Consider the following 113,779-nt stretch of genomic DNA (forward strand, 5'->3'; position numbering starts at 1 on the left):
CAGGGGCAGCTCCAGGCCCCAGCATGCCAAGCGCATGCTTGAGGTGGCAAGCCACTGGGGGCGCTCTGCCGGTCGCCGTGAGGGCAGCAGGCAGGCTGCCTTCGGCGGCACGCCTGCGGACGGGCCGCTGGTCCCGCGGCTTCGGTGGACCTCCCGCAGGCGTGAATGCCTAGAGCTGGCCCTGGCCAGGGCTTCACCTCAGCTGCCCTCCCAAGGGTCTGACACAATCCTGCCTCCCGTCTCTGCCAGTGCCAGTCACGGGGCAGTTCCCCTTTTCCAGTCGCAGGAGCCAGCAGAGTCAGACGAGCAGGCCGAGGCTGGGGCAAGTGGGGGATTATGGGATCCCACTCCCCCTGTTGGAAAATCATAGTGCTAATGAAGCCTTTCCGTATTAGGCCTGAGTAAACCAAAGTTATGTTATGCTTGTCCAAACTGTGTTGGAAAGCTTACAGAACTCATTAGACTGAAGGCCGTGTATCTACCTAAGTCAGCTATTTCGCTTATCAGTTTTGTTTGGCTCCCCAAGTATATGTTGGCTCCCCAAGAGTGTGCAGCTGTGTTCCCATGTATGTCTTCAAGATATTTAGTACAAAGGGTCAACAGATGTACCTTGTTTCCCCTTCAGAATGACAAATGTATCCTCAACAGCTGTATGTCTCTTGTAGCCCCCACAAAATGATATATGTATCCTGCGTACCCAATTATCCCCTAACAGATACATGTACAGGTTCTACAGGTCAACCAAATGACGTAGACAAACGTAGGCTAAGTTGTTTGTTACTGATTATAAAAAGGCCCGTTCGGACTTGTGGGGTGTGTCTCTCTCTTTGGCACGAGCCGAGATGAGAGCACCCGCTCAGCTGACCGATCAATAAAGATAATGGTACTCGTCTCTCTGATCCTCCGTGCCTCCTTGGTGTAATTAGGTAAGCTCCGGGGGGAAAACGAGCCCTTTTGGCTAACAAATTGGTGACTCCGCCGGGACTTCTCTCCCTGTAGGAGGCGGCCGAGGACGGCTCAGGAGAGTGGCCACCTTGAGCTATTGGTTTGCTCGAGCTCCGAGTCGCCGCAATCGGCTGGGACGGCTACGCCCCCTCCATAGAGAACTCCAGCAGACACGGAGGCAAGACAGTACCAGAAGAGGGGAGTCCACCTGCCGGACGCGGCCACTCCGGGCGTGGTAAGTGCGTTTACCTCCTGGGTTTGAGGATTAACGCCCCCGAAGTGAGGGTTGGGACTTTGGGCCCCTAATGGTAAAAGACTGTGGGTAAAAGCTTTCTGGTTAAGGTACCTAGGTTCAGACACGGCTAATGAATAATTCCATTTACTCCACGAGTCCGTGGGCCGTGCTGAACAATTACTGGGAGCAGCCCCAGGGCTGGCTTTTCTTTTTGGTAGGGGTACTTTTGTTCCTTGTTCTATTGGTATGCTGGAAGCCAAAACTGTGATAACCGGGTCTAGGAGTGTGTGAACCCATCTTCTCTCCCCCCCCCCTTCCTTTCCATGTGGGCTACTGACAGTCTGATCATCTCACTGGACGCAATCAGAGTAAGATGGTTCTAAAACCTGCAGGTATTTAGAGAATTGGAATCTTCACACACATGAAGATCCATCTAAACAATGCCCATTAGAAGGTACCTTCAATCTAGATAAGATCATATATCTCAGAGGAGCTTTTAATTATCAAAGAAAAGCCTCTGACACAGTGTGAGCAATTTATCTAGGAATGGGTTAATTTGAAATGCTGCTTGGCAGAGAGATAGAAAGTTGCTTTGTGTTCAAGGTCAAGAATCAGCACAGACTATACTAAGTATAAAAAAAAAACAAAAAAAAAAACAAAAAAAACCTGCTTTCAGCCCCAGCTGGCTGTGGAAAACAGAGACAGGCAAACCAAAGGCAGTACAAGTTACAGAATTGAAATTGCATTTGCAAAGCTTAACTGTCCAGTGAGATCCAACAGTCAACCCCGGAGTTGGTGTGGCTTGGTGACACTGGAGAAGCCACAGGTAGCTGACCTGGACTAGAATCTCTAAAAAAGACGCCGCAGGAGATTCCAGGGTGTAAAAGAACAGCCCTCCCAAGAGCGGAAGCATGTTGGAAATTCTGAACAAGCTGTATACAAGATAATCTCCCGTCCACCTATTCCCCCTTTTCTGAACGTTATATACAGACGTGGCCAGTCTGGACATGTGTGAGTATTAACGTGGCTTAAGGCTTGGGGCATTTATATTTTTTCTGAGTGATGTGGGAGCGTTCCCAACACTCTCCATTGTTGTTTTATTATTTGTAATGAAGCTTTAAAATTTGGTTATATGGTGTTTTCTCTATCCTCCCCCAATGTCCTGCAGTCCTGTCCTGTCTGATCACCTGACATGAGGGATAAATGGGTAACAGGAATTTGTCACAGTTTGGTGAGCAATTAAGAATGGGGGAGCCCTGCAGAATTTACACCATCTATCTGTTTTACCCTTGTTATTTTATGTTTGTTTTATTTGGTTCTGTTGGTGTTATATGTTGAGGATTGCATAATTAAAGGTGTGCCCACTCTCAGCTGCAGTAAGTCTGAGAACTGGAGAAGGGTTTAGCATTCCTCTCTCCACCCTGGTTGACCGGGAAGGGTGGCAGGTGGATCTACCCCCAGTCGTAGCAGGACTGGGCAATAGAGTAGTTGGAGAAAAGGGATGAGATGTGTACTTGATAACTAGAATTGAGCAATTAAGAGCATAGATCATGAACCAGGCAGCAACTCAAACCTGCGCCAGGGCAAGTTGCAGGCCTTGAGACAGGACTTCCAGTTAGAAAAGGAAGCCCTGGCTAAGCATGTGCCAGTCCTTCAGGGACTTGTTAAAAATTTAACCATTCGTGCTCAGCATATGCCGTAACAGCAGTGTGTTTGCTACAAGAGGCAATTAAATAGTTAAACGCCAGTTGGCCATGCGTTTTGCTCAGGTGGCGAGCCTCACATGGGAGGACTCGGGAAGTCTTGTGAATAAAATGTTTTAGGGAAAAGACCAGAAGGGTGGGGGCAGAAGCCCATGAAAGAAATGGTTCAGAAAAAAAAAAAAAAAAAAAAGGATCGGGCCCAGGCAGGCAGGCAACAAACAGAGAGCTTGGAGAACAGGTTGGAAACTTTTGAGGGTGTAGTGGAAGGAAGAAGTAAGTGAGTGTAAGCATGGGGATTTCAAATACTCAATAGGATATTTGGAATGGTGATTTGAATTGGTAAGTGGCTGTTGAAAGACAAAGCAAGTGATCTGAAGGAGAGTGAAAAGTTAACTCTGTAGTTGCTGGAGGGAGTAGTAGTTGAACTTTGTAAAAATGCTAAAGAGAAAAGTTCTTGGTGTTTTTTTTAAATATTTGTAAATAAATTCAAGTAAAGAAATTATTAAATTGCAATCATTTGGCTATGAACAATTTTGTTGAATTAGCTAAAGAATGTATACAGTGCTATGTAAATAAAAATTTATTAGGCTCTAAGGGCACTGTAAGTGGTGATGTTTTCTTTCAGTGTTTAAAAGCAGGAGTTAAAAGTAAAAAGCAAGCCAGAAAGCATCTGTATTAATGCAAATTATTTAACTGATAAGGTAAAAGCCACTGAAACCTGGGCTGCCTATAAAACACATATAAGAAAATATGGGGTAATTCCCCTGTTTTGCCTGAAATCGTATATTTTAAGCAATAATTGACTGCCCAGAAGGGGTGGACCTCTGTTTTTGTCTTTCAGATAATCAAAGAAAACTAATGCCAGCTGAACAGCATTCAACGTATCGTGATTTACTGGCATAGTAAAAAAAATTATGTTTTGTGTTTTATGTTCTGTCTTGTGGTGTTTGTCTTGTGGCCTGAATTGTTGTGTTTAATATTTTTATGGGATGGTCTGATTTGAAATCAAGCAGAAGGGTTGGATTGAAATGCAGATACTTGTTTTGTTCAACTTATAATATAAAGTGTTTGGATACATCAGAAAAATGTGATATACTAGAGTCTAATACATTTCCTTAAATAAGAAAAAGAAACGTCATTGGCTAGATCTTTTAATTGAAAATTGTTTTTAAAATTTGCACACTAACAGTCTTTGGAAGCAAGGACATGAAAAGTTAACCCACTCCCCATATTGTACATGGAATTCTTCTGGCTACCTCAAATTTCTAGCCAGAGGGCTGGGGTTGGTGGGAAGCTATTGGACTAGAGGTTGTATTGAATGAACTCATCAAAGTGGGTGTGCTTGTCCTGGTTTGTTGTTCCAAAGCTCTGTAATACGGTTATTTTAGTAGAAGGGTATATGTGGCATACATTAAATAATAAGACTAATGTACTGTATAACAGCAATGTGTATGTGTTCATTGTTAACAAAAGGTGTATAAGTAAAAAGTAAAAGTTTCCTTTGTAGGTTAAAAAAAAGCCAAGAAGGGAAAAGGAAAAAGAACGAGTTAACTGAGAAAAACTTCAATTAGCAAGCTCAGTCCAAAAAAAAAACTTCGTTCAAGGACACTGTTCACAGTTAAAACTTGGCTAACAACCAGAAAAGGGGGGCTTGAATATGCCCAACCAGCTGTAAAATTTGCAAAGACACTAATGCAATGTGTTAGGTTCCTTTTTACACAGGTAAAGAAGCACTACCCGAAGGATCCTGTGCAACCTTGCCACTCGTTGGAACCAGGAGACTGGGTCTACATAAAGGTCCACCAACGAAAGACTGCTTTGGCTCCATGCTGGAAAGGCCCTTATTGAGTCCTGCTGACTACCAACACCGCTGTGAAGTGCCAAAGACTGACTGCCTGAACCCAGGATTCTCACTGCAAAAAGACCCGTCCACATCAGGAGAATTCTCCTACTGATGATTAGCCTATTTCTCCTTCTAGCTCCACTGTGCCTTCTGGACAGCAGGGAAAAAGGACAAGGTGACGTGCTTGTAACCTCTCCCTTGTCCACTGACATCTACTGTGCCTTTAAACTTTTCTAGAAGAAGCAAAATCATTACAGGATGATGTCCTGGTAATCTCCCCTGTAGAATGCTGAACTACGATTGCTTCGGGAAAGAAAATAGAACACTCACTCCACTGACATTGCCAAAGTCCAGGAATTCCTGACCAAAAAGGACATTGAGAACTGACCCTGGTGAAGAAATAAAGAATTATACACTGGCAGGAAGAAATCTGTGGGACCCATGTTTGGGAATGTGGTATTGATTGGATTTTGGGGTTTATTCTACAGGCTGCGCCCTGTGTTTTGGATAAATCCTTCAGTATGTATTGCCCTCCCTAATTGGATTTTAAATGACATTGCCTTTATCCAGTTTTCAGATCACTTTTACATACCCAGATTGCTCACAAGGGGCTGCCATTAGATTAGCACAACAAAAAGCCTGGGTTATTTCCTATAGAAGGAAAGGGAATTGACCAGATCCCTGTGGGCTGGGGCCAATAGTGAAGCAGCCATTTGAAATATTTTTCAAAGCCGAGAACATGATAAGAAATTGGGCCAACTAAAAAAGGCCACTAGCCTTATTTTTGAAGCTCAGCTATCTTAAGTACAGGCTGGAGTTGGTGAGTTACATGTCATTTCCATCTTTAGTTCTATGACCCAGAAGTTACTGACAGAGATGGTAAGGCATTGCAGTGGAATCTAGTATGTTTCGAAATCCAGGATTTCCTGAATGACAAGCTGATGGCCATTTGGAATGCTCTTAAGCACCAAACTTGGCCCACTGCCCTTCCAGACACATCAGGAACCATCTGATCTGTGGTCATGGAAACATATTTGGACACTTTCTGGATGGAAGTGTGTACATTTACAGTGCTCCTTCCAAGCATATGGACCGGTTAGGGTGGGTGTGGCTCCCACATACCGAATCCTGCCGGATCCATGGGAAGGATGCATGTGGGACTTAATACCCCCTCATTAATGACCCCAGCTCCCTAGAGCTTAATTGCTTTTTTTTGGCCTCAAAGTGTGAGAAAACTCAGCCAAAAGGTTTGGTGAGTATTCTCAAAGGGGGGAGTTGTTGGAAAATCATAGTGCTAATGAAGCCTTTCCGTATTAGGCCTGAGTAAACCAAAGTTATGTTATGCTTGTCCAAACTGTGTTGGAAAGCTTACAGAACTCATTAGACTGAAGGCCGTGTATCTACCTAAGTCAGCTATTTCGCTTATCAGTTTTGTTTGGCTCCCCAAGTATATGTTGGCTCCCCAAGAGTGTGCAGCTGTGTTCCCATGTATGTCTTCAAGATATTTAGTACAAAGGGTCAACAGATGTACCTTGTTTCCCCTTCAGAATGACAAATGTATCCTCAACAGCTGTATGTCTCTTGTAGCCCCCACAAAATGATATATGTATCCTGCGTACCCAATTATCCCCTAACAGATACATGTACAGGTTCTACAGGTCAACCAAATGACGTAGACAAACGTAGGCTAAGTTGTTTGTTACTGATTATAAAAAGGCCCGTTCGGGCTTGTGGGGTGTGTCTCTCTCTTTGGCACGAGCCGAGATGAGAGCACCCGCTCAGCTGACCGATCAATAAAGATAATGGTACTCGTCTCTCTGATCCTCCGTGCCTCCTTGGTGTAATTAGGTAAGCTCCGGGGGGAAAACGAGCCCTTTTGGCTAACAGCCCCTGTGGGGCAGATGGGCCGGCCTGGCAAACTGACCCCCAGCTTGTGACTGGCAGGAGGACGCGTCTCTGTGCTCTGAGTTCAGCTCGGGGCTTTCGCCCGGATTATGTGGGTCAAACTCCCTCCCCCCGACCTGCTCAGAGCTGAGCCACTGCGTCTCCCAATGTCAGAGCTGGTTCTGAGCCCGTGTCTGCAGCAGGAGCGGCTGACGGACGCGGACCTGTCCCCCTCTGGCGCGGCTGAGGGAATGGCCGACCGCGTCTCTCCTCTGGTTTCTGCTCCAACTCTGCATTTCTTCAGTGATTTAACTATTGCTGCTGGTCCAGGCTGGCGTTGTGCTGGTGCTGCCAAATCACAGGCCGAGGCGAGGGGCCCTGCCCACGGGGGTCACAATCGACTGTGGTTTCTATCTGCTCTGTCCTCCCTGGGCTTTGGCTGGTCAGTAAAAGAGCCGCGGTGCGGGAACGCTGTGCAAGTGTCTGTGTGTATCTGCCTCACAGCCGCCATGTGCCCATGCCTGGGGGGGATTCTAGGGGGGTGGGTTAAATGACTGGTGGGTGTTGGGGGGTCAGCCCTGGTTCTGGGGGCTCCTGGCCCTTCCTTTGGGTAGGGGAATCCCGGCTCACAGACCCCCAACCTGAGGCTCCCTTTGTTAATTTCATCCCATGGCTCCTGCAGAGCCCAAGAGGAAACAGCTGCCCCGTGTGACCTGGGTCCCGTCCCTGACATGCTGGAGCAGACCCATTGGCCTGTCTCACCCGGTGTCCCTGGCCTCCCTGTGTCAGACCCATACACCCGTCTGGCCTGGTATCCCCTCCTGCTCCACACCAGCCACCTGAATTTATACCCCATAGACAGCAGGGTGGGGATAAAGCTGTTTGCACCTGGGACCAGTTCTCAGCAGGACAAGGATACCTCTGGCCCTGTTTGGGAACTGCCCTTTGGGGACATCAGGATTCCAGGGTTCTAGCCCCACTCCGGGGGATGTGGGGCTTAGTGGGTTAAAGCAGGGGGCTGTGGTGTTTCTCCAAACCCCCCCCCCCCCAACAACTTCAAAAAGAGGAACGACACAAACCCGAGGAAGCTAGTTAAACGGAAATGAAAAGGAACAGTCACAAGAGTGAAACGCCTGCAAGCTGCATGGAATCCTTTAAAAATCATCGTCATCGAAGGATTAACTAAATATGTACCCCAATACGCCGGGAGTTCCCCAATTTAGCGGCTACCTGCAGATGGACCTGATTTAAATGTTCTTGCAGATTTTGCAGGTAGGTGTCCATTTTGATTCCCTCCCATTGAGTGCCACTCGTGTGCCAGATCAAGTGTTCCGGCAATCTCATATTTCTGCCCATCATAACCTCAAAGAGTGTTTTATCAGTGGATGCAGCAGGAGTTGCCCTTAATGCCATGAGAATTAGAGGCATGAGGGAATCCCAATTGCATCCATCAGCATCAACCAGTTTCCTCAACATCACCCGGAGGCCCCTGGCTCTGCCCCAGCCGGCGCCGGTCACTGGTGCGGACGGGAGCCCAGCCCGGAGGCCCCTGGAACCACTGCCCAGTCCAGACCACCTTGTCTGGCTTGCCGTGAGGGGAGCCGCCAGGGAGCTAAAGTGGGGCACAAACCTCCAGTAGTACCCGGCCATCCCAATGAAAGCCTGGACCTGCTTCTTAGTCTGGGGAGCGGCCAGTCCTGAATCACCTCCGCCTCGGCTGGCTCCGGCTTCAGGTGGCCGCCACCCACCTTGTGGCCCAGGTATGAAACCTCCGCCATCCCCACCTTGCACTTTTCTGCTTTTATGGTCAGTCCTGCATCCTGGAGGCGACCCAGCCCCCTCTTCACCTGGGACACATGGTCCTCCCAGGTCTGGCTAAAGACACCGATATCGTCAATATACGCCAGAGCAAAGTCCTCCAGCCCCCTTAGCAACTGATCCACCGGGTGCTGACAGGTGACCAGCACCTCCTTGAGGCCGAAAGGAGAACCAGGCACCCAACGAGCTCTATAGGGATGATGAAGGCAGATTCCAACCTGGCATCTGGGTCCAAGGGCACCAGCCAGTAGCTCTTGGTGAGACCCACAGAAGGGAGGTAACAGCCCCCCCCCAACTTGTCTAGGATCTCATCAGTCCGAGGCATGGGGTAGGCATTGGACACGGTGATGGCTTTAAGCTTCCAATAGTCCCCACAGAATTGGATCAACCCGTCCTTCTTGGGGACCAGCACCACCGGCGAGGCCCAGGGGCTGGCGGACGGCTGGATCACCCCTAAAGCCGCTGAAGACTCAGAGCGAGTGAAGGACCCGCTGCCAAAGTGCTGCCGAAGACTTGGAGCATTGCCCAGTGAGTAAACCCCACGTGTTTTTTACGTGGGTTTTTTTTTAAGTCATCCCTGCCGGGGCCCTGTCAAAACTGTTCAAATCGGGCCCACACTTCCTAAAGCTGGCCCCGCACATCAGGGTTGCAAAATTGTATCAGGGGCCAGGTAGGGAAGGCTGTGCCTCCCAAAACAGCTGTCCTCCCCATCCAACACCCCCCCCACGTCCTGCCCCCGACTGCCCCCCTCAGAACCTGCAATCCATCAACCCCACCCCTGCTCCTTGTCCCCTGGCCACTGCTTCCCAAGACCCCCTCCCACCTTAACTAACCCCCCAGGTCCCCACTCCCTACCCAACTCGCCCCGCTCCCTGTCCCCTGACTGCCCCAACCCCCTCCACACCCCTGCCCCCTGACAGCCGCCCCCCAAAACTCACTGTTGAATAATCGCTGACTGCATCTCCAGATATAATACGTATGTAGCCAATAAGGCAGATTTAATAGTCTTTATTGGATTCTGATATTTATTGCAAAATTGAACTAAGTGCTTTGATGAAGCAGTTTTTACAAGCACTAGTGTGAATTGAAGCTAGCAGTTACATTCATTTAATCTCTGTTCTGTGCATATGATGAAAAGCTTGGCAAGAATTTAGACAGTAGCCATGGCAAATGTTACAGAACACAATCGTGGGGTAAGGAATTATATAGCTACTGCCAGTGGCTGTAAACAAAAGAAATGATGTTTTAACAGTTAGCCAGTGAGAAACTATAGTATTTCCACTATTATACAGACAGGTCTTAAAGTCACTGCCTTTCTTCCTGATGTGTTAACAGCAATTACATTGGTTAATAACATTCAGAGACAAGTTTTGTTTTTCCTAGTCACAAAGTGTAAGGACAGATCCTCTTTAGAATGCTGGGTGATCTAGTCTTACCATTATCTCTCTAGCTATTTTTCTATGTAAAACAAGTTACAGATTTAACCTTGTCTGAAACAGAGAGACGGATTAACATGAATAGATAATATCGGCTTTAAAAACAGAACTATAGACTGGAGAAAGTGAGGCAAAAGTAGAAAGGAAATGTAGAGGAGAGGATTTTGCTAGGGGAACAGCTGCTATTATTTAGAACATACAGACAGGCAACTCACTGCCACCCTGGGATCCCATCCCTCTCCCCCCCAGCCTTGTCACCCCCCAATTCCTCCCCCCACGAGCCTCCTCATCCCTCGATTCCCCTCCCCCCCCAGCCCAGGCACTCTCTGATTCCTCCCCTCCCCTTCTTACCTTGGGCTCCACAGGCTGCCAGCTGCGGTCTGATTCCCCTGCACAGGACACCTCGGCTCTGTGCAGCTAGAGCATCCTTTGCCCGAGCGCTACTTTCCCCCGGTTTGCTCCGCAGACCCCCGAGCCTCGTCACCCTCAATTCCTCTCCCCCCCCGTGAGCCTCGTCACCCCCGGATTCTTCCCTTCCCCCGATTCCTTCCCTTCGAGTCTCCTCTTACCTTGGGCTCCCGCAGAATGATTGAATCAGCTCCAGCAGGAGAGCTGCACTTCGATTCAATCAGCCTGCGGGAGCCCAAGGTAAGATGGGACTTGGAGGGGAGGAATCAGGGGAAGCAGGGGCGGCTCTAGCCATTTTGCCGCCCCAAGCACGGCGGCACGCCGCGGGGGGTGCTCTGCCGGTAGGATGCTCCACCGAAGCCGTGGGACCAGCGGACCCTCTGCAGGCACGCCTGCGGGAGGTCCACCGGAGCCACCTGCCGCCCTCCTGGCGACAGGCAGAGCGCCCCCCGCGGCATGCCGCCCCAAGCATGCGCTTGGCGTGCTGGGGCCTGGAGCCGCCCCTGGGGGGAAGGGAGGAATCTGGGGGTGATGAGGCTTGGGGGGGGGGAGAGGAATTGGGGGTGATGAGGCTCGGGGGGCTGCGGGGCAAACCGAGGGAAGGTAGCACTCAGCCAAAGGATGCTCTAGTTGCACAGAGGGAGGTGTTTTGTCCCCCAGCAGCAGCCGCGGCCGCTGGCTGTATGGTAACCCTAACAAACGGTTCTAAACCGGCTTCTAAATTTAGCAACCGGTTCCTGCGAACTGGTGCGAACAGTCTCCAGCTCACCACTGGCCACTGGTGACACCGCAGCACTGCTCTGATCTCTGCCTGCTGGGCTGGGGTTAGCTGGTCAGAGAGGGGAGCTGATTCCAGCAAGGGGCCGGCTCCAGTCTCAGGGAAGAGACCCACCAGGGGATCGTCCCCCTTCTCCCACGGGACACACACTGCCAGGACCAGCCTCTCCCTGTCACAGTTCGGCTCCACAATGTTCACCTGGTCCCCTCGGTGGCTGTGAGCCCGGCTGGGCAGCTCCAGCACATTGTTCTCCTCATTCAGCTGCTGGATGTCCTGACAGGGCCTGTCCCAGACGCCCTCAGCACTGAGCTGAGCCCCCTCTCCTGGTCCCCGGTGCCTTAGGCGCTGGCAGGCGGCCGTATCAGCTCTTCTGCGTCTCTTGGGCCCTGGCTGGGTTCTCCCTGGCCAAGCCCATGAGCTCTCCCCATAGTTCATACTCCACCACCCATTTCCCATTGATCTTCCCATCCCACTCGTCCCTCATCCAGTCCAGGGGTCCCCTCACTCTCCTCCCAGACAACACCTCAGAAGGGGGGACCCCTGTGAATTCCTGGGGCAGTAGAAGTTCTGCACCAGCCTTTGCCAGGTGCGCTGGGACCCTGACGTCTGGAGAGAGGGAGATCACAGGCCAGATACAACCACTGGCCGTGGTACATCTGGGGACACCAGCCACTCCCTGATCCCCCAAGATTCATTTTTCCCTCAGGGAGCCCTTTCCTGGTGTTGGATCCTTCTCTCACAGGGATCTTTCCCTGCAGTCCTCCCCAGGGTATCGCAGCACCATGGCTGGCAAGGGCCCTCAGCTTCCCCAAGGAGGGATCCTTCTGCTGCTCAGTCTGGAATCCAGCTGCTGGCTTTGGGCCCCAGCCCTCAGTTTCCCCACCTCAGGACAAAGCCTTGGTTGGAGGTTCCATACTCCCTGTTGGGCAGATCCCCAGTGCTGGGCTGAGCGGCCCTCCCTAGCTCCAGCCATGGGCAGGGTCCAGGGCACCGGCTGGCCAGTTCTCCAAACCATCCCCCACCAGCACCTCCACAAGTAGCTGATCATGCACCCCAATCTCCTGGGGTCCCCCTTGGGGCCCCCATTTGAGATGTATCCTCACACCACCTCGGCCATGCCAGTGTCACCTCCGCACCCATGTCCCACTGCCCCTGAACCCTTCGATGGGGAGGATGTGGTGATTGCCCCCCGGGCTCTGCCCTGCGCCACCTGCAGATTGACTTGTCTCCTGGCCCCCCTGTCTGGAGGACTGAGCTTTGGGCTGTCTTGGTTAAGGGAACCCATTCTGGCCATGGCCACCCTCTGACCAAACGGCTCTGTCTCCAGCTGCGCCCTTCCAGCTGCTTCCCCCTCTCTGGGCCGCTCGCACCTCTGGACAAGGCAACCTGGTTAGCAGCCGTCCCACCCTGCCGGTTCTGCCCACGCTCAGTCGGGGACTCAGCTCCCACCGGGCTCAGCGCTGCCCTGGCTGTCCCCGTGTGGGCAGGCACCGAGCCCACTGCTTTAGTGACAGCGTCAGAGCCAGCGTGTGCAGGGTGGGGAGCATCCCCCTCCCACTCAGCTCCAGGGGCAGGCAGGTAACCGGAGTGTCACAGCTCTTCCCTTGGCGGGGAAAGTACCCCCCTCCCTGCCGGACGGCCATTCACATGCTCCTGCCCCCTCCACCGTCCAATCTCTGGGTCCAGCTCTTGGGCTGTTACTGGCTCAGGGTCTGGATCTTAGCGAGACACAGTCACTTCGCAAGCGTACAGCAAAGCTGATGTGCTGAAGAACCCCAGCTACCAGCCCTGCAGCCCGATCCCTCCTGTGTCTGCACAGGGAGCCTTCCCCCAAGTTACGGTGGGGTTGCCCCACACCGACACCCTGTGAATGCCTCCCCACTGACCACCACCTTTTGCTCCCACTGGGTTTGGAGTGGAAGCCCGTCTGTCACTCCCCCCCTAGCCACTCTGCCCCAGGCGCTGGTGGGGTGAATGCTCCCTCCGGTTCCCCAAGGGACAGACATGCAGCTCACTCTCTGAGCCTGTGTTACAGGCTGTCTTCCTTTGCCACGCTAGCCCTTTGAGGGTTCTCCGGGGCCAAGATTCCCTTTATCTTTGGGCATCGCACCCACTTACGCTCTGTCTGCCTGCAGCAATCACATCTCCCGTCTCTGAAGTCCCCCCTTCGGCTTCTCCTCCACCTCCGGGTTTACCTGGCCCCACTCCTGGGATGCCTCTGTGGGTTCCAGCTTCTTCGCTCTCTGCTCCAATTGCAATCCACTGCGGGAGGGAAACCAAGTGGTCACAGACACACAGGCCAGTGCTTTCTCGGCTCCGTACCGTCCCTGGGCATAAGCCCTTGAGTGCAGCAGCCCTCTGGGAGGGTTGCATTTGCTCTTTGGGGTTAGGCCTTTAGCCCTGCCACTGCCCGGGACCGCACCTCTGAGCTCTCAGCAGGCCTCTCTCTCCATGAGCTTCCCTGCTGCCTGGTAAACCAGGCCTAGTGGAGCCCCTGTTGCTACACCGACTGCCCCCCGCCAGCTACTCCCAGGTTCTTCGGGTGTCACGGAGTGTGGGGGAGTCCGGGCCCTGCACCCCCGGCTTCCTGTGATTCACCAGGACTCTCAGCCAGCCAGTAAAGCAGAAGGTTTATTAGCCGACAGGAACACAGTCCCAGACAGGTCTTTCAGGCACAGACAACAGGATCCTCCCCAGTTAGGTTCATCTTGGGGTCCCAGGAGCACCACAGCCCCCTTGGGGGGTCACAGCCCTGTCTGTCCCCTCCATTCCCCAGCCGGCTCCTGAAACTCCCCTCCCTCCCCAGCCTTTGTCCAGCTTCCCGGGCAGAGGTGTCACCTGGCCTCCCCCCTTCCTGGGGTCTCAGGTTACCTGCTCAGGTCTCCTCCCTCTGGCCAGTCTCCCATCCCCCAATGCTGATCGTCCTCCCAGGCCAACACCCCCCCCCTCAGCACTCACAGCCCCCAGTAAGAACAGGCCCAGTTCATCACACAGGCCTAGTGGATCCCCTGTTGCTACACCGACTGCCCCCCGCCAGCTACTCCCAGGTTCTTCGGGATTCCCAGAAGTCCCATGGGGAACTCGAACTGGCTCCCCTCACTGGTCATTGTCTACCAGCCAGGCAAGCAGCAGCCCCTGGGTGAGCTTCTCAATGCTTACCCCCCTCTCCCTGCACAGACCTGCCAGGTCGCTCTTACGGAGCTGGTTCTAGGCCAGTTCCTCGCTGGTTCCGTTCAATCCCCTCGTTCTATCGCTGGCAGCCACTCACCGCCAAGCGCCTGCGCCCGCAGCCAAACCTCTACAGGGGGCATCCGCCAACCATCCTCTGCGGCCACGTTGTCACGGACTCACAGGCCCTGTGCTCTCGGCTCCATACGGCCCCCGGGAGGAAACCCCTTCAGTGTGATGGCTCTTCTCCACCCCCAGAGATGGCCCCCGATCTCTAGCCTGCAGTGACTCTCAGCCAGCGTCAAACACGAGGTTTATTGACCATCTGGACCCAGCCCAGGCAGTTCTCAGGACCCTCAGGCCTGGCCAGTCTCAGCACCGGCCAGCTGGGTCTGTCCCCGTCCCCATGGGCTCAGGCTGCTCCTTGTCTCCAGCCCAGTCACCCCCTCCTTCCAGCCGAGCCCCCTATATCCCCTCCCCCAACAGCCCCTCCTTCGTCCTTTGTCTTCGGTCCCAGACAAAAAAAATCACCTGGGCCCTCGCTCTTCCATCTTTTGTTCACCCACTGGCTGGAGCCGGCTGGTCAGGCCACTCTCTCCTCAGCCCATTGTCCTCCCACTGGCCAGAACCGGCTGGATCCCAAGTTGGGCTGAGGGTCACCAGTGGCTGGGTCCCCAGTCTCCAGGTTGGTGTCTGGGGTCCCAGCTGCTAGGCGAGGTCACACCTGGCCACAAACCCTCTCCCACCCTCTTATTACACACGCAGCACACAGGGAAACTGAGACACACACAGTATTCATGCAAAACACTAAGAAAATCCCCCCTTCGTCACACTACGTACCTATAGAGGTAGGTATGACGCTATATGGAATCTGGGGTACACTTGAGTATATTATGAATATTGATATTATAAAATTGCAATGAGTTGTGCCAGATACGCCATGTAAGATATCTACAAAAATGTTATAATTTGCCAGAAAGGATAATCTCATATATGTGTTTGTATCACCTTTGTATTATGAGTTACAGATATGTATGTATGTCTGTATTTTAAACTTGGGCTCTGCTTCTGGGTGACACCCCCAGAGAATGTGGCATCAGCTCTGCCTAGCCTGCTTGATGGCCCATTAAGGACCATCAGCTACAACTGACCCATTGAGAGAAGGCAGATACGCCTTGTGACTCAGCAAGGCAGGGACAGGCCTATGGGCAGAACTCTGAGGCTTCCAGGCCATGTGCTGGGCAGTTTGTGTTGGAGACAAAGGAAGCAGAGGCCACATGACAAGAGACTATAAAAGACAGCTGCATCTTCTCCATTTTGTCTTCAATCCTGCTTCTTGACTCTGGAGGGACTTTGCTGCAAACTGAAGCTCTGAACAAAGCACGGAATGACCCATCCCAGCGGTGGATGTTCCAGAGGGACTTTCAAGCCAGCAAACTCACCAATACTGCTAGGAACTTGATATAGATTAATAGATTCTAGGGCTGGAAGGGACCTCGAGAGGTCATCGAGTCCAGTCCCCTGCCCTCGTGGCAGGACCAAATACTGTCTAGACCATCCCGGATAGACATTTATCTAACCTACTCTTAAATATCGCCAGAGATGGAGATTCCACAACCTCCCCAGGCAATTTATTCCAGTGTTTAATCACCCTGACAGTTAGAAACTTTTTCCTAATGTCCAACCTAAACCTCCCTTGCTGCAGTTTAAGCCCATTGCTTCTTGCTCTATCATTAGAGGCGAAGGTGAACAAGTTTTCTCCCTCCTCCTGATGACACCCTTTTAGATACCTGAAAACTGCTCTCATGTCCCCTCTCCGTCTTCTCTTTTCCAAACTAAACAAACCCAGTTCTTTCAGCCTTCCTTCGCAGGTCATGTTCTCTAGACCTTTCATCATTCTTGTTGCTCTTCTCTGGACCCTCTCCAATTTCTCCACAGCTTTCCTGAAATGCGGTGCCCAGAACTGGACACAATACTCCAGCTGAGGCCTGACCAGCGCAGAGTAGAGCGGAAGAATGACTTCTCGTGTCTTGCTCACAACACACCTGTTGATGCATCCCATATATAGACTCCTAAGTCTCTGTATGTATCTGCTTTTTCATTTAAGAATTCTTTTCTTTTCTAGTGTGGGATTTTGGGTAAGATCCAATCCCATACTGCCCTGGTGACGTGGCTGACCCTTGGGCGGAGAAGAAGAACACTTTGTATATGTGAGCATACATAACTTCTCACTGTACCGGACCTAGGTGCTGATTGGGAGCCAGAGAACTGGAATGCAGTAAAGGGGGCTGTGTGATTTCTTATTTTGCTTCTTGATAACCAGTGTGGAGGGCAGGGCCGGTGCAAGGATATTTTGCGCCCTAGGCGTAACTTCCACCTTGCACCCCCTCTCTGATGTCCAGCCCCCACCTTCCTATGGCCAAGTTCCCACCAGGGGCCCAGCTGTTCACAAAGTGCAGGGGGCACGGGGGGGGGTTGCAAAAAGGGGGGTCGTATGGGGGCTCTTCCAGGGAGTGAAGGTGGCAGAGAGGGGGGTGCATGGGATTGTTGCAGGGGGTGGAGGTGACCAAGAGGTGGAGGGGGCGGGGGTGCAGTGGCAGGGATGAGATTGCCCAGAGGCAAAAGGGGCTCGTTGCAGGGGGTGCAGTGGCAGGGAGGGAGTGGCAGAAGGGAGAAGTGGGCACGGGGGTTGTTGCAAGGGGCTGGCAGGCGGGGGGAGGTGTCTGTGCCCGGGGTTGTTGCAGGGGGGTGACGGTGGCACTGAGGAGTTTGCACAGGGGAGGAATGGGCAGGAGGGAGATGGGGGGGAGGGGTGTCCCGAGGTTGATGCAGGGGTGAAGGTGACTGTGGCTGTCGGGGGTGGGGGGGTTGCTGGGTGGAGGTTGCCCAGAGGCAGAAGTGGCAGGACAGGGTGGGTTGTTGGGGCGGGGGCTGCACAGGAGAGACGGTAGCTGGTCGGTGGGTGTTGGAGGGGGTGGTGCTGGCTGGGGGAGGGGTGCCTGGGTTGCTCCCACATACACCATTCCCCAGGCCAGGGACTGCACCCTGCCCACCCCCAGGCGCTCCGTGGCCCGTGCGGCTCCCCGCGGCCCGGCTAGGTGCCTTGCAGGCGGAGTAGACACCCAGCTTCTCCTCCCAAAGAGCAGAGCCGGGCTGAGCCGGGCTCCCCGCTGCCCCCGGGGCTCTCAGCGGTGGCACAGGCAGCCAGCCCCCACAGTGTGGGTAAGGGCAAATGGGGCCCAGTTCGCCTAGTGGTTGCACCGGCCCTGGTGGACGGGGAGGGGATCAGAAGCAGTGTGTGACTGGTTGGGGAGTGTAACTTCAGTGTTACCCACCAGTCTTGGGAGTGTCTGAGCTCCCTTTCGCAGCCCGCCCTGCCCTTGGCATGTCCAGCGCGGGCTGCCCCCAGCACCACGGCTCACACTGGCTTAGCCGGCAGCATCCCCAGAACCAGATCCTTTGGGTTTGGGATCAGAACCCCCCACCAGTTGTCACGGAGTGTGGGGGAGTCAGGCCCTGCACCCCCGGGCTCCCTACGATTCACCAGGACTCTCAGCCAGCCAGTAAAGCAGAAGGTTTATTTAGACGACAGGAACACAGGCCAGGACAGGTCTTGCAGGCCCAGATAACCAGATCCCCCGGTTAGGTCCATCTTGGGGGCCTCCCAGCCCCCTCGGGGATCAGAGCCCGGTCTCCCTCCCGCCCCTCTGTTCCCCAGCCAGCTCCAGTCTGCCCAGCCCCCCTCCGGCCCCTCCTCTCTGCTCGGCCTCTTTCCCCGGGCTAGGAGGTCACCTGACCCCTTTGTCTCCAACAACTTTAGATGCACCTTTGCAGGGAGGGGCCCGGCCATCCGTTGCTAGGAGACAGAGTGTCAGGCATTTGGCTGCATGGACTTTTGCTGCTAGATACTTAGGATCTGTACCCAGCCCCCAGTAAGACCAGTCCCACTTCGTCACACCCCCTCTCCCCCCTTCGAGACCGAACTGAGCGGGGTCACTCCAGCCAGTGACCTGGGGAAGTTCGAACCCACCTACATTCCCATGGCTGCCCCAGGGTCCCCCCCGCTCCGGGGGGAGAGTCACCCCAGGTCATTCCAGTTTCCTGCCCCCCTGTAGGTCGGGGGGACTCGTGGGCACTGGCAGGTTGCAGGGGGGAAGCCTTATGCCGCCCCCGCCCTTTCCCCACCCCAGTACCCCTGGGGTTCAAGCTGGGCTGGGGGCTTCTCCCCATGTTCCAGTCTGGGGGGCTGTGATTCGGGCTCTCTCGGTTCAGAGCCCCCCTTCTGACCCTGGCCCCCCTCTGGACAGGCTCCTCGGGGCGGGGCAAGGGCCTTACAGCCATCTCCCCCCTGTCCCGGGCCTTCCTCCCCCTCTGGCAGGGGGCACAGGAGCGGCAGTGCTGCCAGACATGGGCAAAGACCCCAGGCCAGTAATAGTTTTGTAGCAGCCTCTGCTGGGTACGCCAGGCTCCCTGGTGCCCTGAGGGGGGAATGTCATGGGCCCGGCACAGCAGCTGGTGGCGATACTCCTGGGGTACCACCAGCTGCCTCCTGATCCCCCCCGACTCCATCTTCCCTGGGGGAGCCCATTCTCGGTACAGGAACCCCTTCTCCCACAGGAACCTTTTCCGGCCACCTCGTCCCATGGTCTGTCCCCCCCCGAGGCTGGCCAGGTCCCCTATCCTCCGCAAGGAGGGGTCTTCCCGCACCGCGGCCTGGTACTCAGCCGCTGGGGCAGGGGCGGGGATCTGCTCTCTCTCCCCGGCTGGGTCTGGGGCCACAGCCTCTCTGAGCCCTGTCTCTGGGCGTTCCCTCCCTACCGGGTCAGGGTCCGGTGCCCCGGGAAGAGTGCCTTCCCCGGTTTAGGGTGCAGAGCCCTGCGCCGACTCTGACTACGGTTCACGGCCAGGGCACCCCGTGTATTCCTGGGCCAGTCCTCGAGGTCCCCCCCCCATTAACACCTCCGTGGGCAAATGCGGGTGCACCCCCACGTCCTTGGGGCCCTCCTTGTCCCCCCACTTTAGGTGCACCCTCGCCACAGGCACCCTGAATGGGGTCCCGATCACACCCCTCAGGGTAAGGTAGGTGTTGGGCACCATCCGATCTGAGCCCACCACCTCCGGCCGGGCCAGCGTCACCTCTGCGCCCGTGTCCCAGTACCCAGTGGCCTCCTTCCCGTCTACCTCCAGGGGAACAAGGCACTCGCTCCGGAGGGGTAGTCCCGTGCCCACCCTGTAAACCCCAAACTCAGGGCTGGGAGTATCCAGCCCCTCGGAGGGGTCAACCCGGGGCCCCCCTCCCTCCTTCGCAGGGGTTACGCGGCTAGCCCCCCTTCCCTGCGAACACTGCCCCTTATCCTGCTGGGTCTCTACCAAGTTGACCCGGTGTGGGGTTGGTCTGCTCAGTTTGTCCCGGAGCTTGGGGCACTGGGCCCGTATGTGGCCTGGTTGGCCACATTGATAGCAGCCCATGTCTCGTGGGTCCCCTCGAGTGGGACGGCTGGACCTGATGCCAGATGTTTCCCTTTGGTGGGGGTCCTCCCTCGGCCCCTTCTGGGAGGTCCCCTGGTGAGTCTCCCTCTGCGTCGAGGCCGACCTGCTACTTCGGGACGCCTCCCTATTATCCCTTGCCCGACTGTCCATGTATTGGTCGGCCAGCTGGCCTGCATGCTGCGGGTTCTCCGGCTTTTGGTCCATCAACCACAGCTTCAGGTCCGACGGGCACTGCTCATACAGGTGCTCCAGTATGACTAGGTCAAGCAGGTCCTCTCTGGTTTGGGCCCCAGCCGTCCACTTGCAGGCATATCCCTGCGCCCGGTTGACCAGTTGTAGGTAGGTGACCTCCCGGGTCTTACGTTGACTCCGGAACCTCTTCCGGTACATCTCCGGGGTCAGCCCAAACTCGCGGAGTAGGGCCTCTTTGAACAGGTTGTAGTCCCGCGCCTCCGCCCCTTTCATTCGGCTGTACACCTCCACGGCGGTGGGGTCCAGTAAGGGGGTGAGGCACCGGATCCTGTCTGCGGGGTCAACCTGGTGCAGCTCGCAGGCATTCTCAAAGGCCGTCAGGAAGGTATCTATGTCCTCCCGCTCCTTACGCCGGGCCAGGAAGTTCTTATCAAAGCTCTTTGTAGGCTTGGGCCCCCCGTCACTCACCGCAGCCGGGGCCTCCCTGCTTTTCAGCTGGGCCATGGCCAGATCATGTTCGCGTTGTTTCTCCTTCTCTCTCGCCTCGTATTCACGTTGCTTCTCCCTCTCCTCGAATTCACGCTGCTTCTGCCGGTCCTCCATCTCCATCTCCATCAGTTTGATCTCTCTCTCCAAGTCCAGCCGCCTGAGTTCCACGGAGGCCGAGCGTCGCCGGGCCGATCCCCTGCTGGCCGGGGGGGTCACGGTGCCCTCCGTAGCTGGGCTCCTCCTCCCCCTCCCCCTAGGCCTAGGGGTGGGGGGGTCTCGAGGAGCCCTCAGCGGCCAGCTGACCACTCCCAGCGGGGACAGACACTGGTGCCTGCGCTGCATCGGCCTGGCTGCTTCCCTCAGAGACAGGGATCGGTTCATTGACGCGGTCTCTCTCCTCCAGCCGGGCAATCAGCTGGGCCTTGGTGAGCTTCCCATGGCGCAGCCCCCTCCGCTTGCACAGCTCCACCAGCTCGCACTTGCGCTTCTGGGAATACATCTTCCTGCTGGTTGCTCGCAGGCCGGGGTGCTCGCCGCTCCCCACGGGTTCCAGGGGGACCCCTAGTGTGCCAGTCCTTCAGGTCACCACCTCTCTGCCAGGGTCGAGCTGCAGACTCCTCTGCCCCGGGGATCGCTCGCTGTGATCCCCCGGGGGACCCTGTTACTGCAAAAACCTTCTCTCTGGCCACACTGCCCCAGGGTTGAATCGCCCCTTCGTTTTACTGCTCCCCAGTCACTTACTGCAGGAAGCGCCGTCCGCGGGGTGCAGTCGATCCCACCGATGCCACCAGTTGTCACGGAGTGTGGGGGAGTCCGGCCCTGCACCCCTCTTCCTGGTCTCACAGTGACTCTCAGCCAGCGAGTAAAACAGAAGGTTTATTTTATTATTATTATAATTGGAGATATACCAATCTCCTAGAACTGGAAGGGACCTTGAAAGGTCATCTAGTCCAGCCCCTGCCTTCACTAGCAGGACCAATTTTTGCCCCAGATCCCTAAGTGGCCTCCTCAAGGATTGAACTTACAACCCTGGGTTTAGCAGGCCAATGCTCAAACCACAGAGCTATCCCTCCCCCCCACAAACAACAGGAACACAGGATACAGCCCAGCTTGGGTTCAGAGCCAGGACCCCTCAATCTGGCCTTTCTGGGGGGTTCAGGGTGCTTGGATCCCAGCCTAGGATCCCCTGAAACCCACCTCCCAGCTCCCAACCGAAGACTGATTCCACTTCCCCCCTCCCTTTGTCTAGCTACAGCCAGAGGTGAGACCTCCCCTCCCCCAGGCCAGGCTCATGTTACAGCTGCATACCTGTCTCTGCCTACCAAGCACAGAGACAGTCCCTGCTCTCACCTATCAACCACACAGACAGTCCCTATTCCATCACAGCTACCTGGTAAGAAACTGTGAGTCATGCATGGACACGTGACTTGCCCAGGTGACTCCAGAACTCCATCTTGGAGCTGGACTTTGCATAGGAGAGAGGAGGGGGTCTCCATCCACAAGAGAAAGTCTATTTAACCCCCTGAGAGACCCCTCCATTTAGTCTTCAGCTGGCTCAAGAAAGCCTCTTCACCCCCAAGAATGCCTGAAAGAAACTGGAACAAAGGCCAGTAATGACAGGGGTGTGAGTGATTGCTGGACCCAGACTAGAAGGAGGCTAGTCTGTAAAAGGAAGCTTACTGGGTGAGGTTTTATCTGTATTCAGTTTGATTAGACATAGACTTGTGTGTTCTATTTTATTTTGCTTGGTAATTCACTTTGTTCTGCCTGTTACTACTTGAAACCACTTAAATCCGATTTTCTGTATTTAGTAAAATCACTTTTTACTTATTAATTAACTCAGAGTCTGTGTTAATACCTGGGGGGCGGGGACAGCTGTGCATATCTCACTATCAGTGTTATAGAGGGCGAACAATTTATGAGTTTACCCTGTATAAGCTTTATAGAGGGTAAAATGGATTTATTTGGGGTTTGGACCCCACTGGGAGTTGGGCATCTGAGTGCTAAAGATAAGAACACTTCTTAAGCTGCTTTCAGTTTAAGCCTACGGGTGTTAGGGGCCGTGGTTCTGACCTGGGTCTGGGTTTGCAGCCGGCTAGCGGGTCTGGCTCAAACCAGGCAGGGCACTGAGGTCCTAAGATGACCGGGCAGGAAAGCAGGGGGCAGAAGTAGTCTTGGCACATCAGGTGGCAGCTCCCAGGGGGGTTTCTGTGATCCAACCTGTCACACCCCGCTCCAGCAATCCCCGCCCCACCTGAACCCCCCTCCTCAGTGACCCCTTCTCCACCCCCCCAGCCAGCAAAGGACCCCCCAGCAATCCCTGCCCCACCTGAACCCCCCTCCTCAGTGACCCCTTCTCCACCCCCCCAGCCAGCAAAGGACCCCCCAGCAATCCCTGCCCCACCTGAACCCCCACTGCCTAGTGAGCCCCATCGCCACCCCTCAGCCAGCAAAGGACCCCCCAGCAATCCCTGCCCCACCTGAACCCCCCTCCTCAGTGACCCCTTCTCCACCCCCCCAGCCAGCAAAGGACCCCCCCAGCAATCCCTGACCCACCTGAACCCCCACTGCCTAGTGACCCCCATCTCCACCTCCCTCAGCCAGCCAAGGACACCCCACCCCACGGTGATCCTGACCCCATCTACCCCAGCCCAGCTCATCGCCCATCTTGCCAAGGCAGGAACCTGCCCCACCCCACAGCCCCTTGCCATGGAGCTACCCACCCCACGGTCCCATGTCCTGGCACCGCCCCACCCTCCCAGAGGAGATTGTTGTCCTCTCTGTGCCCCTCCCCAGGCTCTGCCCCCAGCCCAGCCTGACGGGGATCCCCCCCTGTCCCCCCCTCACGGTCGCTCTCTTTACCCAGGCGCTTTCTCCTCCACACCACGACACCAGCCACCATGGCACTGGCCACAGTCAGCACAGCGAGGCAGAGGACGGCCAGGATCCCGGGGGCCAGGCCCCCCATCTCCCCGGGCGCTGCAGGGGTGAGGAGAGAGGGTCACTGGGGTGAATGGGGGATTTACCGGGCATCTGACTCAGGGACCTCCCCGCTCTGTGTCACTGCCCATGGGGGCCGAGTTACCCTCCGCCCTGGTGCGGTCTGAGGCAGGCCCCTGTTGGGGGTCGGGAGAGACATGTCTCATTCCCCCAGCTGGGAGCAAACCCGGCCGGTGTCCGAGACCCCGAGAGGCCCAGCTGTCAGACGCCTCCAATGGGGTTATGGGGGTGGGCACAGTGTGGGGGCCGTGGGCGACGAGGTCACCTGCCTCCTGCTGCCACGTCCGTGGGCATCAATCCGGTCCCCGCCCCGGGCAGGGGATGAAGCCGGACGTGCTCAGCAATGGCTCACGCTGGAGACCCGCTCAGGGACGGTGCCAGCGGGGGTCCCATCCCTCCCCCTGCCCCGAGAGAGCCATTACCCGGAGTCGCCAGCGCCTCCTGCAGGCTGCGGTGCTGCACGCGGCAGGAGTAGCTGTGCCCGTCCCCGGCCTGCTGCGGGATCCCCACGGATGACTGGAGCTGGGACGCGTCACCGATGGGGGGCGCCAGGGTCTCCTTCCCGTCCCGCACCCAGGAGACGCGGACGGGCCGCGGGTCAAAGCCCCTGGCGCGGCAGGAGAGGGTGGCGGAGCCGTCGGGGGCATCTCTGCGGGAAACCGAGACCTCGGGCAGGGCTGCGGGGGAGAGAAAAGGAGACACCCAACGTTTGTTCTGCTCTGAACGTTAAGTTCTCCCTGTTGGGTCTGGATCGAGGGGGAAGCGCAGCCTCCAACCCCCCGTTTCAGTGGTTACAGGACAGGGACGTATTTACGCTGATGTCTGGCAGCCTCCTCGTTGAGCCGACCAGCCTGCAAAGGGGGGAACGGATGCAGCTCCGCTCCCAGACCCCGAGCGAGATTCAGCCCTGCAGCCCCGGGCTGCCCCACTCCCCCGGGGCCCTCGCGGCCCGGCTGCCCCCAGAACCGGCGCTTGGGCCGTGACCGCCCCACGGTTGTAGCACCATGAGCTGCGCTGTGAGCCCTGTGGAGCGGAAGCAGAGAAAGGGAACCTCACAGCTGCTCACACTGCCCCAGGCGCTGCCCGGACAGCAGCGTTACTGCGAGTTACACGTGGTACAAGCATCGACTCCATCAGCGCGTCGGTCAGGGATCTTCACCGTGTTACTGCCCCAGGGGACCAATCGCCCCAGGAGAAGAGGCACCTTCGGCCTGGCCTGGCTCTGAGACGCCCCGCGGGAGCGAGGGGCTTCCCGGACGGCTTAGCCCTCGGCTATCCCCCAAAGGGGGGCGGCGGTGGGAGCCCTCTCAGGACATCCACGCTAGGGCCTCCCGGGGCTGCTTTTCGAAGGGCACAACTCACACGGTGCACGGTGCTGCCGGGTGCAGACCGGGACACACAGAGAGTGCTGCCGAGCGCCCGCTCCTGGGGGGCACTGCCCCACAGGGGACATCCCTGCCCCCCCGGGTTCCACCATTCACCCCCCTTACCCGTGGTGGGTGCCGGCTCCCCCAGGCTGCTGTGCGCCACCCGGCAGGCGTAGCTGTGGCCCCACTGTGGGGGGATCTCCAGGGACTGCCGGATCTGGTAGGTGCCGTCGGCGTGGGGCAGGATCCCGCTGGCGTTCGTGGGCGGCAGGATCTCCGCCCCGTCCCGCACCCAGGAGACGCGGATGGGACGCGGGTAAAAGCCCCTGGCGTGGCAGGAGAGGGTGGCGGAGCCGTGGGGGGCGTCTCTGTAGGTCACCGAGATCCCTGGGGGGACTGGAGGGGAGGGGAACACGTCAGCGGGGTGCAGTCAGCCCTGAGCCAGTGCGGGGCGGTTGGCAAAGCCCTGAGGACTAGCGGTCACAGAACGAGAGAGGGGAGCTCTGAGACCCGCTACCAGCCGAAGGCTCCCTCCGGACACGAGAGAGGGGTGCTCTGTGGCTCCCTCCGGACCTTGCCGCCGGCTGCTCGGACTCACCCTGCCGTCCCAGAGCCTCCCTCCCGCCCCGCAGCAGGCTCCTCAGGGTGTCCACGCACTCCTCCTGCAGGAACTCCCTGGCAAACAGGGTCCAGGTGTGACCAGCATCCCAGAAGTGCGCCTCGTTGGAGGCTCCCGGCACCAGCGGCACCCACGCGGATTGGTTTCTCTCCAGGATGAGGAAATCCTGCCCGTCGAAACCAAAGTGAAACTGCCCTCGCACGGGGGTGTCCCCGTCCAGCACACAGTTCACGTGCAGCTGCAGGGTGTGGATCCCTGGGGGAGAGACAGGGAGAAAAAATGGTGCAGGATATTGTCTAATTGCTGGTACATCTACAGATCCTGCCCCTCCCCATCTCCAACGCAAGTATCCCCATTACTCCATGCAACATGGCTGGGCCATTGTCTCTGGGTCACAGATAGGGAAACTGAGGCCCAGAGCTCCAGAATGACTGGGCCCAGCTCACACGGGGCGTCAGGCACACCCTGGCATTCCCGCAGAGAGCCCATCACTCCTGATCTAACTCCAGAATCGGGCGTCCAGCCTCCATGGAGAATCCCCTGTGACCCGATCCCAGCGGGAGTTACTCCCGGTTAAAATTAGCCCCTTTGAATGTATCTCTCTGCAGTCATCAGCCCTTGGCTCTCGCTCGGCGACGTCTGGGATGAAAGTGCCGTCTGCGCTCAGAAATCGCCGCCCACAGAGGTACTTACTGAGCGGGATAAGTCACCGCACAGACCCCGCCTGGGGCCTGGTTCCCAGCCAGCCTCTGGCCACCGAGACCTGAGTCTGGGGAGCAAGAAGTCGGCCACGGTCCTGCAGCTGCCCTGATTGGCTGCTCTTCCCCTGGGGGCGGGGCAGTGGGGAAGGGCAGCTAATCAGGGCTGGAAATCTCACGCAGGTTCCCGCGCCCTGAGGCTGCCGGCGGTGAGGTTGCAGGCACTGGAGCTCGGCGCGGGGCCAGCACTCACCGCCGGTCTGGTTGTGCTGCGCCATCCAGCGGTGGGTCACCACTGGGGAGATGGCCTCGTACAGCCTGAACTCCTGGGTCTTCTTCCTTAAATAGCTCGCGCCAACGGCCTGCGCTGTCCACTCCTGGAGGGGTTTCACCTCGCGGCTGGCGCTGCTGTAGGAGGCGAGCTCCAGCCCGTCCAGCTTGGCCAGCATGAAGAACCCGTGAGTCCCGCCCGGCTCGTTCAGCCCCGTGATCAGGATGTCCAGGCTGTGGGGCTCTGGGCCAGCGGGAAAGACAAGATAAACACCCTCTTATCCCTGTACTCCGGGGAGGAGGATCTGTCCACGTGGGTTGGGCTGAGCCCTCATCCCCAATCACACCCCTATTCTTAACCCCCCTCTGCTACCCCTAGCGATAGCCCTTGCAGAGAGTCAGTGGAAAAGGGGATGCAGCAGCCATGGGGGTCAGAGCAGGGGGGCAGGGCTGTCCCCAAGCCTCACCCACAATGCCAGAGAAACCAGAGGCTTCTGCTAAAATGTTCAGCAGTGACATACTGAGCAAGGTCAACGTGTACTATCACCATCATTAGGGTCCAGAGTTAACACACCCATTGAGATTAATGGGGCAGCTCAGCCCTTGCAGGGTTGTCGTCTTAGGCTGGCTGTAGCCAGTGAGAACCCTCCTGTCAGGGTCACAGCTGGGAGGTTTTCATGGCCACTGGAAGGGCCAGGAGTTGTATTGTAGTTTGAAATGGGAGCGGAGATTGTGCAGAACCTGGGGAGCTGCCAGGAAGGGCTGTCACTGCCAGTGCCCCATGTGCCCACTCAGTCCAGACCCCCCAGGGCAGGGGAACATTGGAGGCAGAGGAGCAGAGACCCCGGGAGAGAGAAAGCCCCTGGGCTGAGGGGGAGTTGGGCGACCACAGGTGCCCTACGGCACATGGAGGTCGAATTCGCCCTCTTCAGAATGGCACAAAGCTGCCTTCGGTGGGCCAAAGAACACAGCCGGGGCAGCCAACAGGGGCTGACGAGGATGAGGGACAGTTTGGTGGTTAGGGGGCTAGGCTGAGACCCCGATGGGTGCCAATGCCCTTAACTCTGCCCTCTCTGCAGATGCCAGGTGCTATAGGCACTAACTACAGGGGCACCGGCTATTTTTTTCTTTCTTTTTTTTAATGAAAAAACAGAGGCTGCGGCTATAGGTGGGCAGCGTGTGGGGTACAGACCCTTCCCGCCCTGCTAGCACGGGTACACCAGCAGTGCAGGGGGGAGGCCCAGCATAGGCGAGTAAGGACAAGCCAGACCTTTAGGGTACATGCCCGACACAGCTCTCTACAGGCCTGAGTGCGACCTCCCACGTCTACACTGCTGTGTTTAGCAGAACTGCGTCCCGCTGCCTCCCCCATGCCAGAGCCTTCATGGCTGCGAGTTGCTACGCCCTGTGGTGCGGACACATCCTGCCTTTCCTGTCGGTGCGTTGGCACACAGAACCGACTCGCCGATACCGGTGCAGACCAGGCCTAAGAGATCCCTGGGGGGGCACAAGGCCTTGGGCGGGGAGAACAGGAGCAGAAGGTTCTGTGTTCTGTGTTCTGTGACTTGCATCCGACGAAGTGGGGATTCACCCACGAAAGCTCATGCTGCAAAACGTCTGTTAGTCTATAAGGTGCCACAGGATTCTTTGCTGGGTTAAGAAGCAGGATTAACTATTGTGTTGATGTCATGGAGAATGCAGCATTATCCTGTGGTTCACAGCTCAGCCACCTCTTCCCGGGGCGTTGCGAGGCCAGCACACGGCACCTCCCTGACCCCAGGGCCACCGCCAAACCACATGTCAGGGTCCTTCTCCGAGCATCTCTGGCGCTAGGGCTTGTCACAGCCCCCCCTGCCCCATGCCCTCCAGGAGCCAGCCACAGCGTGACAGGTGGGGCCTCCTTCAGTCCCCGGAGCCAGCCAGGCCGCCCATCCCTCCTGCCCCAGTCCAGCCCCCGTCCCTCCTGCCCCGCCCCCAGGCCAGCCCCCATCCCTCCTGCCCCAGGCCAGCCCCCATCCCTCCTGCCCTGCCCCCAACCCAGACCCCATCCCTCCTGCCCCAGGCCAGTCCCCATCCCTCCTGCCCTGCCCCAAGGCCAGACCTCATCCCTCCTGCCTGCTCAGGAATGGACCCAGGTCCCCGGCATGTTCCTCGCAGTGACACGGGTCACGCACCCCAACGGGACATGAGTTCGAGGCAGCAGCTCCCCAGGTCCGTCCTCCCCCTGCCGGTCCCCTGCCCGAGAGCTCCCAGTCCCTGGGCCCTCACCAGCCAGTCTCTGCACCTCCTCATGACTGCTCCATCACATCCTGCACCCCAGGGCTGCCCCGAGCGGGGTCTCTGCAGCCCATCACCCCCAGCCCCCTTCGCCTGCCAGCCCTGCCCCTACCGAGCGCCCCAGACCCACCCTCTGCCCTGGGTGCAGCCTGCCCCGGCTCTGCTGGACGCCCCCTTAGCTAGGGGCTGCTGGTGGGTCCCAGCCAGTCCCGACCCCCCAGCTCTCGCTGGCTCCGTCTCTAAACCAGCTCCCCCAACCCCAGCACTGCACCTGCAGGTCCATCAACTCCAGCTGTGGCTCTCTGCGCCTCCCTCTTCTCAACTCCTGCCTGGCTCTTCAGAGACCCCAGTGCCTGCTGCCAAGCTCCAGTGGGAGGCAGCTAATTACTGAGAGTCACAGAGGAGCTGCCCCTGTTCCCTCTTCAACAGGCCAGTCACCTCTGGCAACTCTTCGAAAACAGGTCACCAGCCATGTCACGTGTTTGGAGCTGGGTGTGCTTGACATGAACTCTGTTCTCCGGAGCAGCGGGATTGCTCCTGACCGAGTTTTCTCACACTCCCAAGTCAACTGTCAAACTGAGACAGAAACCGAGCCGGGGAAGTGGTGGTCTGGAAGGTGACAGCTTGCCCGGGTCATCAGTTCAGCTGTGTGAATACAGGAGTTCCTGGTTCTCTGGCACTTTCAAAAAAAATGTGTCTAGGGTTGAACCAAAACTGACATTTTTCAGTGAGTCAAAGACGAGGAAAAAAATTAATTCCAAGTGACACAAAGGTTTTATTCAGTCCCAAATGAACATTTTGTTTGGATTCTGAGCTTTTAAAAATGTTTTTCAGGTTTTTTGGGACATTTCAAAACAAAAAGTAATTTTGAAACAACCCCCCACCCCATCAAAAAAATGTTGCATTTCTGGAGGGAGCATTTGGCCAAATCGACGCAAATTCACCAAATGTTTGTGTAGCCAAAGCTGCATTTTTTGCTGAAAAAAAATGTTGGATGACAAATTCTTGCCCCGCTCTGGGTAGAAGGCACCAAGAGGCGGAGGGACACAGTGGGAAGTGGGGGGCAGCCCCAGCCTTTGCAACTCAACGGCCACCTCAAAGTTTCATCCCAATGGGAAAGTCACTTGGTGCAGGTCAGAACACCTGCAAACCCCACCCCCACCCGCTCGTGTCTGAGCCAAATGCTGCAAACATTCAGGGTTGTAAAATTCTCCCCTTAGGTCCCAGGTCCAAGGTTTGTCGGAGAGCCACGGTGCTGGCTTTGTTATTTACCCAGCCCCAGTCTCTGGGCTGGTGGCCAGCCTGGCCTGGGTCTGCAGAACCGCTGAGCACCCCCTGGGCCGGAGCACGGGAAAGGGAAGGAAGGCGACACCTCAATCAATCCCTGGCTTTGCCTGGCTCCCAGCAGATGGGGGGATAAGGAGGTGGATCGGACAGCTCTGCCTTTGGGTACCAGGCCTCAGCCCTGCCTCGCCCCCTCCTGTCCCACCACACACTTACCAGTGGCTGCGGCCCCCAGGAGGCACCAGCAGAGCCCCAGAGCCGGAGGAAGGCCCATGAATGATCCCAACGTGGCGGAGGGGTCCAGCCTCGGGGAAGGTGTGAGCGGCCCAGCTCGGGGTACCGGCTTGGTTCAGGCTGCGAACAGGAAGGGAGCCTGGCGGTAACTCAAACGGGTTTCTTACCAGGCTGGTTAGACACGCACTCTGCCCTTGGCAGCCCAGCCCCCACACAGCCTGTGGGGTGGCCCGTTGCGGTTGGCTGTGTTCCTGGAGGTGCCACCACATGACATAATCTTTAATGAAAGATTAATTTGTAATTCCTGGAGACTTGGCAACATGCACACCAGAGCGCTGCCAGAGTCCTCCCAGCCCCGCCCAGACTGATTCCCCCCAGCGGCCACCCCCACACCGCCAAGGGGCGTTGTCACTCGCCCTCTGCTTTCAACCCACCCTCCCGCTGCCTCCCCCACTGGGGCCGTGAGCCTGGCACAGGCAGACGCCGATGGGCCGAGGGTGTGGGTAGCATCCCACACACTATGCCGCCACCCTCACCCTTCCCCCATGTGGGGCAGTGCGGGGAGCCCCCTGGAGGTACCTGAAGGCTCCCGACCCTCCTGCTGTGGATGGTGCATTAGATGACTAGGAGTCACTGTCTCTGGCCCTGCCCTGCCTGCGAGGAGCGGCTTGCTGGGGGTGTCACACATGCCTTGCGCATGGTCCCTCATGCCTCACCCTTCCCATCGCTCTGTGCACGGCTCACACACACACCCGGGCGGGCGCCCGCTGCTGCCAGGGCCGGGCACGACCAGCCACCCACCAGGCCCTCCCTGCGCTGAGGGGGCATTGATGGCGGGTGCCACCAGCCGCAGGGCTCAGGAGCCGGGCGACACCCTGGGCCTAGTAGCTTTGACTGGTGCGCTCCCAGGCTCCCTGCAGCTTGGCGCCAGGTTTGGTGCTGCGATGTCCCCGGGGTCCATGAGTCACAGCTACTGCCTGCCCCCCCCCCACCCCCCGCGGCACAGGGGGTGCTGGGGGCAGGCAGCTCAGAGGCGGCTCCGTGACCGCGGGCCCTGCTCGGAGCCCCCAGCCAGGTGCAGGGCAGAGGCCCTGGGGGCGCCCGTGTGGCTGGCGCGGGGGGAACCCTGGTGGTTTTCTCAGCCCCTCTGTTCCAACAGCAGCCTCTGCCCCACACAGGGAGCCCAGCCAATCAGAGACCAGGGCTCTGGCACCCGAGGGGGATGGAGGCCACGGATTGGCTGGAGGCCTGATTGCAATCAGGAGACAAGCAGGTGTTGGACCCCTCAGCGAGGCAGGAAGCTGGGGGCGGCGGGGGGCAGGGCTGCTGCTGCTGCTGCTGCTAGGAGCGTGAGCTTCAGTGTATGGGAATGTATCCCACGGGCCCATCTACCCTGGTATCCTGCCCCATCCCCAACCCATGGGCCCATCTACCCTGGTAACCCGCCCCGTCCCCGCTGCCCCGGATCGAACCCACGGGCCCATCTACCCTGGTATCCCGCCCCGTCCCTGCTGCCCCGGATCGAACCCACGGGCCCATCTACCCCGGTATCCTGCCCCGTCCCCGCTGCCCCGGATCGAACCCACGGGCCCATCTACCCTGGTATCCCGCCCCGTCCCCACTGCCCTGGATCGAACCCATGGGCCCATCTACCCTGGTATCCCGCCCTGCCCCCACTGCCCCCACTGCCCCGGATCGAACCCATGGGCCCATCTACCCTGGTATCCCGCCCCGTCCCCACTGCCCTGGATCGAACCCATGGGCCCATCTACCCTGGTATCCCGTCCCGTCTCCACTGCCCCAGATCGAACCCACGGGCCCATCTACCCCGGTATCCCTCCCCGTCCCCACTGCCCCGGATCGAACCCACGGGCCCATCTACCCCGGTATCCTGCCCCGTCCCCACTGCCCCGGATCGAACCCACGGGCCCACCTACCCCGGTATCCCGCCCCATCTCCACTGCCCCGGATCGAACCCATGGGCCCATCTACCCTGGTATCCCGCCCCGTCCCCACTGCCCTGGATCGAACCCATGGGCCCATCTACCCTGGTATCCTGCCCCGTCTCCACTGCCCCGGATCGAACCCACAGGCCCATTTACCCTGGTATCCCGCCCCGTCCCCACTGCCCCGGATCGAATCCACGGGTCCATCTACCCTGGTATCCCGGTATCCCGCCCTGCCCCGCCCCGCCCCCACTGGCCCGGATCAAACCCACTGGCCCATCTACCCTGGTATCCCGCCCCGTCCCCACTGCCCCGGATCGACCCCACGGGCCCATCTACCCCGGTATCCCGCCCCATCCCCACTGCCCTGGATCGAACCAATGGGCCCATCTACCCTGGTATCCCGTCCCGTCTCCACTGCCCCAGATCGACCCCATGGGCCCATCTACCCTGGTATCCCACCGCGTCCCCACTGCCCTGGATCGAACCCATGGGCCCATCTACCCCGGTATCCTGCCCTGTCCCCGCTGCCCCGGATTGAACCCATGGGCCCATCTACCCTGGTATCCCGCCCCGTCCCCGCTGCCCCGGATCGAACCCACGGGCCCATCTATCCCAGTATCCCGCCCCGTCCCCGCTGCCCCGGATCGAACCCACGGGCCCATCTACCCCGGTATCCCGCCCCGTCCCCGCTGCCCCGGATTGAACCCATGGGCCCATCTACCTGTGTGGGAAGGGGAATTGGGCACACAGAACTACTGGTGTTGGGGGGAAAAGGGGACCCTCATATAGGGGGAATGGGGCACACAGAATCCCTGGTGTGGGGTAATGGGGGACCCAGAATCCCTGGTGGGGAATAATGGGGGGACCATGATCTGGGGGAATGGGGCACACAGAATCCCTCGTGGGTAGGAGAATGGGGCACACAGAACCCCTGGTGGAGGGGAAGGGGGGACGTCGGAGGGGAATGGGGGGACCCAGTCCCAGGTGAATGAGAACTGAGGGGGGGGATGCCAGGAGCCCCTGGGGAGGTGGGGGAGGGAGTCCGGACGCCCCCGAGTTGGCTGTTGTGGGGCGAATCATCCCCACCCGCCGGCGCTGGGTCGGCCCCGCGCAGCCCTGCAGCAGGCGGTTCCGCCGGCCACCCCCAGGTCCGCGGCTCCGCCCAGAGATCCCGCCCGGCGGCTCCATTGGCCGGGGCCGGCCCCACCTGTGACCGGGGCGGGGGCGCCCCACTGGGCTCGTGCTCTGCCCCGCCGGCGTGTGGAGACCCGGCCCGGAGCCATGGCGCTGCCCCTCGCCCTGGGGCTCTGCTGGGGGGCGCTGGCGGCAGCAGCGGGGGGTGAGTGGGGCTGGAGGAAGCGGGGGGAGGGGCAGGAGTGAGGCGGGGGGTGAGTGGGGCTGGAGGCAGCGGGGGGGCAGGAGTGAGGCGGGGGGTGAGTGGGGCTCGGGGGGGCGCTGGAGCGAAGGGCGCTGGGGAACGAGCAGACCCGGGACGATCCGCTGGAAACCGGGAGAGAAACACCCAGCGGGGCCGGGCCGGGGGCGGGTCAGGCCGGGGCTCGGAGCGGGGGATGCTGCGCTGGGGGGAGCAGCGCGGCTGGCCCGGGACGCTGGGGTCCCTCCCGGCGGGGCGCGGCCCGGGTGCTGGCCCATGGCGGGGGAACGGGCCCGGGGGGTCCGGGCTCTGCAGGGAGCAGCCGAGAGCCGCAGCGGGGCTGGCGAGCCGTGGGGGGTGCGTGGCTGGTGTGGGGGGAGCCGGCTGGTGCGTGACTGGGGTGGAGGGAGCCGGGGGGACAGGGCTGGATGGGATCCCGCAGCCTCCGGCAGCCCCTAGCTAAGGGGGCGTCCAGCGGAGCCGGGGCAGGCTGCACCCAGGGCAGGGGGTAGGTCTGGGGCGCTCGGCAGGGGCGGGGCTGGCGGGCGAAGGGGGCTGGGGGTGACGGGCTGCAGGGGCCGTTCGGGGCAGCCCTGGGGTGCGGGTTGTGCTGGGGGCGCAGCCGTGAGACGCTGTGGAGCCGGGCAGGCAGGACGGGGCCCTGGCATGGGGGCCCAGGACTGGGAGCTCTCGGGCCGGGGATTGGCAGAGGGAGGATGGACCTGGGGATGGAGGGACTGTGACAAGCCCTAGCGCCAGAGACGCTCGGAGAAGGACCCCGATGTGTGGTTTGGGGGTGGCCCTGGGGTCAGGGAGGTGCCGTGTGCTGGCCTCGCAACGCCCTGGGAAGAGGTGGCTGAGCTGTGAACCGCAGGAAAACACCACTCATGTCACAGAGTTGAGACAAGGGTTAATCCTTTCATCTTCAGACAGGAACTCCTGCTGCCCCCCGCCCCCGACTCCCAACACCTTTCGCACTTAGAGAAAATCACCCAGTGCCCCCGCAATTGGAGCCTGTAGCACCCGGCATCAACAGAGGGGGCAGAGTTAAGGGCGTTGGCACTAGCCTGGCCTCCTAACCACCAAACTGTCCCTCATCCACTTCAGCCCCTGTTGGCCGCCCTGGCTGTGTTCTCTGGCCCACCGGAGGTGGGTTTGTGCCACTCCGCAGAGGGTGTCTTCGACCCCCCACGTACCGTAGGGCACCTCTGGTCTCCCAACTCCCCCTCAGCCCAGGGGCTTTCTCTCTCCTGGGGGCTCAGCTCCTCTGCCTCCAATGTTCCCCTGCCCTGGGGGTCCGGACTGAGTGGGCCCATGGGGCACTGGCAGTGACAGCCCTTCCCTGGCAGCTCCCCAGGTTCTGCACAATCTCCGCTCCCATTTCAAACTACAATACAACTCCTGGCCCTTCCAGTGGCCATGAAAACCTCCCAGCTGTGACCCTGACAGGAGGGTTCTCACTGGCTACAGCCTGCCTGAGACAACAGCCCTGCGAGGGCTGAGCTGCCCCATTCATCTCAATGGGGGTGTTAACTCTGAACCCTAATGATGGTGATGGTACTTGTTGACCTTGCTCAGTATGTCACCACTGAACATTTTAGCAGAAGCCTCTGGTTTCTCTGGCATTGTGGGTGAGGCTTGGGGACAGCCCTGCCCCACTGCTCTGACCCCCATGGCTGCTGCATCCCCTTTTCCACTGACTCTCTGCAAGGGCTATCGCTAGGGCTAGCAAAGGGGGGTTAAGAATAGGGGTGTGACTGGGGATGAGGGCTCAGCCAGACCCATGGGGATAAACCCCCCTCCCCGGAGTACAGGGATAAGAGGGTGTTTATCTTGTCTTTCCCGCTGGCCCAGAGCCCCACAGCCTGGACATCCTGATCACGGGGCTGAACGAGCCGGGCGGGACTCACGGGTTCTTCATGCTGGCCAAGCTGGACGGGCTGGAGCTCGCCTCCTACAACAGCGCCAGCTGCGAGGTGAAACCCCTCCAGGAGTGGACAGTGCAGGCCGTTGGCGCGAGCTATTTAAGGAAGAAGACCCAGGAGTTCAGGCTGTACGAGGCCATCTCCCGAGCGGTGACCCACCGCTGGATGGCGCAGCACAACCAGACCGGCGGTGAGTGCTGGCCCCGCGCCGAGCTCCAGTGCCTGCAACCTCACCGCCGGCAGCCTCAGGGCGCGGGAACCTGCGTGAGATTTCCAGCCCTGATTGGCTGCCCTTCCCCACTGCCCCGCCCCCAGGGGAAGAGCAGCCAATCAGGGCAGCTGCAGGAGCGTGGCCGAGTTCTTGCTCCCTAGAGACAGGTCTCGGTGGCCAGAGGCTGGCTGGGAACCAGGGGTCTGTGCGGTGACTTATCCCGCTCAGTAAGTACCCGCGTGGGTGGGGATTTCTGAGCGCAGACGGCGCTTTAATCCCAGAAGTTGCTGTGCGAGAGCTGAGGGCTGGCGGCTGCAGTGAGACAAACTCAAAGGGGCTAATTTTACCCGGGAGTAACTCCCGCTGGGGTCAGCTCAGCCAGGGTCGGGGGGGGGGGGGGTTCTCCGTGCAGGCCGGAGGCCCCGTTCTGGAGTTAGATCAGGAGCGATGGGCTCTCTGCGGGAATGCCGGGGTGCGCCCGACACCCTGTGTGAGCTGGGCCCAGTCACTCTGGAGCTCTGGGCCTCAGTTTCCCCATCTGTGCCACAGGGACCGTGGCCCAGCCCTGTGGCAAAGGGTGATGGGACACGTGCGTTAGGGCTGGAGAGGGGCTCAGGCACTGCAGTGATTGGCAGACAATATCCTGCACCGTTTTTCCTCCCTGTCTCTCCCCCAGGGATCCACACCCTGCAGCTGCATGTGAACTGTGTGCTGGACGGGGACACCCCCGTGCGAGGGCAGTTTCACTTTGCTTTCGACGGGCAGGATTTCCTCATCCTGGAGAGAAACCAATCCGCGTGGGTGCCGCTGGCGCCGGGAGCCTCCAACGAGACGCGCTTCTGGGACGCTGGCCACACCTGGACCCTGTTTGCCAGGGAGTTCCTGCAGGAGGAGTGCGTGGACACCCTGAGGAGCCTGCTGCGGGGCGGGATGGAGGCTCTGGGACGGCAGGGTGAGTCCGAGCAGCCGGTGGCAAGGTCCGGAGGGAGCCACAGAGCACCCCTCTCTCGTGTCCGGAGGGAGCCTTCGGCTGGTAGCGGGTCTCAGAGCTCCCCTCTCTCGTTCTGTGACCACTAGTCCTCAGGGCTTTGCCAACCGCCCCGCACTGGCTCAGGGCTGACTGCACCCCGCTGACGTGTTCCCCTCCCCTCCAGTCCCCCCAGGGATCTCGGTGACCTACAGAGACGCCCCCCACGGCTCCGCCACCCTCTCCTGCCACGCCAGGGGCTTTTACCCACGTCCCATCCGCGTCTCCTGGGTGCGGGACGGGGCGGAGATCCTGCCGCCCATGAACGCCAGCGGGATCCTGCCCCACGCCGACGGCACCTACCAGATCCGGCAGTCCCTGGAGATCCCCCCGCAGTGGGGCCACAGCTACGCCTGCCGGGTGGCGCACAGCAGCCTGGGGGAGCTGGCGCCCACCACGGGTAAGGGGGGCGAATGGTGGAACCCGGGGAAGGGGGCAGGGATGTCCCCTGTGGGGCAGTGCCCCCCAGGAGCGGGCGCTCGGCAGCGCTGTCTGTGTGTCCCGGTCTGCACCAGGCAGCGCCGTGCACCGTGTGAGTTGTGCCCTTCGAAAAGCAGCCCCGGGAGGCCCTAGCGTGGATGTCCTGAGACGGGGCTCCCACCGCCGCCCCCCTTGGGGGGATAGCCGAGGGCTAAGCCGGCCGGGAAGCCCCTCGCTCCCGCGGGGCGTCTCAGAGCCAGGCCAGGCCGAAGGTGCCTCTTCTCCTGGGGCGATCGGTCCCCTGGGGCAGTAACACGGTGAAGATCCCCGACCGACGCGCTGATGGAGTCGCTACTTGTACCACGTGTAACTCGCAGTAACGCTGCTGTCCGGGCAGCGCCTGGGGCGGTGTGAGCCGCTGTGAGGTTCCCTTTCTCTGCTTCCGCTCCGCAGGGCTCACAGCGCAGCTCATGGTGCTACAACCGTGGGGCGGTCACGGCCCGAGCGCCGGTTCTGGGGGCAGCAGGGCCGCGAGGGCCCCGGGGGAGTGGGGCAGCCCGGGGCTGCAGGGCTGAATCTCGCTCGGGGTCTGGGAGCGGAGCTGCGTCCGTTGCCCCCTTTGCAGGCTGGTCGGCTCAATGAGGAGGCTGCCAGACATCAGCGTAAATACGTCCCTGTCCTGTAACCACGGAAACGGGGGGGTTGGAGGCTGCGCTTCCCCCTCGATCCAGACCCAACGGCGAGAACTTAACGTTCAGAGCAGAACAAACGTCGGGTGTCTCCTTTTCTCTCCCCCACAGCCCTGCCCGAGGTCTCGGTTTCCCGCAGAGACGCCCCCCACGGCTCCGCCACCCTCTCCTGCCGCGCCAGGGGCTTTGACCCGCGGCCCGTCCGCGTCTCCTGGGTGCGGGACGGGAAGGAGACCCCGGCGCCCCCCATCGGCCACACGTCCCAGCTCCAGAGATCCGTGGGGATCCCGCAGCAGGGCGGGGCCGGGCACAGCTACTCCTGCCGCGTGCAGCACCGCGGCCTGCAGGAGGCGCTGGCGACTCAGGGTAATGGCTCTCTCGGGGCAGGGGGAGGGATGGGACCCCCCTCTGGCACCGTCCCTGAGCGGGTCTCCAGCGTGAGCCATTGCTGAGCACGTCCGGCTTCATCCCCTGCCCGGGGCGGGGACCGGATTGATGCCCACGGACGTGGCAGCTGGAGCCAGGTGACCCCACGGTCCCCACACTGTGCCCACCCCCATAGCCCCATTGGAGGCGTCTGACAGCTGGGCCTCTCGGGGTCTCGGACACCAGCCGGGTTTGCTCCCAGCTGGGGGAATGAGACACTACCCCCCCCCACCTGAAAGGGGCCTGCCCCAGACCGCACCGGTCTGTGCCGCGCGACCAGCCTGCAGCAAGCAGGGTCCAGCGTTCCCCGGCTCGGCGCCTCGGGCTGCGGGGGCTGGGACGGCTCGTTCCCAATGAACAGGAGCCTTTCACCCCGAGCTCTCCGAGCTCAGCCCCACTGGCAGGGCTTGGTGGGTTACCCTGTCCCACGTTACCCCCGGGGGAGGATTTTGCCTCCGGCCTGGTCGACACTGGAGCTTGGCGTTACGTGGTGAGCCAGGCAGGAGGGAAGCTGCAGGAGGCTCTGCCGGGTGCTGGCTGGGTCCCGCTGCCCACGGCCGGCACAGCTGGGGCCCCAGGGCTCGGTGCTGTAGGGTCTACGGGCCCAGCTCCCATTGGCTTCGATACCGTTACCAGTCCGGGCTTGGCCCCTTCACCCCACGGACACTTCGCTGCCTGGACCCACCAGCCGGGAGCTGCCAGGCGTGAGGAGAAGCCGGAGCCCCGCGGTGTCTGTCAGGGGCACGTACGACCCCCCTTCTCCGCCCATGCTGTGTCTGGGGCCCGATCCCCGTGTCCATTCCTGAGCTGGGGCAGGGCTCTGCAGCGCGGGGCCGGCTCTGTCCATCGCCATCGATCAGGGGCCGGTTTTCTGCGTCGCTGTTTGATGAGGCATGTTTAAGGTTCCTGGTGCTTTGAGGGAATCTCTCTCGTATTCCACACGTGGCATAGAAAGGGTCTGTCTCAATCTCTCCTCTGTCCCCACGGCTGCTTCTCTCTGGGGTCGGACGAGAGCCGAGCGGGAAACTTCCTCCCAGCCTGGGAAAAGCTCTGAGATTTCCAAACACGCTCCCATCCCGGAGCAGGGTGAAAAGCTGGAATCTCAAACTTCCACAAACTGAGAATCCGAAGGCTGTTTCTCTTCGCGTCAATGAAAACACTGATTTGAGAAATGGGAAATGTTTGGTTTCAGTTCGACCTTTATTTCCTGTAAATTAACTGACTTTTCTCACTGAAAAGTTGCTTTGCACTGAGAAGGGATTTCACGTCGAACACGCTGACACAGGACGTTCTGACCATTTCACAGCTTTTCCCAAAGGGGATGTTGGTTAAAACCGACCCGTTGCTCAGCCCCGTTTCACAGAGGTGACGCTGTAGGATGAAACAGTCTGAGCGGTTCCCGTCGGCACCTTTCAGCGGCGGGAGAAGGAACCCGTCCCACGGCCGAGGGGCTCTCCCGGTGTCCCTGTAACTCACACGACAGGAGCAGCAGGGACTGGGTCCAATCCAGCCCTCAGGAACTGTCCCAGGTTCCCAGCTGGGCTCTCCCCGGCCTGTCCCCAGTGACCCCGATGCTGGGCTGACCCCCAAGCCCCCTGGGGCAGCCCCACGGCCCAGCTCGCCCCGACGGGGCCTGTGAGTTCAGCCCCCAGCTCCCGTGGTTGCTGTGTGTGGGGGGCTGGCTGAAATCGGACTCTGCAGGGAGGTTCCCTGCTTTAGGGACAAGCCGGGGCTGCCCGGGGCTAACGGCCCGTCCTGGCTCTCGCGGTGCCAGTCAGGGCCCTGCCAGCCCCGGGTGGGGATCCCAGGCCAAGCCGGCTGGACCCAGCATGACCCGGACCCTGGCCGGGCCGGGGGGTAACTCGGCCCCCATGGGCAGCGACACCGAGCTGGGAGGGCCCTGAGTCAGACGCCCGGTAAATCCCCCATTCGCCCCAGTGACCCTCTCTCCTCATCCCCGCAGCGCCCGGGGAGGTGGGGGGCCTGGCCCCCGGGATCCTGGCTGCCCTCGGCCTCGCTGCGCTGGCTGGGGCCGGCGCCGCGCTGGCTGGAGTCGTGGTGTGGAGGAGAAAGCGCTCAGGTAAAGGGAGCGACTGGGGGGGGGGATCCCCGTCAGGCGGGGCTGGGGGCAGGGACTGGGGAGGGGCACGGAGAGGGCAACAGTCTCCTCTGGGAGGGTGGGGCGGTGCCGGGGCACGGGGCCGTGGGGTGGGGTGGGGTAGGTAGCCCCATGGCACGGGGCAATGGGGTGGGGTGGGGTAGGTAGCCCCATGGCACGGGGCAATGGGGTGGGGTGGGGCGGGTTCCTGCCTTGGCAGAGATGGGTGAGGAGCTGGGCTGGGGTAGGTGGGGTCAGGATCGCTGTGGGGTGGGATGTCCTTGGCTGGCTGGGGGGTGGAGATGGGGGTCAGTAGGGGAAGGGGGTTCAGGTAGGGCAGGGATTGCTGGGGGGGGCCCAACCAGTTCAGCCCCCCCCCCAGTGCCCAGTCGTGACGCGCTCACGCTCTCTGGCAGAAGCAGCTTCGCCCCGACTGCCGGTGAGTGACACAGGGCCAGATCCTCCCATCCCAGGACTGCCCGCCCCAGTGCATTGTGGGTACACGGGTGGGGGGGGGGGTGTCGCTGGCTGGGCCCTGCCCCTGGGCTGCTGATCCAGGTCGCCCACCCCATGCAGCCGCCTCCATAGTGCCCAGCGGGGGGGGGGCAGTCCCTCTGTGCCCACCTGACGTCAGGCCTGGGGCTGGGCTCGGGGTCAGCTGCCGTCCATTGGGCAGGGCCCCCAGAGACTTGGTCTGGGGCGCCGGGACCTGGGAAACCCCAAGGGTGGGGGGAGGAGAAGGGGGGGGTCACACCGTGAAATCGGGAACACGGAATAAACCTTCCTCTGCCTCCCCAGGAGAGGATCCCACACCCGGCCCGGACCCTGCCAGGCAGCGTCGGACAACGTCTGTGTGATGGGCCGGGCGCCTGGTGACTCCCCCACCCACAGCTCCTGCCGGCCTGGACCCTGCCGGTGTGATGGGCCGGGCGCCTGGTGACCCACCACCCACAGCCCCTGCCGGCCCGGACCCGCTGGCCAGCCAGCGTCAGACCCCGCCTGTGTGATGGGCCGGGCACCTGGTGACCCACCCCCCACAGCCCCTGCCAGCCCGGACCCCACTGGCCCGTGTTGGACAATGCCGGTGTGAGACGCCGGGTGCTGCTCAGCCAGGCTGGAGATGAGGCACCAGGTTTTACCAGTGAGGGGAATGAACCCCTGAAGCTATTTCCCAAGGTCCTGGTGGATTCTCCAGCCTCGCGTGTTTAACTCACAGTTGGCTGGTTTTCTCCAGGATCTGCTCTGGGACTATGGGGGCAGGTCTCCGGTCCCTGCTGTGCAGGGGATCAGACCCGATGATCACAGTGATCCCTTTGGCCTTGGGATCTGTGACTCTCTGAACCCCCAGCCCCTGACTGCCAGGAGTCGCCCGCAGCAGAGACCCCATGCGTGGCACCGTGTGCACGGCTCCTCCCCAGACACAGCATCCAGGAGCCGCGGGGCAGCTGGAGCGAAGCCCAGGGACGGTGGCAGAGCCGGGCGGGGAACAGGCTGTGAGTTCACCGGGCGTCCTGGCCGGGGCAGGTCTGCGGGGGACTCAGGGAGCAGCAGAGACCTGGAGCCGGGGGCCCCAGGAGAGAGACTCCCCGAGCTGGGCCCAGAAACCCCCAGACACTGATTGGCTGGACTGGAGCGGCCTGGACTGGAGCAGCCGCCCCCCGGCATGCGGCTGACGGGCGCGGAGTCTCCACTGGGCCACCCCAGGGCCCCGAACCGGAGCCGCTATCGGTCCCCCGGAGCTGCAGTTGCCTCTGGGCTGGGGGGATCTGCCCTCGCCCCTTTGCCGCCAGCCCCAGTAAATACCCCTCCCCCGAGCCGCGTGTCTGAGTGTTACTGGGACCCCCGGGGCTGGTCGAGGTGCCACGGGCGCTGCTGGCACCCCAGGGCTCGGGGGGCTCCGGCACTGATCAGCCTCGGTCATTACAGCAGCTCTCTGCTCTGCTGTCCCAGCCCGCGGGGCTCTGGGAGTCATGGTAAAGCTGCAGTTAACGCCCGGAAGCAGTGTCGGAAATACGTAGTTACCCCTGGCCCAGTGCTGCCCCCCCCCCCCCCCGTGGGGAAGGAGGAGGCTGCAGGAGTTCTGACCAAGGGGCTTAGCTGCCCACTAGGGCTCCCTGCCCCCTCCATCCCTGCTGCCCCAGAGCTAACGCCCTGCACCCCACTCCCCTCCTAGACCTGACTCCCAGCCCCTGCTGCTCTAACCCACCAGCCCCCACTCCCCTCCCAGACCGGGAGAGAACCCAGGAGTCCTGGCTCCCAGCCCCCCCTGCTCTGATCCACCAGCCCCCACTCCCCTCCCAGAGCCGGGGAGAGAACCCAGGAGTCCTGGCTCCCAGCCCCCCGCCCCATTCTAACTAACCAGCCCCCACTGCCCTCCCCCAGAGCTGGGGGCAGGGGTGTCTGCTGGTCTGGATGGGGCTGTGGGTCTGATGCAGGCGGGCTGGGGCTGATGAGGGCGGGGGAATACTGGGCTGGCTGGACCCCTTGGGGTCTGCCTGTGATGGCCCCCTGGCCCTGGCGGAGCTGGCTGCCTCGCAGGCACGCGGGCCCCATCCTGACCCCTCTCACCCCGGTTACGAATTGCTCTCAGCCCTGTGGCCCAGCAGCGATCTCCACTCCCGTGGTGCCCGGTCGCGGGAGCTGGGCGGGTGAGGGTGCCGATCTCCTGGGTGTTTAACCCTGCACCTGCCATGGGTGAATCTCGGCCCGGGCACAGGGTGGGGTCTATGGCCTGGTTCAGAGCCCTGGGTACATGCTGGGTCCTGGTGACCCCCCAGCCGCCCCCTGCCCTGAGCCCCCAGTTGCCTCCATCCCCTGCTGGCACATAGTGGGCGATAGGGGCAGCATCTCTGCTCTGCTGGCAGCTCACGTCGGTTCCCTGCGTTCTCCAATACTCCCCCCCCTGCCAAGACTCAGCCACAGCGCAGGGGGCACAGGGCTGCAGGGGGCAGGAGGCACCTGGGGTGAGTGACAGGGTGTGGGGGAGGTCCCTAAGCCTGAATGACTCTCCTTCCACCCCAGCCCCCTGTGAGCCCCCATCCTTCCCTGGAATCTGAGGGACCCCCCCCACGCTGAGCCAGAGCCCTGCACCCCAGGGAGACACGTCCTGTGTGCCATGGGGGGGGGTGTTGGGGTTCCCCAGAGCAGTGTGGGGCTGGGGTAGTGCACTGGGGGAGCCCAGCCCTGAATCCCCCCCATCCCTCCTCTCCCTGGGCCGGTCCCTTCTGCCCCCCCAGCAGTGGCTGCACCCTGACTCCAGCAGCTCGGGTTCCAGCCAGGGCACCCGGCCTGGCCAGCAGTGGCCCCGGCTAGCGACCAGTCTGGGTGCAATTGGCCAGGGCGGGGGGAGGGAGTGACCTGGAGGCTTGGGGGACCTCCTGGGACCTGCTGGGGTAGTGTGGGAAACTGCTCCCTGTGGGAATGTGCTGTGCAGGGTGCACTGAGCATGCTCAGTAACATCTGCTGAAGCCACTGCCCTTCTCCGTGCCCTCACTTGAGCAGTTTCTGGCATGACACCTGCCATTGACAACACCCTCATTACACCTGCGCTTCCCCCTGCCGTGGACGGTTAGTGGCCTTTTCCCGCCAGCTCCGAGAACCCGCCCGCTGGGGCCTGGATGGCGGGGGCTGGGGCCGGGCGTCTTGCCAGGAAAAGACCCGGGATTTGCTGCACTACGAGAAAACCTCCAAGCAGGCGACAGGCCGGGGGCTGTGGCTGAACAATCACACGAGCGCCGAGTGTTGTGTTAGGTGGGACCCTGCTCTGTCTGTCTCCCCGGCCTCTGGACATCGCTCCCTAGAACCCCCGGGATGTGTCTGGGGCAGGGCCTGGTCTGGTTTCTGCAAAACTCCCAAAGAGCTGCTGGTGCGTTGGCTCGGCTGTGCGGGGGCAGCTCACAACGAGGCGGGGTGGATTTGTGAGAGACCCTGCAGCTCAGCTGGCAGCTCCGGGCTGGAGGCAGCACACACACACATGCGCACACGCACACGCACTGTCCCGCCAGTCGATGTTACAGTGACCAGTCCAGAGGCCGGACCAATCTAGTGCCCAGCTGGGATTGTGGGTAGGGAGGAGCCGGGACCCGTCGGTCGAGACACGATGCTCCGGGGAAGTCTTGGCAGGACGAACCCAACGTTTCATGGCAAGGCCCCCTGGTTATACAATGATTTTCCAACGAGTTCTGCACCGTGGTGCTGTAAGTAACTGTCCTTTGACGAGTGCTTGTTTTCTTAAATGGTTTTTTTAAAAATTTTTATTTTGTTATTAAGTTTTTTTCGGGCGTTACCCCAGGCTGGCTTTGATTATAGCTGTTTGTCCCCAGTGATAGGTGCCTGTTTTATTTTTAGAGTTGTGAATTTGCTTTTTTTTGACATTGTAATAGCGGCGTGTGGTAATTTTTTGGCGCCTTTGCGTTTGTTTGGGGTTTGTTTAAAACGTGTGGTTTGGTGATGGCCTTTACGCTTATTTTTTAATACACATTTTATTTACCCACAACACAGGATTAATTTACACAGAGCATTTTGAACAGGAACATCAAGTTGCAACGCAAGAGAAAAACAATCAGCCCAGAGACAGATTCCGCCTGATGCGTTTCTACCAATGGCCCATTCAGCGCATTCCTATCTGCTGTTCAAAAAGGGTGGCTGGCAGGATATGGTTAAATCCTACCCCAGTACATTTAATACATGCTGCATTATTATTTTTTATTGTAAATTATACAAATATAAAATCCTAAGACTACATGTCCCCCTTTTGATCCCTCAAGAACAATTCTCGAGTGGGTCATATTTTATACAACTGTTTCATAGCAATATACTGAGAGGCCATTTGAGCTTGTGGTTGTAATTTAACAAACATTCCTTTTGTCCAACACCACATACGACATATTCCTAGCAAGCAAACACAGGACCCTATTAACACAACTAGTAATGGGTGAAACCTAATAGGCAATCTGCTCTTAGAGGTCGGGGACCAGCCTGTAAAAAGGTCATACCCGTGATAGGCTGTCCGTTGTGTTTTAAACCTAGCAATTTTTAGCACGTCTCCATTTGCACATCATGTTTGAATGAGGCTTTTTAATATTTTGTGGTGTTTGTTCTAAAAATGGAGTCACCTTGGGTTTTGACAATAAGTGATGTTAGATTGTGCCAATCCAGGCCAAGAGTAACAGAGAAATTAACCGGAGTAGCGGTTACAATGCTCTGTGCTTTTTTAATTTTTGGTAAATAGTATGTGTGATTGCTAGTATATAACACATTGGCACTGCATCTACATTCATCCACTGGGGGATGCTGATACTGGCATTATCCCAGGATGTAACACATGCACATTGTCCGTTGTACAAAACACGCGTTGCATTTTTTAATTTGTATTCTTGCTCCATGGTTTTGGGTAGGGACAAGCACACCCATTTCTGAGGGCTCCACGCCGTACACCCTCGGGTGTCCAATAATTTCTCCTCTTTTCCAGCCACTGGCCCATAACCCAGGGTAGCCAAAAAGATCCCATGGTCAATTTTGGGAGTGGGCTCAATTTTAATAGTTTTGTTTTTATACTGTGGGTGAGCAATTTTAACAATAATTTTACCTAATAACAAATTAGGCTTAATCATGCTGGGAACACATTGCATTCGTTTATGTTTGTAGGTATTGAACAAGGACCTTTTTTGTTGTTTTAAATGATGCGTTAATACCTGAACATTCCCAGATATCACCCAAAACATTTCGTGTTCCAGTGATGCTAAACTAAGAATTTGCAGCTCAGTAAAGCCTGTGGCTAAGGCAGTTTTATTTTTTAACTTTATTTGTGGTTTATACAGGTGGTGTTTAGCTACCACCACATATTTTATGTTGCTTTTAGGTTTTTAGACTGATTTGTACCCAGTTTATAATAGTATCTGCCTGCTTGTGAATGAGACTATTTTGCAGCTGTGACAAGGAACTTAACTTATTTTTAATTACCTTTAGGTTTATAGTATTTATCATTTTTGTTTTTAAAACATTTTTTTTAATATGGTGTTTACTACAGTTTGTTTTGCTCGGCCATTGGGGTGTTGATGTGTTTTTATTTAGGCCGTTATAATAGGAAGGGAGTTGGCAGGGCCGGCTCCAGAGCCCAGCGCGCCAAGCAGGCGCATGGGGCGGCCCTTTCCCGGGGGAGCAGCATTTGGCTCCGGCGGACCTTCCGCAGGCATGCCTGCGGGAGGTCCACCGGAGCCCGGGACGAGCGGACCTGCCGCAGGCATGACTGCGGCGGGTCCCCTCTTCCCGCGGGCTCCGGTAGAGCTCCCGCAGGCATGCCTGCGGCGGGTGCGCTGGTCCCGCGGCTCGGACGGAGCCACGGGACCACCGCACCCGCCGCAGACACTTCTGCCCCGGCCACGGGACCGGGCTGCGCCGCCCTGCTTGGGGCGGCCTAATTTATAGAGTCGCCCCTGGGAGTTGGGTGAACATTTAGGTTCCAATTTAGACACATTTTGCTGAGTTTAATTTATACCAATTTTTATTTTTGCTAATAGTGGATTTAACAAAACTTTTACTGGATTTTTTTTTTTAGCTTTACCTTTTTGTGGAGGGTCAGAATTTGAGCCTTTTGGTTTCAGGTAGTTTGTTTGCTGACCAGGTCTGTCCTTTATCTGCGGCTCCTTTGTGCTGACATTTATGGGCTGTTTTGTTTTGTTTTTTATCAGGTAATTTGCATTGACACAGACGCTTTTGGATCCAAAGCCATCAGCAGCTCAGAGACTCTGTCTGAAAAGGGCCACAATCAACTTCCACCGGAGTTCTGATCCCTTTTCACTTTCAACTCCTGCTTTTAAAACACAGCGAGATCTGAAAAAGAAAACCCAGCCTAGTGTGGCTCCTTCTGGGGCCCTCATAGGATTTTAATTAAGAACCATGTTTTGTTTGCATTTCTTTTATCCCCTCTCCAATATACACTGCATATGTCCTGGAAAAATGCACCTTCCTTCAAGAGTTTTATAACATTATTTTAGCCATATTAATTTTTACATAAGGTGTAACTGGGTTATTTTGTGCCTACAGAGGTTTTATGTATCCATATTAAAGTGACAGTTTGATACACAGAGCGTCTTAAGGCTCAGTGTTTTTAACACTGGTTCTTTGTTCACCTCTCTCCTTGTGTTGCTCCAGAGGGGCACTGGTTTTTTTTAAATTTTTTAATTGTTTTAATTACAGCGCGAGTGAGATAATGCTGGGTGCCCCCTCACTGCGTGCCCCCCCCGTCCCATCTCCAGCCGGGGCCGGCCCCGACACTGCAGAGGGAGGAGATAAAACACAAACCCCCCAACACATTATTGTGTTGCGGGGGGAATCCCTTCCTGACCCCTGCCCGTGGCTGGCTGAGGCCCTGAAGCATGAGCATTAGGAACATGAGCTGTAACCGGGACACGAGCCCCAGAGCCTGGACCCATTGCCTGCCAGACAGTCCCGCGGTCCAGTTGCTCGGGCAATGGAGGGATGGTTCGTGCCCCCCCCCCCCCCAGCTCCTATGGGGGCTGCTCCAGCCTCGCCCCTCGGAGGGTCCAAAACCTCCTTCTCCTTCCCAGCCGGGAGTCGCTCCCGGCCCCTTTGTGCCCCTGCCCCGTGGCACCCGGTGCCCTGCCCCAGAGCGGGCCCAGCCCCCCGGGCTCCGCCAGGCCCTGCAGCCCCCGCCCCACTCAGCCCTTCGCACCCCCGGGCCCAGGCCAGGCTGGGGGAGCCCCACGGGCCGCAGCCACGGGATCTTTGTGTGCGGTAACCTGCACAGCCCGGTCTGCCCGGATACCGATGACGAGCAGCCTCGGGCTGCGTCCTGATTGGACGGGCCCGGGCAGCTGCGACACCTCGGAACGTGAAAGTGCCGGGACAGCGCCCGTGCGAGTTAGTGCGAGGGACACAGCGGGGTGTGTGTGTGCCAGGCAGCCCGGCTCCCCTGTCCCCACGTCCGGATATTCGGGGCTCTGTCTCACAGAGGCGCCTATTGCCCCCCCCCCGCCCAGACCCCATGGCCTGGGGGCTGCTCCTGGCGCTCTGCGGGGCGCTCCTGGCTCCAGCCGCGGCGGGCGGTGAGTAGGGGGGGGCTGGGGGGGCAGGGGGACCCCAGCTGGGGGTGTCACCGGAACGGGCCGGGCAGCCCCCTCTGGCACGCGGGGGGGGGGGGGGCAAACTGGGGGGTGCGGCCTTCCGGGGGTGTGAGAGGTTCTCGGGGGGTCGGGGGGGCTGAACAAACTGGGATCCCGGGGTTCCCACAGCGCCGCGAACACCAGCGCCCCAGCCAGCCGCTCTCCAGCCGCCCAGCTCTGAAGGCAGCGCCCCCGCCAGCAGCAGCGCCGATAGCCGGGTTAATGCCGGTTACCAGTAATGGGGGGGGACACATTCCATGAATGATGGACGGGGGGGGGGGGTGACTGGAGCAGTTTACACCCAGGGCTTGAAGGGCTGTAACCAGGGCGGGGCGAGGGGGGGCAGCCGCCGCCCAGGGCACAAAGCTGCAGGGGTGGAAATATGACAAAAACCCGGGTGGGGTCACAAAGATGCTTGCTGGCCCCGGCACTACCACGGCTGGTTACCAGCTGGGCACGGGGGGGGGGCACCCCATGGGGCGGCCGTACAGCAGCACAGAGGGGGTGTGAGCTCCTTGGGTTGTTCTGCGTTTGTACAGCACCCGCGCAGCCGGGTCCTGGCCACGATGGAGGCTCCTAGGCGCTGCCTTAATCCAGGTAGTGAACGTCCCTTCTGGCCTTGAAATCTACGACCCTCCAGCCCCTGGGCTCCGTCTCCTCCATGGGCCTGAGCCGCGTCCCCCCATCCTGCTTTGGGAGCTCTGCCAGAAATCCCCACACGCCAGCCCAGAACCGCCCCCCACCCCTAGGGGTGAGGTCAAACCAGGGTGACTGACACGGGGAGAGGGGCCGGCCCGCGCTACCGGAGCAAAAGGGGACCGGCACAATGACCCTCTTGGGCAGTGGTGTCGTGGTAAATACAGCCGTGGGGTCACCTAACCGCAGCCAAACTCCATGTCACCAATGAGAAGGGGGTGAGCTCTGGTTACCCCTGGTGCCCCGGCTCCGGCACCGCTGTGCAGTAACCCGGCTGGGGGGCAGGGGGGCACTGGGCTCAGGTAAGGTGCAAACAAAAGAAGCAACTTATGTTTCGAGGAGCAAAGGAGAGTCCTGCCCTCTCCTGCAGCCTGTCTGCACCAGCCATCTCACCCCCCCAGGCCATGCTGCGTGGCAGACACCCTAGTCAGGGAAACTCGGGGGGCTGCTTTCCCTGTGGGGTAGGGGGCTTGTTGACCCCTGCCTCTGGCACAGAAAGGGGGGATAGGGCCTGAGAAGCTCACATCCCGGCAAGACTAATCTGCACACACCCACGTACACACACACCCACGTGCACACTCACACTAAGCCCCTTGCTTTCAGATTTTATTTTGTTTAAATTTTCCTGGGAATTAATCAGTGTTAATTAGAAACATTTTTAAAAATGGGTGAAAATCAGTACTAGATATTAACTCCCCAGTGTTTTGAGTCAATGTCAGGGTTAATACTAGGGAACGGGAGGACAGAAAAAAAGCAACAGAGGGAAAAGTCCAAGTATTGAAAGTGAGAGCAGTTTAATATAGTTTATTTCAGGAACTGCAGCGTGTGTGTGTGTGTTTTTGCAACTTTCTTTCTATTGCCTTACGTTAACAGGCAGCCTTGCATTGACACTTAGATTAATTTATTATTCACACAAACACACTGACCTGATGTCACAGGTTGGATTTTCTTACCACAATCAGTATTTCCACGTGAGCCAAAATTGAGGTGAAAAATGAGTAAACACCAAATAACGGCTTCTGTAAAACCCGGGAATTATTCAGTAAAAAGTCAGTTAAAACTGAAAACCACATGCATACACCCTAGCACACGTGTATACACACGTATCAGAGGGGGAGCCGTGTTAGTCTGGATCTGTGGCACCTTATAGACTAACAGACGTTTTGGAGCATGAGCTTTCGTGAGTGAATACCCACTTCTTCAGATGCATCCGACGAAGTGGGTATTCACCCACGAAAGCTCATGCTGCAAAACATCTGTTAGTCTATAAGGTGCCACAGGACTCTTTGCTGTGTGTATACACATGCAGACCACACACACAGACATCACACGCACACACCCCACATGCTCACCAAACACTCCAGAAATGCACACACGACACAAACACCCCAGATTCCGCTGTAAGCACTTGGCACATCCACCCCTCCCAGCCTGAGGGCATTTGCCCGGGGGAGGGGGGAATTGTTTGGGGGGAGCTACCCTCCCCACCAATGTCTGCCCCTTCCACCAAACAAGCCGCCGGCTTTCAGAGGCTCAGGCTGAGAGATTGTCCTTCATGAGTCCCCCTCGGCTCCATGCGGTCTGAGTTACTGACAGATCCCAGCTTGTCCCTCGCCTAGGATGGAGCTGAGGGCAGGGGGATGTGACTGGGAGGTCTCTGCTGGTCCCCACTGGGTGCCCCTGGTGTCCCCTGAGCAAGGGAGGAAGCTGCTTGTTAACTCAACCTCGCTCCTGTTGCTTTAGGGCGCCACAGCCTGTCCGTGCTAGTCACAGCCGTCATCAACGAAGACGGGACTCATCACTTCACCATGGTCGCCCGGCTGGATGACGTTCACATTGCGTACTACCGAAGCGACACGCGAGAGGTCAGAGCCACCCAGGAGTGGGCAAAACAGGCCCTGGGCACTGAGTTTTTCCAGAAAAAGACCCAGGAGTTCCAGATATATGAGGAGGTTTCTAAAGGAGGTATCAGGAGTTGGATGCAGCTGCACAATGAGACGGGTGGTGAGTGTCTGAGAGTTGTTATTAATGGACATGCAGGAGCTGCCTGCTCAGAATCACTCCCACTGGGGATCGGGGCCTCGCTGTGCCACGTGCTGCCCAAACCAGAGCTGGCTGGAAAATGGAGCTTTCTTCCCACAGAAAATTTCACATTCCCAGAAGTGGTTTCATTCCCGATCGGAAGGGAAGTCGGAAATGGGAGGCTTCCATGGGAAGGAAACTTCAGAAATTCCCTCTCAGAAGAATCCCAGGCAGGGAACCGGCCAGCCCCAGGATCTTCCCTTTCAATTTCCCCAACAGAAAATCAGTGTTTTCTGGCAAAACCAAAATTTTTTAACAAAAAATAACAATTCTGCAGAAACAGCCTGTCCCCAGGCTAACAGAACGTCAGGAACCGTTAGGAAAGGGATAGATAGTCAGACAGAAAACATCATATTGCCTCTATATAATCCATGGTGCGCCCACACCTTGAATACTGCGTGCAGGTCTGGTCACCCCTTCTCCAAAAGGGCAGAGTGGAACTGGGAAAGGCTCAGAGAAAAGGGTAACAAAGATGATCACGGGTATGGAACCGCTTCCGTATGAGAGAGACCAAAAAGATGGGGGGTGTTGAGCTCAGAAAAGAGACGGCTAAGGGGGATATGACAGAGTCTATACAATGATGACTGGGGTGGAGAAAGTGAATAGAGACGTGGTCTTTACTCCTTCCCACAATAATAAACCAGGGGCTGCCTGATGGAATCAATAGGCAGCAGATCTAATACAAACATGGGGAAGTACTTTTTTCACACAATCCACAGTTACCCTGCGGAACTCACTGCCAGGGGATGTTGTGAAGGCCAAAAGTATAACTGGGTTCAACAAAGAACTAGATAAGTTCCTGGAGGGTAGGTTCATCAGTGGCTATTAGCCAAGACGGTTAGGGATGGAGCCCCATGCTTGGGACAACCCTGAGCCTCTGCCTGCCAGAAGCCAGGAGGGGAAGACAGGGATGAATCAGTCCAAAATTGCCCTGTTCTGTGCATTCCCCCTGAATCCCGGGTGTTGGTCACTGTCAGGCCTTGGTCTCACCCCGTATGGCATGTTCACTGGTGCAGAGACGCCAGGAGCTCAGTAACTGTCCGGCAGGGCTCCAACCCCTCAGTCCTTCCCGTGGGTCTGCTCTGACCCCTCCTGCTCCTCAGCGTCCTCTGGGATTGTTCCTAGCTCAGCATGAGGCCAGCTGCACGGTCAGAGATGGTAAAGTGCCGCTGTCACTGTCCAGCCAAGCAACCTCTGACCCCACCCGCCTACAGACCCATTTCCCAGCTCTCAGTGCAGGGTCTGAGCTCTCTCCCTCCCCCGCAGGGATTCACACCGCACAGCTCCACATGGGCTGTTCCCTGAGCGACCAGGCCCCCGTGGACCCGAGGTTCCAATACGCCTATGACGGGAGGGACTTCATCAGCTTTGACAACCAGACGGGGACGTGGGTCGCAGCCGTGCAGCCGGCCTTCACCCAGAAGCAGCTCTGGGAGTCGGCAGACAAGGCCTGGACTCAGTACGTCCAGTGGTGGCTGCAGTCCGAGTGTCCGGAGACCCTGCAGCGCCTGGTGCAGCATGGGAGTGGAGTCCTGGAGCAGCAGGGTGAGTGAGCAGAGGGGATCCGTCATGGGGTGCGGGTGACAGGGACAGGGATACCAGTGGGAGCTGGGTATGTCCAGAAGGGGCAGTGTGGCCTAGTGGATAGTGCACTGGGCTGGGACTCAAGACACCTGGGTTCTAGTCCCAGTTCTGCCAGGTGACCTTAGGCCACTCACTCCCTTGCTCTGTGCCTCAGTTTCCCCACATATGCAATGGGGATAATGACAATAATCTCCTTTGTAAAGCGCTTTGAGATTGACCGATGAGAGCTCTGGGTTGTTATTAGAGCAGGCAGGTTATTACCTGGTTCTGGCTGCCTAGGCATCTCCATTCTGCAGGGCCTTTCCTGTCAGCTTCTAGCTCCCTCAGACTTCCCTTTTTGGGCTGAAACGTCTCAGCTCTAGGTTGTGAGTTGATTTTTTTGGCACATTTGAGCTGCAGAACGCTCAGCTGTTTGTGAGTGTGAAGGAGGCGGGGCTGAGGGGGTCAGGGGCAGGGGATGCATTTTGTCGCTATACAAAGAAAAAACTTGTTTTGAGGTGGTTCTGCCCAGCGCTGGCACCATAGCAGCCAAGGGCAGAGACATGGATGGGAACAGTAGACTCCATGTGACAAAGGGATTTAAGCACCTGGAGATGCAGACAGGGGCCAGCTGGGACTTCTGAATGGAGGCGCCTGACTCCCCCTGAAATCACTGGGGTTAAGCACCGAGGGGCGTTTGGAAATCTGCAGTAAGTCTCCAGAAGGGATTTACACCAGATTAACAGGCTCCATTTACAAATCAGTGTAAATGGATGCAGACCGGGTCTCACATACGAGAGTACTTGATACGCTCCTGTCTGTTACATGGTCCCAGCCCCTGACATGTGGCTCACGTGCTGTCTCCTTCCAGTGCCTCCCAAGGTCTCAGTTTCCCGCAGAGACGCCCCCGATGGCTCCGTCACCCTCTCCTGCCGCACCAGGGGCTTTCACCCGCGTCCCATCCACGTCTCCTGGGTGCGGGATGGAGAAGACATCCTGGCGGAGACGGACTCCAGTGGGATCCTGCCCAACGCCGACAGCACCTACTACATGCAGTCGTCCCTGGAGATCTCCCCGCAGCAGGACAGGCACCGCTACGCCTGTCGGGTGGAGCACAGCAGCCTGGGGGAGCCCACGCTGGTCTGGGGTAAGGGTGCGGTGAATGGCAGGGCCTGTGGGTGGGGGCACAGCCCTATGGGAATTACAGAGATGAGGGCAGCCCTGTGGCAGGAGGGTCAATATCCCCAACCATCGTCAGAGCGAACTCGTCTAGCTCTGGATATTCGTGTGACCCACAGAAATGGCTGATCCCTTGGTGAATTTCATTACGTTTCTGGCCATGGCGCCATCCAGTGACAGTGAGTTCCACAGGCTGACTCTGTTACGAGGGAAGGGGCCGGTTGCTTTGTGGCTGGCAGTGCCCAGCAGAGCATCCACCCTCTGTGCCCCATCCCCATCCCCCTCCCGGCTCAGTGTAGTGGGTATCGGTGGCTCCTCCCCGTCTGGCTCAGCGGGAGGCCACCCCACCCGACCATGTCATGGGGCTCCGCCCACAGCCGGGGAATTAGCAGTGAGGTTAATGGTCTAAGGCTCTAGCAGCCCTTAGGTGGGACAGGCCAAACGAGCTGTCTGTGAGCCCTGGCCCTTAGGCAGGGGCACAACAGACAGGGGCTCTGGTCTGCAATCAGGGCAGATCAGTGGTCAGCCTCGGGGCTCAGGCCGGGATGCTTCTCTGGCCTCTGAGGCGGGGCAGAGCAGTAGGCAGTCTATTGCCTGGCAACTTGGCTCAGGTAGACGCAGACAAACGCAGGCCTCTTGGCCTAAGTGGGGAGGCTGCCACCCTGGGGTGGGGTGGGTGGCAGGGGATGTGGGGTCACGGATCCACCCAACTCCACCATGTCCCAGCCCAGGACCTTAACAGTGGTGGGGCGTCCCTGCGTCCACAGGGATCTGGCTGCAGCATGCCAACAGCCGGACTGGAGTCGGCTGTCCCTGGGCCACTTCCTAGCTTCCCCTCGGGGTGTGCCTCGGTCCATGGGTGTAGGTGTCCAGCGGTGGCCCCAGCAACTCCGCAGGGTCCAGGTCAGGCGGCGACAGCAGCAGCTCTGGCCAGTCTTCAGCGCAGCCAGGGTTCTCCTCAGGCTCTACCTCCGGGAGCAGGCGGGAGGCGTCTGTCTCCTCTGGCCGCTTTCTCCCAGCTGAGCTGGAGGGTTCACCCTTTACACGTCCCGTCCATCCCTCGTCTTCCGCCCACCATGGTTTAGCAGGTGGCTTCTCCCCCTCTGGTTCAGGGGGAGGCCAGTCCGCCTCATTACACACCCCTCCTCAAGTCCAGCTTCACGACTTCAGAGCTGGCCTCTTGGCTCCCCCCTAAGCAAGATGAGAAGTTGGCAGTGGCATTCTCCTCACCTGCCCAGTGTCTGACTGTACAGGCACATTGCTGGGGGGTGAGGTACCCCCGCATTAGCCTGGTGGTGGAGTTCTTCCTGGGGGGGTTAGTCCCTTGAGGGGGGCGTGGTCGATGAGCAGCACGAAAGGGGACCCAAGAAGATAATATCGGAGCACATTAATGGCCCACTTGCCAATGAGGGCTTCCTTCTCTATGACCCAGCACCTGTATTCCTGGGAGAAAAGCTTTCAGCTGAGGTAGAGGATAGGAATCACGTCTCCATCCAGGGAAAGGGCTGCCTCAAGCCCCACCTCTGAAGCATCTGTTTGGACCAGAAACTCGCGGTTAAAGTCCGGTGTGAACAACACGGGGTCCTGACAGAGGCTTTCCTTGAGGGTTTGGAAGGCGTCTTCACACTCGGCCAACCAACACACCCGGCGGGGGCTGTTCTTGGTCAGGGAGTGCCACGAGGGGCACTGTGATTGATGCACGTGGGGAGCACAAACCGTCGGTAGCACCTGGTAGCATACCAGACCTGGGCCGAGCATCTATCCCAGGTACGGAGTCACTTGCCATCCGATCCCGCATGTTTCTGGGTTGGCAGTGAGTCTGACGTGCCGTGGGGTCTGAAGGACGGCGGCCACCTGATTTAAATGATCTCCCCAGAGGCGGCTGTAAATCACTACATCGTCCAAGCAGGCCACAGCGTACTCCATGGAGGGGTTCAGGAGGTGGACTGTCAGGGGCTGGAAGGTCGACGGGGCTCCGTGCAGGCTGGAGAGCATCTGCGTGAAATGATATAGCCAGGTCGGAGTGGCAAAGACACACTTCTCCCTGGAGCTCAGGTCCAAGGGGATCTTTGCATAAGGTCAAGTGTCGAGGAGCTCATCGATCCTGGGCACTGGGTATGCGTCGAACTTTGAGATCGCGTTTACCCTCCGGAAGTCTGTATGGAATCAGAGAGTCCCAGCTGGCTTCAGAACCAGCACGATGGGACTGCGCCACTCGCTCCGTGACCGTTCTGTGACTCCCAGCTCCACCATTGCTTGGACGTCCTTCTTCTCCTGGGTCTGTCGCAGGAGAGGGGAGGTGGTCTCCCAGACCCCCGCTCCCGGGGTGTGTCTGGATGGTGTGCTGCACGGCTCTGGTCTGGCCTGGGAGTGCGGTGAAAGTCACACGGAAGGTTTCAGCAGGCACTGGGCCTGTTTTTGTTGTTCTGGTGAGCGGGTGTCACCCAGCTGGGGCTCCTTGATCTTAGCCATATCAGAGACTTGGGGACCTAAGGCTGGCTTGGAAGGACAAGGAGCGCTTCACGTGTATGCTACGGCTTCAGAAGGTTCACCTGGAATGGCGTCGGGGAAGCAGGGTGCGCAGTCCATTAGGATGAGGCTATAGCAGAACCCAGCATTACTCTTCAGCAGGGGTCCCACCAGGTCCATTGCAATTTGCTCGAAGGGGACCCCTACTATGGGCAAGGGTACCAAGGCGGCCAGCTGGCACTTGGGGCATGAGCATCAGTCGTCCCTTGCCTCACAATGGGCCGTCAGTCAGAAGAAGCAAGATAGGACTCAGGCCAAGGTCTTTTCTTGCCCCAAGTGGACTCATGGGCAAGTTTCAAAACGTCCCTCCGATGGCAGCGAGGGACGACCAACGGGACCCGAACCTCGTAGGTTTCTGGGTCTCGGTCAGCACGGTAGAGGCGATCCACTGTGAGCTCAAATTAGGGCTAATTGGCCATTCTCTGGAGGTCTGTCGCAGCTCCGTCGATGCGGCCCACCTGGTCATAGGCACGACTGAGTGTGGGATCGTCCCTCTGGTCTCAGCAGGAGTGAGGGACGCCATCAAAGGCTGGTAGGGGGATGTGGGCCCACCCACCTCCACTGTCCCAGCCCAGGGCCCTAACAGTGGTGGGGAATCCAGCCACAACACGCTGACCGTGCTTCCGGCAGCACTGCAGCCGGACTGGAGTCGGCTGCCCCTGGGCCACTTGGTACCTCCTGCTGAGGGTGCACCTGGGTCCGGCAGGGCTCAGCCTTTAAACTGCCTGCCCCGCCCCTTGACTTCCAGTGGGTGGGGCAACCCTAAGCCCCACCCACCCTGGTTTAGTGATTGGCTCCTCCCCCTGTGGCTCAGTGGGAAGTGTCTCCACCTCATCAATCTCGGGTCCCCCCCTCCCCCCGGGGCCAGGTGGGTGCCCCAGGAGGATGCCCCAGTGGCTGTTCCCCTCAGTGACCTGGGCCCTTCTCCATCCCACAGCCCCTGGGAAGAAGGGCCCCCTGCCCCCCGGGGTCCTGGCCGCCATCATCCTGGCCGTGCTGGTTCTGGCTGGAGCCATAGGGGCCGGCGTCATCCTGTGGAGGAGAAAATCAGCAGGTGAGAGCCGGTCCCCGTGGAGCCGGGATGTGGGGAGGTCTGGGGAGTGGGACGGCCCAGCCTGCCCAAGGGGGAATGGCTCCTCCCAGTGCCCCCCCAAGGAGAGGTGGGGCAGGGCCATGGGGCAGGGCTGATGACTGTAACCCGGCCCTGCTGGGGGCAGAGTGGGCTCTGTCATTGCTGTGGGGGGGGCACTGGGGTGGGGCTGGCCTGGGTGAGGTGTAGCTGGGGTCACTGGAGACCTGTGTAAGAGGGGACGGGGGTCGGGGTCTCCGTGGGGGAGGGGTTACCCTGCTCCCCTGCACTGACCCTCATTCTCTGCTTGTGTTTCAGGGCCCCATGAATCCCAGCTACACTCCAGCAGCCAGTGAGTAAATCCAGGGTACAGGGCCCAGCGCCCCAGTGCATTATGGGTGTGGGGGGATATGGGCACTGATGGGGCTGGGCTGCATGAGTCATGGGCGTCACTCCAGCCGCCTGTTGCAGGCCAGACCAGCCGACTGGGAGCTTCCGAGTGCGAGGGAAAAGCCAGAGCCCGGTGGTGTCTGTCGGGTGCCGGTACGACCAGGGTCATGTGCTGCGTTTGGGGTTCAAACCCTGTGTCCATTCCCAGCCTGGGGCAGGTCACTCCATAGAGAGGAGTTAGCGTGGGGTGCGCGGGGGGTGCAGTGTGGGGGAAGCCCAGAGCTGAATTCCCTCCCCTCTCCCTAGCTGGGATCCCGGCCCCACTAACGCCGCCTCTGAACGATTTTCCTCTCTCTCCACAGCAAAGAGCGGGCAAGATTCTGCCTCCAGCTCTTCACCAGGAACAGACCCCCGGAGTGTGAGACCCCAGTGCTAGGGGCAGTGACCCTGCCCAGCTGCTGACCCCGCTGGCTGGGTGAGCTCTGTCCTCTGACGATTCCTGCCCTGGTCATTAGAGCAGTTTCGTCTCTCGGTGTTGGGCCTCAGGCTCTCGTATTGCATCGTTTGCGTCTCTCCTTCTGCAGCCGGGACTTTGCCTCAACTTCTCTCCCAAAAGGCCGACTCGCTCCAATCTCCCTGTTAGGATATAGTATCAGAGGGGGAGCCGTGTTAGGGTACGTCTACACTACGGGATTATTCCGAATTTACATAAACCGGTTTAGTAAAACAGATTGTATAAAATCGAGTGCGCGTGGCTACACTAAGCACATTAAATCGGTGGTGTGCGTCCACGGTCCGAGGCTAGCGTCGATTTCTGGAGCGTTGCACTGTGGGTAGCTATCCCGTAGCTATCCCATAGTTCCCGCAGTCTCCCCCGCCCCTTGGAATTCTGGGTTGAGATCCCAGTGCCTGATGGGCAAAAATCATTGTCGCGGGTGGTTCTGGGTAAATGTCGTCAGTCACTCCTTCCTCCGGGAAAGCAACGGCAGACAATAATTTCGCGCCCTTTTTCCCTGGATTGCCCTGGCAGATGCCATTAGCATGGCAACCGTGGAGCCTGTTTTGCCTTTTGTCACTGTCACCGTATGTGTACTAGATGCCGCTGACAGAGGCGATTCAGCAGCGCTACACAGCAGCATTCATTTGCCTTTGCAAAATAGCAGAGATGGTTACCAGTCATATTGCATCGTCTGCCATTGTAAATTGGCAATGAGATGATGGTTATCAGTCACTCTGTACCGTCTGCTGCTATCATGGGTGCCCCTGGCTGAGGTCGGCTGGGGGCGCAAAGACAAAAATGGGAATGACTCCCCGAGTCAATCCCTCCTTTATGGTATCTAAAAATAGAATCAGTCCTTCCTAGAATATGGGGCAAGTGTACTAGAGAACCAGTGTATCAGAGAACCAGAGAGCACAGCCGCTCCGTGTCAGATCCCGCAGGAATGATGAGCTGCATGCCATTCACAGGGGGTGCCCCTGCAACAACCCCACCTGTTGCTTCCCTCCTCCCCTAGCCTTCCTGGGCTACTGTTGCAGTGTCCCCCCACTTGTGTGATGAAGTAATAAAGAATGCAGGAATAAGAAACAGTGACTTGTTGGTGAGATGAAAATGAGGGGAAGGCAGCCTCCAGCTGCTATGCTAGTCCAGACAGGACATTAAGCAGTGTGGGGGAGAGGAGCCCAGCATCCCGCTGCTATGATAGTCCAGGCAGAACAGAATCTTTTCTTTACACATGAAGGGTGGGGGCTGATGGAGCTCAGCCCCCTGTTGCTATGATGAAGATGGTTACCAGCCCTTCTGTACCATCTACTGGGAATGACCAGGAGTTTTTTACCCAGGCGCCCCCGGCCGACCTCACCTGAGGCCAGCCAGGAGCACTCACAGGCTGATGATGAGGACAGATACCAGTCATATTGCACCATCTGCCACCAGTGAGGGGGAAAGAGGATACTGCAATTGAGTGCCGCAGCATCGCGTCTACCAGCAGCATTCAGTAGCCATGGGGTGACATTTAAAAGAGTCAAGAGAGGATTTTTTTCCCTTTTCCTTCTGCAGGTGGGTGGGGGTGGTAAATTGACGAGCTGTGCCCTGAACCACCCCGGACAATGTGTTTGACCCTGCAGGCACTGGAAGCTCAGCCAAGAATGCAAATGCTTTTCGGAGACTGCAGGAACTGTGGGATAGCTTGAGTCCTCAGTCCCCCCTCCCTCCCTCCATGAGCGTCCATTTGATTCTTTGGCTTTCCGTTACGTTTGTCACGCAGCAGTGTGCTGAGTCCCTGCTATGGCCTCTGTCTGGAGATTTTTTTTAAAATGCTTTGTCATTTCGTCTTCTGTAACGGAGCTCTGATAGAACAGATTTGCCTGCCCATACAGCGATCACATCCATATGATCCATGCGGGAGCTCTTTTTGGATTTGGGACTGCATCGCCACCCGTGCTGATCGGAGCTTCACGCTGGGCAAACAGGAAATGATATTCAAAAGTTTGTGGGGCTTTTCCTGTCTACCTGGCCACTGCATCCGAGTTCAGATTGCTGTCCAGAGCGGTCACAGTGGTGCACTGTGGGATACCGCCCGGAGGCCAATACTGTCGATTTGCGGCCACACTAACCCTAATCCGATATGGTAATTCCGATATTAGCGCTACTCCTCTCGTTAGGGAGGAGTACAGAAACTGGTTTAAAGAGCCCTTTATATTGATATAAAGGGCCTCTTAGTGTGGACGGGTGTGGCGTTAAATTGGTTTAACACTCCTAAAACCAGTTTAAACGCCTAGTGTAGACCAGGCCTTAGTCTGAATCTGTAAAAGCAGCAGAGTCCTGTGGCACCTTATAGACTAACAGATGTATTGGAGCATGAGCTTTCGTGGGTGAAAGCTCATGCTCCAATACATCCGACGAAGTGGGTATTCACCCACGGAAGCTCATGCTCCAATACGTCTGTTAGTCTATAAGGTGCCACAGGACTCTTTGCTGCTGTTAGGATACAGGTTTCGGAGCAGCAGCCGTGTTTGTCTGTATCCGCACAAAGAACAGGAGCACTTGTGGCACCTTAGAGACTAATACATTTATTTGAGCATAAGCTTTCGTGGGCTACAGCCCACTTCTTTGGACGCAATGGTCCGTTGAATCCAATGAAGTGGGCTGTAGCCCATGAAAGCTTATGCTCAAATAAATGTGTTAGTCCCTAAGGTGCCACAAGTGCTCCTGTTCTTGTTAGGATATAGATATTCAGGCCTGTCTGCAAAGGCCTATACTTTAAGAATTCAGGTGTATTCTTATCACTTAGCTAGTTGTAGAGGTATAAAAGAAAGAATTAGAATCACTGTCAGCCTGTATAGGGCCTTCTCTCAGTGTGACAATGTAACGTCCTGTTCTGAGGCTCAGACCTGTTGCCGGCCCAAAGGGCCCGAGGAGGGGCAACACCGGGCAGGGCCGGCTCCAGACCCCAGCGCGCCAAGCGCGCGCGTGGGGCGGCATTTTGCCGGCAGGTCCGGCGGACCTTCCGCAGTCATCGGACGGTTCGCTAGTTTCGCGGCTCGGGTGGACCTCCCGCAGGCATGCCTGTGGAAGCTCCACTGGAGCCGCGGGACCAGCAAACCCTCCGCAGCTGCGGGAAGTCCACTGGAGCCGTGGGACCAGCGGACCCTCCGCAGTCATGCCTGCAAGAGGTCTACCCGAGCCGCGGGAGCAGCGGACCTCCTGCAGGCATGACTGCTTGGGGCGGCCAATTTCCTAGAGCCGCCCCTGACAGTGGGGTTTGTTGCCCGGTGTGCGTCGCACTAATTAACACATGTCACGGAGTGTGGGGGAGTCAGGCCCTGCACCCCCGGGCTCCCTGCCGATTCCCCAGGACTCTCAGCCAGCCAGTAAAGCAGAAGGTTTATTTAGACGACAGGAACACAGCCCAGGACAGGGTCTTGCAGGCACAGATAACAGGATTCCCCCGGTTAGGTCAATTTTGGGGCCTTGCAGCCCCCCCTCGGGGATCAGAGCCCTTTCTCCCTGCTCCCCTGTTTCCCCAGCCAACAACAGTCTGCCCCCCCTCCGGCCCCTCCTCTCTCCTCCGCTTCCTTCCCGGGCCACGAGGTCACCTGACCCCTTTTGTCTCCAACACCTTTGTAGGGAGGGGCCGAGCCATCAGTTGCTAGGAGACAGAGTGTCAGGCATTTGTGCTGCTGGAACTCAGTTTCCGTACCCAGCCCCCAGTACAAACAGTCCCACTTCGTCACACCTCTCCCCCCTTCGAGACCGAACTGAGCGGGGTCACTTCAGCCAGTGACCTGGGGAAGTTCGAACCCACCTACATTCCCTTGGCTGCCCCAGGGTCCCCCCCGTTCTGGGGGAAGAGTTACCCCAGGCCGTTCCAGTTTCCTGCCCCCAGGGAGGAAGCCTTATGCCGCCCGTGCCCTTTCCCCACCCCAATACCCCTGGGGTGCACGCAGGGCTGGGGCCTTCTCCCCACGTTCCAGTCTGGGGGGCTGTGATTCGGGCTCTCTCGGTTCAGAGCCCCCCTTTTGACCCTGGCCCCCCTCTGGACAGGCTCCTCGGGGCGGGGCAAGGGCCTTACAGCCATCTCCCCCCTGTCCCAGGCCTTCCTCCCCCTCTGGCAGAAGTCACAGGAGCGGCAGTGCTGCCGGACATGGGCAAAGACCCCAGGCCAGTAATAGTTCTGCAGCAGCCGCTGCTGGGTACGCCAGGCTCCCGGGTGCCCTGAGGGGGGAATGTCATGGGCCCGGCACAGCAGCTGGTGGCGATACTCCTGGGGTACCACCAGCTGCCTCCTGATCCCCCCTGACTCCATCTTCCCTGGGGGAGCCCATTCTCGGTACAGGAGCCCCTTCTCCCACAGTAACCTTTTCCGGCCACCTCGTCCCATGGTCTGTCCCCCCCCCCGAGGCTGGCCAGGTCCCCTATCCTCCGCAGGGAGGGGTCTTCCCGCACCGCGGCCTGGTACTCAGCCGCTGGGACAGGGCCGGGGATCTGCTCTCTCTCACCGGCTGGGTCTGGGGCCACAGCCTCTCTGGGCCGTGCCCCTGGGCGTCCCCTCCCTACCGGGTCAGGGTCCGGTGCCTCGGGCAGAGTACCTTCCCCGGTGTCAGGGTGCAGAGCCCTGCGTCGACTCTGACTACGGTTCACGGACAGGGTACCCTGGGTGTTACTTGGCCAGTCCTCGAGGTCCCCCCCCATTAACACCTCCGTGGGCAAATGTGGGTGCACCCCCACGTCCTTGGGGCCCTCCTTGTCCCCCCACTTTAGGTGCACCCTCGCCACAGGCACCCTGAATGGGGTCCCGATCACACCCCTCAGGTTCAGGTAGGTGTTGGGCACCATCCGATCTAGGCCCACCACCTCGGGCCGGGCCAGCGTCACCTCTGCGCCCGTGTCCCAGTACCCAGTGACCTCCCTCCCGTCTACCTCCAGGGGAACAAGGCACTCGCTCCGGAGGGGCAGCCCTGTGCCACCCTGTAAACCCAAAACTCAGGGTTGGGAGCATCCAGCCCCTCGGAGGGGTCGACCCGGGCCCCCCCCTCCCTCCTTCACAGGTGGTACGCGGCCAGCCCCCCTTTCCTGCGAACGCTGCCCCTCGTCCGACTGGGTCTCTACCCAGTTAACCCGGTGGGGGGTTGGTCCGCTCAGTTTGTCCCGGAGCTTGGGGCACTGGGCCCGTATGTGGCCTTGTTGGCCACACTGATAGCAGCCCATGTCTCGTGGGTCCCCTCGAGTGGGACGACTGGACCTGACGCCAGATGTTTTCCTTTGGTGGGGGCCCTTCCTCGGCTCCTTCTGGGATGTCCCATGGTGACTCTCTCTCTGCGTTGAGGCAGACCTGCTCCTTCGAGACGCCTCCCTGCTATGCTCTGCCCGATGGTCCACAAACTCGTCGGCCAGCCGGCCTGCATGCTGCAGGTTCTCCGGCTTCTGGTCCATCAACCACAGCCTCAGGTCCGACGGGCACTGCTCATACAGGTGCTCCAGTATGAACAGGTCAAGCAGGTCCTCTCTAGTTTGGGCCCCAGCCGTCCACTTGCGGGCATATCCCTGCGCCCGGTTGACCAGTTGTAGGTATGTGACCTCCCGGGTCTTATGTTGACTCTGGAACCTCTTCCGGTACATCTCCGGGGTCAGCCCAAACTCGCGGAGCAGGGCCTCTTTGAACAGGTTGTAGTCCCGCGCCTCCGCCCCTCTCATTCGGCTGTACACCTCCACGGCGGTGGGGTCCAGTAAGGGGGTGAGGAACTGGATCCTGTCTGCAGGGGCAACCCGGTGCAGCTCGCAGGCATTCTCAAAGGCCGTCAGGAAGGTATCTATGTCCTCCCCCTCCTTACGCCGGGCCAGCAAGCTCTTATCAAAGCTCTTTGTAGGCTTGGGCCCCCCCTTCACTCACCGCAGCCGGGGCCTTACTGTTGCTCAGCTGGGCCATGGCCAGCTCATGTCTGCGCTGCTGCTCCTTCTCCCTCTCCTCGTATTCGCGTTGCTTCTCCTTCTCCTCCCGCTCCTGCTGGCGCTGGGCCTCCTCGTGTTTACGCTGGTTCTGCTTCTCCTCCAGCTCACGCTGGCTTTGTCTCTCCTCAAATTCCCTCTGTTCCTTACGCTCCTCCATCTCTCTCAGTTTGATCTCTCTCTCCAAGTCCAGCCGCCTGCGCTCCACGGAGGCCGAGCGTCGCCGGGACGATCCCCGGCTGGGGGGGTGAGCTTCGCCGGGACGATCCCCGGCTGGCCGGGGGGGTCACGGTGCCCTCGGTAGCTGGGCTCCTCCTCCCCCTCCCCCTCGGCCTAGGGGTGGGGGGTCTCGGGGAGCCCTCAGCGGCCGGCTGACCACTCCCAGCGGGGACAGACACTGGTGCCTGCGCTGCATCTGCCCGGCTGCTTCCCTCAGAGACAGGGACCGGTTCATTCCTGCAATCTCTCTCCTCCAGCCGGGCAATCAGCTGGGCCTTGGTGAGCTTCCCATGGCGCAGCCCCCCCTGCTTGCACAGCTCCACCAGCTCACACTTGTGCTTCTGGGAATACATCTTCCTGCTGGCCGCTCGCAGGCTGGGGTGTTCGCCGCTCTCCATGGGTTCCAGGGGGACCCCTAGTGTGCCAGTCCTTGAGGTCACCCCCTCTCTGCCAGGGTCGAGCTGCAGCCTCCTCCGCCCTGGGGACCGCTTGCTGTGATCCCCCGGGGGACCCTGTTACTGCAAAGTCCTGCTCTCTGGCCACACTCGCCCAGGGGTGAATCGCCCCTTCGTTTTACTGCTCCCCAGTCACTTACTGCAGGAAGCGCCATCCACGGGGTGCCGCCGATCCCACCGCTACCACCAGTTGTCATGGAGTGTGGGGGAGTCCAGCCCTGTGCCCCTCTTCCTGGACTCACAGTGACTCTCAGCCAGCCAGTAAAACAGAAGGTTTATTGAACAACAGGAACACATGATACAGCCCAGCTTGGGTTCAGAGCCAGGACCCCTCAATCTGGCCTTTCTGGGGGGTTCAGGGTGCTTGGAGCCCAGCCTATCATCATTCATTCATGCCCGTCACCCCAACCGGGGTATGGGCCGCCAACAACAGATCTCCAGAGTCTTCTATCCTGGGCCATTCGCTCTAGCTGGTTCCAGGTATAGACCATTTTTTTGCTATCAACCTGAAGGTCGCGTCGCCAGGTATTTCTTGGGCGGCCTCTTTTCCGCTTGCCTTGGGGGTTCCACTGCAGTGCCTGTCTGGTGATGTTGGTTGGCTGCTTGCGTAGTGTATGTCCTATCCAGCCCCACCTTCTCCTTCTAATTTCTTCCTCTGCTGGGAGTTGATGGGTCCTCTCCAAGAGGTGGATGTTACTGATGGTGTCTGGCCAGCGGATCTGGAGAATCCTTCTGAGGCAGCTATTAATGAAGGTCTGGATCTTCCTGGTGGTTGTTTTGGTTGTCCTCCAGGTTTCAGCTCCATACAGTAAGACTGATTTCACGTTGGAGTTGAACAGTCGAATCTTTATTGCCAAAGACAGCTCTCTGGAGCTCCAGATGTTCTTGAGCTGTAAGAAGGCTGCTCTTGCCTTACCAATCCTTACTTTGATGTCTGCGTCTGTGCCACCCTGCTGGTCGATGATGCTACCTAGGTAGGTGAAGGACTGCACTTCTTCCAGGGGGCTTCCATTCAGTGTGACTGGGTCGTTGCTGATGGAATTGATCCTAAGGATCTTGGTCTTGTCCTTGTGGATGTTGAGGCCAACCTGTGATGACGTGGCTGCCACTACGTTGGTCTTCTCTTGCATCTGCTGTTTACTGTGCGAAAGGAGTGCAAGGTCGTCGGCAAAGTCCAGGTCATCAAGCTGGGTCCACAATGACCATTGGATTCCATTCCTACGCTTGTAAGTGGATGTCTTCATAATCCAATCGATGACGAGAAGAAAGAGAAGTGGTGACAACAAGCATCCTTGTCTGACTCCGGTTCGCACCTGGAAGCTGTTTGTGAGCTGCCCTCCATGGATCACTCTACAGTGTATGCCGTCGTATGAATTCTTGATCAGGTTGACCACCTTTGCTGGGATGCCATAGTGCCGAAGGAGCTTCCAGAGGGTCTCTCGATCCACGCTATCGAATGCTTTCTCATAGTCAACAAAGTTGATGTACAACGAGGAGTTCCACTCCATAGACTGCTCGACTATGATGCGGAGCGTTGCTATCTGGTCCGTGCATGATCTGTTCTGCCGGAAACCTGCCTGTTCATCTCGTAGCTGTGGATCGACGGCATCCTTCATTCTCTCTAAGAGGACTCGGTTGAAGACCTTCCCTGGCACCGACAGGAGTGTGATTCCTCTATAGTTGGCACAGTTGCTGAGGTCTCCTTTCTTGGGGATTTTGATGAGATATCCCTCTTTCCAGTCAGCCGGAATCACTTCTTCTTCCCATATTTTCTCAAAGAGGGGGTACAGCATTTCCACTGAGGCATCCAGGTCTGCTTTCAGGGCCTCTGCTGGGATATCGTCAGGTCCAGCCGCCTTCCTGTTCTTCATCATGGTGATGGCTTTTCTGATCTCGTCTCTGGTTGGTTTATCGCAATTGATTGGGAGGTCCTCGTTGGCTGGGTCGATGTCTGGTGGATTTGGTGGTGCTGGTCTGTTCAGGAGTTCCTCAAAGTGCTCCGCCCATCTGTTCATCTGTAGTTCTATTCCTGTTATAGACTTTCCCTGCTTGTCTTTAACGGGACGTTCTGGCTTGCTGAACTTTCCAGACAGTCGCTTGGTAGTATCGTACAGCTGTTTCATGTTGCCGCTGTATGCTGCCTGCTCCGCTTCTGCTGCCAGTCCATCCACATAATCTCTCTTATCCTTCCTAATACTCCTCTTCACTACTCTGTGAGCTTCAGCATACTCTTTTTGAGCTTTGGCCTTTGCTGCTCTAGTCCTGCTGTTGTTGACTGCTGCCTTCTTCTTCTTTCTGTCTTCTATCTTAGTCAAGGACTCTGCTGTGATCCACTCTTTCTGCTGGTGTTTCTTAATTCCAAGCACTTCCTGGCATGCTGACCTAAGTGTGTCTCTCACTTTCTGCCATCTGTTGAGTACACTGTCTTCCTCTTCCTCAGACCGATCCTGTAGTACTGAAAACTTATTCTTCAGCGTCAATCCAAAATCTTCCTTGGTCTTATGGTCCTTCAGAAGGCTGACGTTGTACTTCACTCTTCTGTCTGACGCGTCTATCCAGTTCTTCTTCAGCTTCAGCTTCAATCTGGCCACCACTAAGTGATGGTCGGACGCCACGTCTGCTCCTCTTCTAACTCTAACGTCCTGCAAGGATCTTCTGAACTTCTTGCTAATGCAGACATGGTCGATCTGGTTTTCTGTGATGCCTGCTGGCGATACCCAGGTACTCTTGTGGATCCGCTTGTGAGGAAAGATGCTGCCTCCTATGACCAGATTGTTAAGTGCACACAGATCCACAAATCTCTCTCCATTCTCACTCATCTCTCCCAGAGCATGGGTCCCCATGACTTGTTCGTATCCTGTGTTATCAGGTCCAATTTTGGCATTAAAGTCTCCCATAAGGATGGTAATGTCTTTGTCTGGGAGAGTCTCTAATATTTCCTGGAGTCTGTTGTAAAAGTAGTCTTTGTCCTCCTCTTCACTGTCATTGGTTGGAGCGTAGCACTGAACAACATTCATCTTAATCCTCTTCATTTTAGTTCTGAAGGATGCTGTGATGATCCTGGGACCATGTGCCTCCCAACCAATCAGTGCTCTCTGTGCCTGCTTGGACAACATGAAGCCTACTCCCTGTGTGTGGTGTGCGTCGCTCTCTTCATGTCCTGAATACAGCAACAGCTCTCCTGTCAACAGTCGTCTCTGTCCAGCTTGCGTCCATCTTGTCTCGCTAATGCCTAGTAGGGTCAGGTTGTTGCTCCTCATCTCTGCTGCAACCTGCGCCGTCTTTCCTGACTCGTACATGGTCCTCACGTTCCATGTGCCGATGGTAATCCTCCTGGTTGTAAGAAGGGTGATCGGCTTAGTGGCTTCCTCGTGGCTTTCACCACCCAGTGTCATGCATCTTCGAGTTGAAGACCCTTCTTTTTCCAGGCTAAAAGTCTCTGTTAACTCTATTGTTGGCGTTTCTGTAGCAAGCTGATTTTTACAGGGTGGAGTTGCTAGCCCCACGCCCAACCCTCCTCCTTTACCCTGACTTGGGACAGGCAGATGGCCCCAAAGGACCTCTCTGGTGGAGTTAGCCCAGCCTAGGATCCCCTGAAAACCCACCACCCAGCTCCCAAACTGAAGACTGACTCTACTCCACCCTTCTCTTTGTCTCGCCCCAGCCAGAGGTGACAACCTCCCCTCCCCCAGGCCAGGTTCATGTTACAGCTGAATACCTGGCTCTCACCTATCAACCACACAAACAGTCCCTACTCCATCACAGAGTCCCATCTATAGCCCCACCGCAGTTTGGGAATCCCATCGCGGCGAAGCCAACTATGACGACCTGGACATTTCCCAGGGTCACTACCTTTGAGAGCAGAAGGTCAACGATTGCGTGGGCAACTTGCATCACAGCAACCCCCACGGTAGATTTGCCCACGCCAAAGTGGTTCGCTACTGACCGGTAGCTGTCTGGCGTTGCAAGTTTCCAGAGGGCTATGGCCACTCGCTTCTGCACAGTCAGGGCTGCTCGCATCCGGGTGTCCTGGCGCTTCAGGGCAGGGGACAGCAAGTCACACAGTTCAAGGAAAGTGCCCTTACGCATCCTGAAGTTTCGCAGCCACTGTGATTCATCCCAGACCTGCAGCACTATGCGGTCCCACCAGTCCATGCTTGTTTCCTGGGCCCAGACTCGCTGTCCCATAGCACGAACGTGACCCATTGCCACCATAATCTCCGCGGCGCGGGATCCCGTGCTTTGTGAGAGGTCTGTGCCGCTCTGACACTTCATGTCCTCACCGCGCTGCCGGAGCCTCCTCACCCGATTTCTCAGCAGCTGACTGTGGAAGAGGTGGACAATAAGGTGCGAGGAGTTGACAATGGCCATAAGTGCAGCGATGATCGCAGCGGGCTCCATGCTCGCAGTGCTGTGGCGTCCGCGCTGTCACTGACCAGAAAAGTGCGCTAACAGATTTCCCGCCGGCGCTTTCAGGGACGGAGGGCGGGAGTGACGGTTCAATGATGACAGTTACCCAAAACCACCCTCGACACATTTTTTCCCCCAGCAGGCATTGGGGGCTCTACCCAGCATTCCAATGGGAAGCGGGGACTGCGGGAACTGTGGGATAGCTGCCCAGAATGCACCGCTTCCAATGTCGACGCTTGCCCCGTTAGTGTGGACTCACAAAGTCGAATTAGTGTCCTTAGTGTGGATACACAAATTCGAATTCATAAGGTCGAATCCACAAATTCGACCCAAGTTAAATCAAACTACTCTTGTAGTGTAGACATACCCTAAGATACATTGACTTCAGCTACGCTATTCTTAGATCAATTCCCGCCCCAGTGTAAACCAGGCCTTAGAGACTAACAAATTTATTTGAGCATCAGCTTTCGTGGGCTACAGCCCCACTTCATCGGATGCATAGACTGGAACATATAGTGAGGAGATGTATACACATACAGAGAACATGAAAAGGTGGGAGTTGCTCAACCAACTCTAAGAGGCTAATTAATTAAGATGCGCTATTGTCAGCAGGAGAAAAAAACGTTTGTAGTGATAATCAAGATAGCCCATTTTAGACAGTTTGACAAGAAGCTGTGAGGATACTTAACATGGGGGAAATAGATTCAATGTGTGTAATGGCTCAGCCATTCCCAGTCTCTATTCAAGCCTAAATTGATGGTATCTATTTTGCATATTAATTCAAGTTCATCAGTTTCTGGTTGGAGTCTGTTTTTGAAGCTTTTCTGTTGCAAAACTGGCACCTTTAAATCTGTTACTGAATGGCCAGGGAGGTTGAAGTGTCTCCTACTGGTTTTTGAATGTTATGATTCCTGATGTCAGATTTGTGTCCATTTATTCTTTTGCGCAGAGACTGTCCGGTTTGGCCAATGTACATGGCAGAGGGGCATTGCTGGCACATGATGGCATAGATCACGTTGGTAGATGTGCAGGTGAGCGAGCCCCTGATGGTGTGGCTGATGTGATTAGGTCCTATGATGGTGTCCCCTGAATAAATATGTGGACAGAGTTGGCATCGGGCTTTGTTACAAGGATAGGTTTCTGGGTTAGTGTTTATGTTGTATGGTGTGTGGTTGCTGGTGAGTATGTGCTTCAGGTTGGGGGGCTGTCTGTAAGCGAGGACAGGTCTGTCTGCCAAGGTCTGTGAGAGTGAGGGATCATCTTTCAGGATAGGTTGTAGATCTTTGATGATGCGCTGGAGAGGTTTTAGCAGGGGGCTGTAGGTGATGGCTAGTGGCGTTCTGTTATTTTCTTTGTTGGGCCTGTCCTGTAGTAGGTGACTTCTGGGTACCCTTCTGGCTCTGTCAATCTGTTTCTTCACTTCACCAGGTGGGTATTGTAGTTTTAAGAACACTTGATAGAGATCTTGTAGGTGTTTGTTTCTGTCTGAGGGGTTGGAGCAAATGGGGTTGTATCGTAGAGCTTGGCTGTACACAATGGATCGTGTGCTGTGGTCCGGATGAAAGCTGGAGGCATGTAGGTAAGTATAGCGGTCAGTAGCTTTCCGGTATAGGGTGGTGTTTATGTGACCATCGCTTATTAGCACAGTAGTGTCAAGGAGATGGACCACTTGTGTGGATTGGTCCAGGCTAATGTTGATGGTGGGATGGAAATTGTTGAAATCAAGGTGCCACAAGTACTCCTGTTCTTAGAGCAGATAGAAACCACAGTCGATTGTGACCCCCGTGGGCAGGGCCCCTCTCCTTGGTCTGTGATTTGGCAGCACCAGCACAACGCCAGCCTGGACCAGCAGCAATATTTAAATCTCTGCAGAAATGCAGAGTTGGAGCAGAAATCAGAGGAGAGACGCAGTCGGCCATTCCCTCAGCCGCGCCAGAGGGGGACAGGTCCGCGTCCGTCAGCCGCTCCTGCTGCAGACATGGGCTCAGAGCTGGCTCTGACATTGGGAGACTCAGTGGCTCAGCCCCAGAGCCGGTTCCAGGCACCAGCGTAGGAAGCAGGTGCTTGGGGCGGCTAATACAAAGGGGCGGCCCTCCGTCCGCTATTGGGGTGGCACGTCTGGGTCTTCAGCGGCGGGTCCCTCAGTCCCTCTCTTCCTCTTTGAGCTGCCACCGAAGTGCCGCTGATCGGCTTGTGACGTTATGAGTGTAATATAACATCTCATTGAAAGGTGACAGGGCCAGAAAGAGTTAATCACCTCCCAGACTGACCTGACCCAGGGCCGAACTTTAGAGCCTGGTTAGGAAGATCTGTAAATGAATTGAGCTGTGAAATGCAAGTCTGCATTGTTAGAGGTAGAAGGGGAGATGTTTGCCCAGGTCTTGTGATGTCAGCAAACAAGTCTTGTCTATTGCTAGAGCTTTGATTAAAAAATCAAAAAAAGGGAATATTAACATTTAGGAAAATACTTAAGTGAAATAGTATTATTGTCTCTGCATCTCTTTAAAAGTTGTGATAACTGAACTGAACTGTTTAATGGATAAATTACCCTGTGCTAATTGCCAGGATGTTTGGGAGAAGGAGTTAAGCCGATTGTTTTCTCAGGCCAAGAGGCTGCTGGAAATGTATAAAAACCCTGGGACATGATCCCACTTCATCTCAGATCTGCTTTGGATTTCAAATTCCAGTTTAGTTAATAAGAATTGACTGTAAGCATGTCATTTGGGTAAGATCATAGAATCATAGATTATTAGGGTTGGAAGGGACCTCAGGAGATCATTAAGTTCTAAGTTATCATTTGACCTGGGTCTGAAGCTTGGTCCTTTGGGATTGGAAGAACCTTTTCTTTTATACGATGATAGGATTTTCAGGAACCATCATCATATCTGACAGGTGTGTCTGGATGGAGGCCCAAGGCTGGGCACTTTAAGGGAACTGTGTTGTTTGAACTTCTGAGTAACCAGGGAGGTAACATCGTCCTTCAGTGCCAGCCGCTTGTCTCCCTCCCTGATACCTGTGCCCTGGTGTCCTGACCCAGAGCGATTCTATCCCCTCCCCAACTGCTCTTTGCTGGGCTGAATCAGCCCAGCTCCCCCGTAGGGTTGCCAGGTGTCTGGCTTTCGACTGGAATGCCCGGTCAAAAAGGGACCCTGGCGCTCCGATCAGCACCGCCAACCGGGCCGTGAAAAGTCTGATCGGCGGTGCAGGCAGGTTCCTCACCCTACCTAGTTCCGGGCAGCTCCCCGGAAGCAGTGACATGTCCCTCAGCTCCTAGGTGTAGGGATGGCAGGGGCGGGGGAGGGCTCCGCATGCTGTCCCCGGCTGGAGCACCGGCTCCACAGCTCCCATTCGTTGGGAACTGCGGCCAATGGGAGCTGTGGGGGTTGTGCCTGCAGGCAGAAGCAGTGCACAGAGCCCCCTGGCCACCTCCGAGCCAGACATGCTGGCAACTTTCGGGGAGCCGCCTGAGATCAGTGTCATCTGTCTAGAGCCTGCACCCCTTGTTGTACAGACAAAACTACACAGGATCATTTTAGGGGTCAAGACAAAGATGCCACATTTATTATGACCTATAACTACTACCAAATACTAAGCCCCGTCCTCCTCCCTGCCCCGCCGCGTCCCTGCCTGGATCAGGCCCTGGCCTCCACCTGCCCCCTCCCCGCCGCGTCCCTGCCTGACAGAATCAGCGCGATGCCTCTCCCCTGCCTGCTCCTGCTGCAGGAGTAGAGCAGCTCCCGGCAGAACTGCTGTCTGCTGCCCCAGAGTCCTAGCACCTGCCCTCCACTAACTGCAAGGCAGGCAGCCCTTACCCTGCCCTTCCTCCCTCGCCCTGAGCCTCCCCAATGCCCCAAACCCTCAGCCCCAGCCAGAGCCCTCATCCCCCCGCACCCTGATCCTCAGCCCCAGCCAGAGCCCTCATCCCCCCGCACCCTGATCCTCAGCCCCAGCCAGAGCCCTCATCCCTCCCGCACCCTGATCCTCAGCCCCAGCCAGAGCCCTCATCCCTCCGCACCCTGATCCTCAGCCCCAGCCAGAGCCCTCATCCCTCCCGCACCCTGATCCTCAGCCCCAGCCAGAGCCCTCATCCCCCCATACCCTGATCCTCTGCCCCAGCCCTGAGCCCCCCCGCAGCATGAACCCCTCATCCTCAGCCCCACAGCCCTCACCTCTGCACCCCCTCCTATCCCCCAACTCCCTCACAGAGCATGCACCCCCTCCCCCTTCCTACACATCCGCTCCTGCCCTCAAACTCCCTTCCAAAGCCTGAACCCCCTCCCTTTGCACCACCTCCCACCCCCAAACTCCATCCCAGAGCCTGCACCCCTCACCCTCTCCTGCACACCCACCCCCTGCCCCAGCCCAGAGCCTGCACCCAGCACCCAAACTCCATCCCAGAGCCTGCACCCTGCACCCCTCCTGCACCCTAATCCCCACCCCAGGACCTGCACCCCAGACCTCCTCCCCCCACCCAACCCCCTCCCAGAGCCTTAGGCAGATGGGTGGGTGGAATTTGGGGTGGGCAGAGTTGGGGGGGCGGGTTCTGGGCACCACCAACATTTCTACAAACCTGCCACCCATGTGGGGGAGAGCAAGAGATGGAGGGAGGGACGATGGAGTGAGTGGGTGCAGGGCCTTGGAGAAGGGGTGGGGCAGGGGTGGGGCCTACTAAGGAAGAGGTGGGGAAAAGAGGGAAGAACATCTACTGGTGTACAGAGCTGTGGTTATGCCCAATAAACATCCCATCGCCTGCACTCTGAACGCTGGCCCTCTGCTTTCTGTCTGCGTGACAAGAACCAAGGGAGGGCGAGGGAAGCCCTGACAGGGCGCACGGGGACACTGGCCTATTAGGTGCCAGGATTAGCTGTGCACACAGCACACGTCACGCCCTGCAGGGAGCCGCCCCTGGCACACGGCTGCTCCCTGCTCCAGTCAGGCCTCGGTCCTGGCACTGCCTGGGCGTGCAGGGAGCAAAGTCCACAGTGAGCAAAGTTCTGCCGGCTGGCTCGCCCGCTGCTTCCGAGAGGCCAGAGGGTGAGACCCCTCCCCAGCGCAGGAACCATGGGCCTGGCTGTCGCCCTGGGGGTCTGTTGGTGCCTCCTGGGGGCAGCGGCTGCTGGGGGTGAGTACGGGAGGGGCTGGGGAGGGCCTGAGGCCTGGGGAACCAGGGCCCAGCTGCACCGTGTCCCCGTTTGCAGGGGGCAGTGAGGTGGAAGGGCGGCCGTGCAGAGCCCCAGGGGCCTAGGGCTGGCTCTGGTTCACGCGCCCCAGGAGAGTCAAGGTGGCACCCAAAGCCAGGGGCCCTTTTGAGAAGTGTGGCCTGGGTACGAGCCCCCCTGCTGTGTCAGGCCCAGCCCAGCCTGGGGCTGGGGGTTTGGAGGGGCTGGAGAATTGTCCCGCCAGCAATAACAGCTGCACTTCTCTGCCAAGATTCACGGGGCTGCTGGGAGTGGGCACAGCCCATGGGCAGGCGCTGGACGTAAGCAGCAGAGTTTTACCAGTAAGGGGAATTAACCGCTGGAACATCTGTAGGAGTGGGCTGATAAAGTTTGCGGATGACACCAAGTTGGGAGGTATTGCCAATTCGGAGAAGGATCGGGATATCCTCCAGGGAGATTTGGATGACCTTGTAAACTGGAGTATTAGTAATAAGATGAAATTCAATAGTGAGAAGTGTAAGGTTATGCATTTAGGGATGACTAACAGGAATTTTAGTTATAAGCTGGGGACGCACCAGTTGGAAGTAACGGAAGAGGAGAAGGACCTCGGAGTCCTGGTTGATCGCAGGATGACTATGAGTCGGCAATGTGATGTGGCCGTTAAAAAAGCTAATGCGGTCTTGGGATGCATTAGGCGAGGTATTTCTAGTAGAGATAAGGAGGTGCTAGTCCCGTTATATAAGGCGTTGGTGAGACCTCATTTGGAGTATTGTGTGCAGTTTTGGTCTCCCATGTTTAAGAAGGATGAATTCAAACTGGAACGGGTACAAAGAAGGGCCACTAGAATGATCCGAGGAATGGAGGGCCTGTCGTATGAAAGGAGACTTGAGGAGCTCGGTTTGTTTTCCTTAACCAAAAGAAGGTTGAGAGGAGATATGATTGCACTCTTTAAATATATCAGAGGGATAAATACCAGGGAGGGAGAGGAATTATTTCAGCTCAGTGCTAATGTGGACACGAGAACAAATGGATATAAATTGGCAGTCGGGAAGTTTAGGCTTGAAATTAGACGAAGGTTTCTAACCATCAGGGGAGTGAAATTCTGGAACAGCCTACCGAGGGAAACAGTGGGGGCGAAGGACCTCCATGACTTTAAGATTAAGCTAGATAAGTTTATGGAGGAGATGGTATGATAGGATAACGGGCTTAGTCAATAGGTCAATTAAGTGCCACACTGGTAATTAGTGCAATGGGTCAATGATAGGATATTGTTAGCCTTTTTCCAGAGGGTCTGGCTGGAGAGTCTTGCCCGCATGCTCGGGGTTCAGCTGATCGCCATATTTGGGGTCGGGAAGGAATTTTCCTCCAGGGTAGATTGGCAGTGGCCCTGGAGGTTTTTCGCCTTCCTCCGCAGCATGGGGCAGGGGTCGCTTGCTGGAGGATTATATGCTACTTGAAGTCTTTAAATCAGGATTTGGGGACTTCAACAGCTGAGTCAAGGGAGAGAATTATTTCAGGAGTGGGTGGGTCAGCTTTTGTGGCCTGCATCTTGCGGGAGGTCAGACTAGATGATCATAATGGTCCCTTCTGATCTTAAGTTCTGTGATTCTATGATCTGCCCCAGGGCCGTGGGGGATTCTCCATCGCTGGCAGTTTGTGAACCAGGACTGGCTGCTTGTCTGTAAGATCTGCTCCAGGAATTACGTAGGGGCAGTTCTCTGGCCTGGTGTCGTACGGGGCAGACTGGTGATCACAGGGCCCTGCTGCCATGGGATCTAGGGAACGTCCTCGGGGAAATGTGGGTTCATCCCTGGCTCTGCCATCATCTGCCTCAGGGGATGCTGAGGAAGGCCTCATGCTGTGGTTTGCAGCGTTTGCATCCTTGATAATGTCATAGAATCATAGGCTACGTCTTCACTACCCGCCGTATCGGCGGGTAGCGATCGATTTCTCGGGGATCGATATATCGCGTCTCATCTAGACGCGATATATATCGATCCCCGAACGCGCTTCTATCGATTCCGGAACTCCACCACTGCGAACGGCGGTGGCGGAGTCGACATGGGGAGCCCCGGACATCGATCCCGCGCCGTGAGGACGGGTAAGTGATTCGATACAAGATACTTCGACTTCAGCTATGTTATTCACGTAGCTGAAGTTGCATATCTTATATCGATTTCCCCCCTTAGTGTAGACCAGCCCATAGAATCATAGAATCTCAGGGTTGGAAGGGACCTCAGGAGGGATCTAGTCCAACCCCCTGCTCAAAGCAGGACCAACCCCAACTAAATCATCCCAGCCAGGGCTTTGTCAAGCCAGGCCTTAAAAACCTCTAGGGAAGGAGATTCCACCACCTCCCTAGGTAACCCATTCCAGTGCTTCACCACCCTCCTAGTGAAATAGTGTTTCCTAATATCCAACCTAAACCTCCCCCACTGCAACTTGAGACCATTGCTCCTTGTTCTGTCATCTGCCACCACTGAGAACAGTCTAGATCCATCCTCTTTGGAACCCCCTTTCAGGTAGTTGAAAGCAGCTATCAAATCCCCCCTCATTCTTCTCTTCTGCAGATTAAACAATCCCAGTTCCCTCAGCCTCTCCTCATAAGCCATGTGTCCCAGCCCCCTAATCATTTTTGTTGCCCTCCGCTGGACTCTCTCCAATTTTTCCACATCCTTCTTGTAGTGTGGGGCCCAAAACTGGATACAGTCTCCAGATGAGGCCTCACCAATGTCGAATAGAGGGGAATGATCACGTCCCTCAATCTGCTGGCAATGCCCCTACTTATACAGCCCAAAATGCCGTTAGCCTTCCTGGCAACAAGGGCACACTGCTGACTCATATCCAGCTTCTCATCCACTATAACCCCTAGATCCTTTTCTGCAGAACTGCTGCCTGGCCATTCGGTCCCTAGTCTGTAGCAGTGCATGGGATTCTTCCATCCTAAGGGCAGGACTCTGCACTTGTCCTTGTTGAACCTCATCATATTTCTTTTGGCCCAGTCCTCTAATTTGTCTAGGTCCCTCTGTATCCTATCCCTACCCTCCAGCGTATCAACCACTCCTCCCAGTTTAGTGTCATCTGCAAACTTGCTGAGGGTGCAGTCCACACCATCCTCCAGATCGTTAATGAAGATATTGAACAAAACCGGCCCCAGGACCGACCCTTGGGGCACTCGGCTTGAAACTGGCTTCCAACTAGACATGGAACCATTGATCACTACCCGTTGAGCCCGATGATCTAGCCAGCTTTCTATCCATCTTATAGTCCAGTCATCCAGCCCAGACTTCTTTAACTTGCTGGCAAGATACTGTGGGAGACCCTATCAAAAGCTTTGCTAAAGTCAAGGAATAACACGTCCACTGCTTTCCCCTCATCCACAGAGCCAGTTATCTCCTCGTAAAAGTCAATTAGGTTAGTCAGGCATGACTTGCCCTTGGTGAATCCATGCTGACTGTTTCTGATCCCTTTCGTTTCCTCTAAGTGCCTCAGAATTGATTCCTTGAGGACCTGCTCCATGATTTTTCCAGAGACTGAGGTGAGGCTGACTGGCCTGTAGTTCCCCAGATCCTTCTTCTTCCCTTTTTTAAAGATGGGCACTACATTAGCCTTTTTCCAGTCATCTGGGACCTCCCCTGATCACCATGATTTTTCAAAGATAATGGCCAATGGCTCTGCAATCTCATCCGCCAACTCCTTTAGCACCCTTAGATGCAGCACATCTGGCCCCATGGACTTGTGCTCGTCCAGCTTTTCTAAATAGTCCTGAACCACTTCTTTCTCCACAGAGGGCTGGTCACCTCCTCCCCATGCTGTGCTGCCCAGTGCCGCAGTCTGGGAGCTGACCTTGTTCGTGAAGACAGAGGCAAAAAAAGCATTGAGTACATTAGCTTTTTCCACATCCTCTGTCACTAGGTTGCCTCCCCCATTCGGTAAGGGGCCCATCCACACTTTCCTTGACTTTCTTCTTGTTGCTAACATACCTGAAGAAACCCTTCTTGTTACTCTGAACATCTCTTGCTAGCTGCAACTCCAAGTGTGATTTGGCCTTCCTGATTTCACTCCTGCAGCCTGAGCGATATTTTTATACTCCTCCCTGGTCATTTGGCCAATCTTCCACTTCTTGTAAGCTTCTTTTTTGCATTTAAGATCAGCAAGGATTTCACTGTTAAGCCAAACTGGTCGCCTGCCATATTTACTATTCTTCCTACACATCGAGATGTTTTTTTCCTGCAACCTCAATAAGGATTCTTTAAAATACAGCCAGCTTTCCTGGACTCCTTTCCCCGTCATGTTATTCTCCCAGGGGATCCTGCCCATCAGTTCCCTGAGGGAGTCAGTCTGCTTTTCTGAAGTCCAGGGACCGTATTCTGCTGCTCTCCTTCCTTCCTTGTGTCAGGATCCTGAACTCGACCATCTCATGGTCACTGCCTCCCAGGTTCCCATCCACTGTCGCTTCCCTTACTAACTCTTCTCTGTTTGTGAGCAGCAGGTCAAGAAGAGCTCTGCCCCTAGTTGGTTCCTCCAGCACTTGCACCAGGAAATTGTCCCCTACACTTTCCAGAAACTTCCTGGATTGTCTGTGCACCGCTGTATTGCTCTCCCAGCAGATATTGGGGTGATTAAAGTCTCCCATGAGAACCAGGGCCTGTGATCTAGTAACTTCTGTTAGTTGCTGGAAGAAAGCCTCGTCCACCTCATCCCCCTGGTCTGGTGGTCTGTAGCAGACTCCCACCACGACATCCCCCTTGTTGTTCATACTTCTAAATTTAATCCAGAGATACTCAGGTTTTTCTGCAGTTTCATACCGGAGCTCTGAGCAATCATACTGCTCTCTTACATACAACGCAACTCCCCCACCTTTTCTGCCCTGCCTATCCTTCCTGAACAGTTTATATCCATCCATGACAATACTCCAGTCATGTGAGTTATCCCACCAAGTCTCTGTTATGCCAATTACATCATAATTCCTTGATTGTGCCAGGACTTCTGGTTCTCCCTGCTTGTTCCCCAGGCTTCTTGCATTTGTGTATAGGCATGTAAGATAACTCACTGATTGTCCTAGTGTCCCAGTATGGGGCTGGAGCCCTCCCCTCTTGCACTCACCTACTTGTGCTTTCTCCCGATATCCCACTTCCCCACTTACCTCGGGGCTTTGGTCTCCTTCCCCCGGTGAACCTAGTTTAAAGTCCTCCTCACTAGGTTAGCCAGCCTGCTTGCAAAGATGCTCTTCCCTCTCTTTGTGAGGTGGAGCCTGTCTCTGCCTAGCAATCCTTCTTCTTGGAAGACCATCCCATGGTCAAAGAATCCAAACCCTTCTCTCCGACACCACCTGCGTAGCCATTCGTTGACTTCCACGATTCGACGGTCTCTACCTGGGCCTTTTCCATGCACAGGGAGGATGGATGAGTGAATGTCCTTTGAATGTGGTCTGGGACACGCAGATGCAGACATGCCCAGATTTCCGCTCGCTCCCTGGAGTGGGGCACAGTGAAATGAACCTTGGCTGAAATGGCTGGGGAAAGACTGTCCCTGCCCAGGGGAATGTCTGGGAGAGTGAGGCAGGTAACAGCATTCCTCAAGTACCCCCTTGTAGGGGGCATGGCTGGAGAGGGGCAGTAGCCAGAGTGCTGCCAGCCCGCCCATCACCAGCTCCCCAGGATGCATCTCTGCTGTCCTCTAGTGCAGCTGGTCGCTCTGCACATCTGTCTGCTCGGAACAAGGTGGGGTGAACAGCTTTGCGGCTGCCACCCGCCGTCCTGTCTCTGGAGCCCCCATCCACAGCCGCCCTTCCATTGGGTGCCTGCAGGGCCCACAACTCTGAACACTATGTGTGACAGGACTACCTTACCCTCCCTCTGTACCAGGCAGGCCGTGCCTCAGTTTCCCCACTCTGGTCAGCTCTCTGCCTCCCTCTGCAGCACCATGGCAGGGTTTCTAAATGATTTCGCTCTCCAGCCAAGGCATGAATCTCCACAGCCCCTGCATGGGGTCCACCAACACAACACAAACATGCAGCACCCTCCCACGAGGCTGCCAGCCCAACTCCAGGCTCAGAGGTCCCTCTGCCCCCGGCTCAGGGGGTTCACACTCATCCCTCCATGGACTGTGAGGGAGATCCCAGGTCCCCCTTCTATTCCACTCCTGGGACACCTATAGCAAGCAGCAGGGAGAGGCAGTTAAGAGCATAGGAACGGCCACACTGGGTGAGACCAATAGTCCATCCAGCCCAGTGTCCTGTCTGCTGACAGTGGCCGGTGCCAGGTGCCCCAGTTAAATTCCTGCCTTGGCCAGGCTCCAGGCATTTCTTACAGCTCTTTCCTAGGGTGTCTGCATCCATCCCTCAGTCTCTCCTCAGGTCTCTGCCCTGACCCACTGCACGTCCATTTGATTTCACAGCAGGGGAGCCTTCCTGCTTCATCCCAGTGCTGATAGGGACCCTCACCCCTAGGCTGCCTCACATGATCCCCCCCCCCAGCCCAAATCCATCCCCAGGGCCTGAATTTCTAGGCAGAAAGGGGCGAGCCCCCTAATCATTTTTGTTGCCCTCTGCTGGACTCTCTCCAATTTTTCCACATCCTTCTTGTAGTGTGGGGCCCAAAACTGGACACAGTACTCCAGCTGAGGCCTCACCAGTGCTGAGTAGAGGGGAATGATCACGTCCCTCGATCTGCTGGAAATGCCCCTACTTATACAGCCCAAAATGCCATTAGCCTTATTGGCAACAAGGGCCACTGCTGACTCATATTCAGCTTCTCGTCCACCGTAACCCCTAGGTCCTTTTCTGCAGAACTGCTGCCCAGCCATTCGGTCCCTAGTCTGTAGCAGTACCTGGGATTCTGCCGTCCTAAGTGCAGGACTCTGCACTTGTCCTTGTTGAACCTCATCATATTTCTTTTGGCCCAATCCTCTAATTTGTTTAGGTCCCTCTGTATCCTATCCCTACCCTCCAGCGTATCAACCACTCCTCCCAGTTTAGTTGTCACGGAATGTGGGGGGGTCAAGGCCCTGCAACCCCCACTTCCTGCGATTCACCGGGACTCAGCCAGCCAGTAAAACAGAAGGTTTATTAGATGACAGGACATAGTCCCAAGCAAAGCGTGTAGGTACAACCAGGACCCCTCAATCAAGTCCTTTGTGGGGGGGTTCAGGGAGCTTAGACCCCAGCTTGGGGTTCCCTGCATTGCACCACCCAGCCCAAAACTGAAAGCAAAACCCCCTTTCCTTGTACAGCTTGACCAGGTCACTCTTAAGACACTTGGCATACGTCTTCCTGCTGGCCACTCACAGGCTGGGGTGCTCACCGCTCTCCACGGTTTCCAGGGAGGGAGACTCCTAGCGTGCCAATCTTTGAGTTCACCACCTCTCTGCCAGGGTCGTCCATGCCATCCTCCAGAATATTAGTAAAGATGTTGAACAAAACCAGCCCCAGCACCGACCCCTGCGGCACTCCGCTTGATACCAGCTGCCAACTAGACATGGAGCCATTGATCACTACCCATTGAGTATCCCATATCCAGTTCTGCTGGGATACTGCCAGCAAGATCCTGCCCCACATTCTGATTGGCCGGCTGGGCTTGTGATTAGCAACACTTGGGAAAGGGAAAGTGATGGGGTGGGGAGGCTGCAGATTCCCAGGGGCTGGAGCTGGGGGGTTTGTTCATCTCCAGACTGGGGGAAACCCCTGACCCAGCACAGGAGCCATAGCCCTGGGTGTCGCCCTGGGGCTGTGCTGGGGGCAGCAGCAGCAGATGGTGAGTAGAGCCGGGGCAAAGGGGGTCAGGCACTAGCTGCACTAGCAGCACCTGGGGGGGTTGGGGGGAGGCAGACAAGGGAAAATCAGCTGGAAACACAGTGGGGGGGGGATGACCTGCCAGCGAGAACTTTCTGCAGGGCCTGCTGCCAAGGGCTCTGCTCCTTAACCCTCCAGCCTCTCGGCTCCGTTCTCCTCCACGGGCCTGAGCCCCCCACAACCGCCCGTCCTTCTCTGGGGGCCTGCCAGAAATCCCCAACCCCCAGCCCAAGATCCCCCCCCGACCCATAGGGGTAAGTTGGAGCAGAGGGGGACCGGCCCAGCGACCCTCGCGGGCAGTGATGTCGTGGGAAAAACAGCAGTGGGTCACCTAACCGCAGCGAAACTCCATGTTCCCCGCTGGGAAATGGGTGAGCTCCGGTTACCCCTGGTACCCCGGCTCTGGCAGGGTTCTGCAGTAGCTCAGATGGAGGGTGAGGGGCACCAGGCTCAGCTAAGGTGGAAAGAAAACTTGGGGTTACACCTGGGAGATGGGAGGTGTGACGAAGTGGGACTGTTCTTACTGGGGTGCCGTGAATGCTGTGTTGGTGCCTCAGTGTCCCCTGTGCAGTTCTTAATATCCAGGTGGTGGGATCAGGGGGTGTGATTGCTGCAGAGGAAGGGGCCAGTGCACCTAAATGCCTGACACTCTGTCTCCTAGCAACTGATGGCCTGGGCCCCCCTCTGCAAAGGTGCATCTAAAGCTGTTGGAGACAAAGGGGTCAGGTGACCTCCTGGCCCGGGAAAGAGGCAGAGGAGAGAGGAGGGGCCGGAGGGGGCTGGGCAGATTGGAGTGGGCTGGAGAACAGACGGGAGGCAGGGGGACCGGGCTCTGATCCCCGAGGGGGGGGCTGTGGGGCCCCCAAAATGGACCTAACTGGGGGGATCCTGTTATCTGTGCCTGCAAAACCTGTGTTGGACTGTGCTCCTGTCGTCTAAATAAACCTTCTGCTTTACTGGCTGGCTGAGAGTCCTGGTGAATCGCAGGGAGCCGGGGGTGCAGGGCCTGATTCCCCCACACTCCCTGACACTCAGATGGGTGGTGAGGGGCACCAGGCTCAGCTAAGGTGGAAGAAAACTTGGGGTTACACCTGGGAGACAGGAGGGCAGGAAAAAAAGCAACAAAGAGAGAAAAGTCTGAGTGTTTAAAGTGAAAGGAATCTAATGCTGTGGTTCATTTCATGGACTGCACAGTAACGGGGTGTGTGGGGGGGGGAGTGTTTGCAACTTCCTCTCCATTGCCTTGCGTTAACAGGTAGCTTTGCATTCACACTTAGACTCATTTATTATTCACACAAACACATGGACCGGCTGTCACGGGTTGGATTTTTTTACCACAATCAGTATTTCCGTGTGCCTGAGTGAGCCAAAATTGGGGTGAAAATCAGTAAACACCAAATAACGGCTTCTGTCAAACCCAGGAATTTATTGGTAAAAATCAGTAAAAACGGACAACGAAGAGCCTTGCACACACATGTGCCCCTCCATCCCGACACGTACACAAGGGGAGACATCACACACATACACACCCTATGCACACACCACAGACAAGTACACAGGCCACAAACACCCTAGTTCTGATGCAAGCATTTGCCCATTCGGGGGGCGAGGAGGGGAGAATTGAGGGGGCAATGAATGTCCCACCAATGTCTGACCCCCTAAACAAGCCACCGGCTTTCAGAGGTGCAGGCTGAGAGATCGTCCTTCCTGATTCCTGTGAGTCACTGACAGATCCCAGCTTGTCCCTTGCCCAGGATGGGGCTGAGGGCAGGGGGACGTGGCTGGGGGTGGGAGGTCTCTGCTGGTCCCCACTGGGCAGCCCTGGTGTCCCCTGAACAAGGGAGGAAGCTGCTCGTTAACTCAATCTCACTTCTGTTGCTTTAGGGCGCCACAGCCTGGCCGTGCTAGTCACAGCCGTCATCAACGAAGATGGGACCCATCACTTCACCATGGTCGCCCGGCTGGATGACGTTCAGATCCTGTACTACAGCAGTGACACGCGAGAGGTCAGAGCCACCCAGCCGTGGGCAGAACAGGCCTTGGGCACTGAGTATCTCCAGGAAAAGACCCAGCAGTTCAGGGGGCACGAGGAGCGCTCTAAAGTCCTTACCAGGAGGTGGATGCAGCATCACAACCAGACGGGCGGTGAGTGCTGAGAGTTGTTGTTATTCATGGACACGCGAGAGCTGCCTGCTCAGAATCACTCCCCCTGGGGATCGGGGCCTCGCTGTGCCACGTGCTGCCCAAACCAGAGCTGGCTGGAAAATCGAGTTTTCTTCCCTCAGAAAATGTGTTATTCCTGGAAGTGGTTTCATTCCTGATTGGAAGGGAAGTCGGAAATGGGAGGTTTCCATGGGAAGGAAACTTTTCAGAAATTCCCTCTCAGGAGAATCCCAGGCAGGGAGCCAGGCAGCCCCGGGAGCTTCCCTTTCAATTTCCCCAACAGAAAATCAATGTTTTCTGGCCAAATTGAAATTTTTTCACAAAAAATTATAATTTTGCAGAAACAGCCTGTCCCCAGGCTAACAGAACGTCAGGAACCGTTAGGAAAGGGATAGATAGTCTGACAGAAAATGTCACAATGCTTCTATATAAATCCATGGTGCGCCCACACCTTGAATACTGCCTGCAGGTCTGGTCGCCCCTTCTCCAAAAGGGCAGAGTGGAACTGGAAAAGGCTCAGAGAAAAGGGTAACAAAGATGATCACGGGTATGGAACCGCTTCCATTTGAGGAGAGAGAAAAAAGATTAGGGCTGTTTGGTTTAGAAAAGAGACGGCTAAGGGGGATATGACAGAGTCTATACAATGATGACTGGGGTGAAGAAAGTGAATAGAGACGTGGTCTTTACCCTTTCCCACAATAATAAACCAGGGGCTGCCTGATGGAATCAATAGGAAGCAGGTCTAATACAGACACGTGGAAGTACTTTTTCACACAACACACAGTCACCCTGAGAAACTTGTTGCCAGGGGATGTGGTGAAGGCCCAAAGTATAACTGGGCTCAAAAAAGAACTAGATAATTTCCTGGAGGGTAGGTAGGCTATTAGCCAAGATGCCCAGAGATGGAGCCCCATGCTTGGGGTGACCCTGAGCCTCCGCCTGCCAGAAGCTGGAAGGGGAAGACAGGGGTGGGTCACTCCAGAATTGCCCTGTTCTGTGCACTCCCCCTGAATCCCTGGTGTTGGTCACTGTCGGACCTTGGTCTCATAGAATCATAGAATATCAGGGTTGGAAGGGACCTCAGGAGGTATCTAGTCCAACCCCTGCTCAAAGCAGGACCAACCCCAACTAAATCATCCCAGCCAGGGCTTTGTCAAGCCTGACCTCAAAAACCTCTAAGGAAGGAGATTCCACCACCTCCCTAGGTAACCCATTCCAGTGCTTCACCACCCTCCTAGGGCTTGGCTACACTTGCAAGTTGCAGCGCTGGTAGAGGCTTTCCAGCGCTGCAATTACACCCCGTCCACACCTGCAGGGCACAACCAGCGCTGCAACTCCCTGGCTGCAGCGCTGGCTGTACACCTGGCCGGGTTGGGGTGTAGCGATTGCAGCGCTGGTGCTGCAGCGCTGCTCATCAAGTGTGGACACACACCAGCGCTTTTATTGGCCTCCGGGGAATAAGGAGATATCCCAGAATGCTTTTAACTAAATTACTCCCTTTGTTTTGTTATGCAGCCTGTCTTTGTTTTGTTGTGAACCTCCGGAGCTCCATTTCTACCGGAGCTGCTTATCAGCTCCTGTTTGCTGTGATCAATCTGTGAACAATCAAATGAGATCCTCCTCCCTGTTGTGAACAGCTCTGTGGAGCTCCTCCGTTGCCGCTGCTGCTATCTAAAAAACAAACAGAGCTCCTGTTTGCTGTGATCATCTGTACCTGGCTGTAAACAATCAAATGAGAGGCAGGCAGGGAAACAGCGGGGAGTCGTGCAGGCTGTTTGCAATTAAGAGATAAGACTAAGGGGTCAGAAAAATGTTCTGATTTTTCAAGTCAGGAAGCTAAACACACAGTGTTGGCTCCAAAAATCCACTCTCTCTCTCTCCCCGCTCCCTGTCACACTAGACCCCACTCCACCCCCCTCTTTTGAAAAGCACGTTGTGGCCACTTGAATGCTGGGATAGCTGCCCATAATGCATCACTCCCAACAGCGCTGATAATGCTGCAAATGTGGCCACACACCAGCGCTGGTAGCTGTGAGTGTGGCCACACACCAGCGCTGCTCCTACACAGCTGGATGACCAGCACTGCAACTACCAGCGCTGCAAACCGTAAGTGTAGCCAAGCCCCTAGTGAAAAAGTTTTTCCTAATGTCCAACCTAAACCTCCCCCACTGCAACTTGAGACCATTACTCCTTGTTCTGTCATCATCTACCACTGAGACCAGCCGAGCTCCATCCTCTTTGGAACCCCCCTTTCAGGTAGTTGAAAGCAGCTATCAAATCCCCCCTCATTCTTCTCTTCTGCAGACTAAACAATCCCAGTTCCCTCAGCCTCTCCTCATAGTCATGTGCTCCAGCCCCCTGATCATTTTTGTTGCCCTCCGCTGGACTCTCTCCAATTTATCCACATCCTTCTTGTAGTGTGGGGCCCAAAACTGGACACAGTCTCCAGATGAGGCCTCACCAGTGCTGAGTAGAGGGGAATGATCACGTCCCTCGATCTGCTGGAAATGCCCCTACTTATACAGCCCAAAATGCCATTCGCCTTCTTGGCAACAAGGACACACTGCTGACTCCTATCCAGCTTCTCGTCCACCGTAACCCCTAGGTCCTTTTCTGCAGAACTGCTGCCCAGCCATTCGGTCCCTAGTCTGTAACAGTGAATGGGATTCTGCCGTCCTAAGTGCAGGATTCTGCACTTGTCCTTGTTGAACCTCATCAGGTTTCTTTTGGCCCAATCCTCTAATTTGTCTAGGTCCCTCTGTATCCTATCCCTACCCCCCCAGACACATTTTCCAGCTTTCAGTGCCCTGGTGTCACCGTCCAGCTCTTGTACAGACAAAACTACACAGGAGCTTTTCAGGGGGCAAGACAAAGATGCCACATTTATTATGATAACAATTTGATTTATGACCAATAACTAATATCTTACTCCTTATACACACATGTTATACCTAATACCTATACACACACACAGACAGATATATATATATTAGATGTTCTGCAGCTGCTGCATAGTTACCAGTCCTGAAATAGCTTGAGTTCGTGGCTTGAGTTTGCAGCTTGGGTTCGTAGCTTGTGGCGGTAACTGGCCAGGAAAGCCGGGCACAAGGACGAGCTGGGTCTCTGTTGGGCAGGCACCGATGCCCTTCCATGTTGGCAGCAGAACGTTACCCTCCAAAGTCTCCCATCTCACCCCTCCTTTCTGTAGGCTTTAGTTTGAATCCAGAGTCTATAGGTCTTGCTGTGTCAGGCTGCCTCTGGGTTTGGTGATTGATCACCCGTCAATTGCAGGCGACTTTCAGCCTGGGACCTGGCTTTGATCTTCCTTCTATTGCACCTTTTCTTTTTAGGGTGGAATCTTCCTACTTTATCAGAGGGGGAGCCATGTTAGTCTGGATCTGTAAAATCAGCAAAGAGTCCTGTGGCACCTTATAGTCTAACAGACGTATTGGAGCATGAGCTTTCGTGGGTGAACACCCACTTCTCACTTTGTTAGGGCTCTTGTCTGCATCTTCAGCCGGTGGGGTTTGAACTCCATTTCATCAGGACAGGCTGGGGCTGGAGGCTGATTCCATCATCCATCCATACCTCAGTCACACATCTAAACTAAACTAATAAGATTACAGCAGGGTTTGCAGAAATGAAGGTTGGAGGAAGCTTTTACAAAATGGAGTGAGCGTTTTAAAATGGGGTTTGAATTACAATATGGCAAACAGTGAACAGAAGTTACATTAATAAAGTGAACAATTAAAAACAATTTCATTCATCAGTTCTACACGGCCGAACCCCCCTCTGACCCCCGCCCCAGACACATTTCCCAGCTCTCAGTGCCCTGGTGTCACCGTCCGGCCAAGCCCCCCTCTGACACCCCCCCAGACACATTTCCCTGATTTCAGTGCACGGTCTCAGCTCTCTCCCTTCCCCACAGGGATTCACACTGCTCAGGTTCACACGGGCTGTGCCCTGAATGACCAGACCCCCGTGGACCCGAGGTTCCAATACGCCTATGATGGGGGGGACTTCATCAGCTTTGACAACCAGACGGGGACGTGGGTCACGGCCGTGCAGCCAGCTGTCCTCACAAAGCAGCGCTGGGAGACGGGCAAGACCTGGACTCAGTATGTCCAGCATTTCCTGCAGTCTGAGTGCCTGGATAAGCTGCGGCGCCTGGTGCACCGGGGAAGGGCAGTGCTGGAGCGACACAGTGAGTGAGCAGAGGGGAGCTATGGGTTGTGGGAACGGGGCACAGGGACACCAATGGGACTTGGGTATGTCCAGAAGGGGCAGTGTGACCTAGTGGATAGTATCCTGAAGCGCAGTTCAGTGCATCTGGGTTCTATTCCCACCTCTGTCACTGGCCTGCTGGGTGACCTTGGGTCAGTCACTCCCCCTCTCGGTGCCTCCATTTCACCATCTGTACAATGGGGATAATGACACCAACCTCCTTTGTAAAGCGCTTTGAAATGGACAGATGAGAACCGCTAGACGAGAGCTACGGGTTGTTATTAGTGCAGTCAGGTTATTAGCTGGTTCCAGCTGCCTGGGCGTCTCCGTTCTGTGGGGCCTTTCCCGTTGGCTTCCAGCTGCCTCAGACTTCCCTTTTCAGGCTGAAACATTCAAACTCTGGGCGGTGAGTTGATTAATTTTGCCAAGTTTGGTCCGGAAAAGACCCTTTGTGAGTGTGAAGGAGGCAGGGAGGGGGATGCACGCTGTCATTAAACAAAAAAACACCTTGTTATGAGGTTCTTGTGCCCAGTGCTGGCACATCCGCAGTCAAGGGCAGAGACATGGATGGGGACGGGGACCATGTGACAAAGGGATTTAAGGGCCTGATGATGCAGACAGGGGCCAGCCGGGATTTCTGAATGGAGGCACTTGGCTCCCCATGAAATCACTGGGGTGAGGCACCGAGGGGTGTTTGGAAATCTGTCCCTTAGCCCCTAAATTGCACAGGCGTGTTTGGGTGGCCCAGTGACAGCCTGCCTGGGCGTAGCCATGTTATAGCGCGGGATCGCGCAGCGAAGGAGAGCCGGGCCCAGGCCTGTGCTGGTAACTACCCAGTTCAGCTGCACGGATGTGAGCAGTTTGAGTGAGTCTGCAGAGGAGTGTAAGAATTCTCCCCAAACTGGCCATTAACACTGAAGTTAGATTCACTAAACTGTGCTTCTGATTCCCCACACTGGTTATTAAGAAGCTGAACAAAGAAATCACACAGCCCCCTTCACTGCATTCCTGTTCTCTTCTTCTGTGATGTTATTGACATGAACAGTTAGATCATTGGTGCAACCATGGTTATGATTTGCTGGTTACGATGATGCTCTCTGGGTGCAGGTATCATTTTGTATTTCAAGTTACAAGTATTGGCTCTGACCTGTCTGTATTTCACACTTGGGCTCTGCTTCTGGGTGACACCCCAGACAATGTGGCATCAGCTCTTCCTGGCCAGCTTGATGGCCCGTTAAGGCCCATCCGCTACACAACTGACCCACCGAGAGAAGCAAATACACCTTGTGACTCAGCAAGGTATGCAGGGACTTGCCTATGGACAGGACTGTAAGGGGGTTTTCATGCCATGTGCTGGGCAGTTTATGTTTGGGACAAAGGAAGCAGAGGCCACATGACAAGAGCCTATATAAGGCTGATGCATCATCTCCATCTTGTCTTCAATCCTGCTTCTTACCTCTGGAGGGACTTTGCTACAAACTGAAGCTCTGCACAAGGGACTGAATGACCCATCCCAGCGGGGGATGGGATCCCCAGACTTGATTCGAACCTGCACTTTATTCCATCACTGCTTCAAGCCTGAACTAAGAACGCTGCCATTACTGTTAATTCCATTTAACCAATTCTAGCTCTCATCTCTATCTTTTTCCTTTTATGAATAAGATCTGACTTGTACATTGACCTGGGTCTGGGGCTTGGTCCTTTTTCTTTACTGTGGTGCTGGTTTTCATAACCATTCATCCCCAGGACGAGTGGCACCAGTGGTGATACTGGGAGACTGGAGTGTCTGAGGGAATTGCTTGTGTGACTTGTGGTTAGTCAGTGGGGTGAGACCAAAGTCCTCTCTGTCCGGCAGGTTTGGTGCCTTAATAGTAAAGGAACTCCAGCTTTGGGCTGTAACTGCCCTGCTCTGAGCAATTTGTCCTGAATTGATACTCTCAGTTGTGTCCCTCCAGTGGCAGCTTTGTTACAGGCTCCCAATCAGCACCTAGGTCCAGTAAAGTGAGAAGTTATTTAAAAACTCTGCTCACTATACAAAATGTTCTTCTGACCCCAAAGGGCCAGTCACATTACCAGGTCAGTATTAGGTTGGATCTTACCCAAAATCCTGCACTGTCAGCCAGTCCTTTAGTGTCAAAAACTAAAGGTTAATTAGAAAAGAAGAAAGTTGCTGAACAGCAAAGCAATCAGATACACACATAGGAGTCAGAGTCCATCTATCAGGTTCCTAGCAGTGTTGGTGAGTCTGCTGGCTTGAAAGTCCCTCTGGAACATCCACCGCTGGCATGGGTCATTCCGTGCTTTGTTCAAGGCTTCAGTGTGTAGAGAAGTGATGACTCCAGAGGTGAGAAGCAGGACTGAAGACAAAATGGCGATGATGCAGCTGCCTTTTTATATCCTGTACCATGTGGCTTGTACTTCCTGTGTCCCAGACACAAGCTCCCAGCACAGGCAGGGAAAGGCCCTGGAGTTGTGTCCATAGGCAGCCCCTACATGTCTCGCTGACTCATACGGTGCGGTCCCTGGATTTTTTCAATGGGTTCATTGTACAGCTGATGTCCCTTGGTGGGCCATCTAGCAGGCTTAGTGCTGATGCCAATCTGTCTGGGGGCATCACCCAGAAACACAGCACAAGTTTTGATATACCAGGTTTTGAAACCATACAGATCTGTAACTCACAGTACAAAGGTGATACAGACATCTAAACAAGATGATCATCCTTCGCAAATCATACCATTGTCAATGACACCTTACACGGCATAGCATATCTGGCATGATTTATTGCAATTTTACAATATTGTTATTATTAATAATATAAAGTGTCTCTCAATTCCGTACAGCATCACAAGGGGATTTACACCAGATTAACTAGCTCCATTTACAAATCAGTGTAAACGGGTGCAGACCAGGTCTCACACACATGTGAGTGCTCCACCCTCTTGTCTGTTACTGGTGCCAGCCCCTGGCATGTGGCTCACACGCTGTGTCTCCCCCCCAGCACCTCCCACGGTCTCAGTTTCCCACAGAGACGACCCAGACGGCTCTGTCACCCTCTCCTGCCACGCCAGGGGCTTTTACCCACGTCCCATCCACGTCTCCTGGATGCGGGATGGAGAAGACATCCTGGCGGAGACGGACTCCAGCGGGATTCTGCCCAACGACATTCACTCATACTACACGCAGTCGTCCCTGGAGATCTCCCCGCAGCAGGATGGGCACCGCTACGCCTGTCGAGTGGAGCACAGCAGCCTGCCGGAGCCCGTGCTCGTCTGGGGTAAGGGTGGGGGTGAATAGCAGGACCCAGGGGTTGGGGGCACGGCCCCATGGGAGTTACAGAGATGGGGTGTGGCCCTGCCACAGGGAGGTCAATATCCCTGCCCATCGTTAGTGTGAACTCGTCTAGCTCTCGGTATTCGTGTGACCCACAGAAATGGCCGATCCCTCAGTGAATCTCATTAAGTTTCTGGCCGTGGTGGCATCCAGTGTCAGTGAGTTCCACAGGCTGACGTCGTTACGAGGGAAGGGCCTGGTTGCTGTGTGGCGTGTGTGTCTGGCAGTGCCCGGCAGAGCACCCACCCTCTGGCCCCATCCCCGTCCCCCTCCCGGCTCAGCCTTTCCCCTCCCCTGGGGCCAGGTCTCTGCAGACGCCCTCGGGGAGACGTTCAAGGCAAAGGCCTGTGGCTGCCCCAGGAGGATGCCCCAGCAGCTGCTCCCCTCGGTGACCTGGGCCCTTCTCCACCCCACAGCCCCTGGGAAGAAGGGCCCCCTGTCCCCCGGGGTCCTGGCCGCCATCGTCCTGGCCGTGCTGGTTCTGGCTGGAGTCGTAGGGGCCGGCGTCGTCCTGTGGAGGAGAAAATCAGCAGGTGAGAGCCGGTCCCCGCGGAGCCGGGATGTGGGGAGGTCTGGGGAGTGGGGCGGCCCAGCCAGCCCAAGGGGGAATGGCTCCTCCCATTGCCCCCCAAGGAGAGGTGGGGCAGGGCCATGGGGCAGGGCTGATCACCGTAGCCTAGCCCTGCTGGGGGCAGAGTGGGCTCTGTCGTTGGCTGGGTGCCGTGTGCCTGTTGTGGGGGGCACTGGGGTGGGGCTGGCCTGGGCGAGGTGCAGTCAGGGTCACGGGGAGCCCAGTGTCTGGGGGAGGGGGGGAGGGGTCTCTGCGGGGGAGGGGTTACCCTGCTCCCCTGCACTGACCCTCATTCTCTGCTTGTGTTTCAGGCCCCATGAAACCCGATTATGCTCCAGCAGCCAGTGAGTATGTTAGGCCTGAATGAAAATATAGCAGACAAAACAGTTATGCTAACCTGACTGAAATCAGGCTAGCAAAGGTTTTGGGTAATCCCAGAGTGGAAAAGTATTGAAAAGCAGCATTGTTTAACAGAGCCCTGGAAAACGTGAGACAAGCCTGAGATAAACCAGGGATTGCATTTCTGGCATACCATTAGCTGTGCTAAGGACAGTGTTTGAAGAGCTGATAAGGAACTCTAGCATCCCACGGTTCAGATTCTAACTCTCTGGTTGAATTATAGGTTTGTTTAAAACTCCCCTGTATTTCTAACTTTTGGGTGTTGTTAAGATATAATTAATAATCTAAAGTTGTAGACATAAAGTCTAGGCATGTGTGTATATTAAAAGTGTCTAGTTTGAAGTTGTTAAACAAAGGGGGGTGGGTTTTGCTCAAGTGAGTGACGTATGACGTAATAAAACTGTCTATATAGGCTAATGCTAAGCTGTAAAAAGGGGCTGGTTCTCACTGGAGACGAGCGGCCTTTTGTTGATGCGTGCACTTGTCAATAAAAGGCTTTTGATCGGACCTTGCTGGTGTTGCCTGTCTCTCTGTGAACAGACAACGAATTTCGCTGTCGGGGTTAAAGTCCCCAACAAGTACGTACAGGGTCCAGATGCCCCTGTGCAGAGTTTGGGCCCCATTGGGGCACAGCGGGGGAAGCCCAGAGCTGAATTCCCACCCCCCTAGCTGAGATCCCCACAACTTGAAGTCGCCTCTGAACAATTTTCTTCTCTCTCCACAGCAGGGATAGGAGAAGATTCTGCCTCCAGCTCTGCATCAGGAACAGACCCCCGGAGTGTGGGACCCCAGGGCTTGGTGCAGAGTGACCCTGCCCCAGCTGCTGACCCCACTGCCTAGGAGAGCTCCTGTCCATGGATCCTGTCTGCCCTGGGGAGATTCTAGCTAGGTGGTTATAACAATTTTCTCCTCTAGGTGTTGGGTCTTAGGCTGTTGTATTGCAGGGTTTGCGTCTCTCCTGCAGCGTGTTCATTCCAAGTCACTGATCACTGGGCCCTTCTCCAGCCAGGGCTTTGCTCAAGGTCTCTTCCAAAGGGCTGCCTGTGAGCCAGGCCCATTGGTGCCAGCTGGCAAAGGGGTCACTGTTCTTTACAAGCAAGCCCTGTCCGAGACCTGACAAACTCACTGCACCTCCCACAGCACCTCTGTGGTACTGAGCCAGGAAGGACAGCATGTGAGGGCTGCAGTGGAAGCTCGTAACCTATCCCTGCTCACGGGGAGATGGATGTGTGGGTAAGAGTGAAGGAATACTCCAACCTGTGGGCTTTGATATAAAAGTTAGTCACTTGGGATATGTCTGGGTGATGCCCATTCATGCGGGACTCGGAGGGAAGGTGTTACCCCTCCCTGGTCCGCTGGTGATGTGTTGCAAGGCTCAGTCGTCTACCCGTGCCCCATCTCCAAACAGTCAATGGAAACCCATCAAAGACAACTGCAAACAACTGGAACCACTTAGAGGTAAAAAGGGAAGGTTATAGCAGAGCGGGGATCGCCCTGGCTGGGAATAGACAAAAGACTGAGTAGGTGCGTCATAGGGTGGGGAAAGACCCTTTGCATCTGTTCACTGCAGAGAAGTCTTGTGGAACGAGAGTGTTTCACCAAAGGCTGGATCCTGGGAAATCGGCCAGCTCTGCACCAGACTGGACTGTGGGGGGAAACCTACCTTAGAATCATAGACTATCAGGGCTGGAAGGGACCTCAGGAGGTATCTAGTCCAACCCCCTGCTCAAAGCAGGGCCAATCCCCAACTAAATCATCCCAGCCAGGGCTTTGTCAAGCCTGACCTTAAACACCTCTAAGGAAGGAGATTCCACCACCTCCCTAGGTAACCCATTCCAGTGCTTCACCACCCTACTAGTGAAATAGTGTTTCCTAATATCCAACCTAGACCTGCCCCACTGCAACTTGAGACCATTACTCCTTGTTCTGTCATCTTCTACCACTGAGAACAGTCTAGATCCATCCTCTTTGGAGCCCCCTTTCAGGTAGTTGAAAGCAGCTATCAAATCCCCCCTCATTCTTCTCTTCTGCAGGCTAAACAATCCCAGTTCCCTCAGCCTCTCCTCATAAGTCATGTGCTCCAGCCTCCTGATCATTTTTGTAGAAGCAGCAAAGAATCCTGTGGCACCTTATAGACTAACAGACGTTTTGCAGCATGAGCTTTCGTGGGTGAATACCCACTTCTTCGGATGCAAGCATCTGCTTGCATCCGAAGAAGTGGGTATTCACCCACGAAAGCTCATGCTGCAAAACGTCTGTTAGTCTATAAGGTGCCACAGGATTCTTTGCTGCTTCTACAGAACCAGACTAACACGGCTACCCCTCTGATACTGATCATTTTTGTTGCCCTCCGCTGGACTCTCTCCAATTTATCCACATCCTTGTAGTGTGGGGCCCAAAACTGGACACAGTACTCCAGATGAGGCCTCACCAGTGCTGAGTAGAGGGGAATGATCACATCCCTCGATCTGCTGGCAATGCCCCTACTTATACAGCCCAAAATGCCTTTATCCTTCTTGGCAACAAGGGCACACTGTTGACTCATATCCAGCTTCTCGTCCACCGTAACCCCTAGGTCCTTTTCTGCAGAACTGCTGCCGAGCCGCTTGGTCCCTAGTCTGTAGCAGTGCATGGGCTTCTTCTGTTCTAAGTGTAGGACTCTGCACTTGTCCTTGTTGAACCTCATCAGGTTTCTTTTGGCCCAATCCTCTAATTTGTCTAGGTCCCTCTGTATCCTATCCCTACCCTCCAGCGTATCTACCTCTCCCCCCAGTTTAGTGTCATCTGCAAACTTGCTGAGGGTGCAGCCCACACCATCCTCCAGATCGTTAATGAAGATATTGAACAAAACCGGCCCCAGGACCGACCCCTGATAGCTTGATACCGGCTGCCAACTAGACAAGGAGCCATTGATCACTACCCGTTGAGCCCGACGATCTAGCCAGCTTTCTATCCACCTTATAGTCCATTCATCCAGCCCAGACTTCTTTAACTTGCTGGCAAGATACTGTGGGAGACGGTATCAAAAGCTTTGCTAAAGTCAAGGTATATCACGTCCATAACCTTAGTAGCTAGCAAAGGTAACTGCTAATGAGGGCAGGCCCTAGCTCCTGTTTTATGATTTGGTTTAATATTTTGTAACCACTTGTTTCTACGGCTCTGCTTTCTAGGGGCGTCTCTCTTGCTCTTAAACACACCCACTTTGGTTCACTCCAAGTGCTCACAAGGGCTGTGCATTGTACAGGAGCCGCGGTGCGGGAATGCTGTTTAAAGTGGCAGTTTGTGTCTGCCCCACAGCCACCATGGGCCCACGCCTGGAGGGTTCTGGGAGGGGGGGTTAAATGACTGGCAGGTGTTGGGGGGTCAGTGCTGGTCCTGAGGGCTCACAGCCCTTCCCTTGGGGAGGGGATCCCTGGGCCAAAGATGCACCAGTCCCAAGGGCTACTGCCCATCCCCTGGGGACGGGAACCCCGTCTCACCCCCCAAACCCTGGCCCTTCCCTTGGGTAGGGGAATCCCGGCTCACAGACCCCCAGCCTTGGGGCTCCCTTTGTTAATTTCATCCCATGGCTCCTGCAGAGCCCAAGAGGAAAGTTGAATTGTGATTAAGGCAATTGTGGCCCCGGAGCCCTGGATCCATTTCCAGCCCTGCCCCAGCTGCCCCGTGTGACCTGGGGCCCATCCCTGCCACGCTGGAGCAGACCCATTGGCCTGTCTAACCCGGTGTCCCTGGCCTCCCTGTGTCAGACCCATACACCCGTCTGGCCTGGTATTCCCTGCTGCTCCACACCAGCCACCTGAATTTACACCAGGGATAAATTGTGCCCATAGACAGCAGGGGGGGGATAAAGCTGTGTGCACCTGGGACCAGGTCTCAGCAGGACGAGGATCATCTGGCCCTGTTTGGGAACTGCTGATTGTACAGTTGGGTCCTCTTTGCTGGGATCCAGGGTTCCAGCCCCACACCAGCGATAGGGTGTGGTGTTTAGTGGGTTAAAGCAGGGGAGGGGGGGGCTGTGGTTTTTCTCCACAACCACCCAGCATTTAACTTCAAAAAGGAGAATGACACAAACCCGAGGAAGCTAGTTAAACAGAAATGAAAAGGAACAGTCACAAGAGTGAAACGCCTGCAAGCTGCATGGAATCCTTTAAAAATCATCGTCATCGAAGCATAAACTAAATGTGTCCCCAAATAAAAACATATTAGCAGACCAAAAAATACCAGCTTGTCTAATCCGCAGAATAAAACAGGCTGTTAGAGGTAAAAAGGCGTCTTTTAAAAACTGGTCGTCAAATCCTACTGAGGAAATCAGGACAGAGCATAACTGCTGGCAAGTCGAGTGTGAAAGTATAACGAGACAGGCCAAAAAAGAATTTGAAGAGCAACTAGCAAAAGGCACAAAAACTAACAGCAAATTGTTTTTTAAGTACATGAGAGGCAGGAAGTGAGGCAACCACCAGTGGGGCCACAGGATGATTGAGGTGCAAAAGGAGCACTCAAGGACGACAAGGCCATTGTGGAGAAGCTGAATGAATTCTCTGCATTGATTTCCACAGCCGAGGATGTGAGGGAGATTCCCACACCTGAGCCATTCTGTTTAGGTGGCAGATCTGAGGAGCTGTCCCAGATTGAGGTGTTGGTAGAAGAGGGTTTGGAACAAATTGATCTATTAAACAGTAATCAGCCACTGGTGATCAATCACCAAACCCAGAGGCAGCCTGACACAGCAAGACCTATAGACTCTGGATTCAAACTCAAGCCTACAAAAAGCATGGGTGAGATGGGAGACTTTGGAGGGTAACATTCTGCTGCCAACATGGAAGGGCATCGGTGCAGGCCCAGCAGAGACCCAGCCCGTCCTTGTGCCCGGCTTTCCTGGCCAGTTACCGCCACAAGCTACGAACCCAAGCTGCAAAATAAAGCCACGACCTCAAGCTATGTCCAGGACTGGTAACTATGCAGCAGCTGCAGAACATCTAATAAATATCTATATATCTGTGTGTGTGTGTATAGGTATTAGGTATAATGTGTGTGTATAAGGAGTAAGATATTAGTTATTGGTCATAAATCAAATTGTTCTCATAATAAATGTGGCATCTTTGTCTTGCCCCCTGAAAAGCTCGTGTGTAGTTTTGTCTGTACGACACCGGGGACCAGGCGCTCACAGGGAGGTGACAGCAAGGGGCAGCGACTCATTGGGCTTGACACCGATAAATCCCTCTCACAATCACACACGTAGCTACATCCATGTTACCCCCCAGACACTGCCCTGCGCTGTCCCTGTCCCTGTGTCTGACGCACTCAGCTGCCTGCCAGTGTCTGCTCCTCTTTTCCCTCCCGCCCTCCCCTGCTGCGTCCGTCTCGTCCCCTCCCCTCGCGTCTTCTTCGCCTCCATCCCTCCCTCGCCTCCTTCGGCCTCCCTCTGCCTTCTGCTCCCGCGCCCTGTCAATCACGCCGTGGGACCCTTACGTCCGTTATCTGTCAATCATTCTTTACTCCCTTTTCCCGCCAATTCTCCCCCGTGCCCGTTAGCCACATTCAATTTACCTCACAGCATTGCGTCCCTTTTCCCGCCAATTCTCCCCCGTGCCCGTTAGCCCCCATTCGATTTACCTCACAGCGTTACGTCCCTTTTCCCCCTTTTCCTGCCAACTCTCCCCCATGCCCGTTAGCCCGCATTTGATTTACCTCACAGCGTTATGTCCGTTTACCCCCTTTTGCCACCAGTTTGGTCTGGCGTGCTGGGTGCCCAGTACCCGCCATTTAATGGGGGAGAGACTCTGGCTTATTTAAGATGGACGCCAGGGACACAAGGTGGAGTTTCTCTGGTATCAGTGGGACTCACTCAGGAGTTCGGCAGGAACTCAGCTATGAAATTGCAGAACTATTAAATACGGCTTGTGACCTGTCCCTTCTCAGCCTCTGGAGCAGATAACTGGTGGGTAGCGAACGTAATGCAGATTTTTAAAAAAGGCTCCAGAGGTGATCCTGGCAATGACAGGCCGGGGAGCCGAACTTCGGTACCAGGCAAATTGGTTGAAACTGTCATAAAGAGCAGAATGATCAGACATATCGATGAACACAGTATTTGGGGGACGAGTCAGCAGGGTTTTCTAAAGGAAAATCACCAGTCTAGTAGAATTCTTTGTGGGGGTCAATGAACATGTGGACAAGGGGGATCCAGTGGCTAGAGTGTACTTGGCCTTTCTGAAAGCCTTTGACAAGGTTCCTCCTCAAAGGAGCCGTTAGGAAAGGGACAGATAATCAGACAGAAGATATCCTAATGCCTCTCTATAAATCCATGGTGCACCCACACCTTGAAGACTGAGTGCAGTTCCGGTCGCCCCATCTTAAAAAATATATATTAGAACTGGAAAAGCTGCAGAGAAGGACAAGAGAAACGATGAGGCGTGTGGAACGGCTGCCTTATGGGGAGAGATTGAAAACACTGGGACTGTTCACCTTAGACAAGAGACGATCCCTGGGGGTGCGATGGGGTGTGCAAACCCCACAGTGGGCAGCCAGGGGTTAAGGAGCTGCTCTGGGCCCAGCCAGCCCTGCCCTGCCACACCTGCAGGAAATGCGCCAGCTGCAGGAGGCGTTCAAAGCCAGGGCAGCGGCTGGTTTGAGGGCAGCCCAGGGAAGAGAGCAGCCTGCGACCTGCAGCTCCGTCAGAGGAGAGCGGAGGGAAAGGCAGAATCTCTTCCCCTGACAGCTGAGGGAAGGGAGGGCCTGCCACAGACACAGCCTGAGAGGGAAGCGTCCCCCTCTCCCGCTCATATGGTGAGTTTTGTTCATTCCCCTGTACTGTGGACTGCCCCAGCGGGGGAAAGTCCTAGGATGGAGCTGGCCCAGGAGGTCGTCCTACGGGAGGAGATGGTGGCCTGGCCGCCTGCAAAAGGAAGGGAGCTGCCCCGCTGCACGCAGATGCGGGAAGGTGCCTGTTGCTGGGCAGACACCCATCACATTGCCTAGACCCTGATGGCAGTAACCAAAAGGCCGTAGTTCTTTACACAGTGCACAGTCAACCTGTGGAACTCCTTGCTAGGGTACGTTGTGAAGGCCCAAAGTATAACTGGGTTCAGAAAAGAATTAGATAAGTTCCTGGAGGACAGGTCCATCAATGGCTATTAGCCAAGATGGTCAGGGACAGACCCCCATACCCTGGGTGTCTGCAAACCTCTGTTTGCCCGAAGCTGGGAGTGGGCGACAGGGGATGGATCAGTTGGTGATTCCCTGTTCTGTTCATTCCCTCTGGGGCACCTGGCACTGGCCACTGTCAGCAGACAGGACACTGGGCTAGATGGACCCTTGGTCTGACACAACATGGCTGTTCTTATGCTCTTATGTTCACAACGGCTCCTTTCCAGTCGGGCGACGAAACCGGTGACCAACGGGGGAATCTCCAGCCATGGACAATGGAACCATCTCAGGAGCTGGGCTGGGACTATGGAACCCATCATCCCATGACACGAGGATCAGAGCCGTCCCTGGGCACAGTGAATTGGGGCGACTGCTCCAAGCCCCGCACTTTGGGGGCCCCCACACTTCAATAAAACTGTGAGGAGGTGGGGGGAAGTGAGGCGGGAAGTGGGTGAGCGTGATGAGGTGAACGCGGAGGCCAGTGGCAGGCGGGCCGGCAGGACGGCAATGAGGAGAGCAGCAGGCGGGGAGGGTGGTGAGGAGGTGAGTGGCAGCTGAGCGGGCGGGCGGGCGGGCGTGCAAGGCGCCTGGTGAGGACACTAGTGTGGAGGGAGGCTGATTTGTTCCGCCCGCCCCCCAGGGACGGCTCTGACGAGGAGGATCGCTAAACTCTCTCCATTCTGAGCTAAACACAAACCCCATCTCTGTGCTTCCTCCGCTAGCTCCCTCACTCTCAGCTCTGTGTATAAATAAATCCCAAACAAACCCAGCCTGGCCCAGCTCGCTGGAGGGGAGGGAGAAAGGAATCTGAGCTGCTGGTTTGATTTACGGGAGACACTGCCCTGCTGCAGTGATGGGTGCCATTCTCAGAGCTGGGATGGGCAGAGATGGAGAGGTAGGTGCTCAGACGGGCTGTATGTATTGGAATATCTATCAATCGATCTAGCCAGTGGTGTGCGGGTAAAATAGACCGGGGTAAATTAACCCAAACTATGTTACCCAAATGAGAATGTTACCCTCAGCTACACTGCTGTGTCCATCACCCATTTGTCTGTCTGCTGTGACTAGGGTGACCAGAGAGAAATTATGACAAATCAGGACAGGGGTTGGGGATAATAGGTCCCTATGAAAGAAAAAGCCCCAAATGTCAGGACTGTCCTTATAAAATCGGGACAGCAGGTCACCCTAGCGATGACCGTGTGTCAGACACCGAGCTGCGGAGGGTCTGGCCCAGTGGCTGGTGCAGTGACCGTCGGGCCGGGAACCAGAGCCAGCACTAAGAGCTGGAATCAGGAGTGGAGGGCGAGGCTGGAACAAGGCACGCACAGGGCCGGGAGCCAGGCTGGAGCGAGGGCAGGGCTGGAGAGAACTGACACCTGCGGCTTGTGGAGTCCGTCCTGCGCTCAGGCAGGGGACAGGTCCAAGCCACGGAGTGACGTGGGGCAGACGGCGCTGCTGGTTCTCCTGTGAGGCTCACTGACCAGCCCTGAGAGTCACCAGCTCAGCGCCTGGCTCAGGGACTGGCTGAGCCCAGCATGGGAACGGCTCATCCAGCATGGAGGGCTCATCAACCCACGTCCGGGGCAGCCCTGGACCGGTTGTATCATGAGCTTCAGGCCAGAAGGAACCAGCAGCTCAGCCGGTCCGACCTGCCGTATGTCACAAGCCACCAGCCCCCACTTGCCCCCGCTCACTAATCTGACACCCACAATGAGGCCGAAGGGCCACAGCCCCCAGGAGGCTGGACTGTTACCTGCCACAGACTGAGAACGGGGGAGGGAGGGGGAGGCGAGGGGTGCCAGAGCCCAAGGCTCTGCAATGGCAGGGACAGGGTTAAGTGAGAGACCCTCCCCCCATAGCAGGGTGGACCCCCCCACAAGGGGTTAAAAACAGTCCTGGGAGGGGGCTGTGGCTGGAGAAAGCAGCTTTTAGGCTGGGCTGATTGGGGGAAGTGGCTGCAGCTGGGGACACGCCCCAAACAGACCCAGCTGGTCCCTATAAAGGCAGAGGGGCCAGAAGCCCACTCACTCCCCCTCTGCCTGCGGAGGGAGAAGGGCCTGGCTGCAGGGGCTAGAGACCAGGTACCTGAGTGGAGCAGGGCTGGGGAAAGGTTGAGGAGCTCCAGCCTGGAAAGCCCCAGGCTGTGGCCTAGTGTAAGGCCAAGAGGTCCTGGGGGTTGCAGGGGGCAGCCCAGGGGCAGGCCAGGGCAGCAGGTCCAAACCCCCCTGGCCAGTGCTGAGTGGCCGGCCAGACAATGACTGGCAGTAGCCTTGTCCTGAGGCAAGGTGGGGATAGTGGGTGGGGGTTCCCCAGGGAGGGGAGACCCAGATTAACTGGGGTGCTGCCCCTGGCAGTCCCTCACCAAAGGGGCACTGGAGTCCAGGGAGGGACACGGGGGGCCAGAGGACAGGCTGATCACTGGCCTGCAGAGGGCGCTCTGGAGCTGAATTGAGCTAATTCTTGAGAGACCAGCAGGAGGCGCTGCAGGAGTGAGTCTGCCCCTGCAGATAATCCTGGCCAGTGACCCGCCCCCAGGCTGCAGGGGAAGGTGAGAACCCCCAAGTCACTGCCAGTCTGACTGGGGGGGAGGAGGGAATTCCCCCTTGACCCCACCCACAGCGATCAGCTACACCCTGAGCATGGGTGCAAGGACCAGTTAGCCATGCCCGTGGCCCTCAGTACCCTCCCCACCCAGCCCTGACACTGCAGAGAGGGGAGCTAAAACACACACAAACCCCACAACAAATTATTTTGTTGGGGGGGGGAATCCCTTCCTGACCCCTGCCAGTGGCTGGCTGAGGCCCTGAAGCATGAGCGTTAGGAACATGAGCTGTAACTGGGACACGAGCCCCAGAGCCTAGACCCATCGCCTGCCAGACAGTCCCGCAGTCGTCGCCAGCTTGCTCTGGCAATGGAGGGATTGTTTGTGGCCCCCCCCTCGTTCCTATGGGGGCTGCTCCAGCCTTGCCCCTCGGAGAGTCCAAAACCACCTTCTCCTTTCCGGCTGGGATTCACTCCTGACCCCTTTGCCCCCTTTGTGCCCCTGCCCCATGGTACCCACACCCGGTGCCCTGCCCCAGAGCCTTTGCACCCCCCTGGGCACGGGGCAGGACTCTGCAATCACGGGCTCTGCACCATAACCTCACACAGCTACTTCTGCCTGGATACCGATGATGAACAGCCTCTGCCTGTGTCCTGATTCGATGGCCACAGGCTGCTGTGACACTTTGGAAAGTGATAGCGATAGTGCCGGTGTGGGGCGGCAGTGGGTCCCTCTGCTCTGGGCTGCCAGGGTCTGTGCCAGGCTCTACCAGCCCACCTGGGCTGAGCTCCCCATCTGGATATTCGGGGCTTTATCTTATACAGGTGCCTATTACCCACCCCACCCCAGACTGTCCGGTCACCCTCCCCGTGCAACACAAGAGCCATGGCCTGGGGGCTGCTGCTGGCTCTCTGCGGGCTCCTGGCACCAGCTGTGGCAGGCGGTGAGTACCTGGTCGGGCTGGGGCGGGGGGGGGCAGGGTGAGCCCCGGGCTGGGGGTGTCAGACGGGACAGCTCCCTGTAACAGCCCCGCTCCAGCTGGGCACAGGTGTGTTTATTCTAAACATTTAAAACATGGGTGAAAAGCAGGTCCAACAGCAACACAGAGGGAACCTCAAAGGAGTTTAATGCTGTGGTGTATTTCCTGGACTGCACAGTAACGGTGTGCGCGTGTGCGTGTGTGTAACTTCCTCTCCATCCCCTCACGTTAACAGGCAGCCTTGCACTCACACTTAGCCTCACTTATTATTCACACAAACACATCGACCGGCTGTCACGGGTTGGCTTTTCTTACCACAATCAGTATTTCTGGGTAGCTGAGTGAGCCAAAACTGGGGTGAAAATCAGTAAACACCAAATAACGGCTTCTATCGAAACCGGGAATTTTTCAGTAAAAACTGACAATGAAGGTGATGCACACCCACGACCCTCCCCTCTACACGTACAGACCACACCCGTGCACACCCCACAGACAGGCACACACGCCACAAATGCCCCAGGTTCTGCTGTAAGCAGTTTGCCCATCCGCCTCTCCCGTCCTCAGGGCATTTTCCCCTGGGAGAGAGCCCTTTAGGGGGCAGTTAACCCCCATCACCAATGTCTGACCCCCCAAACAGGCCACCGGCTTTCAGAGGCGCAGGCTGACAGCTTGTCCTACCTGATTCCTGTGCACTACAGACATGCCAGCTCGTCCCTCGCCCAGGATGGGGCTGAGGGCAGGGGGACGTGGCTGGGGCTGGGAGGCCTCTGCTGGTCCCCACTGGGTGACCCTGGTGTCCCCTGAGCAAGGGAGGAAGCTGCTGATAAACTCAACCTCGCTCCTGTTGCTTTAGGGCACCACAGCCTGTCCGTGCTAGTCACAGCCGTCATCAACGAAGACGGGACCCATCACTTCATCATGATCGCCCGGCTGGATGACGTTAAGATCGCGAACTACAGAAGTGACACGCGAGAGGTCAGACCCACTCAGGAGTGGGTGGCACGGACCATGGGCGCTGAGTATTTCCAGGAAAAGACCCAGCAGTTCTGGAGGCACGAGGAGGGCTCGAAAGTTGAGACCAGGAGGTGGATGCAGCTGTACAACCAGACGGGCGGTGAGTGTCTGAGAATTGTTGTTGTTCATGGACACGCGAGAGCTGCCTGCTCAGAATCACTCCCACTGGGGATCGGGGCCTACGTGCTGCCCAAACCAGAGCTGGCTGGAAAATGGAGTTTTCTTCCCACGGAAAATGTGTTATTCCCGGAAGTGGTGTCATTCCCGATCGGAAGGGAAGTCAGAAATGGGAGGTTTCCTGGAAGGAAACTTTTCAGAAATTCCATCTCAGGAGAATCCCAGGCAGGGCGCCGAGCACCCTCAGGATCAATTTCCCTAACTGAAAATCAATGTTTTCTGGCCAAATTGAAATTTTCTCTCAAAAAATTATAATTGTGTGGAAATAGCCTGTCCCCAGGCTAACATAACATCAGGAACCATTAGGAAAGGGATAGAAAATAAGAGAATTTATCATATTGCCGCTACATAAATCCCTGGTGCGCCCACACCTTGAATACTGTGTGCAGGTCTGGTCACCCTGTGACGGGCTGGATCGCAGAAACCCCTTGGGAACTGCCACCTGATGTGCTGAGACTGCCTCTGAGCCTGTTTTCCCTGCCAGCCTGGGGGTTCAGTGCCCTGCCTGGTTTGAGCTAGACCCACCCATCTGCTACAAACACAGACCCAGGTCGGAACGTCCCCCACAAGCTGCAGCCTTAACGGTAAACAACTTAAGAAGTGCTCCTGTCTCCAACACTCGGCTGCCGAGCTCCCAGTGGGGTCCAAACCCCAAATAAATCCGTTTTACCCTGTATAAAGCTTAAAACTCGTAAATTGTTCACCCTCTGTAACACTGATAGAGTTGTTTCCCCCCCTCCCCCGTATAAATACAGACTCTGGATTAATTAATAAGTAAAAAGTGATTTTATTAAATACAGAAAGTTGGATTTAAGTGGTTCCAAGTACTAACAGACAGAACAAAGTGAATTACCAAATAAAATAAAATAAAACACGCAAGTCTAACCCTAATACGGTAGGAAACTAAATGCAGGTAACTCTCACCCTGAGAGGTGTTCCAGTGAGCTTCCTTTGACAGACTAGCCTCCTTCTAGTCTGGGTCCAGCAATCACTCACACCCCCGTGGTTACCGTCCTTTTGTTCCAGTTTCTTTCAGGTACCCTGGAGGGAGGAGAGGCTCTCTTGAGCCAGATGAAGACCAAATGGAGGGGTCTCCCAGGGCCTTATATAGCCTCTCTCTTGTGGCTGGAAACACCTCTCCCCGTGTAGAACCACAGCTACCAGATGGAGTTTTGGAGTCACATGGGCAAGTCACATGTCCATGCATGACAGTTCTTTACAGGCCGACGCCAGTGTCTACATGCTAGTTTGAATGTTCCCAGGAAAGCTCAGATGTGGATTGGCATCTATGAAGGTCCATGGTTACCCAAGTACTCCAAATTACTTCAGTAACCCCCTCACACTATGTTGACCAGATTTGCCTTAGATGCGTCCTACAGCAAACATTTGAAATATAAGCATAGAGACAACGCTCATAACTTCAGATATAAAAACGATACAGGCATACAGATAGGATGGATACACTCAGTAGAACATAACCTTTGCATAGATATGTGACATGGCCTATGTAGCATAAAACAGATTCCATTTATCATATTTACATTCGTAAGCATATTTCTGTAAAGCATTATGGGGTGCAACGTCACACACCCCCTCTCCAAAAGGGCAGAGTGGAACTGGAAAAGGCTCAGAGAAAAGGGTAACAAAGATGATCACGGGTATGGAACCGCTTCCGTATGAGAGAGACCAAAAAGATGGGGGGTGTTGAGCTCAGAAAAGAGACGGCTCAGGGGGATACGACAGAGTCTATACAATGATGACTGGGGTGGAGAAAGTGAATAGAGACGTGGTCTTTACCCTTTCCCACAATAATAAACCAGGGGCTGCCTGATGGAATCAATAGGCAGCAGGTCTAATACGAACATGGGGAAGTACTTTTTCACACCACGTACGGTCACCCTGCGGAACTCACTGCCAGGGGATGTTGTGAAGACCAAAAGTATAACTGGGTTCAACAAAGAACTGCATAAGCTCCTGGAGGATAGTTCCATTAATGGCTGTTAGCCAAAATGGTCAGGGATGCAATCCCGTGCCTGGGCCAACTCAAAATCTCCACCTGCCAGGAGCCGGGCGGGGAAGACAGGGGTGGATCACTCCAGAATTGCCCTGTTCTGTGCACTCCCCCTGAGCCCCTGGTGTTGGTCACTGTCAGACCTTGGTCTCACCCCGTATGGCACCTCTCATGTTCACCACTGGAGAGACTCCAGGAGCCCAGTAACTGTCTGGCAGGACCCCAACCCCTCAGTCCTCCCCGTGGGTCTGCTCTGACCCCTCCTGCCCCTCAGCATCCTCTGGGATTGTTCCTAGTTCAGCATGAGGCCAGGCGCACGGTCAGAGACGGTAAAGTGCCGGTGTCACCATCCGGCTGAGTGTCCTCTGACCCCACCCGCCTACAGACCCATTTCCCAGCTCTCAGTGCAGGGTCTGAGCTCTCTCTCTCCCCCACAGGGATTCACACCGAGCAGGTTCACGTGGGCTGTGCCCTGAGCGACCAGGACCCCATGGACCCGAGGTTCCAGTTCGCCTACAACGGGAGGGACTTCATCAGCTTTGACAACCAGACAGGGACGTGGGTGGCGGCCGTGCAGCCGGCCTTCGCCCCGAAGCAGCACTGGGAGACGGCGGGCAAGGCTTGGACCAAGTTTGTCCAGCAGTACCTGCAGTCCGAGTGCCTGGGGACCCTGCAGAGCCTGGTGCTGCAGGGGCGGGCGGTGCTGGAGCAGCAGGGTGAGTGAGCAGCGGGGGCTTATTATGGGGAGTGGGGTTCGGGGCTCAGCAACACCAATGTGACTTGGACGTGATCAGGAGGGGCAGTGTGACCTAGTGGATAGTGCACCGGGCTGGGACACAGGACAACTGGCTTCTAATCCCAGCTCTGCCACTGGCCTGCTGGGTGACCTTGGGCTGGGGCCATTCCCACCCGCTTTTTAACCTGGGCATAGTTTGTGGGGCAGGAGCCACGTTGCCCTCCGGCAAACTGCAAGCCTCAGGCAGGTACAAAGCACAGCCCCTGCTGGCAGCACCAGCCTGTTCACACTGGGGGAGCCGAGGTCGGCCTTAGCCCCCCTCACCACGAGGCCCCGTCCCTCTCTCTGGCCCCAACCCTGCTCCTCCTCTTCCCGCCAAGGCCCTGCCTCCTCACCAGGCTGGAAGCTGAAACCAGGATGTGGTGGGAGCCGCCCAGGGAGCTCTCGGGTACCCCAGCCCCCGTCCAGGGCAGGCGGAGGTACTGCGGCTCCCCACAGCACCCCGGGCTCCCTGCCCAGCTCCAACTTCCGGCCTGGTCAGGAGGCCTGGCCTTTGGAGAAGGGGACGGGAGGGGCTGGAGCAAGGCCATGGAGGGGGCGGGGCTTTGTGCCCCCCGCCCACATCTACCGAGGTTCTGGCACTCCTGCCTTGGGCCAGTCACGCCTCATCTCTGTGCCTCAGTGTCCCGCATGTACAATGGGGTTAACGATGCCGATGACAAGCACTAGACGAGAGCTACGGGCTGTTATTAGAGCAGACGGGTTATTAGCCGGTTCTGGCTGCCTGGGCATCTCTGTTCTGCGGGGCCTTTTCAATTGGCTTCCAGCTGCCTCAGACTTCCCTTTTCGGGCTGAAACGTCCCAGCTCTGGGCTGTGAGTTGATTTGTTTGGCATGTTTGAGCCAGAAAAGGCCCAGCCCTTTGTGAGTGTGAAGGGGCGGGGAGGGGAGGGGGGATACATGTCTCTGTACAAAGAAAAACTTGTTTTGAGGTTCTTGTGCCCAGCGCTGGCACCTCCACAGCCGAGGGCAGAGACATGGACAGGGACAGGGACCATGTGACAAAGGGATTTAAGCGCCTGACGATGCAGACAGGGGCCAGCTGGGATTTCTGAACGGAGGCGCCTGACTCCCCATGAAATCACTGGGGTGAGGCACCGAGGGGCGTTTGGAAATCTGGCCCTTAGCCCCTAAATCGCACACACGTGTTTGGGTGGCCCAGTGACAGCCTGCCGGGACGTAGCCGTGTTATAGCGCGGGATCGTGCACAGCGAAGGAGACCCGGGCCCAGGCCTGTGCTGGTAACTACCCAGTTCAGCTGTACCGATGTGAGCAAGGATTAGAGCAGTTAGAGTGACTCTGCAGAGAGGATTTACACCAGATTAACTAGCTCCATTTACAGATCAGTGCAAACGGGTGTCTCTCATACACAGGGGAGGTTGACAAGCTGCGGCAGAGGTGCCAATTTTGTCCTTTCCTCGGGGGCTGCTCAACCCTCACTCCACCCCAGGCCCCGCCCTCACTCCACCCAAGACCTCACCCCTACCCTGCCTTTCCTGCCCCCGTCCCCCTCTTCCTGCCCCATTCCACCCCCTCTCCCGGGCACAGCTCACCCTCGCTCCTCCCACTCTCCCCCCAGCGCCTCCTGTACACTGCTAAACAGCTGATCCAAGGCAGGGAGGAGGCACTGGGAGGGAGGGGGAGGAGCTGATAGGGGGGCTGCCAGGGGTGCTGAGAACCCACCATTTTTTTCCCGTGGGTGCTCCAGCCCTGAAGCACCCATGGAGTCGGTGCCTATGCATTGTGCACCTTTGTCTTCTGTCTGTTACATGGTCCCAGCCCCTGGCATGTGGCTCACACGCTGTGTCTCCTTCCAGTGCCTCCCAAGGTCTCGGTTTCCCGCAGAGACGCCCCCGGCGGCTCCGTCACCCTTTCCTGCCGTGCCACCGGCTTTCACCCGCGTCCCATCCACGTCTCCTGGGTGCGGGACGGAGAAGACATCCTGGCGGAGACAGACTCCAGCGGGATCCTGCCCAACGCCGACGGCACCTACTACACGCAGTCGTCCCTGGAGATCTCCCCGCAGCAGGACGGGCACCGCTACGCCTGCCGGGTGGAGCACAGCAGCCTGGGGGAGCCCACGCTCGTCTGGGGTAAGGGGGGGTGAATAGCAGGGCACGGCCCCATGGGAGTTACAGAGATGGGGTGAGGCTGGGCCACAGGAAGGTCAATATCCCTGCCCATCGTCAGTGTGAACTCATCTAGCTCTGGGTATTCGTGTGACCCACAGAAATGGCTGATCCCTCAGTGAATCTCATTAAGTTCCTGGCTGTGGTGATATCCTGTGGCAGTGAGTTCCACAGACTGATGATATTATGAGGGAAGGGCCTGGTTGCTACATTTGCTGCATGTCTGGCAGTGCCCGGCAGAGCACCCGCCCTCTGGCCCCATCCCCGTCCCCCTCCCGGCTCAGCCTTTCCCCTCCCCTGGGGCCAGGTCTCTGCAGACGCCCTCGGGGAGACGTTCAAGGCAAAGGCCTGTGGCTGCCCCAGGAGGATGCCCCAGCGGCTGCTCCCCTCAGTGACCTGGGCCCTTCTCCATCCCACAGCCCCTGGGAAGAAGGACCCCCTGCCCCCCGGGGTCCTGGCCGCCATCGTCCTGGCCGTGCTGGTTCTGGCTGGAGCCGTAGGGGCCGGCATCATCCTGTGGAGGAGAAAATCAGCAGGTGAGAGCCGGTCCCTGCGGAGCCAGGATGTGGGGAGGTCTGGGGAGTGGGGCAACCCAGCCAGCCCACGGGGGAATGGCTCCTCCCACTGCCCCCCAAGCAGAGGTGGGGCAGGGCCACTGGGCCCCATGTGGAGGTGCCATGAGCCCTGGGTCACCATAGCCTGGCCCTGCTGGGGGCAGAGTGGGCTCTGTCGTTGGCTGGGCGCCGTGTGCCTGTTGTGGGGGGCACTGGGGTCAGACTGACCTGGGTGAGGTGCAGTTGGGGTGGTGGGGAGCCCTGTGTCTGGGGGATGGGGGGAGGAGGGAGGGGTCACTGCAGGGGAGGGGTTTCCCTGCTCTCCTGCACTGACCCTCATTCTCTGCTTGTGTTTCAGGCCCCATGAAGCCCGTCTACGCTCCAGCAGCCAGTGAGTAAATCCTGGGTACGGGGCCCACATGCCCCAGTGCATTATGGGTGTGTAGGGGGTCCCCATGATGGGAGAAGGGAGCCCAGTAGTGACTGGACGTGAGCACCGATTTCCCCTGCCCCAGGGGAGCTGCGCTGGGCTGCGGGACGTAAGCGGGGGATGGTCCCGCTATTGTGGGGAACTTTCCTGGCTTCACACGACCCCACTGAAGTGGGCGAGCGAAAGGATCTGAGTCCTCGCTCCCACTTCCTTCACCCAGAGCCCTGCCTGACCTCAAGGGCTCCCCTGCCACCCTCCTGGGGGCAGAGTCCTCGTAACCCCACAAGGCTGGGCCCAGGATCCCTGGGGGCTCGACCCCCAACTCTGCTGTGGTCACTCAGGGCAGGGGCTAGGGTGTCCCCACTCCAGGGGGCTCTCTCCGCACTGCGCACCTCCCTGACCCACTGATCATTGCATACAGCTCAAGCAAATACACCTTATTAACAGCAAGTAATTAGAAAAAATGAGGAAAAATGGGAAAGGTGAAAGGAAAACCCGTCACCCCGCTCTGAGACATGGGGACGTCACAACCAGCACCTCTGTCTTCCTCACAAGACCCAGGCCCTGGCTGTGCTGCAGGGATGCTGCAGGTCGGACACTCGTTCTGGCGGTGGCCACATGCCCTCCGGCTCTGGGTGGCAGAGGTCCCAGCATCAGGGCCCCCGTCGGGGTTATGATTCCCCCCAAGTCTGGCCTGCAGGGCCTCTTAGCTGGGGGTGTCTCCCTGCGCTGGGCCCCCTGCCCAGGATCCCCCTCGCTCTCTCCAGCTGCTCATCGCATCCGGCTCTGGTTTGCTCCAGCCCCAGCTCCACTCCTCTGCCTCAGCCCCAGCTCCACTCCTCTGCCTCAGCACGGCTGCTGCTCTGCCTCCAGCTCTCTGGGCTGCTCCTCCGGCCCCTCTGGCTCTGTTCGGTGCAGCTCTGCTTCCCAGCTCAGCTCGGCCCCTGCTCTCCCCTTAGCTCTGCCCACTCTAGCCCGGCAGCTCCAGCTCACATGGAGAAGGGGACGTCTGGCCTCCTGACTCCCTCATTAGCCAGGCTGACCTGTAGCGTCGGTCTCCCCCCATTGCCCCTGGGGACTGTCGGTCTCAGGGTCCTGATTTCCCATCGACCCTTCCCCTTCCTATTGGTACTGGGAGAGGGCCAGCCAAAACCCCCCCTCAGTGTCAGTGAGGGGCCAACAGTCCCCTTACACTGAGCCAGACACGTCGCTCCAACGACCATTACAGGCCGGACCAGCCGTCCGGGAGCTGCCAGTGTGTGGGGAAAAGCCAGAGCCCGGCGGTGTCTGTCGGGGGCGGGTACGACCAGGGTCATGTGCTGCGTTTGGGGTTCAAACCCCATGTCCATTCCCAGCCTGGGGCAGGTCACTTCACAGAGAGGAGTTAGCGTGGGGTGCACGGGGGGTGCAGTGTGGGGGGAGCCCAGAGCTGAATTCCCCTCCCCCTTCCCTAGCTGGGCTCCCCACAGCTAACGCCGCCTCTGAACGATTTTCCTCTCTCCCCGCAGCAAAGAGCGGGGAAGATTCTGCCTCCAGCTCGTCATCAGGAACAGACCCCCAGAGCGTGGGACCCCCGAGCTAGGGGCAGTGACCCTGCCCAGCTGCTGACCCCGCTGGCTGGGCGATCTCTGTCCTCTGACTCCCCCCTGCCCCGGGGGAGATTCCTGCCCTGGTCGTTACAGCAGTTTCCTCCTGGCGGTGTTGGGCCTCAGACTCTCCTACTGCAGCGTTTGCTTCTCTACTTCTGCAGCCGGGACTTTGCCTCAAGTTCTCCCCAAGGGGCCGACTCGCTCCAGTGTCTCGTCCCTGCGGGGGCCGCGCTGCCTGCATCAGGGACAGGCCGTTCCCCTGGTCCAGCAGCAGGAACCGGCACAGAGCCCGGTGAGCAGGCAAAGACAGGGGCGGGGGAGCCCCACAGCAGGCAATTATGGGCTACCCCGTTCTGATTGGCCACGGGTGCCTGAGGTTTGGCCGTCACTTCTCAGGCCGGCCTGGCCTGCACTGGCTGCTGGTGCAATGCCACCACACCTGTGCCTCATTCACCCCCCGCTGGCCACCGAGGGGTAATATCCAGCAACGTGGGGCGTCGGAGATCTGACACCTACAAGGGAGTCATTGCTAGCTGGCCTGCAAAGCCATCGACCTTCACACACGTGAGCTGACAAGGCCCCCGGCTAATCACAGCCCAGCCGGCTGAATGGACCCCCGAGAGTCGCGCTGAATCAGCTGCAAAAGCATCCGCCTCTCGGGTGTTTTCTAGTTCTCATTAGCGGGCGCCTCTGGCTTAGCGTTCTGGCCTGTGTGTGTGTGAGCAAGAGCCACAGAATCTGTATGAGCACAGCGCCTATAGAATGGCTGCTCAGATCCCGACACCAGCCCTAGGTCACGCAGCCTTGCTATGTAAAAGATCACACCTGCAGGTACTTCAGAGGTTAGGATCTGTCCATTTAACCCTGAAAAATCCTGTTTTCACCTACGTTTCTCATCTGAGCATTCAGTGTAACCGGGCGTATTGCAATGCAGTGGTTCCCAAACTGGGGTTCATGAACCCCTGGGGGTTCACGAAATGTTACAGAGGGTTCTCGGGGGAAAAAATTCCCTAATGGCGGACAGAACTGTCCATAGGGCCAGCAGCCCGGAGCCCCTGGACTTCCAAGGGCTAAGCAGATCAAAGCAAGCACATCTACCACACTGAGGAGATTTAAACTTCAAGACTCCTTTTACGAAATAGAAAGGGAGGTGGATATTTTTTGCTGTTTTAAAAATTAAATAGGCAGCTAGGATTGTTTTTAAATTATTATGAAGAACAAGTTTAAGCTTTTTTGTAACGTGCATTGTTTGCCTGGACTGCTCAAGACCTGAATGCTTGTGTTGGAGGAACACTTTGAGTTGTCTTCTTAGATATCTTCCTGCTGTTTCACATCTGATCCTCCTTGATGAAACATAGGA

General features: G+C 56.8%; 3 protein-coding genes across 3 annotated transcripts; 2 read left to right on the top strand and 1 right to left on the bottom strand.

Moving 5' to 3' along the window:
• Positions 1–11,411: 11,411 nt before the first annotated feature.
• On the bottom strand, positions 11,412–27,914 carry LOC123345789 (class I histocompatibility antigen, F10 alpha chain-like). Its single transcript, XM_044982838.1, has 7 exons — positions 27,815–27,914; positions 26,327–26,587; positions 25,355–25,630; positions 24,880–25,152; positions 23,812–24,066; positions 23,237–23,368; positions 11,412–11,656 (listed from the first exon to the last, which is right to left on the bottom strand). The coding sequence occupies exons 1-7, from the start codon at positions 27,912–27,914 to the stop codon at positions 11,412–11,414; spliced, it is 1,542 nt and encodes a 513-aa protein (XP_044838773.1).
• Positions 27,915–33,330: 5,416 nt separating this feature from the next.
• On the top strand, positions 33,331–41,134 carry LOC123345790 (class I histocompatibility antigen, F10 alpha chain-like). The gene is made up of 8 exons (XM_044982839.1): positions 33,331–33,426; positions 35,317–35,577; positions 36,275–36,550; positions 36,753–37,025; positions 37,846–38,100; positions 40,124–40,240; positions 40,675–40,697; positions 41,057–41,134. The coding sequence occupies exons 1-8, from the start codon at positions 33,369–33,371 to the stop codon at positions 41,132–41,134; spliced, it is 1,341 nt and encodes a 446-aa protein (XP_044838774.1). The 5' UTR covers positions 33,331–33,368.
• Positions 41,135–48,182: 7,048 nt separating this feature from the next.
• On the top strand, positions 48,183–113,521 carry LOC123345791. Its single transcript, XM_044982840.1, has 13 exons — positions 48,183–48,324; positions 84,254–84,514; positions 88,461–88,736; positions 91,755–92,030; positions 92,503–92,619; positions 92,969–93,001; positions 103,529–103,684; positions 104,574–104,834; positions 107,360–107,638; positions 109,535–109,810; positions 110,266–110,382; positions 110,759–110,791; positions 112,339–113,521. Exons 1-13 carry the CDS (start codon positions 48,264–48,266, stop codon positions 112,410–112,412), a joined length of 2,220 nt encoding a protein of 739 aa, XP_044838775.1. The 5' UTR covers positions 48,183–48,263; the 3' UTR covers positions 112,413–113,521.
• The last annotated feature ends 258 nt before the right edge of the window (positions 113,522–113,779 follow it).

Source organism: Mauremys mutica, chromosome 12, assembly GCF_020497125.1.
Source record: "Mauremys mutica isolate MM-2020 ecotype Southern chromosome 12, ASM2049712v1, whole genome shotgun sequence".
Classification (NCBI taxonomy): domain Eukaryota; kingdom Metazoa; phylum Chordata; order Testudines; family Geoemydidae; genus Mauremys; species Mauremys mutica.

Coding starts and splice junctions, on each gene's coding strand:
- LOC123345790 (XM_044982839.1), top strand. CDS start 33,369: ATGGCGCTGCCCCTCGCCCTGGGGCTCTGCTGGGGGGCGCTGGCGGCA. Junction 33,427..35,316: donor GCTGGCGGCAGCAGCGGGGG/GTGAGTGGGGCT, acceptor CCGCTGGCCCAG/AGCCCCACAGCCTGGACATC. Junction 40,241..40,674: donor GTGGAGGAGAAAGCGCTCAG/GTAAAGGGAGCG, acceptor GCTCTCTGGCAG/AAGCAGCTTCGCCCCGACTG.
- LOC123345789 (XM_044982838.1), bottom strand. CDS start 27,914: ATGCAAGTCACAGAACACAGAACACAGAACCTTCTGCTCCTGTTCTCC. Junction 26,588..27,814: donor CTTAGGCCTGGTCTGCACCG/GTATCGGCGAGT, acceptor CCGCTGGCCCAG/AGCCCCACAGCCTGGACATC. Junction 23,369..23,811: donor GGAGGCGCTGGCGACTCCGG/GTAATGGCTCTC, acceptor TCACCCCTGCAG/CGCCCGGGGAGATGGGGGGC.
- LOC123345791 (XM_044982840.1), top strand. CDS start 48,264: ATGGCCTGGGGGCTGCTCCTGGCGCTCTGCGGGGCGCTCCTGGCTCCA. Junction 92,031..92,502: donor GGAGCCCGTGCTCGTCTGGG/GTAAGGGTGGGG, acceptor TCCACCCCACAG/CCCCTGGGAAGAAGGGCCCC. Junction 92,620..92,968: donor GTGGAGGAGAAAATCAGCAG/GTGAGAGCCGGT, acceptor CTTGTGTTTCAG/GCCCCATGAAACCCGATTAT.